This window comes from Patella vulgata, chromosome 2, assembly GCF_932274485.2.
Source record: "Patella vulgata chromosome 2, xgPatVulg1.2, whole genome shotgun sequence".
In the NCBI taxonomy this organism is placed as follows: Eukaryota; Metazoa; Mollusca; class Gastropoda; family Patellidae; genus Patella; species Patella vulgata.
In genome coordinates, this window is record NC_065880.2 from 16,002,059 (window position 1) to 16,146,237 (window position 144,179).

Genomic DNA, 144,179 nt, shown 5'->3' on the forward strand with positions numbered 1-144,179 from the left:
TTAAACTATTAAAACTGCTTTATTATAGTACATTGTATAATTTCTATTTTTAAATGAAATTGGTCACTTATTAACCGAGTGCGATTAGGTAGTTTTAATCGATACACGATGGAAATTCTCGGGCTTTCGTGTCGGCGGTCTTCGGTCGTAAATAGGTGCGCCGTGTGAAGTTTTACGTGGCCGATCTTGTGAACTGTCCTTATTAATATGCTGCACTTATAACTAACCTTTGATCAATGCAGGTGACGCGATATCTGACCGAAATTGAAAATAAAAAAATATAAGCTTTACTCAGTTTTGGTGGCATGCGCATTTAAGGTTATTCACGATTGTCAAGTTGTTTTCGACCACACCCATTAATTTATGTCACCGACACTAGATGGAGCGACAGTGTATTTACCTGAATGACTCAGGTGTGCTGGGATTAATTTGATATTAGCCTGCTTTATCCTTTATTCTGTGGATTCAATAATTTTTGCTGTCATGTCGGCTGGTTACGTTTCAGTAACGAAATCATCTCAGTTTAATGAGTTTGATAATGATCAAGTTGATAATATACAGTTTTATAGACCTAAAGAAGGTGGACCTTTCAGGTTTAAAAACACCTATAACAACCTCCGTGAGAAGCCATGGTTTCTTTTCGTAGCTGTTGGCTTAGCCATTCTGTTTTTAGTCATCGTTATTTCAGTTATTGCTGTATCCGTCCATGGAAGTCCACCAGCCCCTAAAGTACCACAGTATGATAAATATATGTCAAAGGAAAATGGTATGTTTTAAAGGACTTTTCAAGTTCTATATTAACATGTAAACAATGTAATATGCTATGTATTATACACACCTGCATAGTAAATACACGACAATGGTGAAGCATACAATACAAATAAACAGATGCATTGGCACTAACAAAGAACAAGATTTATATATTCCCAAAAATTACGAAAATATATTTATAAGCCCCAACAAATAGTGATGTTTTTAAACATCATTATTTGTAATTTGGCCTTAAATGTTTATTTTTAAGCATTTTATGAATATGAAGGTTGTGAGGTTGTGTCCTATGCAGTTGTTATATATAGTGTTCATTAGATTTGTGCACATGACCTATATTGTATCATTAGGTGACTTTTGCAGGATATTGTGGGCAGGGCAATGTGTCCCATATTTAGTTTCTCCAAGTTTACAATTTTTCCATATCGGAACGTGACACCTCGTGGGTTTTCTCTGGGTCCTCAGGTTTTCTCCCACTGATAAATACCCATACGAGGAAGCAAATTATTGGAATAATATTGAACCATGTGTTAGTCCCAAAGTAACATAGATTGTGTCTAGTGGGTGTTAAACCCCATGGTGGAAGTTCCCATACTTCTAACATAACCAATCTTATTGTTGGTAATGATAATCGCACTGTATCAAGGACAAGTACCGGTACACAAGTCCATCCTCCAATTGCATCCATCTCTAATCATTGCTCTCCTTTACAGAAATGGTAATAACATTAATATGTTTCTGTTTAGAAAAGCACATCATAATATCACAAAACATAAATAACACATACAATAGCAGCTTCAAAGAACAATAAACTACCATACAAGCCTTAACATAACAAAAGGCTAACTTAAAGGTACATTATGTAAGATTTTAGATAAAGAGGTGGACAATTTTGTTGTAATAGTTCAAAAATTAATTGGGGGTTGGATGGCCGAATGGTTAGCACATTATCATAAGGCCTGTCATTCAGTCAACTGGCGTGGTTTTGAATCCCCGGTTGTACGTGACAAGGAGTGGGGTTGCCTGTCCAACCTTGTGGGTTTTCCCCGGGTCCTCCGGTTTTCTCCCACTGCTAAAGACCTCTACGCGCAAGCGTATTATTGAAATAAAATTAAACCATATGTTAAGTCCCGAAATGACCTAGTTTTGTCGAGTGGACGTTAAACCCCATTTCTCTCTCTCTCTCTCTCTCTCTCTCTCTCAAAAATAGATCTTAAAAAATGGATATTTTGAAAATTTCATTCAAATTACTTTATTCTGAGGAAAGCTATGAGTGTTGGAAGATGTAGCTTAGATCATTTATTAACTTAACAAATTGTGAATTTTTTTATGATATAATGATACTATTGCTATTTAAGTCCAGATATTTTTCTCTTATTCAGGACTACAGTTTTATCCAATCCCCATGGATGAAACCGTGTTGATTAAATTCCGACCAATGATCTACAATAGCTATAGACATTACTATAGTTTCTTAAATGGATATTTATCTGGTGAGTAAATATGAAGAATATTACAATGTTGTGCAAACAAATTCAAATAGCCAAAAACTATTAGGCTTACACAAGAGCTGGTACATGTACTAATGTAGGATCCTTGATGGATTTGCGAGGCATGTTGGTCTGGACCTAATTATCTACCAGTACTAAAGTTTGTTAATGATACATTATGGGAGATTAGATAAAGAGCTGGCAGTTCTCACTATAATAGTTAAAAACTAGACAATATAAAGGGAATTTGCTGAAAATTTCAGTCAAATTGATCCACTCTAAACCCGGGAATCTAGCGATTGAATTATCAGTCTAGCCTCGATCATCATTACTAAAGTTGGTACGATAAAAACAAAGTCTTGATTATCCATTTCATGATTAAATCATGAATGAAAGTTGAGCAAATGGGTTCCTAATCCAGTAAATATCACTGGCTAGCGTTGGCATCAAGAGTTGATTATATGGTCTGGATCAGTTATTTAATGTCTAATTAAAGATACATTATGGGAGATTTTAATAGAGAGTTGGCCATTCTTGCTATAACAGTTCAAAAATAGATGATGAAAGAAGTTATCACCATTGTAGTTTTTGACCAGAAATAGGAGTCGACTCTCTCTTCACCATCTCCGAGAATGGCCGATCGTTTGATTGACAGGCGTCAACTCCACCTACATAATCTCGATTATCAAGTAACATTTTCAATGGCTGTGGTACCGTTAGCCTATTCGATTTCAGACGGGGTTGCAATTCAATTTGTATCACATTTATTTTTACTACAAATTAAAAATAAGACTTTTAAAGGATCTAAATCGCTAATATTTTGGACCTAAAAATTGACACAAATGGGTCGCAGCGGATATAATAATGTAATATGAATGTATATAAACTGTTTTACATTCAATCGTGTCCGTTTTACTGTGAATTGTCATCTGTTATGTTCGGCGAAATACGCCAGAAATCTCAACCGCAGATCAGTTTCTAGCGTCTGGTTATTCCAGTCAACGCCGATATTATTTATTGCGCATGCTCTCCAAATAAGAATATGATATCACCGTTTGACATGCCTTGTGGAATATGTCTAGCCTCATTCTTTGAGCACCTTGTTACAAATGGCGCTGAAACGCATTATGGTACACGATTCATGTACCAATGCTAAAATGTTTATTTTGTCTTAAATATTGGATATCAGAAGCTCATCTTTTCCAGGTAAGATCACAACACCAATGCTGATTTAAATTGCAAAAAAATTCGTGTTTTCAATGTCGAAGATTTTGGATGATATTGAGTTACGGACTTAACTACTTTAATATATAGATAAGAAGCAAAAGTTTGAAAGGAATGGACCAAATCAATGAGGCATAATTATAGCCGACTTCTTGTTAGCCTGCGTGTACTCTTCTTGTACTGTAACTGGTAGGCCTACGTAACTCCTGAAGCAGACAAATATAGGAAACAGTGATCCAATGGGGCTGCAATTCAACTGGGGTGGTGTTAGCTGCGATGTTTATCAATTTCCATAGTTTTTCTGTAAACGCAAGTGACAAAAGAGCGTATAATACCGACATCCAAACTCTCATTTTAACCACAACTAAACATAATATCAAGGCCGTATATATTGAACTTTCAATCAAATTGACTGACATGCGTCCTCGATCAACAGCGGCCTCGCTTCGTACACTCTATCATTTAGTCTTGATCTAAAATTTCCGGGAGTATGACGTCAACGTAACGGTTAATCTCAGCTTACGATGCCATTTAAAAATTTAATCAATCAATGAAATCCTGTTTAAATCCTGTTTAAATCCAAGCCATCCGTAGGTCTACAGAGTTGATTTTGTGCTTGTTGTGTAAATAAAGATTTAATTTATAATTTCTATGACATCTGAAGCCTAAATAAAGACTTGCAATATTCAGATTTAGCTCTTGCATAATGTGTTTAATAATTTAAATAGCATTTCAGGCCTAAAGAAAGACCTGCAATAGACAGATTTAGCTCTTACATAATGTATTTAATATATCTTTATTTAATAACTAGATAATATCACACAGAAACATAGTCTGGATCAGGAAATCCCAATTTTTAACCAATTTCTGCTCAAATTAATCCATGTTTTCCCATTTTAGTTTTTGAGTTAAATCTTAATCAATGTAAACATATATCAGAGCTTTGTGGAGAATGTCTTTTAATTATCAATTTCTTTAACCAGATTACCATGTAATGCACCAAATTAATAACTCTGTGTATACTAGATGTAGCAAAGATTATGCACCGGGGGATAAAGTGTGTCGATTTACCCTTGCTGATCTGGGTGATCAGTGTACGACTCATAAAGAATATGGCTACCATGCAGGCAATCCCTGTATACTTTTTGTCCTGAAAATGGTAAGTATAATGATGTGAATGTTGAAATTGAAGCAATCTGATTAAAATACAGATCTATATTTCATTTCGTTTTTTTATACTTTCGATGGCCTACACTAGATGAAGATCTGACAACTTGTACTCGAAGGTTGCATCATGTGTCAACCGAGCGGCTTTTGACCCTGTGACGTGAGATATTGATTAATCAATCAGCATTGACATTTCTAGTGGTTTACCCACAATTCTGTGCATGGCATGCCAAGAAGTCGCCGTAACAGACCGTTTCATTGGCATATCCCTCACTTCAACCAAATTGCTGGTAATAAAACAATTCTTCCAGATCCATACTGTAGTATTATTAAAGACAAGTGAAACAAAATTTTGAACTATAAAAAACGAAATGAAATAGGATGTGTTATTTAATCAGATTTGAGAAAGTTTATGTCTATGAGATAGAAAAATTATATTATTTTCATATTTAAAACTTGGAAAACTGAAGGGTTTTTTTTTTTTCAAAATTGATGTCAAACCTTGTAATTGATGTTTGTTGTCCGGCAACTCTTAGTTTAACATTGTCGAAAAATAACCATTTAATAACCAAGCTATAGAATTTGTAATATTTTGAATGTATTTTTAGCCAGCTCATGTGAAACCTGAACCATTTACAAAAGATGAAGTAAAGTTTACTCTGGGTGATAGATGGTCACCAGATCATATTGGTATATCTTGTGAAGGAACAGTAAGTATGGAGTAGGGTCGCCTGTCCAACCTCGTGGGTTTTCTCCAGGTCCTCCAGTTTCCTCCCACTGCTAAAGACCCCTACGCACAAGCGAATTATTGAAATAAAATTAAAACCATATGTTAGTCCCGAAATGACCTAGTTTGTGGATGTTAAACCCCATTTCTCTCTCTCTCTCTTTCTTTAATAAGTTTGGAAGCCGCAGTGACTCGAGTAAGAAGTTGGCTCACAAACCTAGAGGTCCTGTATTGACCTTTATCAGGATTTTTCGGTGTGGTTCGCCCTGTTCAAAGCACAACATCTAGTTGTTTGGATTCGATGGAAAACTGAGGTCCCATGTACACATTGGCATGCATGTTGTAGTGCTGCTGTCTGGGCAGAATTTCAGTCATAGCACACTGTATGGTGTATGCCTGTCTTCATTAGATCAGTCAAGGCAGAACAGTAGGACGTTAAAGCCCATTCCATTTCATTTCATAAGTTCTTATACACAAAAAATGGTATTTATCACAAAGAGATCAAAGACATGTTTCTAAAGAAAACTAAAATATTTTCAGACTACCCTACACCTTGTCACGTACAAGCGGGGAATCAAAACCACGCTACTTGACTCAATGACGGACCTTATGATGCAACGTGCACACATTAATCATTCGGCCACCCAATCCCCCTAGATCATGAAAGGTCAATCGTATTTAAATCTGTTGAAAATATCCCGCAACCGATGGCATCAAGAGTTGATTATGGTCTTGGTGTGTTAAATAATGTCTAATTAATAATTTATATAACATTTAAGGCCTAAAGAAAGACCTGCTATTGAATAATGCCTTTTTAAGGGCTTTGATAATTAAGCTTTCATATGTATTACATATGAAAGCTTATTGTTTCTGTTAAGATTATTATTATTATTATTATTTTTTTTTTTTTTGTGTTTTTCCTGCAATTCTTATATCTCAGAATCTAACCGTGGGATCTTTCTGAAACTTTGACATACCCTCCCCCAAGAATGGGTGGTGGCTTTGGAATAGGTATGTTTTCAAAACGTTTTACACATCCAAAATCACCGAATTTTACGAACGAATGCATTTGACCTACATTGCTGTAACTTTGTGACTTTTTGACCTATTTTACTAAAAAAAAATTCTTTGAGTACCTTGAATCATTTACTTCAAATCCTCTATTTGGGATTTTCGAATTTCAAAAATTTGTCGCTGTGATTTCGAACCGGAAGTTAAAATCAACTTGACAACTTCTTTAATAGTTGCACGATTTTCATGAAATTCAGTATATAAGTAGATTTTACCGATACAACTTGAAAAATGTCATTAGAAATTTTCTGTATTATCTCCCCTTGATGAAATTAAGGATCAAAGTTTTAAAAAAAATCAACGAAATATAGGTCCTATTGCCTTGAAATTGTATTTCTTTACTAGTTACGACACTACTGATTCGTACACAAAAAATGGAGTTTGTAGCCCAAACCGGAAGTGCCACCATCTTGAAATGTGAAATATCGCTAAGGCTTTTTTGATATTTTACTTACAGACAAGGGGATTATATTTTCCAAATCCCTGAAGGAAAGCCCATAAAATGTAGGCAGTAGAGTTTTGATTTAGGTCAACTGATGGACGCCATTTTGAATTGAAAATGAAAAATAGTGAAAAATCCACATTAATGGGCTTGAAAACATACACAATAGCCTGGATCATGGTCAAGTGTTCGGTATTTGAATATTTCAAAAATTCGAATTTCTCCTTTGATGTTTTCCGTGCCGACAAGGTTGTTTTCGAGTTTAGCTGGTTTTGAATTCGCGCATGCGCTACACAGGAACCAACGGTACCATGAGTACTAAATTCCGGCGAGCAACTTTTCACGTTGGTACCTAGGTACCCTGAAAATTTCAAGGTGATACCTGCATTCGTTCAAGTTGTTTGTACTAGTCACCTGCCTTTCGTCATTTTTTTTCTAAGTCAATTTACGGCTTCCATGAGGAGAAAAAAGTGGAATTTCGCCGTGACACCAGCACCGATTGTCCGAAAACCATGAAATTAGGACACAATACGCCCATTACCACCCCGGACTCTGTGCTTTACCCCCATTTTGATACCATTAAAAAAAAAAGAGTTTTAGCAAAAAAAAAGATTTTCGGAATTTAATATTGGTTTTAACCCTGTAATACCCAGACATGATATAAGCTTACATATTATTATAATCCCTATGAAATATTTTAATTATTTACTGCTATAATATGAATTATCACTTATTCCCAGTTAAATAAATATCGGTCACCGGGTGCAGCTGTACAACTTCAAGGACCCTGGCCTCAAGTGCATGGGACCAACTCTACATTTTCTGAAATGTCAATAAAAGCCCTGGAATGATTTCATTTAAAAAAAATAATCAGAAAGTAAATCTATTTTTATTTATATGCTATTTGCTGCCAGAAAATATATTTTGTTACTAGTCTAATTCAAATTTAAAAATAAACAATATTTTTTCTGAAAATCAATGTCGAAATTTAGTGTATCATATATGATACAATGAGTCTGAGGCATATTTTATTGATATATAGAAATTAATGCAGTGTTCTCATTATGTGTTAAAAGAGTGCCAGAAATGTCTCGAAATTCAGCCATTTGTGTATTTAGTATATCAAGTATATGCATGTATTACAAAGCTCTGATTTGTGTGATTTGTGTACACCCCGCTCCCCCCCTCCCCTCCTACTCGTGTCACTATCATGTACATATCAATTCTGCTGCCAACCCACCCACGCGAACATGACTAAATTATGAAACATTGTCTAGTCGTTTGTATGTTACGACAAAACGAGGCCAGCGTGGCTCATTTGTGCAGAACGGAAGGCCTTGCAAGGATTAGTGTCTAGTCGTTCGGATGGTACGAAAACCCGAGGTCAAAGTGGTTCCTCGTTGGCAGTGGTGAAGTATGGAAGGCCTAGCAAGGATCTGTGTCTAGTCGTTTCGATGGGACGAAAAACGCCTGTCCCCTCGTCCATGGTACAAGGATTAGTGCCTAGTCGCTTGGATGGTATGAAAAACAGAGGTCCACGTTCTCTCCCTTTGTCCGTGGTTCTTGACCGAAGGCCCGACAACTAACTTTGCGTGCAGTTTTTTGGGTAGGACGAAAAATCAAAATCCTGTGTGCATATTGGCGTGCACGAAAAATAACCCTTGGAATTTTATGCACCCACCCCACCCTCGAACAACGCTTAACATAACATTTTGTTTTCACTACCTACATTGTAAAATTGGTTTGATTTCAGTAGTCAAATGACTACAAAAAGGTTACTGGCCTATGTATAGCTCTCTTAATTTACACATAAACTGACCTAAAACTGCACTGCACATATAATAAACCAATTCCCATTGAAATAAAGGTGAAGCCGTACCGCATAATTATATGATTTGATGAAACCCAACTGCTACCTGAAGTTTCTCGCCTATCAAAGTTATAATATCCGCCGGTGTCATGGCGGCTCGCACATTATAAGAATCATTGCTTTGAAAATGTAGAACGCATTAACACAAAGAAAAACTGATCGGTATCTTCACTATAATTTGTGATAGAATTACTTATTTAAAAAAACCTGAATGATGTAAAAATAAAAGATGTTAGGATATAGAACGTTAAATACTGTGTGATTCAACACGGCGACCGAGGGGTTTAATATGATATAAGTACGAAATACATGTACATGTAGTACCAAATGGTTTATATGTATGAGAGTCAAGGTTTGGACTAAATGTCTTGGGGAAGTAGGAGGCGACTAGTATGTGCCTCTCTTTAGTAGACCGATGTGAGATTGCCCATTGTATTAACTGGACGGGTAGGCCTATTCACCTTCAGTTATGTGTCAATGTCAAATAAGCGGCTTCTTATCAACACGGTCGGCTCTGGGCCGGTTTAATTCTACGTATCTCTCGTAGCTGAGAGAAAAAAGATTTTTTAGCCGAGAGAATATCTTCCGTCAAAGTGGTTGTTGATTCATAGATTCTAATAATCCCTTTTGCAGTTTATATGAAAGCTTTGATATCTGCTATGCAGATCTAGTTATTATTTTTTTCTGTACTATTTTTCAGACAGATACAGACAGAGACTTGATTGGCAGTAAATACATTGGGGATATTGACCCTATTCAATACTTCCCAAAAGAAGGTTTCCCTACCTACTTCTACCGAAACTTGAATGGAGCTACAGATTTCCTCCATCCATTAGTTATGATTAAGTTCAACACCTTACCTGATTTTCATTACATACAGGTAACCTGTAGAGCCTGGATTAAAAATATAGATATTGATCAAACTGATGATTATTCTACTACATTTGCTGTATATAAGCACTAAAATTGGTGTCTTAACTAAAACTCTTTAAACGTTTAGGTACCAAAATTTGCAAATAATATTTAACAAATTTCTTCTTATGGTGACATCATAATGTTGTGCAGGATTTTTACTTCTAAGCTATTACATATCAAATATTAGCTATTGTAATTTTTCAACTGAGGTAAAAATTTTAGGAGTGGATAATTTGGTACCTAATGGATAAAATACATAAAAACTCTTCTCCACAAAGTCGATAATTAAAAACTTGTTTTAGTCATTAGAATGACTGAACACTTTATACAAACAGTTAATGATGCTTCACTCATTTGGAATTCTTATGAATGTATTATTGTGAATGGGGTAGGCAAGAATTTCTTCACAATTTTATTGCATATTTTAGATTTTGGACAAACGGACATGTTTTGCACAAACAATACTAGAATGATTGGTGAGTACCATTCAAGATGATTAGGGTATAAAATGATGGCTTCCATAATTTCCTTACCAGGTAATTTATGCGGGTGTGGGCTAACAAGGTCTATGTCACAGATTTGTTCAGAGCTCCTGTCTTATTTGTCAGTCTTGCCTGTGAATCATTTTACATGCCATAGAATTTGATATTTCAAAGAATCTAACCTCAATGCACAATAAACCCAGAATTAATCACTATATCTATTAAAAATATCTCCATTAATAAAACATACAAATTATGGAGAGGTCTATTCTATAGGGAAAGTGGAAAAATCAATCTAGCATGGAACATCTCCTCAGATATTGTGCTTTATTCTTTACTTTTATAAAGAGGTTACTGTGTAGGGCCTAGTACACTGTAGGCCTACTATGGATATGGACATTCCAGTTATTGTAGATAAACAGATATCATATCTATTTGTAATCACTTTTGTAAATTAATAATTTGAATATACATGTATCTGATTAATAACCCCCAGTCATTTTATGTTGTACAATTAGGGACGGATACTAAAAATATAGGCAAAGGTGTGTCGATAAATGTTGCTACAGGCTAGAGCAATCGATAAAGGGATTTACCTCTCTGACGGTTCGGAATGTTTTTACCTTTACAATGCAATTTTTTAGTCCTGGTCAATTTAATTTTATGTTAAATTTTTCAACTCCAGTAGTTTAATGATCATTTAGGCAGACTACACTAGAGCCGATTGCTGTGGAGTAGGAAGGGGGAATTTTAATGTTTTGTTTTTTAAGATGCATTTACTTTACAAAATACTGTTTCTTCTTTGAGCGGCATTTAGCAATTGGCATACGTAATAAATACAAAAACTTAATATGGAACACAATTACTATTTTAATTAAAGTGACGTTTTGTTGAGGGTTCATCATTTGCTTGAAAACGTTGAGAGTACCCACAACAAAACGTTGCATTGATTAAAATACCGTTTTTTCGGGCATACATATCATAAGAGAGCTTCGGGCATATTTTCGGGCGTGCAGTGGACAAGAAAATGACGAGAAAATACTTTTCGGGCAGTGTGGATCTCATAGAAATAAGTTAGTTATATTTTTTCTCTTAAACGTTAATAGAAAAAAAAGGTTGAATTTTTCATTGCCCGAAAATAAATTTGGGGGGGGGGGGCAAATTCCCCCCCCCTGCCCCCCCCGGCTCCTACGCCTATGATTGTGTTGCATATTATGTTTTTGTGTTTATTATATTACAGTTTTTCGACTTTGTCTTATAGTTTTGATTGTTTATTTCACCATCAGCTAAGCTCAAGATGTGGAGATGGAGTTTCATTCTCCTCAACACCTGAAAACAACCCCCTGGATTTATATGTGCATGAAATGAATTTATTAATGTGTTTATCGTTATTATGTAATCAAATATTCGATAATATATGCAACTTTTAATAATATTCTCTATATTTATATACAATATTTTACATATGTATTAAAAATTAGTATTTGTGTTATTTCTTTTTATGAATTGATTATTTTTCTGTTCTCCGAAATCACCCTTCAATTTTATAAATAATTATATGGATATAAATCAAACTAAACTGTGCCTTTATTGGAATGTTTTCCATAATATTTAACCTTAAAAACACAAATTTGAATTCAATATTAGTCCATTTCAATCAATTTTCCAATAAAGTTTCACGTTTTAGTTCCCCAAAGTGGCAAATTCAACACCAGTGCCACTTGTCACTAGAAATCAAATAAAAGGAATGTGGTAGTAAAAAAAACTTTCTTATATGTATATATAAACTAAGTAATGCAGATTTTGATTTATATCTGTTTAAAAGGCTGTACTTAAAATAAATATGCATTAATCTATCTTAATTTTGACATAAAGTTGTGTGACTTGACAGCGCCTCTGTTCTGGAGATTGTTTTAATGCATATTTTCCTCATACATAAATTTATATTTCTGGTTTAATGTTATTTACATTGTTTATAATTAGAAATTTTCTTATTTTGTAAAGATTCATATTGAGGAATTACTTCTTCATTTTTAAGGACAGCTGACATAGTTCTACTTCTTTTAAACAAAAAGATGTTGTGGTTGTATCTTGTTGTGACTGTGTCTGGTCTGGTTGTAATATGTTTCAGACTAGAGGTATCAAAACTTGCTCGGGTTTTCACACAACTCATAAGATGCCTATGACAAGGCAATAATTTGTTCAGTCTGGCCTCATACAGAGTTATTACCCTGTCACCAAGCTAAGACCATTTTCTATCTTTAATAAAAAATCATTTGTAACTGTAACATTGAGTTCTTGACATCCTTAAATGCAAGAATCTGACGACTTTGCTGGCGGTGGGCATGTTTGTTGCCTCCACCAACCTATATTGGATTGTACATAGAACACCATAACATTTGATTTTAATCATTTTTGATTGTTGAAAAATAGTTTTGATTTTATTACATATGGTGTAATGTGAATAATTTGAGAAATTGCATTTGTTTCATTCTAGAAATATATTTTCTTTAAAAAAACTTTTTAAAAGATAAATCATGCATTTGTACACTGAAAAATTGTACATCAAATTGTTGCTGCCAATTCATTCATTATAAGATAATTTTTTTTTTCCTATTCCTATAGATATTATTAAATTTCCGTTGTGTCTAGAATACACTTTTAAGAATTTTAATTGATTAGTTTAGTTCCCAGGCTTTGCTAGTGTGTTATATAGATTTGATTTTGAGTAGAATGTTTCTTCATGTTAAAATATTACTTCTCTCAACACCCATAAAACCCAATGATCGTTAATTGTCAATTTAATCATTAAATAATGCACCAAATATAAAATAAAAAGCATCATTAAAACTCCTGTAAAAAAAAAATAGTAATGAATTTATTTTAAGATTTTAAATATTTGGTTTCTTAGTGCGAACAAATGAATATATAGATTTACTTATAGTAGAAATGTTTTGGCTACTCATGAGTCATACTATGCTACTTTAATTGTCACAAATAATATATGATAACTGAAATATTAGATTTTTATCTCTGGAATTTATATGGAAAGATTTGATTAAAATATTTGTCTGGTTTCTTATATTCAAACTTTGAGATTCTCATCTGAATTGGTATACATGTAAATATAAATGGTATCTTGTTGTATATTTGTTACTTCTATTTTATTCTGTATATTATTAACACTATTGTTTACTGTTATTTATTTTTGCCATATTGCTCTACTTTAAGAATAGTTTTTAAAATCTGTGAAGTGATCAATTATTTTAAATCTGAATGAAGTTACATCATAAACCCCTCCTAGAAAGTTATTAGCCAACTAACATTGTTTTGCTTTCATTGTGCTTTTATAGAGCTTGGCTTTTTTGATAAAATATTTTTAACAATAATTTTCTTATCTTATATGTATCGAAAATGTACAAACCTTGGTCATTTTGTTTAGTTTGATGGGCAATGACCCCCAGTTTTCTTCTGTGCAATATCAGTATTCTAAAGACTGATCACTATGTGCATTACATGTGTATTCCCCACCATATCGCATTACATATGAAATAACCTCAGCACTAATTCATCACATAACGGTTAATGTACACCATGGTTATCTTATAGCCCGTTCAGACGCTTAAGTTGAACTGGTTTAAAAACCCAGGGGATCGTTAAACCAGTTTAACTTAAGCGTCTGAACGCAAATGTGGGGCAAATAAACCAGTTTAAAAACCCCTCCTCGCGACCTGTCTTTTTATTTTAAACTGGTTCATCTTAGCCGTCTGAACGGGTTGGCTTAAAAACCCCAGCTCCAGCTTGCTTCGAGCATGCGCAGTACGCAGTTAGTTACATTCCTGTGAAAATATTGGGGTCAGACAGTGCCAATGTTATCGAAAGTGTGTGAGAACCGAATAAAGAATATGAAGCTACCCATGCACAGTTAACTCTAACCTCCGACCGAAGAGGTCAGAATAGTTAAACTGGTTTGGCTTATAGTACGTGTGAATGCAACACGATGCTGTCTTAAAAAACCCAGCGATTATGAACTGGTTTAAAAATAAGCGTCTGAACGGGCTATTAGGATCAGTTTTTGTGTCAAAGTAATTTGAGGGCATAGTTTTGATTGGGGTGCTCAATGTCAAGTCCGGAATAAATTTACCTTTGATTGGGGTGCCCAATGGCAAGTCCTGAACAATTTACCTTTGGTTGGGGCATACTGTATGGCAAGTCTGAAACAATCTGAATTGACATGAGAGGACACAGAATCAAGTTCTATCAGTCCCATTATGTAGTGTGACATAATTGCAAACACATTTTAGAATTACAGATAGAAATATTGAACCAGCGGTCTATAAATATCCCCTTTGATAGTATGCAATTTAATGCAGACCCTGTGACATCTCCATTAGCTCCAGATTAAAGGACGAATTATCTTCAAAATAAATAATCTCTTCTTTAATCAATATGTATTGTTTAATGGTCGAGAGCGAGACATTAAGGAGTATATTGATACTGCACGAGGCGTTCAATATTTACGCAATGTCTTTAGCTCAAGATCATTAACTTAAAATACAGACACTGTCCCTCACATGCTTTTCAACGAAATACGTCACGCAAGTCCAATATTTCATCTAGTATTGGAAATAATGGTACGTCAACATCAACATACGTCACATCTGTATTTTAAAATTCTATGGAATACAATTACTGTTCTTTACTGAGCAACATTTTCAACTAGGCTTCTCTTGTCATTATCAAGCAAAGCCATTTGAACAACTATAAAGATAGGTGGTTTCTTCAAAATAAATTAGGACATGTATTTCAAACATAAATATATTTCTTATGATCAGGGGAAACACAGATTGAATGAGATTATAAAATAACAAAACAAGCCAGGTATGTCACTGTCAGGCCACACAAAATAAATATTCTGGTTCAAAAACAATCATTTTAACAAAATTGATGCCAGAGGGCAGTTTTTCCTTTTTGGTTTTTATTTTGTCAAAATCTAGCTGGTTTTTCATTTTAAAGAAACACTCAAAATTTTATCAATTAGAACAAAAAATAGGTAAAAATCAAGAAACTTTAAATAGAGTTACTTCCTTTGAATGAGCTGAAATTATTGACTTTGTTTTTATTCTCATTTGTTTTTTTAAAAAAAACCAAAAAAACGTGTGATGCGTCCAATCTTTGATGATGCGGCGGTATATTTTTTTTTGTGGCCATAATAAGTTTTATAACTGCCAGTCGTTTAACCCAAATTATTCCCTTCTTGACATCCATGTGTAAATACCCAGTTTTGATAATAAAGACCATCCCCAAAAACAGTTATTTCTGTGCTTAGAAATTTTTGATATATATTTGAATAATAATCATTTAATTTCTTTGTTGCACTGATATCATTTTAAAAGAAAGACTTATTTTAATACTTATTTTAATTATATAAATTTATTTACAGATATTTACAATTATTTACAACATCTGCTGACTAAACATCTGCTGACTAAACAAACTGTAAACCATGAAATTATACAAATTTTATGTATTACAGTATATATTATATACACACATACTCTATCATCATTTATTGTAAAGACAGAGAAATGGGGTTTAACATCCACTCGACACAAACTAGGTCATTTCAGGACTAACATGGTTCTATTTTATTTCAATAATTCGCTTGCGTGTAGGGGTCTTTAGTAGTGAGAGTAAATCTGAGGACCCGGTGAAAACCCATGAGGTTGGATAGGTGACCCTACTCCATGTCACATACAACTGGGGAAACGAAACCACGGCAGTTGACTCAGTGACAGACCTTATGACTCAACTTTCACACGCTAACCATTCAGCCATCCAACCCTTCTCATTTATCGTAAAACAAACCCACCCAACATAATGCATAATATAATGGGGTTGAATAATGTACATAAAAAAATTAAGACACCCTTTGTGTCATGATGGTTTTTGATTGATTGACTTCTGGAAGTTTTAACAAATGACATAAGAATTGCTGACTTACAGGATGACTACTTCTTTAATTTGGTTACAGAAGAGAGAGAGAGAAATGGGGTTTAACGTCCATTCGGCACAAACTAGGTCATTTCGGGACTAACATATGGCTTAATTTTATTTCAATAATTGGCATGCGTGTAGGGGTCTTTAGCAGTGGGAGGAAACCGGAGGACCCGGAGAAAACCCACAAGGCTGGAACGACGACCCTACTCCTTGTCACATACAACCACTGTAACAGAAGAGAAATGGGTATTGAAATAACTTGCATTAATAGCTTATTTAGAATCAATTTGATTGAAGATGAAACACACATTGTGGAGCAAATTTAAAACACTTTCGAACCCTAAAACAGTGCATTATGTCTTTTAAAATATTGTGTGTAACTTCTAGTCCCAATATTTAATAACACCATCCCAGCCACATGTTGCTACTTTAGAGGTTTCATGGGGGTGCCACAAACAAGAGATACACACATCATCATGAGCTTTGAATTTACTGTATAATTTGGTACTCTTCCAATCCCAGATATACAACTTGCCATCTGCATCACCCGATATCAAATAGCTGAAGATAAAAAAAAAGAAAAATTCTGTCAAAATATGCATTTTTAAAATTGGATAAAATATTTTTCAAATGATATAAAAATACACAGCCATAATTACATTATACATCATTGTGAAGTAATCACTATTTATGAAACAAGCCAACGGTGTTGCTGATGTCCCAAATCAAGATATTCACCAAATGAACATCTACACAAAGTTTAAAGAGTCTACAGCAATTAAAAGCAGAGTTGTTATGTTCCAAAGTCTTGATCAGTCAAATTGCTTATCGCTCCTTAGCCTAATCAGAAAGCTGTCATCATGATATAATGAATCTATACTCTTGAGTTTCATAACTCACACCCAATTAAAACCAAAGTTATCATGTTCCAAAGTCTCAACCAATTAAAGCATTCACTAAATAGACATATACACTAAGTCCCTTAGCAGAAAATGCAATCATTTAAATTAGTCATGGTATTGATGTAATGACACTATACATGAAGTTTCACCACTCTCAATTAGAATCAAAGTTATCTAGCCCTAAAGTCTCAACCAATCAAACTGCTTATCACTCTTAGTCAAGGTGTTGATGTAAAAAAACTATACACCAAGTTTCCTCACTTAAAACCAAAGTTACCGTGTCCCAAAGCATCAACCCATCAAATTGCTTATCTCTGCTTGCCCTAAGCAGAAAATGCTCATCTTCGAACTCCATCAAGACATTCACACCAACACCATGTTTGAACATTTTACCTCTATCAGAAGGAGTGTTATTATTTCCTAAAAAGTGTGAAGGACAGACAGACCCATTTTAATAGTCCCCTTCTTTCTTTAAAAGGTGGGGGACAATAATAACCACTTAAAATGTAATACATTATCAAAATACTTTAGAAATGCTTGTTTTTATACATAGATTCTTATAAAAAGATTTATACACATACCTCATATCTGGTGAGAAATCCATAGAACAGGCAAAACCAGCAACCTAAAATAGAAAATTGAAAGTAAATTACTATACTGTCTATTCATGCTGTCTCTGCTAAGTATGGTTTTGGTTATGTTGTTGTATTTTGTCTATATATATTTGCCTCATACCTGTTTTTCTGTATTAGCTTGATAACGTTGAGAGAATACTCTACGAAACGTCGCCTTAAATACACTAGTAGCTGTTTTCCATAAGTATGTGTTTTGTTGTAATTCAAAAATACTTTGTTCTGAATGGAATTGTCACTGTTGGAAGTTTGGACTAGAAATAGGCATCTATTGTGTCTGCACCGTCTATCAGAATTTGCGATCATTTGATTGACAGATGATAACTCCACCCACATATTCTTGATTATCAAGTAACATGCTCAATGGCTATGATAGTCTCGCTTGGCAGGCCTTTCATCACCAGTTTCCGGTAGTGACATCAGCGACTAACGGTAAACATTAGCTTTGTCAGCCAGTTATTGATTTAATTTTAAATAGACGACTGTTTAAATCCAAACTGTATCCAAGTCATACGTGGGTCTTCAGAGTAGATTTTGAGCTTGTCGTATAAATAAAGGTCTAATTAATAATTTCTATAACATCCGAAGCCTAAATAAAGACTTGCAATAGGCAGATTTAGCTCTTGCATAATGTATCTTTAAGCCCTGATTTTACAAACATTGTAGTGTTTCAAACAAGTGAATTGCCTATTGTCAAATGGACAACAAAGAAATCTTTTATAAATAAATTTCTAGCAAGTGAATATTTTGAAGCCATGAAGATATACACTAAAATCAATAGCATAATATTTGAAGATGTGACAACACCCCTTTACATGTTGACCATTCAAAAATAGAACACAAGATAAACTTACCATATGACCAGTGAATAATTTTTTTCTCATATATTTAAATCTATTTAACACATTAAATACACAAATTTTATTATCCATAGACTGACAGGCCAACCATTTTCCTGTAAGTATTAAATGACGTATAAAAATGGCAGGACACAACATATAATAAAGATACATTATGGGAGATTTGATAACGAATTGGCAGTTCTCACTATAATAATTACAAACTAGATACCGTAAAGGCAATTTGCTGAAAATTTCATTCAAATTGATCCACTATGAACCGAGAACTAAGCGAATCAAATTTCTGCCTAGCCTCGGTCATCATTACTAAAGTCAGTACGATAAACAGCATAGTCTCGATTATCCATTTAATCAATTAATCGAGAAGGAAAGTTATGCAGTAAATCGGCTCACAATCCACTTAAGAACGCAGGCTAGCGATGCCATCTAGAGTTGATTATGGTCAGGATAGGTTAATTAATGTATAATTAATAATTTAGGTAACATTTCAGGTCTAAAGAAAGACCTGCAATAGACAGATTTAGCTCTTGCATAATGCATGTTTAAATGAAATGAAATGAAATGAAATGAAATGGGGTTTAACGTCCTACTGTTCTGCTCCGGACTGGGTTAATGAAGATGGGCATACACCATACAGTGTGCTATGAGGGAAATTTTGCCAGACAGCAGCAATACGGCCTACTCTTATATCGAATTCCAACTCTCAAGGGATCTTTTACCTGCACGCCAATGTGTACACAGGACCTTGGTTTTTCGACCCATCCAAACGACTAGACAGCAGTCCGTGTCAGGCCCTCCGTGCTGCATCACTGGCAAGGGAGAACCACACCGGAAAATCTGGATGAACTTTCTCGGCCAATGCAGGGATCGAACACCCGACCTCCAGGCTAGCGAGCCAGCGTCTTACCCACTTAGCCATAAATTAAATAAAGTGATATAAAAAAACCAATTTGATTTTCTGTTCTTCATATGAATGGCCATATGAATTATGTGCAAGATGTTTTGTTGAAATTTCAAAACTTAAAAATTTCGAGCTGAAAGCGGAATGATGAAAACAAGTACTTTGGTCTATTTTTCCCTACGAAATAAGGACTTTTCTTACAGGTGTTCCCCAAGAGAGAGAGAGAGAGAGAGAGAGAGAGAGATGGGGTTTAACGGTCACTCGTTGGGACTAACACATGTTTCAATTTTATTTCAATAATTCGCTTACGCTTAGGGGTCTTTAGCAGTGGAAGGAAACCAAAGGACAGGCGACCCTACTCCTTGTCATGTACAAAAGGGGAATCGTAACCCCGCCAGTTGACTGAATGACAGACCTTACGATACAGTGCGCATGTGCTAACCATTCGGCCATCTAACCCCTCTGTTCCCGAAGAACAGAAAATCAAATTGGTGTAGCTAAGTGCTTGAAAACTATGCAATGTTAGAATTATCATAGATTATATATAATTTATTACAATGTTTCGATAAAAGTACAAGATTTTTAACACTAACCATTGGGTGATAAATTTGTAGCTGGCATAGAATGCATAGATGGATCTGATATATATTTAAAATCTACTGGTATATCCCTGTAAAGAAAATAGATGTATAGCAATACAGAAACAAGAAATGATATCTCAACAACAGACATAAAATATTTAATTCAGAGAGATTTCCATCTTGCCAAACAAATTAACTCAATAAATTATATACATCTATATGTATATATAAGGAGAAAACTTCTTTGCTATAACGCAAATTGTTGAACTAACTTATAAATTTTATATTAACTTTTATGATAACCACCAAATGCCATTAATGATAAAATATACTCCCAAAGGGTCCCCTTCCTTTTTGTTTAATCTATAATAACCAGTTTTTTGACAAGGACATTAATGGTGGTATTTACTTTCTATTTGGTGCAGTATTTAATGCTAAAAATTGACAATTAATAATTACTGCATTATTATGGATATTAGAAAAATGGATATACATAAATAGATTACAGGTGTGTTTGTTTGGTAGGTGCATCATAAAACCCAGATAACACCTGAAGTGGATCTAATTATCAAATATCATTATTTGTCAGATTTAATTGTTCATCAGTACACTGAAGAGTTTTTATAGCTGTTTAGTACAACAGTTTCAGAGAAATCAAACAATTCATATTGCATGTGCACATTTGCAAGCTTATATCTGCATGCATACCTTCTTGAATGCCAGGTGTCCAGGACCAAAAGGTTCCTGACTACAATCAGGGTTTGACAAAACAAAAGCACATCAATTCCCAAAAGATATACTTACCATTCCCATACTCGTAAACTTTTATCATCAGATGTAGATACAAATCGTCGGTTTTGATCTACGAATGTGATTGTATTTACAGCTCCTAAATGTCGATCATATTCCTGAACAATTTCATTACTTCTAATATCCCACTGTAATATCAACAATATACCATTTTCATATTATCATTTGATATATTTTAAATTAAATTGTTCAATATAAAGGAGCTTGACCTCTGTTATTCAGGTCAAATTAAGGCCTAGAAATGGATAACCTGATTACCTCAATCCATTTAAAGTGCACATAAGATGGGTTTAGGAACTTTTGGATATGTGTAGCCAATGGTTACTATATCAACTTTACGGCAAGTTCACACCAATCTGATTGAAATTAATTCAGTTATCTTCACTCAAAGTCGTAAAAATGGACCTCCCGTGAAAATGACTTTTCCAATTATCGAAAACACTCTTAATCCCCTCAGACGCCAGTGACGTCATAGTGACCGAATGCATATTCGGAATGTTTATTCCTTAATTACCTATATACAGCCGGCGTGTGTACTCATTAAGGCCTGACTGATTCCTTAATCTCCCTTAGTTCTTAATTAAATAAAACAATTGACTACGAAATAATTCGTTTTGTAATTCATTTTAATTGAAGATCCAATTTAGATTGCCTACAACTTTTAAACTTTGAAGTCTTGAACTCTTAATTAATTTTTTACAATATGGAACTTATTGGACGAACACTTTTAATATGTAAATAATATACCGGTCCAGCTATGTGTTTTTTACTGCGAGCACTTCGCTTTTCCACATAAAGTGTAGTGTCGTTAATATTTGTCATTACTTAATCAATCCGACTATAAAAGTTATACAGGCATGGGTCATAAACTAATTTACACGTCGGTGTTAGCAGTGAGTGTTAGTGGGATTAAGAATGTTGATTAGGTAATTATCTTTTTTTACGCCGGCCAGATCAAAGACATCACTCTAAGTGGAACGTGTGCATAATACCTCATGAACGAACTAATGGTAGAATCGTACACCCACACATTAATTGTATAAAACCATTAAGTTTTACTCATCAGTTGTTTATAATTATTATTTACCCAATAATTATTGCTCACCAGTGTTTTTGTAATCAAGTAGCCTCGTATTATTTGTTGATTGGCGTTTAAACAACAATCGTTTATCTTCTTTTTAATAAAAGTATTTTACAATTGCATTGACAGTTTAATCACTCACCAAACGGCACCAGGAAGTCCACGTATGATCCCGTGCAATTTTCGTGCCGGAGTTTAACCTCATTTACTACACCCGTAGTACATGTAACCGTAAGTGGTAATAAGATTCCCAGCGTTGATTGGCTGAGAAATGAGGGCGATCTATTGTACATGTTATGCATAGTCATCGGAAAATTCCATATTCACTGTAAATTTCAAATGGAGTTACGATAAAAGTTGTTCTTTATGTATAGAAATGGTCATTATTATTATATATAGCTAATAATGAATATATCGACAAATGACTGGCGCCATTTGTATTTCTGTACTTAATATATCAAGTATTACGGGGTTATCCAAATTACCGGTAAATGCGCTAATTTCTTGAGTCGTCTTCATTTGACACGTGGCCTATTTAAACAAAGGCAGCTTAAATGGATCTACGGCATGATACGGCATTTGAAATTCACTCTAAAATATTCCAATCACAAATGAAAGACGATAATTCGGTGATTATGATTAGGCCAGTCACGTGGTAATTGGACCGTCAACAGACGCTTGTCAACTTGCCGTGTGTATTGATAGTGCTATATTGTACAGACGGTGAGATATTGTATAGATAATGTATATCCTATGTGTAGTGCCTGTGACGTCACCAGCCAATCAACCGGATTAAGGTTGTAATTGAAAAATTGAAAAGCGTTTTGGCATGTCGGACACTTAAACGTTAACAGCCGACTTAATTTTAATCAGATTGGTGAGGGGTTGCCGTAAAGTTGATATAGTAACCATGGGCTATACATACATGGAATTTAGATTTTTAATCTTACGTGATCTTTAAATTTAAATGATTAGTTCTATTTTTGGCTTATTGTGTCAAAACATATAAAATATTAAATTATATCTCAACACAGAATTGTGAACAAAGACAGATTGTCAACAAAACAAAATTAATGAAATCTACAATTATATTTTTGACCCAGAGGTCTAGTCAATTTTAACGTATATCAAAAATTCTACAGGGATAGATTATGTTATATTTTATTTAAAGAAAATCTTTCATGTCATAGAAAGAAAACTTACACAAACTATTTTTTTATCTGACGTTCCTGCAACAAACAAGTGTTGTTTATCTTCATCAGGATGAAATTTAATACAATATGGTACTTTTCTACTTGTAAATCTCCCCTTACATTCACCTGTAATATAATAATACACAATAGAAATTATTGTTATATATTCTTCATATATAATATCAATTTGCTTGAGTCAACTTTCATCCTAGAAATAATATGTGGTGTTCTGAACTCCATTATGGACTTATTTCTCTTTAACACCTGTATTTTTGATTTTTATTTTTGTGTTGTTTCAAATATGTTATTTCTAGGATAATTATTTTTAACCTGTTTGAAAACATAAAACTTATTTTTTAAGTACAGTAAACTTCACATAAGTCGGATCTAAGTGGACTGACCAATTTTATCCGAGTTAAGCGAAGATCCAAGTTAGCCAAAGACCGAAATTCAATTTTAGCTCGATTAGAAATAAACTGCAAGAGCCGGATAATAACTGATTCAAGGGCACATTTCAAGCTTTTGTTCGTATGTGCAAGTTGATAACTTCCGTTTTGGTGCGAGAAGATAGATAACTTCTGTTTTGTCACCATCTTTGAAAAATGTCCTAAATTTCCCCGAAAATGTCTCATACAGCAGACAGCGAGTTTCAAATTTTCTGGGAAAATTCTATTATTGCGTCGCGTCAAAATAATAGGGGGAAAGTATTTTGGGGCTCTATGTATGGAATACCTAACCATGTTTTAGACCATCGGGACGAAACTGACTTCGTCAAATTCTGAACATACTGCCGATCCAACTTAGTCGAAGGAAAAAAAGCCCTGAAGTAGATCAAATGGGCTGAACATTTTGATCCGAATTGAGCAAAGATCTGACTTAGGAAATCTTATTTACGCGCAGAAATTTAATAAGAAAAACGTGCAGGTTCAAAGGGTCCAAACGATTTTATCCGAGTTGAGCAAAGATCCGACTTATACGAATTCGACTTATGTGATGTTTACTGTTTATTTCTAATGACCAGGAAAATGCAATTATTGACACAATAAGCCTGCAATAAATTAGTCTCTGATCGTTATTTGGGAGATTGCGATATGTTTATTCTAAGTACTCTTGAATTTTCTGGTTCCTGACTGTGTGTTTTCCCATTTAATATAATTAGCTTATCCATTCTATCCATCTATACACTTATAGGGGCTTATTTAAAGACTAACAAATTCAACACCCATCTAGGTGCTCAACACGAAACCTAGGTCACATAGGCAACAATTTTTATGCTGAAATCTTTTAAAAGTTTGTTGTTACAGTAAACTTCACCAATTTGTAGACAATTTAGATCCAATATTTTTATGAATATATCAGGCATTAATGATCAGTGCTCTTGCATTATTTCAATAATTGAGATAAAGATTTAAAAATGTATATCTACCTGTTTCAGTGTCCCATAGTTTACAATATCTGTCATATGCACAACTAAGAAATTCTGTACCATCATTATTAAAACTAATATCTCTTGTTGCTTGTTTATGACCATTATATGTTCGAACACAACGTCTTTCATTATACACTTCCCAAATCTTGAAAAACAAAATAAGTATGTTACATTCTTAAAATATCAAATAAATTTTGAAACAAAAGAAATATAAATCAGCTTAGTGTAGTTAAAACCAGTTGACTAAATGACAGACCTTATAATACAGTGCGCACATGCTAACCATTCGGCCATCCTACCCCCCCTTCCGATCAATGAACTAAATTATAATGATGATACAATTCCTATAGCCATGGTCAATCTCATGGAAAACATTTACTGTCTAATGGTGTTTTGACTACTGTTCTTTATCACCCAATAATACCGCCTGTGTGATAAATTTCATAAGGAGATATTGCTTTAAATGAATTTGATTGGTCAGTTGAAAAGGAACTACTTTTTTTTTATTTTCAAAAAACAGTTCACTTTTATTAAAAGTGACTTCTTTTTTTTTTTATTAAAAATGAACTATTTTTATTTAATTGACCTTGATGGAAATACTGGGTCAATATAAAGGACTTTGCAATGGTTGAATTGCTGTCAAAAAATTGATGTATCACTACGCTGTAATGTTATCAGGTTCAGTAAAACTGAAATCTATAGCAAAGAATTATATTTATTTATTTGTGCATGTAAGAAAAGATTGGGTGATAAATAAAATCTCCTACTCGTCTTTTTTTAAATCAAAAAAGATACGTAGAAGATCCTCTATATATTCTTTATCAAACAAATGATAACTGTATTCCATAAAATTGTCTCCTGTATGTATATCCATTTCATTTACTAAAAGATATTGAAATAATTTAACCAAATAAGGTTGAAGCTGAATACCTTTATTTTAGTATCCATACTACATGATAACAGTAAATGAGCCGTTTTAGGAAACCATCGAATAGCAGATACACCTTTCGTGTGACCAGTCCATGTGTGAATATGTTTTTTGGGGAGAAAACATTTTTCTGGTGGATCGTCAGATTTCAAATTGACACCAACATCTTGAGGTGCATGTAAAAATGAACGCCCCTGGTAATCGTAAGCATCTTTGACTGTAATTAAAAGTAAAAATATTCCCATTTATTAAAATTAAAGATACATAATGTAATATTTAGATAAAGAGCTGATCGTTCTTGCTATAATAGTTCAAAAATAGATAAAATGAAAAATGAATATATTGAACATTTCATTCAATTTACTTTATTTTGAGTGAACTTATGAGGGTTTAAAGATGTGGCATAGATTGTTTATTATCGTAGCAACGGCACCTGAAAATCAAGACTAAGTCTTGAATCTCCATTTTATCATGTAATTAATAGTTTACATAACATTTGAAGTCAAATAAAGACCTGCAATATGCATATTTTGCTCTTACATAATGTATCTTTAATTCATTTTTCTACATAAATAAAGATGACCTTAAATTAAAAATAAACCATGTATGTTGTACATGTTTAATGGTGGGCTGCCAGTTTTGCATGAAAGATATTGACTGGTGATAAGGATGACAATTAGAGTTTTATCAGTAGAAATGCTAAAACATTGATGGCTTGATTCTTGAAAATTAATAGTATCTTACTGTGTAAAGTTGTCTTTTCTTCTGTGATTTTTTCTTCCTTTTGTTTACCCATTTTACTTCTTTTGGCTAAAATTTCATCTAAGTCTTTCTGTTCTTCCTATAATAATGACAAGCAAAATGTGATAACTATTAATAGTAACAGGTAGAAATCATCATAGAAATAGACATGAAATGAAATGAAATGGGGTTTAACGTCCTACTGTTCTGCTAGGGAACTGGGCTAATGAAGACAGGCAGTGCAATGAGGGAAAATTTGCCCAGACAGTGGCACTACAGTCTACTCTTATATCGAATTACAACTGTCAAGGGATCTTTTCCGTGTATGCCAATGTGTACACAGGACCTCGGTTTTTCATCCCATCCAAATGACTAGACAGCTGTCCTTGACAGGCCCACCGTCCTGCATCACTGACAAGGGGAAACCACGCCGGAAAATCTGGGTGAACTTTCTCAGCCAATGCAGGGATCGAACACCCGACCTCCAGGCTTGCGAGCTAGCGTTGTACTCATTTAGCCACAGTGAGCCACATAAATAGACAACAAATATCAATAAATTAATAATATTTCAATGTAGGTTTTTATTTTTTAGATTGTAAGCAGGCAATATTTAAATAGCTAGAATTGTTTGAACTGAGCCAAGAATGAAATGGTTGATTTCTTTGAAATTTTGTGGTAATTTGTTTTGTGGGATGACAATCTGTCATTGGTCAAAATGTTTAGTTTATCGATGAAGCCAATGTTCATATACTGGTATATAATTGATTGTGTGTTCCTGTAACGACAAAACATAAACTGACTTCCAGTTCATCGAAATAACACATCATATCAACCCAATCAAAAAAATTCAAGAGATTTTTGAAAATTACTTAAAAAACAATCAAAATATAATCATCTTTTTCTCTTACCTCATTAGGTTTTGAAATAGTTTCTTCATCCACATATTTACCCCATGGTCCCAGATATCCCTCAATATCAGATGCATCAGGATTTTTCTGTCTTTTTCGTTTCTCAGATTCCTTTTCTTTAGGTTTTTGTTCAAATACTGTCAATCCTGTAAAAAAGAAATGTTGATACTATCTACAAAACTATACTTTTAAATATCAAATCTGTTTAAAATCAGATTCAATTATGTTTTGTTTTATTTTTGATGTTGCTCTACATTTACATTGACATCTGATACATCTTCTTTATAGTCAGTGTTAAGAAAACATGAAACATTTTGGTCAATAATGTCTTTATTAGAATACAGGGCTATGATTTATTGTGAAACCTAAGCATTTACAAGTTATTCTAATAGGTTTAGTGTTAGAGTATGGTCAGTTGGTAAAAATAATACTCTGACAGAACATACTTGTGATAGAAATTAGGTTAGATTACAATGTAATATAAAATCAGAAAATATTAATTGTATTGTAATTGTAATCTACTTTTAATTACATCCTTTAATATTATAACATAAAAGTCCATTCATTAAATATCTGATTTTTCACCAGGATCTAACTATGCAATAATAAAACCTTTTTAGTATTATTTGAATCTAAAACATGCTTTATTCAAATATACTTGATTCCAACAAAAATTGCCCATCAGATTAAAAATTATTAAATAAAGTTTAGATATTATATATAAACATACCCTTGTTATCTTCAGCTGCAGTTGTATCTCCAATAACTTTTTCTTCTACTTGATGAATATCAACACTAGGATCTAGAGCATACCCTAAAAACAAACATTATTACATGTCATAATTCACAGCAATTAATATGAAATGAATTACTTCTTATTCTTTTCAGAATAATTTCACTAAATAAAACCCGAGGACTGCAACGTATCAATGTTTTCAGTGGCTTAATTTTGTTAAGAAGGCAGAAAGTTTTTAACCCTTGTATTTTCTAATTTATTTATAACATGCACTGACAGTAAATTAAGTTTGATAGTCATACTTTTATTTTAATTTGAAGGGTGTAAAATGCAACTTCTATGTGTCACTAACAATTACGAATCATTGACGATACCTGGACTGTAAGAGTACTAAATATTTAATTAAGAGAAATTATTGCCAATCTTTCCTAGAAATTAGTGAAACAACTTGAGTAATTAATTCTATATCTTTTATTTCGGGAAACTTTGACATGTACCCTTAGCATAACCGAAATAGAATATGTGCTTTTTTGGCAGACAGAAGGTTTTTGCATCCAAAAGATTTCCAAGAGAATCTATAGAAATGGTTCCCACAAACTTAGAAAGGTATATATTTGTATTTCGGTTCTTGGTGGACCATCATTAGAAACATTCAAGTTAAGACTCCAAAAATTTCTATATAGTGACAGTGAGTAACCTATTGATAAACTATTAAATATACTTACCATAACTTGTAAATGTTTTTCTCTGGTTGTCAAAATGGAAATTATTTATATGTGCTGGTTCAACATAACCTGTTAAAGTATTTCTAACAGACTGGGCTTGATTAGTTTTGAAGGGATTTTCAGGACCAACCTTAAATGTCAATAAACATAATGGCATATATCATCAAGTATGAGGCAAAGAAAAAACAATTTTTAATTTAGATACATTTTTTTTGAATAAACATGTATGCATTAATGATAAATAAGATAAGAATCAGAAAATGAAATGAAATGGGGTTTAACGTCCTACTGTTCTGCTCCTATACTGGGCTAATGAAGAAGGGCATACGCCATACAGTGTGCTATGAGGGAAATTTTGCCCGGGCAGCTGCACTATCGCCTACTCTTATATCGAATTCCAACTGCCAGGGGATCTTTTACGTGCATTCTAATATATTCACGGGACCTCGGTTTTTCGTCTCATCCGAAGGACTAGACAACTGTCCTTGTCAGGCCCTCCGTCCTGCATCACTGACAAAGGGGAACCATGCCGGAAAATCTGGATGCACTTTCTCGGCCAATGCAGGGATCGAACACCCGACCTCCAGGCTAGCGAGCCAATTATCAAGCTTTGCCTCACAAATTTTGTAAGTTTTATACTTCTTGCGTTAAAAAGTAAAATAGTTAAACTCAAATAAGAGTTTTACATAAGTGGAGGGTATCGTGACTGCATCAAGATTTGTTTGTCTTTTCCATTTATAGGAAGTCTTTACTTTTTGTTCAAATATCTGACATGAAAATGTTTTATATATATATCTGTAATGCAGTATGACAGCAATCAGTACAATATACAGACCTGGGGTGCATATAGTTCTTCATATTTTGGATTGAAAGTAACTTCTTTTGTTCCAGCTTCAAAAGTTCTTGTGAGATGTACATCATCCTGCAATAAGTATATTTTGTGAAGCACACACTCACTGAGTCTAAAGTCAAGGAAGTCATCAATTTACTGGCCAGATATCTATTGAAACATGTAGTTAGTTTTCTAATAAGTAGGGGTAAATATTCAGAAATAAGGCTTTTTTTCATTAGCTGTCAAATCTGAGAGTAAAAAATGTTCCCCATTAAAATTGTATGGGAGTACATATTCGAATGGTTTTGCTCTAAAGTAACCCTTCAGTAGATTTGCACAAATAAATGTAATAGTATTAGTATTCTCTATTTAGCCTGCAACTATATATAAATAACCTAATTTCTTTTTGCACCTTTCAAAGTAGATATTAACTTAGGTCCTTTATTCCAAACTTTATTGAACAGTTTAGGTTTTTGAATCGCAAAATTCTATTTGAAAATAGTGTTGGATTATTATAAATTTGTGGGCCTCCCTAATCTGTATGACGAATGACAAGCGAATGATGAATGAAAAGGAATTTCTAAGCAAAAACTGCTCCCTTTAGGCCAATATAATTCAACTACAGTATTGAGTTTAATAATTATCGACTTATTTTTTCTTTATTAGCGGTGACACCGTGGCCTTCGCCATCGATCCACCAGTAAAATTTATATTTAGGATAAATCAATCTAGTAATGAGTCACTAGAACGATAAACTGGGTCTACATAATTGTCATTCGTCCGTCCGGTGAATTCTGTCATTCACTTTGTCATTCGTTCTGCGAATCTATATTTGTTTTCTCTGTCATTCGTCTGGTGAAGCTGTGACATTCGTCCGGTAAACCTGTGTCATTCTCTTTGTCATTTGTCTTGTGAGCGTGTGTCATTCTCTGTCATTCGTCTGCTGAACCACTGTCATTGACTTTGTCATTCGTCAGACCAACCTCTGCCATGCGTACAGTGAAACTGCGTCATTCTCCCTGTCACACATTTTGTCATTTGTCCCTCCAGTGAATTATGTTATTACCTTCTGTTCTCCTTGACAAAGAATGACAGAGCTTAATTAGACGAATGGCAAACAGAATGACACAGGTCCACCAGACGAATGACAAGCAGAATGACAAATTCACCAAACGAATGACGAACTGAATAAACACAGGTTCACCACACGAATGACAAAGTGAATGACATAGGCTCGCCACACGATTGACAAAACAAAATGACAGAGGTTTCCCAGACGAATGACAAAGAGAGTGACAGAGTTTCACCACACCAATGACAGAGGTGCACCAGACAAATGACAAACAGAATGACAACAGACAAATGACAAACAGAATGACAGAGGTTCGCCACACAAATGACAAACAGAAGGACAGAGATTCACCAAACGAATGATAAACAGAATGACAGAGCTACGCCAGACGATGACAAAGCTTAATCAGACGAATGGCAAACAGAATGACACAGGTCCACCAGGCGAATGACAAACATAATGACAGAGATTCACCAAACGAATGATAAACAGAATGACAGAGCTACGCCAGACGATGACAAAGAATGACAAAGCTTAATCAGACGAATGGCAAACAGAATGACACAGGTCCACCAGGCGAATGACAAACATAATGACAGGTTTCCCAGACGAATGACAAAGGGCGTGACAGAGAATGTTCACCACACGAATGACAAATAGACATAGGTTCACCAGACGAATGACAAACATAACGACAGAGGTTCACCACACGAATGACAAACAGAACGACAGAGGTGCACCAGACGAATGACAAACAGAATGACAGCGGTCCAGCAGACGAATGACAAACATAATGACAGATGTACACCAGACAAATGACAGATGTACACCAGACAAATGACAAAGTTTCACCACACCAATGACAGAGGTTCACCCGACGAATGACAAACAAAATGACAGAGGTTCACCACACGAATGACAAACAAAATGACAGGTCCACCAGACGAATGACATAGAATGACAGAGGTACACCAGCCGGATGACAAACAGAATGGCAGAGTTTCACAACTCGAATGACAAACATGACAGAGGTTCATGAGACGAATGCCAAACAGAATGACAGAGATTCATGAGACAAATGCCAAACAGAATGACAGCGTTTCACCACACCAATGACAAAGAGAATGGCAGGATTACCAGACGAATGAAGAACTCAATGACACAGGTTCACCAGATGAATGACAAAGTGAATGACAGAGGTTCACCACCCGAGGTTTCCCAGACGAATGACAAAGCGAGTGACAGAGGATGTTCACCAGACGAATGACAAAGCGAGTGACAGAGAATGTTCACCAGACAAATGACAAACAGAATGACAGAGAATGTTCACCAGACGAATGACAAAAAGAATGGCAGAGTTTCACCACACGAATGACGAACAGAATGACACAGGTTCACAAGACGAGTGACAGAGTATGACACTGTTTCGACAGCCTAATGATAGAGTCCATAGACGTAGCAGCAGAACCCCCCACCCCACATCCTCAGATCCGGTGAACCGTCCATTTTTGGGCAATGTATTTCCGTTCTTCGGGCACAAACATTAGAAAATGAGATCATATATCATATAATTGACAAATGAAATTCGCTCGCGGTTTACTTTTTGAATACTACAATACGTTTTAGTTTCAGATTGATTCATTCTTAAAATTTGGAAGACAAAGGAAATTTTCCAGCAAACCAGACGACTGACAAAATGGATGACAGAACATCGCCAGACGAATGACAAAGTGAATGACAGAAATCACCAGGCAAATGGCAGAGAATGACACAGATTTGCCGGACGAATGACAAACTGAATAACATAATCCACACAAAGATTTAGAGAATGACAGATGTTCACGTGACGAATGACCAAGTGAATGACAAATCCCCAGGCGAATGGCACAGATTAACCGGACGAATGACAAAGTGAATGACGAGTCACCAGACGAATGACAGATTCATTTTTAGTATGAGAAGAGGTCTGATATTAGCTACGATAACGTAGGTAAAAACGTTGAGAAATACTGATGGTCCAAGGTTGAGAGATGAGGTTTCTTATCTAGTGTGATACAGGCTTTTCCCTGATAGTTTCATCCAATTGAAATAAAATATTAATTACCCCCAAAAATACAAATTAAGTCGATAGTTATTAAACTCAATACTGTACATGTAGTTGAATTATATTGGCCTAAAGGGAGCAGTTATTGCTTAGAAATTCCTTGTCATTCGTCATTCGCTTGTCATTCGTCATGCAAATTAGGGAGACCCTAAATTTGTGTCAGATGTGGCGAGAACAGAGATGGGGGTAGAGTGTTATTTAATATTTGCAGTAATTTCGAAAATATAGAGCCAAGCCCTAAAGCATCGCGTGAAGTGGGATGCTTGAGTAAAGCACTTTTCCGGTATGTAAATTTGTACCTTACCCTATATGTAGATTTCAATGGTGTCTGCAAAGTAGTTTAGCAGAGGGGGACATATTTTTAACAGCATGTTGTGTTGCACATACTGACACAAGTGAGGTAACCAAAATCTTATTTTCTCACTAAAATGTTCCTTTACGTTGTACAGGCGTTCACAGGGACTGACACGAGACCGTTTAGCAGTGAAAAGTTGCCCTGTACAATAGCTGGGAAGCGAAATTGTTTCGACAAGGATTAAATAGGAGGGTTCCTGAAGTACAGGGCCAGTGTAATGAGATCTACTTTCAGAGCTAACTTGTTTAGAGTCAATTATTATAGAGCAAAGCTCTAAAGCACCATGCAAAGCGCGGTGCTTGAGCAAAGCTCTTTTCCGGTAACACAGGAGCGTAATTGAAAATGTCACCCACAGACTGTTGATTAAAAAAAAATTCAGACCGGAACCGGATACACTGGGCAAAACAGGCAATGCGCATGTCAACTTACCAAATCTCGCCCAAGCGAGATCACGTAACTAACAAAAATAATTCTATCCACCAAATCTCGCCCAAGCGAGATTACGCGGCTCATAGAACTATTTCTATGACGCGTCTAATCAATGACATCACATATTTTTTACGTCAATGAAAATAATTCTCACACTTTTTTGTTCTTTTTTTAAAAACAAAATTAATGTATAAAATTTAGATCTCAATAAAAACTAAATTATTTAACATTTTTTGTATCACTTTAGAAAATTAATTATGAAGGTTTTATATTTAACAATAATCAGCTTCGCTCTACTCAGGCAATGCCTGTTACATATTAATGTATAAGTTAATGGCAAAGAGGGTTTGTTCTATGTCATTTAGCCTTTGAGGTGATGGTGAGCCTTCATTGACCACCCTACTAGAGAGAGAGAGAGAGAGGGGGGGGGGGGAGAGATGTAAACATCAGTGTTATATTTACTTTAGACGCAACAACCGGAGCCGCATTAAGTGCTATGGCTTTGGAAATAGAACTGTCTGTGTCAATGGGCTTCAAATGTGAAAAGGAGTCATCATTAGTGGTTTCTTCTTTATTTTCCGAGTCAGTAGATTCATTTGAATCACTGTCGTACGTTTTTAAAGCCAACATCGCTGCCATTTTCCTGTAACGAAGAAATAAACGAAGTATGTTCTGATTGGCCAATAATTCATTAAATAAATATTAAATTCCGAAAAAGTTATGTAGCTATTTATCCTACATATAAAATAAGATTTGTTTATGTTCTTCACCAAATTCTTTTTTTTTTACGATTTATACTGAACATTGATCTACTGATATTTACTTCTTTTTAACTCTCGTGCACCTGCGAGAAATTACGATAATGTCGCCATTTTGACACTTCCTTTATAATGTTTCTCTCCAATATTATGAATTTGGACAGCTACTGCTTCAAAGGAGTTTATGTGACAATATAGAGTCGTGCGGTAAGAATTTAAGATTATGCAATTTTTATCTTGCCAACTTCTTTTTAGCACAAATAAATTTGTGTTATTGCATATCGTCTGGGGTGTGACCCTTTCATGGCTTCTTTCTTATTATTATTTTCACACATACCGTATTAATACGCTTCTGTGAGAGCAGAAGAATCGGTCAACTTATATTTATTGCATGACAGCTGATTATTATTTCGTACAGATCTATACTGTTAGACTATTTCCCACCAATTGGTTAACATTATGATTTATCATTTTATATTGGAGGCAATTTTTGGCATTACTCATTACTGCCATGATTACATTTATTTGTGATGTAGGGCCTAGTCTAGTGAGTAGTGAGAGTCTGGCTGAAGCTGATGATCAGATTATTCAATTTATTAGATCGACTCTTTTCAGTTGACCAGTTTACTGTTTACACATACAGGTCATGTATTCTGTGTCAGATAACCGAATAAAATGTAAAAATTTAACCTGACCATCATCAGTGTGGTTAGATAGAATTTTGCTTGCAACGAGTTCAGAAATTTTGACTAATATTATATTAAAATCATTAAGACAATGTATTTATTTTAAAACCTGTTAATTGTTTGGATGTATTTAGATTTATGATTTAGATTTCACATGTAGTTCATTGAGTAAAAGTTTGCAAATTAAACATTAAATATATATACTGTCCTGTATATAGATGTAATGCATGTTTGTCTTTTAGTATTAAATAAGGGTGCCAGTCAACTCGTCCACAAGAAACGTTGTCCACAGTGAAGTTGTCCACACCCATTTGTGGAGTCGTCCACACCCGTTGGTGGAGTCGTCCACACCCATTGTTGGAGTCGTCCACACCCGTTGGTGGAGTCGTCCACACCCGTTGGTGATGTCGTCCACAACTAAGAATAAGACTCGTACACAATAAAATGATTTATTTTGTTGTTTATTCATGAACGGGGCGGCTCTACTGCTCTAGCATGGCGATTTTCTGAAAACCAGGGAGAAAAGATGATCAGGCAGAACTTGGCACAAAAAAATATACTAATTAAGAATACCTTATGTGTCCCGAAAGTAAACTAGGTCGTGTGGACGACTTTACCAACGTATTACTATATCCCGAAATTAAACTAAGTCGTGTGGACGACTCCACCATCGGATGTGGATGACTCCACCAATGGGTGTAGACAACTTAACCAGATTTTTCATGTGGACGACTTTGCTTGTGGACGACTTGACTAGCATTCTTAAAAAAGAACATAATAGTTTATTGATTTGCTAATTTGTAGACATATCATGGAGCATTAATTGATATGTAAAGAAAACACTTGCCATAAGCTTTCTGGAACTTATCCTTTGTCAGGTAGGAAAAATGAAAATAGAAGTTCCAGATTTCACTTATAATTGTATCAAAATAAACACAACTGTCCTCCTAATTAAATGGTTTCATTGAATGTTTGGATTGTACATAGTATATATATTTCGTTTCCTCTGTATCAGTATTGTGCTTGATAACAACAAGAGAATCATTGTTGAAATGTAGCTTTAATTGAAATACAGTAATTGTTATCCAGTAATTGTTTATTTTAATGTGTTAAATTATAAACAGTTTATAATTGTATCCATTAAAGCCTCTGTGCATTATATACATTTTTTGGAAAGTATAAAATTTTCCACGGTTAAATCCATGCTAAAATGTAATCTAATTAAATGTACATTATCTAAAATTTTGAGTTGACTGTTCTTGATTTAATAGTTCAAAAGCAGATGATGAAATTAGGTAATGAAAAATGAATATATTGAAAATTTCACTGAAATTACTTTATTCTGAGCGAGGTTGTGAATCTTTGAAGTTTTAACAAGAAATAGTCATTATTGGCAGATTGAAACACCGTCCGCAGTTCATATTCACGATTGTTAAATGTCTTTTCCATAAACAAAGTATTGATTGTTAGTCCATTTTTAAAGTAGATTATCTCATTGCTTGGATTCAATCGGATTCAAAAGTGGCCCATTCAACTTTCACAATATTGTAGTTTGCAAGAGATGCCTCAAACACTGCCTCAGGATTTGATGCATACACTTCAAAAATCTGTGGCTTGTAACCACAACCAATAATTCATATTAGAGATATGGTTGGACTGGATGATAGCTAAAAACAAAGATACAAACTTAAAGATACATTCCCGCGTACAAACTGGGTGATTTGATGATATATTTGGACTAAAAACATATTCAAACTAAGACAATGTTGTGTTTTATCGCTGATTATTTATCATAAATTTTGAAGCCCCATAAATTCTTGGATTATCCACTGCACAATTCTTTTTCCGTGGTTTTTAATTCAGAAATTGTTGTACCATCAAGTTTATTAACATACACAAGCGCTCACTAACCTTTGACATTACTTGAGCAGACTTCACTAATCGTCGGGTTGCCGGTCAGGGAAACCCTTACGTTTTTGTCCTGTATGCACTCCGTGGGTCTTTTTCAGATAATCCAGTATTTTTCAAGTAAGATTGGATGTTTCTACTTTCCATATATATCAAAATTGGCATACTTTTATTGGAAATAACCACCCAATAAATACTTTTCTGAGATATCTTTAAAGTGATATGTTACTATACAATTAAAAATTGCTATTTGAGAAAGTTTTTTTTAATTTTAAACAAATATGTTGTTTCAAATAGCTTGAGTTCAGTTTTGATAGATACCTAATTTTTATATGTATGAAAAGATTCCATACATGTACCCTGAATATTTAAATTTTACCAAGGCAAACTACATGTACAGTATTGGCCAAATCAATCATAAGTCTGGGGTTAAACCAAATGTCACATGTCCTAGGAATGTCAGATTGCTCTTAAATATTTAATTATATTGGCTTAATATATTTCAATTCCTTATTGTAATTATAACAGATAATAGAACTTGTGTCAAAGCTTACTTGATTTTTATTTTGGCATGTCAGCATGTCCCTTCCAGATATAATCTTATTTTATTGACTAATTTATAAATAATTTTTTTTGACATACATTGTAGTATATAGAAAGTCATAAAGATAAGTAAGAGTATATTATTTATTGAGTGGGGGGTGGATGACCGAATGGTTAGCGCGTGTCATTGAGTCAACTGGCGTAGTTTTGATTCCCCGATTGTACGTGACAAGGAGTAGGGTTGACTGTCCAACCTCGTAGGTTTTCTCTGGGACCTCCAATTTTCTCCAACTGCTAAAGATCCCTATGTGCAAGTGAATTATTGAATTAAAATTGAACCATATGTTAGTCCCGAAATGACCTGGTTTGTGTCGAGTGAAGGTTAATCCCCATTTTTCTCTCTCTCTCTCTCTCTATTTATTGAGCATTTGTTAAGTACCTGACCAGACTGCACTGTACATGTATATTGTGTTTGTACTGACTTAAATTGTTTGATTGAAATAAATACATGTATTGGTTATGCACTGCATCTCTCTTGTTGTAAGCTATCCATCCTGCTAAATTAATCAAGGGTTACACTTACTAATTGAATTTGAAATGACATTTCCATTTCTCTCTCAGGTTTTGTCTTTTTAAAGGAGTAGTGCCAGGTCTGGTACCAAGACTACCAAGGGTATCAAGCATACCCAAGTGTAGAGAAATAACCTATTTACGATGGTCCTTGGTAGATAGTTTCAACTTCAAATGTTGAGCTTTTAGGAAATGATCACCAAACTTATTACACATTAATATAAATGTCCATGTAATGAAATGGAATAATTCTGGTCTATTGTTTCTTAGTAATACAGGGTAAAACAGGATAAATACCTGTACGACCTACACATAGATATTCAGACACTGTAGACCAGAGGCTCAGTGTGGGGAGGTGTCCATCAAATGGGCACAAAACCAGACCAGCTTCTCTATAGTCCAGCCATGAAACTATTCAATTGCTTTTTCGGACAACTAGTTTCATTATATATAGCAATCATTGTAAATCAGAGAGATTTGATTTGACAGTTGTACATATTTTTTAAACAGATTTCGAAGTGTATTGGTTCTGCAAGATCATTTTCACAACGTAAACCTACAGTGCTAAAACCACCTAAAGATAAATTTTAAATGTTCCTATTATTAATAAAGGTTTCGCTTTAGTTTTTATATTTTACGCTGACATTAACATGTATTGATTTAAATCTTCCTAGTGCAAAAACAGAAAATTCGACATTTTGACCTCCAAAGTCACAAAGAACAATGGTGAATTTAGCAAGTTTACATTTTAATTGAAAGGGTGATTAAGTTTTCATGATAGGCACATTCACTTTCAGTGCAACTTACCTCATTTGACCTTTCACCCCGAATATCTCGAAAACGTCCCAACGGCAAATCGGCAACATATTTTACGCAAAATTTTACTAAAGAAAAGATGGGTTTGGTTTTGTGCCAATTTGATGTTGGACCCCCAGACTACTACCGTGCAGTTGTGAGTTTGAAAACTTGTCTCAAACAAAATATAATTGATCATTTGTAATTGTCACAGCTAGTTGCTAAGAGCCTGTTAAACAGAATTAACCAGGTTAATTCTGTGTCAGTGATTTCTTCCTGAGCTACATATACATGTACATCTATAGACCAGAGTACATTACTAAAACATGCGTTGTTATATCAGTGCATTCCATCCACATGCACATGTACACATACATATAGAGCACATAATGGTTAAAGTTTTAACCAACATGTACATGTGATATATGAAACAGAAAATGCATGGGTAATGATTATTATTGACTAATTCATAGGCACAACCCTTAACCATTATACTCTACTGTGTTGACCTAAATTTTCATTTTAAACATAGCACATATAGTGACACAAGTACATGTACATGTAGGTGTTGAATAGAATGATGATTCATTTGATTGAGTGATGAGAGAGAGACAAACTGACTGACCCAACTGTACAATACTGTTAGATTCATGCTATTTTATTTTTTTTTTAAGAAATAAGATGGGTTCATTGTTCAAATTCATTTGAATAATTATAAAATTCGAAATATTTCCATCCAGCATACATACGTGTACATGGAAATTCCATCCTTCCCTAAATAAATACTGGGTATTGTTCAGGTTCGCAAATTTAGCATAATCAGATTTCTGAAACAAAAATGACAATTGTGCTGTGAGCATGAAAATTGATTGAAAAAAAATATGTAGTCTTAAAGATATATTATAAGAGACTAGATAAAGAGCTGGCATTTCTCACTATATATAATTGTTAAGAACTAGATAATGTAAAGGGAATTTGCTGAAAGTTTCTGTCAACTTGATCCACTCTGAACTGAAAATTTAGCGATTGAATTTTGGGCCTAGCCTTGATCATCATTACTAAATTCGGTACGATAAAAACATAGTCTCGAATATCCATTTCATGATTTAATCATGAATAAGCGTTGAGCAGCAGATCGGATCCTAATCCAGCAAATATCGCAGGCTAGCGATGACATCGAGAGTTGATTATGGTCTGGATAAGTTAATTAATGTCTAATAGGCAGATTTAGCTCTTGCATAATGTATGTTTAATACGTAGTAAATAGTTTACCTGTAACAAAAATATTACTAATAATATTAGAATGTCTACAAAATGTCCACGGGACAAGAATGTGAGGGTATCCTTAAAGGGAAGTCAGTCTTCTCGAATGATATCAGGAACACTTCTTAGGTGATGATCTAATGGCTAACGAATATGAGAGCTCTGAGAGAATTAACCAGCTAGTAGAATCTGCTATTGAACAGTGGAAAAAGAATTTGGCAGAGAATAATCCACAAATTTACTTAGATTTTATATTTATGGTAAATTACCAGCTTAACAAAGATTGTTTCTCAATAAAGAACGCTGATAATATGAATTCTCGCGGCATAGTGTGATTTCCTTCGGATTAATATGTTTGGAGAGGGATTACATGTAGTTCCAATGTGTTTTTAGTCCATATAAATGGTTAAATCACCCTGTAACTACGTGGGAAGGTATGTTAAAAGGTGCATTATGTAAGAATTAGATAAAGAGCTGGCCATTCTTGCTATAATAGTTCAAAAATAGATAATGAAAATGAATGTATTGAAAATTTGAGTGAAATTACTTTATTCTGTGTGAAGTTATGAGGGTTTGAAGGTTTGACAAAATGTAGCATAGATTGTTTATTATCGTGCTTGACAATCAAGACTAATTCTTGATTGCCTATTTTATTGTTAAACTTTTAAATGACAGCATTGTCCTAATCTACTTTAAATCAGAGTCATCCAATGGCCCACAGAGATGATTATAGGCTTGTCATACTGAGAAATGTTTAAATAAGATTTGAAATCAGAAAAAGGACCTACAATGGACAGATTAAGCTATTGCGTAATACATCTTTAATAAAAAGATGGAAATAATTCACCTACATCTCGTTTATTCATTCTATTATTAGCAACATGTACATAGTGACAAGAATCTGTTAAAGCAAGTGAAGGTTTTAACATTTTGATAAATGAATTTCAATGGTGCTACTAAAAAAATGTTAATTTCTACTTTGCTACATTTACACATATTAAAATATTGTGAAGAAAGGCTTAAAATGTTTGAAATATTTTACATCCGAATTGTTCTGTTATTTTTGTCACTATTTATATCAGAATGGAAGAATTACTTATAAAGATAGCTCGGCAGAAGGGCAATAAAAGATTTCATTTACATTAAACAAGAAACAGTATTATAGTAATAATAAGAACTAAAATTTACTGTTAGATTATGATATACATATATACATGTACTTAAACATACATTTTGCAAGAGCTAAATCTGCCTATTGCAGGTATTTCTTTGGGCTTGATATGTTATATAAACTATTAATTAGACATTTATTAACATGAAAAGATTTTAATCAACTCTTGATGCCATCTTATGTGTCAGATTTTCATAGGATTAGAATCTGATTTGCTGCTCAATGCTCATTGATGATTTAATCCAAAAATGGATAATCAAGACTTTGTTTTATCGTACCGACTTTAGTAATGATGATCGTGGCTAGGTCTAAAATTCAAACGCTAATATCTCGGTTCAGAGTGGAGCAATTTGAAATTTTCAGCATTTTCCCTTTACATTATCTATTTTTTTATTATTATAGTGAGAACTGCCAGCTCTTTATAGAATCCTCCATAATGCCCCTTTAAAATTGAGTAGAAACTAGTGAAAACTTCAGTGGACTATAGATTCTGTTAGGATTGATAAATTTGATTAAGCTATTTGTTTTGGGATAAGATGTACTTTAGTTTGAACATGGTTTTAAAGGACAATATTGGTGTCAGTCATTATCACATATGTGATAGAACTGGTTAAACATGTTCCAAATATAATTTTAACACAGAGATCATTGCTACGATAGATGCGTAATAATGGTTTCAACAATCGGAAGTGGCGAATGCAAAAGGAAAACACAAGTTATCCCTTTGTATAATTGACTGAAGTGAAGAGTGATAACAGATACATGGGCGAATTTCTGCTCACTAATAATTCCTTCGAAGACCAAAAGTTGTTGTGTGAGACTGTGAGAGGATATCTGACAATTCATAAATAGAATTGACTGCCACTAGATAAAAGAACACGAAAGAAAAATAGAAAAAGTCCATGCATTACCATGTTTTTATAAGGTATAGTATGAATAAAAACAAGGGAATGTATGGACTATTTCTATTTTTCTTGTCACTTCCGATTGTTGAAACCTTTATTACTCATCTGTGGTAGCAATGATCTCTGTGTTAAAATTATATTTGGAACATGTTTAACCAGTTCTATGTGATAATGACTTGACACCAATATTGTCCTTTAAGATTTATATTTGCAGTTTATTCTGAAGTTGTCCTGTTTAATACACATACTGTATCTGATAATCCAATTATATTATGATAAAAGTCACCAGAGAGCTTGAAGGCTACTTTAAATAGTTCAATAGTCAGCTTGACATTCATGTATATACATTGTAATTCTGTAAGCTAGGCCATTGACAACACATTCAATATCATCTGTTGGGATACATTTTTGTACTGGTTGAGTTTAGTTACTGTTCTTGGTAATACTTCAGCATATTATACACCAGATTACAATGGATCAATTTAGGTATCAGCTGTATGATTGTAATATTAATGGATACATGTATGTAATACTATAGTAGTATGCCATTTTATATGTAGCAATTCTACAGTGACCATTCACTTACATGTATATTCAGACTGACAAATGAAAGATTGAAGGGAACTAGTTGAACTCTTTAAACAAATTTTACATGTGGATAATACTTCTACAAAATTCTATTAACATTGATTAGAAATAGAATCAGAATTGAAATTATTATTGTCATTGATGTATAATTTAAAGATGGTTTGGCAACACTAGTATCTACATGTATATGTATAATATGGACCTTCAGGGGAATAAAAAATTTCAAAATTTCTTGAAGTACATGTAGTGGCTTAGCAGCTTAGTTCAGCTTTTTTTGTGTGTGTACTGCAGTAGAAAATTTTAAGTTTGGGAGGTGAATCGCTTGACCATGTGATGATGTTAACGATTACATGTAGTCATTTTATTGTATCTCCAATAACATGTGATAAACTCTTAATTTCTAAATATCTGTTTGCTTTGTTGGTAACAGAATATTCCAATTACGGTAACATAATAATGTCGATGGAAAGAGTTGCCGAATACATGTCTTTAGTTTTCCTAGCGTGTACTGAAATAAGTTTTATCAATTATTACGTCAAATACCTAATTATATTTCCTTCCATTTCGAGTCATTAGGATATAAACAATTTCCTGCAGCTGACTTTAATGTGTAAAACAAATGTTCATATGAAACTAACTTCAGTTTTAAGATATAGTTCTACTAAGAATCTTAGAGAACAGAGTTATTGAAATGGAGTTAAAGTGTAGTTTAAAATATCAACATTAATTTGAAATTAATTTTATCCAAATCATATAATCATGTACATGTACCAGTACTCTAATTATAACAACATGTAATATTAAGTCTTAACTTACACATAACTTGAAATACTCAATCATTTGAAATTTAAAAAATAAATTTGTGGATTTTATTCTTTATTTTCTTTCAATGATAGAATCATCCCAAACTTAGGCTGCCTGTCTACAGCTAGCTCCGTCTGATCTCGAAGTATGACAAAGAAGGATCGCTGCGTGCAGTATGTGATAGAATATGTGAACTAGCCAATGTTATGACATTATATTTGTAGACTGTGGGTGGGGGGGGATGCTTGCTGATGACCAACTTTGCCACAGGGATTTTTCTGGCATTCCACTTCCCACAATTTATGGGGCTCATAGGCCTACATGTTATGTATGCCCTCACCTGTGTCTGTCTTTAAACATTTCAATATTTAATTTCTTGGTGGTACATAGAGTAGTAGAATGGATATAAAGTACATGTATATTGTTTAAGCCAGTAATATGAACAAAAAATAAGATTTTTCCCATCTCTAATTGAAATAACACATCATATTTTTGTCATGTCTCCGCTTGGAAACATTTTAGTATGATTGAAACAAATTAGCTTCCCCTGCCCTGCTCTGTAAAACACAGACATGGCTGAATAATAATAGCCTACAAGCTACATGTACTATGTAAAATGAACATTGTAACTAGAAACATATGGTTGAATCTAAGTAGGAAAAAATAGATTTAATGTATTAATGTTAGAGATTGAAACATACCAGATATCTGTTGTATCAACGGTATACAATGTACATGCAACAATATAGATTGGCATACAAACTTTAATTTGTCTGACTGGATTACTTACTTAGATTAATTTTACAAAAAAACATAATAAATGATTTCTTTTAAAGGAGCTAAATCTCTATTCCTTGGCACCTAGAAATGGACACGTCACACAGATGGGTGGCAATGCATATAATAATGTAATATGAATGTATATAAACTGATTTACATTCAATCGTTTCTGTAATTTCTAATCAGTTATGTTCGGAGAAATATGTGAAGGGTCTAAATTGAATGGCAATTTTTGGTGTCTGGTTATTCCAGTCTACACCGGTAGTATTCTCCTCTGGGATATGTTTAGCCTTGTTCATCAAGACACTTCATTACAAATGGCACTTGAAAGCATTCCGACACGCGATTCGTGTGCCAATTTGAAAATCTTCATTTTGTCTTAAATATTGGATATAAGAAGCCCATTTTTTCACGCTAAGATAACAGCATCAACGATTCAATGATTGATTTAAATTGACCAATAAGTCGTGTTTGCAGTGTCGAAGACTGTGGGTGATATTGGGTTAAAGTCTTGCCTTCTTTTTAAGTGTCCTGAGAATTTTACAAAAAAGCATAATATGTTTTCTGTTAAAGATACATTATGTAAGATTTAGATAAAGAACTAGCCATTCTTGCTATAATAGTTCGAAAGTATATGATGTGAAATGAATAATTTGAAAATTTCATTCAAATTACTCTGTTGCAAGCGAAGATATTAGCCTTTGAAGGTTTGACAGACGTGTGCAATAATTTCAACCACCATACTGGTTGATCGAAGCTAAATCTCGGTCCTCCATATTTGATTAAATCAAAGTATCGCTGAACCATTCTAATCTATTTAATATCAGAGAAATCTGATGCCATAGAGAGTTGATAAAGGCCTGGATCAGTTAATTAATGTCTAATTAATACTTTAGAAAACATTTCAGGCCTAAAGAAAGACCTGCAATAGGCAGATTTAGCTCTTGCGTAATGCATGTTTAAGTCTGAGAATAGAAAATAATGGAACATGAATGCTACATGTAGGATGTAGAGTATAAAATTATGTAGTGTAAACATTTATGGTTTTGTGTATTTTCAGTCTTGATGTAGGACCCGACCATAATGCCATTATTTACAAGAACAATTCAGCCGGTGGCTGTAAGTAGGATTGAAGTCGATCCCAGCATACAGAATGAACTAGAATGTGTAACTAATAATACTTTATCCAATATTATCCGACAGTTGAGCGGACTGAGTAAGTATGCAGAGGATATGTTTATGGAGCTTACCCAGGAGGCAACTAATGTGTTTACTCGATCCAGTCATTTACAGCACCGTATAGATAATCTACGAGACAAAGTCACCCAATTGAATGCCACTGTGGAAGAAGGTAATATGTGCTACATTTGATTATTGTTGACAGTTGAGCTTTCTTGGGAACACTTTCATCTCAAAAGGGAAACTCTTCTACTATGGAATTGAAGAATCAATAAATTCTCTCTTCACAAATGAAATTTTCTAGAGGTTGGAATATTGCTATATAGATCTATATGTATCTATATCAGATAATATATAGAATCTATGACTGGCTAAAAATGATTTGATTGTAATGTAACAAACCAGGGGCCTGTTTCACAGAATTTTAACTAAGATAAAATCCAAATTTTAGTAATTTGATTGGATAATATTAGACGGAATTTAGTGCTTAGCCAATCCAAATTTAAGTATCTACTAAAATTTGGATTTTAACATTAGTTAAGATTTCGAGAAACAGGGCCCTGAATATTACATATTTTGTTTGAGAGTTCCAGAAATAGTGAATGAAGTTATATTTGAGTTAACTAGAGGTGTTAAGAGGAATAGATGGAGTGGACTGTAATCAATGATGCATAACTAATATAATAATTAGATTACATGTACTTCTATTACTCCTGCTAAGTATTACTTTACACCCAGAAAATGACCTTTTTTTTCTATTTTCAGTTTCTTTACAAGACATACATTTACGGAAACCATTTAAGAGTTCTATATCTAAAGAACAACAAGTAATATCACGCAATACTGTACCCCGATCTATATTAGAGAGTTATACTAAATGTACCCAACCTCCAGCACTTGATAAACTTAATGAATTCAGGTTAGTTTTATGTGTGATGTTCAACCATTTTAAACCATCAGACCCTGACTACAAAAGCTTTTATATTCTTGCTTTTGACCGTCTATGTATCCAAACAGATAATTCAGTTTCGATTTAACTTCAGTAAAGTTTTAGTATTTTCTATCGTTCTCTTTAATAAATTCTTCTGACATTTGTTAGCAGTGTGGTGTGGAGAAGTAGAGTCCAGATAATTAATATCTGAGTTTCTTTGAATTGCATTAGTAGTGGGATTCTTGAGGGGTCATGCCTCAACAACTGTATATGTAAACAGAATCATAGTTTTTTTATACCGTTCAAAACAATCAAATAATTTATCAAGCTTTTTATTTTGAACTGCTTAATTATTAAGTCAGTTAAAACTATTGAAATATGTTTTTTGTTTCCTATGAAATATTCTAAGAATATCAATTTCAAGATTCATTGAACAACTAATATTGGAAAATAAATTAAATGTAGGAAATTGAAAAAAATCACGACTTCTAGAAGACTGAAAATATATCAAATGTTCTTTTAATCAGATGATCTAATAATGACTTAGAATAATTAAATCAACATTCAATTTGACCCCTGATTCAAACAACCAGACAGGCAGCCATAACCACCAACAAGTAGGAATTTTATTCCATTCTTTGTACTGTAGGTCTTAACTCATTCCTTGATTTATAGTACCAATTTTCCAACTATTTTACTTATATTTTACAGAGAAGACGGTAAAGACAGTATGAAGTTCTACACAGATCCAGGATATTTCTTTGAATTATGGGTAGCAGAAATGGAAAAAGATTTCCAGCATAAAAAAGCAGAATTACATAAAAAGAGACAGAAAAGGGTAAGATTATGATTCTTTTAAATGTTAAAAATTATATAACTAAGGCTTTGATAAATGTTTCATATATACACATGTATCTATATATCCACCGCTTTCTATGTCCAGCTGATTTGTGTTCATTATGATATCTTAAGTTATTTTAAGTCTAGGTCATATCAATACCCTGAAGGCAATAAATGACTAATTAGATGTAACCTAACGCCTCTTTCCAACATATTTGTCAAAGGAGAATTTAATTATAATTGGGCATTCTAACTATCAAATTATATTACTTAATGAAAATTTATAGCCAGCTTCCTTTATTTCATGTAGCTTAACAAAATTATTCTTAAGATCATGCATATATTAACTTACATTGTGATTTATGAAAGCGGATGTAACTTAAGTATTTTAGTGTACTTTATAAACTAGGTCAAAGAAAAAAGACTTACAAATTATAGCAACAATACAATGAAAGCAAGATGTATTTGGCGGATTAAAATAAAAGCTTTCTCAGGGCTTTTTTCTATGTACTTAAATTTATCTGCGTTTGTTATTAAATTTATGAATAAGATGTAGGAATAATATCCTCCCCCCCCCCTCCCATCTAAAACCGTACATTTTCAATTGGAGTAATTATTGATACGTCAATGTGATTCAAACTTAAGTTTTCAATTTTGACTAATAAATAAAGCCCCTTGAAATTAAGTTACAGTGTAGTTAGCACAATAACTACACACTTCAAAGTTAATCTACATACATGTACTGGAAATTGAAAATAAACAGATAGCCATAAATTCTACAAATAGCACAAATTTCATTGATTAAAGAAGCATTATGAAAGAACTAAAACTGCTTATTGCATTTCTTTATTTTGGCTTCATATGTTATATGAACTATTATTTAAGACATTTATTCGCATGTTTTCAGCTTACTATATATATCCTTGAAACCCATATATTTCTCAGATGTAGCATTTGAAAAATACAATTTCATAAATGACTTGCTACCAAAATGGAGTTTGATTACATTACGCTACATTATTGAGGCATAAACATGCAATGGTATTTTGTGAGAGTTGCATGTTAGAGAGCTCAAATTATGTAATAATTATTATCATTAATAATGGTTAATTAATGACGACAAATTATTATGGCTTGAATATACATGTACGCAGTGGTTTTTTTTTTAAAGATTTATTAATAGGATAAGTTTGTTTGTCTTATAAACCTTTTCTTGTCAACATGTAAACATTCCTTATTTAATATTAATAATAGTCCACAGTGAGAAAAATTGTAAGTATATTCAAATAGAGTGGTGTTAAAAGTTCATCTATTTCTCTTAATTCCCTCTGCCCTACCGTATCTCATGTTTATTTGGTGAAACTACATGTATATATGTGTTTATCTTACAGTAATTCTATTATGTTGTATACATCTGTCTATTCTTTTCTTTTTTAGTTCATTTTAGATATATCTTTGTTCTTATTTTCTAATTAAAGTTTGTTGAAATTATGATTTTGAAAAGATTATTGGGGCTTTTCATATTGGAATTATGGTTCTATCCTGTATGATTTATTTTTACTGTGTTATATTACAATGGTAGACCAGTTTAATTTGGGACAAAAAATAGAATTGTCATTTTAATTTGATTTTATGTGTTGGTTTTTTTTTGTGGTACCATTATGACAATCTGTTTTTGTTGAAAATTTGTTGATAAAGGCATTATTGAGATACATCACTCTTTAAGATTGTAAATTTTGTATACATTTAGTGGAGTAGATATTCTTTAAGTGGCATTTATTAATTGAACAGTAACACACTAACACTATTTATGGAATAACAATTACTGGGTTATTAACATGCAACGTTTATCAAGCAAGATGAGAGTATCATCATCAAAATGTTGCATTTTAATAAACCAGTAATTGTTATTCCATAAATAGTGTTAGTGAAGTAGAGTTGTCTTTCTAGTCCCGTTTTAACACTTTAAGTTTGTGAACGTGGTACAATGGTTAAAGGAGCTACACCCATCATATTTTATGATTATATTTTCGATATTAAAACACGAGTTAGAATTAAATGTTGGTCCATTTCAATCAATATTGATGTTATCTTGCTGTGAAATATGAGATCCTAATATCCAATATTTATGACACAATGAACACTTTATAATCAGTACACAAGTAATGTACTCCATGGTTTTGGTGCCCCATTTGTAATGAACAAAGAAAAACATAGCCTACAAGACATTGCAGAAGTAATGCTAATTCACAAACGACAGTTTAATAATTTAAAAATATGTAGAATGGACTAAGCAGGACTAAACAGCTGTCGTTAAATTTATACTGTTCATGTATTTCACTGAACATAATGCATGATAAATTACAATAATTTTTTTCAAAATTGAATATAATTCACTCTCTATACATTAATATTTGCGTTTAGACCCAGTTTTGTATGCCCACATTGAAATGTGGACGTAAACTATCGCCGGTCCAGCGTCCACAAGAGGCTAAAGTTAATATCCAATTCACTTTAAATTTATACACAGTGGTTAAAGCTATGAGACAAAATTTATTGATTTTGAATGATTTCCGGTAATTACTGCCAGTTATGTCCCTTGATTACTTTGAAAAGTCTTGTAGATGCTCAAGAGGCTAAAGTTAATATCCAATTGACTGTGAATTTATACACAGTGTTTACGGTCATGCAATTAAGAAGCCTATTGCTTTTCAAGATTTCCGATTATTACTGCCAGAGGATTAAGGTTCCAAATAATAAAGCCAATCGCGCTTTAAAGGAAGAACCTAATTGAAATTCTGAATTTTTCAGCTGCAAATAACACATGTATTTCCCTGTTATTAGGTATGAAAGCCAATGTAAAATTATATATCACTGAATTCTCATTTCCACAAAATATCAAGCCTTATTCTTTGTGATAAGTTTAGAGTTAACCGGTAATAACAGAATTTTATTTATTAGGTGATTTACCGATTTCTTAGGAAAATTCCAATAATACTTGACAGGGTTTGCATATGAATAGGTTCCATTTCATCACACTATAATTAAAGTGGAGAAAGATTATTTGTCTTTATCTCTCCTGAATTTAGATGACACAATAACGACCTATCAGCTAATCAAGCAATTCTGAGAAAGACATTGTGATTGGGGCTTATAGATACGACGTGTTACTGTAATTTACTTATTGTGTGATATGACTAATGGTTTGCTTAAAACCCAACATGCCAGAATAAATATTAGAATTAAGATCACGCACAAAAGAACTTTCAGTAAATAAAACCATTTTGATACAAGCAGAATTTTAAATTTAAACATTCTAACTAATGTTATGGTTATTTACAGTTTATGTTGATTTCTTTTGATTGCACCCTTCGCTATCTTTATGTGCCTTAGACAAATATAGTAATAATAATCTTTTTCATATAAGCCAGCAGCCCGTTCATCATTCTTGCCGACGTGTTTTATTACACGCATATACCCAATTACATAACAACAACAGTCTTAAAAATAAAACAGTAAATATTTTTATATGGCCACATTTAAAGCTTTAATAAGCACATGTTTGCTGCTTCATATTCACCGCATGACAAGAAGAAATCAACCTGGCGACTAAAAGACTTAACCTTTACAAACGATCAAATTTGGATGGTACTATGATTACTAAACTAAAAGGGTGCTGGGGTATGCAATATCAGAATATGGGTCTTAATACGAAATTCCAGATATCATGTAGTTACATATCAGTGAAAAGCATGTGCATTTCTCTTTGTAGATATGTTAAGAATTTTTACTGGCATATTTATATTTTCATAACTTGAGAAAACATCATTTGGATGGTACTACTACTAACCTCTGTTCAGTGACCATGTGTTAAAATACGGGGCGATTCTGAGTATTTAAAATGTCAAAATACAGGTTTTAATACAAAATTCCAGTAATCGTGTTATACTTCATTGGAAAGTATATGTCTGTGGTTCTTTGAATCTATCAGTTATTTCCTGGCGCATTCATGATAGCGTACTGGAGGGGGAAAATGAAAAATCCTCGTTTTGTAGAAAGAAATGTGTCACTGTGCTTACCAATCACAAGATTTCTTTGCAGTCACGGTTGTCCAGCGAATTTCTTATACTGTGCGAGCTTGGTTTCCTTGTAGTATGCTGGCTTATAGTGTGCCAGGTTGATCTCTGTGGCGTTTCCGTATATGTTAACAAGTCACTCAAAATGCAAAAAAATCACATCAAAATTTTAAAATTTTCATGAGGCCCTAAAGTGGGGACCAAACCCCACGCCTGAGGTGCCTGCAGCAACACTCTCTTGCGTCGGTACACGACGCTTCGTTTTCGTGACTTTGTCCCTCGATTGTCAGCCCCCCCCCCCCACTTCGGAAATTGCTCTACGGTCTCTGAAGGGGGCCTGACAAGCAACTGTGTCTTTAAATCTGTAGAAGTGATTTTATATTCCTGTCATTTTGAACTTGTATGTCTATTATTGTTAAATAATTCAAAGTGTAACAAGATTGATGTTAATGGTTAATATAAAGATATTGTCTATTCTGGTCTGTGTTGTTCTTGTAGTCAGTATAGTTCTGGTAAAGGTCTTTCTAATCTTCTTTCTGTTATCTATTATTATTGTAATTGTCCAATACAAATTGATGTACTGTACAGTGATTTATTAATAGCGGAAATTGTCTCAGATTAGTATATAGTATTACTGTTCAACCAATAAATAATCCCTTGTTTCACCATTCTAAATTACATTTAAAATACTATGATCCAAATAGTTACAGTTATACAGTTAAATTAAATTCTTAACGTCTTCATAAAATCCACTGTCGTTAGTGTTCAGAAGTGAAATTTTAGAAAAATTGTATAGGAAGTAAGTTGTCAGAGCAGACTTGTAAAAATAGAATTTGAGGCCAGTGCGAGTTTGTATAATGTTATTTTGTAAGTATATAGACATTGTAGAGTAACTGTGTAAAGTTATGTGTTTATTATTGATTAGTGTATTGATTAATTGTTTGATGTCTACACCAGGTGATCATAGACTGATCATAACATACACACTAATAACCTATATAAATATACACTACCAACATAAAAAATATATAATAAAAAAGCTGATTGATTTTCATATATATTCTAAAGATATTTAAAATAGCATAGCACAATTTCATCTAAATAGATTTGTTCACAATTTAATTTTATTGATACATGATGTAGATATCTGAATCTTTGAATTTTACACAAACCTGTTGAATTTCGACAAATTTTGATAATTGCTGTCAGGTGTTTATGGAATAAGAATCCTATTTATTTTCAACAATGCTGGAGAAATCATGTGATTACCTGTACATGTTCTGTGAAATAAAATTTAATTATTTCTGATAATTACTACATATTTTGTTACTCTTGATCAGTTTTTAGTGTTTTTTGAATGTCCCCTAATACCTACAAAACAATAGATATATGATTACCTTTGTGGACTGTTTAAACAACATAGTTGCTGTGGGCATATGTTTGATTGCCTGGCAACCTGTCTTTGAAAGTCAGACCAGGCCAGTTGACTGGTTTTTGTGACTAATTTAACAAATAAATAGTTTTTCTAATTACGTAAACCAGTAACTGTATGACTGCTCTCTGGAAACACTTGAGACTACTACATTTACACTTGATTCCACAGAGTGGATAATTGAATAGACCTATAGGTGTCTATAGACTACTAGTAATAGTGACAACATGGTTCTAGTACATACATCCATATATAATATAAAACATTTATTTTTACAGAGACCAAGAGATCAGACTCAACAGAGGGTTGTTCGTAAAGTGGTCACAAGAAAAGAAGAGTGGGAGTCCAAAAAATATGGACAAGAATTAAGTGACTATCATGTTCCAGACGTTCGTAAACATATTGTTAATCAGACAGTGCCTAGCAACATGGTACAAATAAACAATAATAATACTGCTCCTCACCAATCGCAACGACCAGACTCTATTAATATACAGAAACAGAACTCGGTGGTTAGAAAAGACTCCCAAAAACACAATCACCAACATGCTGATAAACATGAAAATGCTTCCACAAAACCTGTACAAAACGGCCCGGTTCAAATACCATACAACCAACCTGAACACAATCATGTAGCCAATCAGATACCACAATCTAATCACATGGCTCATGATGTTAGAGGTACTGTTACTAGTCCTCAATACAGACCATCAGAACGACCACCTGGTCCTCCTGTTGCCAATAAAGACAGCCCCTCTAGTGGAAGAGATATACTACCTCCACCTCCTCCCCCGCCCCCAGCTGAACAGTTTGCACAGCATCAATCTAGTCCTTATCAAGTACAGCTTGATAATGGTATGAAATCTACTGGATCACCGCGTCATCTGGTTCATCAGAACTCTGCCAAAAATTCCCCAGCTAGACATCAGATGTTCAGTCCCCATATTAGCATGAATCAATCAATGGATCTTCCTCCCCCTCCATTGTCCCCGAAGGATAATACACCCGACACACCAGTGAGCATGGAAATGCCTCCTCCGCCATCACCCCCACCCCCACTTGATCAGTATAATCCCACAAATTTTGTTAAAGCACCATCTCCCCCACCCCCACCTCCTCCCCCTCCTCCACCAATGGATATGAAGATGCAGAATGGGCATCTACGAAGCCAGCCTGATGAAGCATCTATATCATCATCTGGTAGTACTGTAACAACTATATCTAATCCTGTGGGCAAAGCTGAATCTGATCGTAGTGCTCTGTTGGAAGAAATAAGAATTGGTACACGTGAGTACATTTATATTGTTTATGTATTTTTTTATTTCTAATAGACAATGCATTATGCAACTAGACTCTTCTATAGAGCATAGAACAACATTGCATTAGAAGTTTAGGGTGAAGCTATTTCTACAAACATTTAGTGAGACTTTAGAAGTAAATAGAAATGTCACATGATTAGCCGACAAGTCAGTGATTCGTTTTCTCCCTTGTTAGGATTTATATAGAAATAAAATGGTGGACATTCTCCAAATCTGTAAATTTACATCTATTTATGTACTAAATTTATTGAGGTCCATAGTTTTAGTTTATTTTAAGAAAGAATGAATTCAATTACTACAAATTCGGCATTTGCTACCATAATAGCCATAATATACTTCGTCATTGCCAAGAATAAAAGTGAAAGTCAAGTGATATCAGATGTTCTGAAAATAGTAAGAATTACATGCCTTCCATTACTACACAGTATATACTTGCTTTTGATTATTAAATTTTGCTCTGTATTTTTCAGATTTGAAGAAATTAAATCGTTTAGAAGAGAAAGAAGAAAAGAAAAAGATGCCAGCTGGAAGATTAGATGTTCAAGCTATAATGGATAAAGCTTTTGAAATGAGACGTAGAGTTATAGAGGACAGTGAGAGTGAGGAGGAAGCGGATTCTGATGACAATGATTGGTAGATATATATATCTCGCCATCTTTATGTCATGTGATAAATTTCAGGGTTTTGATTGGTGTTCATCGAAAGTGAGATCTACAGATCTGAACAATACCAGACCTTTAATCTATCAAAACCATTTAATAAAGATTAACCTAACAGTAATAACTGTTTAAATATGGCAAGAGATATTCATATATCTGGGTTATTCCGAGATATTGTTATTGATTCATATTATTTAAATTTAATATGAACTATTATTATGTTAATTACAGTTGAGATAATTGATAATGAACACAAACGTGGTGAACTAATCCATGATATGGATCTGGTTACATCTTCTGTATAGATAAAAAGAATATTTTATAAAATGGAGGGTCGACATTCTAGTGCTATTTTAGTGCTTACAATTTGTAGTATTTGAATTAAGTATAGATTACCATCAAGCTCAATTAAAACATTATTCGTTATATATATATATAAATAAATATATATCACTTTTTGTCAAATTATCAACTTTTAACTCTCCCAACTTTTATCCTTCCTCATCTTTTCTTTTTATTATTGATTCAGTGTATGCAACAAACCTGTGCGGGTGTATTTACTATATTATATAAAGTATATATTCTATTATCATGGTATGTATGTGTATAATGTACAGTCATATAAAGTGTGCTTGTGATCATATATAATTAATATTAATAGTGTTAGTTGAGAGGACAATATTCTGTTTAGAATTTAGATATTTTCTATTATAGATCAAACTCTACTAGACAACATCCCCCCCTCCCTCTAAATAAATTGCCCTTAGGTTGTTAGAAAACATGTGGAATTCATCAGCTGACTTTGGTGCTAAATTTGTGCAATTTATGCTCTTTTCATATACTGTCTACATTAGAACTAAGACAACTGCCACAGGGAAAATTGCCACTGAACAATTGCCACAAATATTAAATGTCATCGACTCAATCCAGTCAATTTGCCACTGTGGCTCATGCTACCCACAAAATGACATTTGGTTTTGTTAAACGTCATTTATATATAAGATATTTTTACCTACAGATAATATATGTCCTATCACAGTGTGTTATATGTATGGATGATTCGTAACATATTTGCATATAATTCATGCTTTATTGTAAAGTGGTGCATAAATTTGTTGCAGTTTATTTCCAACTATTTTACTGATTTCACAGTTTGAAATATTTAAGGAGGCAGGTGAAGAATACTTTTATGTTCTAAAATGAAATATAATTTAATTTGAAATTATTATTGATAATGGAAGTATTGATATGTACATCGTGGATATTTGTAAAGTTTTTATGTTAGTATTACTAACAATAGATCATAATATGTATAAAGTGAGAACCACACATGGCTGGTCGGGCCTTATTTACTTTCATTGTATTATAGTATCCACACCATTTTTATATTTCTAAATGTGTTCATCTATTGTTACTCTTAACATATTATTTCATTTGATTATTACTTAGTGCTTATATGTGATAAGTTTTGAAGTAGAAAATCTAGCACATATATTATCCTATTTGTAAGTGATTTGCTAACTGCTGGAATGGTCCCACCCTTTGCTTGAAACAGATGACCAATAAAAAAAAGAAGACATATTTTTTTATAGTGATAGGAATTTTATTTAAATCTAATAACAAATTTCTTTTTCAAAATAACATTTATGCCATTGTTTTTCTGTTTCTGTGTTAGGTGCCTTGCTCTATAATAACTTTGGTACGGTCTAATTGCACACATAATTTATTCTTTGTTTTTCTTTGGATATTTAGCTACAGTTTTAATTCAGTAAATTTGATATAAAAATATATGGCTGTCTTCCAGGTGAAATATAGTAGAATTTGACTTACAATCTAATTAAATAATCATATGTGCAATAATCATTTTAGTAATATTTAAAGCAGCTAAAGCTCTTTGAGAGGGGATTGGATGGCTGAGTGGTTAGCGCATGCACACTGTATCATAAGGTCTGTCATTGAGTCATCTGGCATAGTTTCAATTTGCTTTTTGTACGTGACAAGGAATAGGGTCACCTGTCCAACCTCGTCAGTTTTCTCCGGGTCCTCCGGTTTCCTCCCACTGCTAAAGACTCCTATGCGCAAGCGAATTATTGAAATAAAGTTGAAACATGTGTTGGTCCCGAAATGATCTAATTTGTGTTGAGTTGAGGTTAAACCCCATTTCTCTCTTTTTCTCTCTCTCTAAAAGCTCTTTGAATTAGGTCAACCTGAATTAGATTTATCTATTGATTTCTTTCCATTAGTCATGTTTGTTTCAAAATTGAAGTGAAGGTCAGCTTGTTTACCAGTTAACTTTGACCTTTGGCTTGTTGTGTTGGCATAAGATCACACAATTGGTTTGATCTCTAGACATGAAATTTACAATGACGGCATATTATCATGCCACAAAACAAATCAACATCTAAAATCCAATTTGTTTTTAACCTGATCAAAGATGTCTAGTCATTAACCAGAATTGTTCAGTCATAGATCAACAAAGGTGGCTGTTAATCTTAAAGATAAAACCATTAGGAAGAAAAGTCATAAGGCTATAGGTTTTATGCTTTGAATACAATTTTCATATTTGTCAAGCAATGAATTTAAGAATGATAGTTTTTGATCGTGTGTACAATTAAGACTGTTGTTAAAGTCATCCCAAGAGAGATTTACATTTGCTTTTTTCTTGCCTAGCTGTTTAAATCCATATCCTTTTTACTGTAAGAATATCTTCAAATCTAACTATTATTGTTGTGTTGAATATTGGATGTTTCATATGTGTATCTTATATCTCATGTTTTACACAACATATAAAAGGATAATGTTGCCTTTATGCCTCATCATACTATTGACTGGCTTTCAACTCAGTTGACATGAATTTAAGCTGTGTTCCTTCTCAGTCAATTAAATAATTTAGTAAAACCTAGACAAAAATCAAATTAAAAACTCAGTGAACAGTAACGTCACGGTAAATGAATAAAGCAAGAAAGAAATCCTTAAATGTCAAGCAAAATTTGTCATTAAAGGCTTCTCTCTTTGAATTTTAAAAAAAAAATCTTTAAATTGAGTCATGTCATGGAACATATAATGTCCATGGTCAAGTGTTATTAGAATATTGGGTTTATTGGTATTTTTTCTAGTAATGTCTGTCTAGGTTATAATTTGAAATATAAATGACATATATAATTAAAATTTACATATATAAGAAAATGGTAACTAAGGTAAAAAGACAACCTTATCTTTTATATGTATTATCATTGTTTTCTATTTGTAACTCACTGTGTCTATATGTAGAATGAGGAAGTGGGAGGGTTTTTTAACAACTGTATATTATAATGTTCATGTATGTTTAGACTGTTGATATTTAAGTCTGTGAATAGTTTTCATTATGTACAGTATTATATACATAGTATACTATTATTATGTGTAGATGTTAAACTACTCCACTGTATTTATTCTTTATTGTAACTAATATGTAAAGATCTGTTAAATTGTCTACACATTGTGTAGTAGGGTATTTAGTTTATTATTTCACGGCCAGTTTTCTCAGATGAGTTTCTAATTAATTCTATCGAATTGATTGTGATTGCAAAATTTTTATATGATTAGTCCCCTATTTGATTTTTGTAGAGTTCTTTCAATTAGACATTGGCAATTAAGGTGGATCGTTTAGGGGGGTGTCAGATAAAAAATAGCATTTGAACAAAGTACTTTTTTCTCTCTTGATATTCATCATAAATCACAGAAAATATTTTACAGCCTCCTTATCATTTGGGGTACGATATGCATATTATACATAATATTAAATTTGATAAGTACAGTTTGTGGGTCTTGATCTGAAACATGTTAATTATTAGCCACAGAACATTCTTATGTATTTCTAAAATAATATTTTTTCAAAATGTCACTCGGATTCTGTGTAGTATTGTGCAATGTTCCACAAACTGATTTTGAGTAGAATTGTTATGTAGTCATTCACTATCTTACTTTTGTAGATAATATTTCTCTTCTTATGTTTTTAGATACTGTTGTAGCTATTTATTATTAATACTGTAATTTTTGTAACCCTGTGTGTATAGTAGCTTGAAGTGAGAATACAGCTGAAATATGCTAGAAAATTTACACAAATCATTCAATCTTGTATAATGTTATTATACTATATTTCCATGTATATATATTATATAGAGATATATATATATAGAAGATGTACATCTAATCTGTATTGATTAAGATAGACCAATTATTTATAGGTATTAATTAACTATTCAAATACTATAATTAGAAAAGTATTAATAAGAATTTTACTTTACCCAATTAAGTCCTACAATTACCATATTTCACTTTTGAAAAGCTTAAAGCGCTTATTTAATAAAGTCATTTTACAAAAATCAAAATTAAAGAAATGTTTTAACTAAGTTGCATGTTTGTGTTTTAAAAGTATTTAAATTACACGATTCTGTAATACTCAAATATATAAATTGAGTATTCTAAGATAACACACTTCCCTTTCTTTTTTCATGTTACCATTAAAGAGACAGTCTGACCTTTAAAGATAAATTATCGAATAAGTGGCACCAGTATTTGACTCATTAGATCAGTCAATAATAGTGACATACCTACACAGCAAATTCATTTTCATTGATGCAATGTATTTTTCTTAGGGAATATGTGAATAATTTTGAAGCATGTTTTGAGTAAAACCTAAATACCACTAAAATAGTAAACTGCACATGGTCTGTGCCAGTTTTATTTGGTAGACTGCGTGATGACAACATTCAAATAAATCTGTCAAATCTGCAGATCTTTTTTTCAAAAATAATAAATGGGACTTCCCTTTAACAAAGTATCCATTACACTGTTTTCAAGGAAAATACAAAATTTTTTATCTTAATTTTGCATGGTTTTTATACTATGACAGGTTTTTGATTTGATGTCACTGTAAGCACAAAATTTATTAATTTTATGTATAAAGTGTGATATTTTTGAGTTTTTCTCAACTTATTTCATATCATATAATTTGTTTGTCACTAGTGTAGGAATTGAGTAACATGTAAATTGAAATGGTAAAGAAGGGCGTGTATCTAAGATTGACACTCACTATTCTATAATCTATGATATAAAGAAAACCAAAATGGTTCAAGTTTCACTATATAAAATATATACTGTATAGACAATATTATATAGTGGCATATTTTCAGCAATAAACATCAGCTTTTTTCTAATAATATATCATTGTTATAGCTATTTTATTTAACATCGGTTTCAGTTACCTGGCATAGTTTTGCCGGGTTTAATGTAAATTATGTTTAATTTTACGCATGTAAGAGACATAAAAGTTCACTTTGGTCCACATCTCACAAAAAATTCTGGAGACATCGCATCATGTCTGTTGGCTCAGACAAGTGGCCATTGCAGCAGATAGGTTTCAACAAATGGCATCTTGTCAAACAAGATCTAGATCAGGGTGTCAGCCTTCTACAAGTATTTGAATATATGAATAATGGCAATTAATAGGTACAGTAATGCTGTTTCTTCCAATCCACATTTTAAAAGATATAGAAATATATAAGGGGGGGGGGGATCTTAAATTCATCAAAATGTAATTGACCAGCGATTTTGTAAATACATGTAGCACTTGGAAGTTTTTAACTCGTATGTTTGCATATATAAACATTGATGCAAAAAAAACCCAAAAACAAAGATCTACAATGCATCTTTCACAGTCAATAAATTTTTTCCTGGTGAGTTCATTCATCATTGGTTAATAAACCATTTGTAACTTAAGTGCACAAAACACCAATTAAATTGTTTTATCCCCACTTTCTGTACAAAGTGCCCTGCCAAGGTTCAGTGCTCCGAAGAACCTTATTTCACCAAGATGTTGAAGGCTTTAACTTTAATTGATGAATCTCATTAAAATGTTAATTGCCTGAGATCTAGAAAACTAATGTTTTCACAAGTTATTGATGTATCTTATTAAAATCCAAGCTTGTTCAGATGACCAAGCGGATGAAAAATGTAGACCTCAATCTGCTTACAGGTTACAGGCTGTTTGTCATGTACTATATGCCACCGACTATAACTGTGCAAATACTCCACTGATGACTCAAGAATATTAAGTCACACCCCAACTTCACAAACAGTTAACAAACAGGAAATGGTCACTCTAAAAGTGGGCATATACCAGTAAAAAGAATATATAAATGAAGAAGAACATTCAGAGGAGAGAGAGAACTGGGGATTTACATCCACTCAACACAAAGCAGGTCATTTCAGGACTAACATATGGTTCAATTTTATTTCAATAACTCGCGTGCGTGTAGCGGTCTTCAGCAGTGGGAGGACCTGGAGAAAACCCATGAGGTTGGACAGGCAACCCTACTCCCTGTCACGTACAACCGGGGAATCAAAACCATGCAAGTTGACACAGTGACAGACCTTATGATACAGTGTGCACTTGCTAACCATTCGGCCATCCACCTCCCTTGAACATTCAGACACACAATGATTATTGATGGTGTCATTAAGAGGCATTACCCTTGTTTAAAAAATAATCCTTGTTGACAAACTGGAGAATATTTTATGTATGTGGCATAAAATCTCATATGCATGGTTAACATCATATTAACTTGAAATAAGGACAACAGACAACATGTAAACTATAACATTTTATTGATCAAATATAAAAATATATACAATCTATATATCACAGATATTTAATATAATTACAGCAGGCCCTAGGGCCTTAATCATCCACGTGTGAATATCAATACCAATATCATCAGACCATATTTCCCTGATGAAACCATGAAAGACCAACTTCATTTTAACAATTGTCCTGGCCCAGCAACTTCATTGAAAAACAATTCGAATAAACATTATGCTGGCGACAATTACCTATTAAATTTTGTTGAAATCCTTCAAGCAGTTATGGCGTAGAAGTAGAATAGATGGGCTAAGAAGTAATGATTTAATACCTTTGGGTTGATGGGCTGATTTACTGCAACACAATGAAAATGCATCACTGTTAAAAATGGAGGATAGCAAATCTCACTTACAGTTTAATCTTGTAGTCACTAGAGTGAGGAAGGATCTAACATATAGTAACAATCAGTCGTTCATTAAAGGTTTATATTATTATCTCCTCCATTGCTAGAGACAAACCACCTTACTGATTTTCACTCCTTGTGCTCACGTTTCGCTGTAATGTTATTTCAGTTGCATTACATCTCATCAGCACTTCCAGTCAAATCAATGATGCATTTTGATTGTGTTTCAGTCTACAGGTATTTATAATTCATATGAACCGGTACAATAAATGAACAGTTTAAACTATAGATTTAAGTGACATTTCAGTATTTAAACTGATTGTAAGTTGGAAAATTGTACATTAACATAACTACAGGTACATTTAAGTTATCAATTGAAAATTTCTGAATTAAAACATACAACTGGAAAACAATCTGACATATTACAAACCACAGAATGTTTATTTCATTTCTTATTTAGATATACATGTATACTATAGAACCATTATTAAATCAATATGATAATAAAAATAGATACATTTTAACAATAATAACAACATCATATACTGTATAATAAAATACTGTGGGTTCTCGAGAGATATTCATTTAATTTTCCCTCTTATATTTGGTGTCGGAATCTGGACTATTGGTATTCCGGATGTTTTATGTAAAGTGTTTGTATTTTTCAGAGTCATATGACTCATTTTCCAATAGTCCAGCATCAGTGATTAGATTTAAAATTTTAAAAAAAGAAAATAAATACCAGTTTTAGATTTATTTCTATCAAACCTCTCATACAAGATATTTATTTCTATCAAACATCTCAAACAAGAATGTCAGATTACGTGGGCCGAAATTTTTTAAGAAGAATATTAGGGACTGGTCTATGATAATGGATCTTCATTATTTAACTCCTTAATCTATGAAATAAAATTTAACTATTTTCATTGTTAACGATGCTTATCGTTTGAATCGCTGGAAAAAAAAGGTAGTACTACACAAATTTTTTAATTTATTACAATTCAAATAATTTATTTTTGTCTGGAATCATCTAATGGATTAGAAACAACAGATTCATGAATCATTATAAACAGTGGAACATAAGTAAGAAAATCACACAGGTCTAACTCTTTTAGATGACTTAATTTCTGTCGTACTTGACATTCATGTTCAAAACTAACCCCACCAGCTCGCAACTCTATCATAAGTTGTTCTAGAGGTATAGTAGTAGTTTCTTTATCGACATTGCACTCCCATAATGTCTGAAAATAAAATTTGTACATCATTCAAAACACAAAAGCATACACTATTTTTTAGCAATATTAAATTCATATGGATCAAGATGGTTTAGATATGGTTTATACCATGTGTAAATGAGGCACAAAAGCCATTTGTACAATTAGACAAGGTATGTATGAGAATATTACAGTATATATTATATACATACACTCTAACATCTTTTATTGTAAAGAGAGAGAAATGGGGTTTAACGTCCACTCAACACAAACTAGGTCATTTCGGGACTAACACATGGTTCAATTTTATTTCAATAATTCGCTTGTGCGTAGGGGTCTTTAGCAGTGGGAGGAAACCAGAGGACCCAGAGAAAACCCACGAGGTTGGACAGGCGGCCACCTGGGGAATCGAAACCACATCAGTCTCAATGACAGACCTTAAGATACAGTGCGCACATGCTAACCATTCGCCCATCCAATGCCCCTCTATGGAAAGTGTGGTTACTGGTAGCTCAAAAACACAGACAAGAAATAAATCATATTGGTCGAATACTGCTATGGAGTTGAAAAGTATTCACCTAGTACACTGCTTTACACTTCAATATCTATGGATGAAGATCGGAAAAACTTTAAAATATGACGATTTGACTTATACTCCGCATTATATCTTGTAAAATACAGTAACCTTTGACCATAGGCTTTATATTAACTGGTGACAGAAAGGGATCTTACCTTACACATAAACAATTTCATTTCTAAAGTTTTAAAATCCATGTTTCCTAAAATATTCTTCATCCATGAACTGTAAACAAAAAATACAATAAAACCTGGATGAGGATCTGTAGAACTTATCACCTGGGTGACGATTTTACAGTGTAGTCATGACATGAACCTAACAGCATATCCTCCATTTCAATTCAGACAGAATTCAGGGCAAAACTCTTTCAACAAACTCGACTATTCAACATTGGAAGTAAAAAATTAAAAGTATCAATAGTGACATTCGAGTTGATAGAGGGTGGGTTAATGTCATCGTGTATGGTGATATCTGATATTCAGACACCCAAACATGTGTACACCCATCCCAACAAATCTATTAGTCCTGTAGGTCTATTATTATCATAGTTGTAACAATACATTATATCTGATATAATAAATGAGTCAAATTATCAGTAGATACTTACTCTAATGAAGATATTTTAGTAGATAAAGCTGCTAATATAGAGAATAGTTTAAAATCCGCACCATGTGTAACTTTATAACCAGTCATTTCTATTACCTATAATAAAATACTACTTCTTTTGTCAAATGATAAATCTAGAGCAAACATGTGTACACCCCTCCACCAAATGTTTTAGTCCTTTTAAAGTTGAAAATTTCACACAATAAATCTGACTTACTGAATTGCATGAATTCAGCCAAATAAATAATAAAAGTTTTAATCATACAAACTTTGAATGTAAGTACCCTATAAAGATATTCTTCCTCAGTATATGTTAGTTTATTGTTAATACTACGTAATGCTACCATTGTTTCTGTACAATCTAACCAACCACACTTCTTTTCATCTACCTGAAAATATACCGAAAAACACCAGGACACTGGTTTAACATTTCTTATTCGAATATTTGATTTTTTTAAAGATACATTATGTAAGATTTGGATAAAGAGTTAACTATTCTTGCTATAATAGTTCAACCAGCGGCTGCCAGGCAGGATACACCCACATTTTGCAAGAGATGGATTGAGAACAAGCTAAACAAAAAGTGATTTTTCGTACATTCAAGGGCCATAATTCAGGAATTTACGATCCGATATGCGCAAATATCGAAAGGAATCAAGATCTTTGGGTTATAAACATGCATTTAAGTTTCATCAAAATGAGATAAAAATTGTGACCTCTAGAGTGTCCACAAGCTAAAAACGTGATGTTTCTTACAATCAGGGGCCATAATCTATGAAGTTATGGTCCGATATATGCCAATATCGAAAGGAACCGAGATCTTTGGGAGATAGACCTATATTTTAAGTTGCGTCAAAATCGAACAAAAATTGTGACCTGTAAAGTGTCCACAAACAAATTGTGCGGATGGACAGGGGCGACGAAAATATACGTCCACATGAAAATGTGGGCGTATAAAAATAGATAACATAAAATTGAAAATTTCATTCAAATTATTTTATTCTGAGCCAAGTTATCACTGTCTGTAAATTTGACAAGATGCATGCATTGATTGTTGATCATCATAACCATGGTACTGGTATATTCGAGTCTTAGCCTTGCTTCTCTATTTTTAAATTAAATCATTAAATGGCCAAACCGTTCTAATCTAGTTAATATCTCGAGCAGTGGTGACAAAAAGATTGGTCTAAAGTTTATTTTGTTATATTGAGATACAAAAAGATCAAAAGAAACTATATATCTTTCATTTATGCAAACAACTAACATAGAAAACAATCCAACAGTTCCGAAAAAAACCAGATGACAGTCATTAATTACTTGCAAAAGTATCTTTTATAAAGCACCAAACAATCAAATACTCAATTAGTGAACTTAATCAAGGTAATTAATAAAAATCTCCCTCAAAACATATACAAATCATCAAATTGCTCCTCTTCGCTTAGTTTATGCAAAAATGCTCATCATCAAACTAAGTCAAGACATTCACCACAGTCAGAAGAATAGTTATTGTGTCCAAAAACAAGTGACGGAGTTCCATGAACACATTTTAATAGTCCTCTGCTTTCTTTAAAATGTACAAACTATGGACTTATCTGACCTCTTATGCGTTAATTTGCTTTGTTAAGTGGGTATCTGTTTACATTTAAAACTTTTAGGTGCACAGTCTCTGTGTGCAGCACAGATAAAGCTAATTTTGAGGTGTTTAACAGTTGACAATTTCTATCAAAACTGAAACTAAGATTAGTAATCAAACTGACTATCTTTTCGCATCACTAATTGAAATAACATATCAAATTAACCAAAATTAAAACTTCATTTACTTCAAAATTAAATCTGACTACTTAAACACATGTAATTAAAAATTGTACAAAGTATAATGATCCATTTACTACCAAAGAACGTGCAGAATTTTGCTCTAAAAGTTTTATGGGCAGATTGATGTCACACCATAATATGGTCTGATTCCAAATTGACAGTATAAAATATGACTGAATTCAACTTACAGTATCAAAAACATGTTGAATAATATTTCTGTTTATTTTATCAAATATACAATACTTGGCTAGAAAATCATCTGAAAATAAATCAATATTATATAGAAATAAGATGATATAATATGTTAATATCAATAACTTTATGTTTTATTTTTTTGTAACATATTTATTAAACAGCTGGGTTGTAACATATAAAATATGATTTTTTATTGAATTGAAAAATATGTCAATGAACGAATGACCTCAAACATCATTTCAATACATGTATTTTTATTTACCTCACCATAAAAAATCATATCCTTTCTTTAGTTCTGATATATATATTTTTTTTAAAGATATATGCAATTCTATAATACAAATTGATGGTCTTGGTCATCAAAATTCAATAAAAAAACTGTTAAGAAAAGATAAAAGATGTTGTTTGATTATGGAATATAGTTCAAATGTGAAATAATACTTGTTAGGATATGTTTGTTGAGGTATAGTTACAAAACAAATCAACATTGTTTACATACAGTCATCAAATGAAGCACCATCTTTATCGTCTTCATCAGTAATTCCTTTGGTTGATTTCCGTAATTTTAATTTTTCATACATTTCCATTTGTCGTTTGCGTCGTCTCTCAGCTAATTCGGCTTTTCTTTGTTCATCTCCGTATGAACTGTCTATTTTTTTCATTCCCCATCGTGCCGACTTATTCTCAACTGGCATCAAGTGTTTATTTACAACCATAGATTTCAATGGTTTCTTTTTATCATCTGGAACATCTGGAACATCTGGTATATCTGGTGCTTGTGGTAAACCAGCAGCATCTAATTTTACAGGTGTAATACCCAGATTACTAACCATGCCTACTACTTCATCTTCTCCATAAATCCACGAAGATTGTTTAGTCCTAACTGTCTCCGGTGCTTTAGGTAAACCGTCAACATTTCCATCATTTCTGTTTCTTAAGACCCTGTCTTTCTTTTTTAACGGTGATCGAGGTTTTTTACTCGCAATATTTTCTTCATCTCCTCCATCATACTAGAAATGCAAAATCAATTAGCATCAATATAGTCTAACATTTACATTTTTTCTATACTAATATTTGTGACTGTCGTTTGTCAGTTCAGGGTTGGCGGCAACACTAGGGCTATCCCCAGGCTGAAAATTGGTGTATAGCGGTAGCTTGGACCAGGGAGTAACATGCGCTAGGTGGCATTGGCCCACTGCTTCCTGTTTCAGAGTTACGGCACAACCCGGGTAGCGCTAATATATTCATATATATTTGTGCCATTACTAATCTGATAAGTACAATGAAGTGGATGCCTACAGCTGGCCCTCTTGGATTCAAGCTCATGACTTATAATGTTGGGTTAGGATCCCAAACTTGTATGTGACAAGGAGTGGGGTCGACTGGCCAACCTCGTGGGTTTTCTGTAGGTCCTCTGGTTTCCTGTCACGCGCAAGTGAATTATGGTGTTCTGCTAGTTCTATGTAAAACAAGTTTACCCATGTTAGTGTGCAGTTAGTTGTTTCGTAACTTCTTATTATGTGCTAAAAATAGAACCACTTTCTCCGTGTGAAAAATGACCGGCTGGAAGCCATGGTGTGCACTGTTTGATGTTACACACATAATGATTTGGGAAATCCTAGAAATATTGAACATACCTCTGCTGGAGATCTTGTGCTGAGATCTGTTAGTTCATCACTAATTACACTAATATCATCTTGTATAATTGGGGTAGGTGGACTGGGAGGGGTAGGAAGGGGAGTTAAGTCAACTTTGTCAACTATGTCAACTATATCAACTATGTCAGGTAATGTAACTGGTAGTGGTTGAGGTTTAATAACAACTTCTGAAATAGAGTTTATCAACAATAGAATTGGATGTCTATATATTCTACTCAATATGTCTATGAATTTAATCAAATTATTCTTTATTATGACATTCAGATATAGAAGTGTACAGAATAAATTGGAAAGAATATTATCCATATGTCTTGTGCTATGTCTCGTAGAGCTTATCAGCACATAAGAATAAATATTGATATATTTCAATATACAAATTACAAAATAACAATAAGTGCAGTAACACAAAATAGCCATCAAATCAAACAGATATGTATATTGTAAAATTAATAATAAATAATATTAAAAGCAGAATCTAAAGACAAATGTGAACAATCTTTATTTAGGGACTAATTTAAATCTTATGTCACTACGGCCTACTCTCATATTGAATTCCAACTCTCAAGGGATCTTTTACGTGCACACCAATGAGTACGTACGGGACCTCATTTTTTTGTGCCATCCAAACGACTAGACAGCTGTCCTTGTCAGGTCGTCCGTCCTGCATCATTGACAAGGGGGAACCACGCCAGAAAATCTGGATGAACTTTCGCGGCCAATGCAGGGATCGAACACCCGACCTCCAGGCTAGCCAGCCAGCATCTTACCACCGTGTCCCTCCTTAAGGACTAATATTAATCTTATGCCAGAATATTAAAGTATGTATATAAGTGTTTTTACATGATGACATCACATTAAATTGAATAGGATAGTTTAATATCAAGAAAAGTTTTCTGAACCAAATATACGACTATGCGTACTATAAATTTGCCATGCAGATATACATGATGATATATATGATTATATACAGACAACAGTCAACATTGAGAAACCTTGTTTGGATTTCACACTGCTTCGAGATGATTTATTAGATTTTGTGTAAGATCTTTTCTTCACTAGTTTCACTCCCTTTGAACTATGAGCATCGGCAGAGAAATTAGAAATGGCACTGGTTGGGACAGTGGTAGGTGTAGCATCATTAGTATCATTAGTACTACCTTTAGTATCATTAGTAATACTATTAGTATATTTAATATTACTATTAGTATCATGAATACTACTATTAATATCACTGATACTACTATCACTATCGTTGGTAACTGAATTTTTACTGGTAGTGGTAATTCTTTTTACTTTTCTAGACTGAGGATGGTTTTCTTTAGCTGACATTGTGGTATGCATTTTTGAGCTGACTGACAGAAAATAATTCTTATTATAAATTAATATCTGATTCAAAGGGTAGAAATAAAAATATAATTCAAATAAATCATTTCATAGTTTCTCTCGATGGTTACAGCTTTATGATACAGTGTAAATGATATTCAAATCAAAATCTGAATTTTGTACTTTGTGGTCAAAGGGGAGACAACAAGGGTATGTGGAAGAGTTATCTCCCTTTTAAATTCCTGACATTTCAAACCATTTCGGTTCAGAAAACTCCATTAAATATTCCAGCCAGATTATCATTGAAAACTATGTGAATGAAGACTAAATGTAACTATGTGAATATTATAACTCATATTAGTTGTATAATTAGGGTTTTAGATTGCTGCAAATAAGATATATATTAGGTCATACAAAAAATACACCAGTAAACTGAACAAACATTATTATTTGTACAGCCATTACCCCTTTGATTTTGTATAAATATGACAGAAAGAACATACCTTTCTTGTCTTTTACTGATACTATTGATGTTTTACTAGGCTTTGGTGATTTTATTTCATATTTAGGTGGAGCTGTCCATAATTTTTTTACACTTTTCTTAATGACTTTTTCTTTCTTAATAGTAACTGTAATTACATAAAGATAAAACCTCAAACATACATAAAACTAACTTACAGTTACACTGGGTAAAGTATTTTAAAGAAATGGTTGGCATCACCAATGAATTTCTCAAAACTCCAATTTTCATTTTTCAATCAAACCATTTCTAGTTGTAATCTTAAATCTAATTATGTCAGCAAAAAAAAAAAAAAAAAAAAAGACTCACCTTTGGATTTCTCTGAATAAAAAGAAAATAAAAAAAATTTGATTAGTAATAATTTAGGTTAAATCTTTCACACCAATTACATTTTATAAATCAATCAGATCATTTCGAGTTGTAATCTTAAATCTAATTATGTCAGCAAAAAAATGACTCACCTTTAGTTTTCTCTGAATAAAAAGAAAATAAAAAAAATCCCATTAGTAATAATTTAGGTTAAAGCTTTCACAACAATAATTGGATTTTATAAATCAACAAGCAGTTGCCATGCAAGATATGCCCGCATTTTGCAAGAGATGGACAGAGAAAAAGCTAAAAAAATGTGATTTTTCATATAATCAGGGGCCACAATCGCGGTTTTTACAGTCCGAAAAGCGACAATATCAAAAGAAACCAAAACTATATTTAAGTTTCATCAAAATTGGATAAAATTTGTGACTTCTCGAGAGTCCACAAGCTAAAAACGCAATTGTTCAGACAATCAGGAGCCATAATCCACGAAGATATGGTCTAGTATGCGACGAACCAAGGTCCTTAGGATATAAACATATATTTTAAGTTTCATCAAAATTGGAGAAAAATTGTGACCTGTAGAGGATCCACAACCTTAGTATTACATACTTCTACACTATTTGCGTACAAGGAGCAGCCATTTTATCGGGCAGTTTCTGAATGTCATGAAATTTGAACTCAGCTGCCATTAGGGTGTAACAGTGATATAATTTTTGAAATCGGATAAAATTATTTTAAATCAAAATTGTGACCTGTAGACTGTACAGTGTCCACAAACAAATGTGAACGGACAGATACGACGACAATATACGTCAATATGAAAATGTGGGCGTATCAAAATAATTTCAACATACAATGGACACAATCATAATTTTAATATTTTGTATAATACTTTTATAGAATTACAACTTATAAAACAAATACCTGTTATTCTAAAAAAAAAGAGGTGAGGTTATGAGTGAGAGTTAAAATCATTAATCATTAATTAGTAACATGATGTTATTAAAGCCATAGATTTCAAACAATATCAAATATTTCATGGCTTAATCCTCGTTAAAATTTGCTCAAATTTATCATTTAACAATTAATTCAGAAAATAAAAGATGGATAATCTTCTGATATAATTGGATTAAAAGGACACTGCAGAGAATGACAAACTGTAAAATTTGAATTCATCATATCTTTCTAAGTACTGAATGAAACTGATATTCCCATTATTAGTATTAGAAATTCAACTGTTACAATATTGTAGTTTGCAAGGGATTTAAATCCCTCAGCAGCTTTAAGAACTATAGTGTATTGTAAAGTACATATTATAACCACTTTGATATGGGTGCAATAGGATTAGGAAAGTATAGATTTGATTAAATTTGATGTGGTGCTATATTTGGAGAAATGGGTATCTTTCTACAATAAATGAGCCAATATGAATAATTACCATTAAATATGTGTACTTTAATGGTCGAGTGCGAGACATTAAGTAATATTGAAATTGCAAGAGTGCAATGTCTTGCACAAGACCAATAAACAACTTAAAATACAGACACTATCCAGCACGTGCATTTCAATGAAATATGTAATGCGGTTCCAATATTTCAACTGGTATAAATAATGTACGCTTGGCACATTGCCTGTAACATTATTTGAAATAATGGTACGCCAACATCAAAGGATGACGTCACATCTGCATTTTAAGAATAATTAATTCATACATCAAATTATACTAATTCAACACTTTATTATGACCTAAATCAAAGGCTTCTGGATCCTTTATATTTTTGAAGCAATGGTCACAGGCATAATTAATGGCTTAAAATCTACTGCACATTAAAAATTATTTATTGAATAACAATTACTGGTTTATTAACATGCAACGTTTTGACGATGATACTCTTGTCTTTATCATCAATTGATAAACCAGTAATTGTTATTCCATAAATAATTTTTAGTGTGTTACTACTGTTCAATTACTATAGAGTGCCACTCAAGGAAGTTATAATCTATTGGTTCAGTCTGGAAAATAATACTAAGTTAACCCAACATCATGTCTTAGTAACATGTGAGAAAAATAAATTAGTTTGCATTAATCAAAGTTATTTGAATGGTTATTTGTTAGAAGTGTGTAAAACTGTAGATATAATAAATTGTTACCTCTACTGATATATAAACTAATTCGTATTGTTTTACGCATTAATTTATCAGTTTCTAATCTAATTTGATCAAAGTCTATACTAGGTATAGAAGCTGTAGTATAAAAAAAAATAAAGTATTATCAACCATGACTAAAAACAAATATGGGTCACTATGTCTTTTTTTCTACTTCTAGTCTATTTCTTACAATGAACAGATCAAAAATACTTTTACCAAAATGTACTATATTGGTCCAATTTAAAGATACATTATGGGAGATTAGATAAAGAGCTGGCAGTTCTCACTATAATAGTTAAAAACTAGATAATGTAAAGGCAATTTGCTGAAAATTTCAGTTAAACTGATCCACTATGAACCGAGAATTAAGTAATTGAAATTTTGGCCTAGCCTCGATCAACATTACTAAAGTCAGTACGATAAAAACATAGTCTCGATTATCCATTTCATGATTAAATCATGAATGGAAGTTAAGCAGCAAATGGGATCATAATCCAATATATATCGCAGGCTAGCGATGACAGATAGCTCTTGCATAATGTATGTTTAAGGCTATTAACTTTAATTAAGCGCATTAGATATAGCTAAAGTCTAACTAAAAAAGCAAATATGATCAAATCTAATGTCATTGTCTAGATTTTCTTAAAATAAATGCAATACCGGGTGGTTTCTTTGTTACAGCTTTAGCATTTGTTACAGCTTTAGCAGAGTCATCTCCCTTTGGCAGTAATTTGGGGAAACTGACTGGTGGATTAACTGCCTTTACAGGTAAAGATTCTACAAAACATTGTACAAAACATTGTAAATTATAAAAAGTGATAGTATATTTTTTAAACAAAAGAAATGTTGGAAGTAGCGAGTCGAGTGGTACATGAAAGTTAACTTGCAACCAAAAAATCACTTGGCCTGAAGAAAACAAAACACGTTGGAATTTGATTTAATTTTGAAGAACAGTAGTTGGAAACACTGAGCCCAGTTCTCCTTCATAACAATGAACATGTGATCATAGAAAATATTAACTATTAGTCTAAAAAATAACTAGATGAAATCCTAATAATTTGTAATTTTACAGTAAGACTCAGTCGAGGAAATCATTAAAGCTAAATAGCATCGGTCTACATTCATAAAAACAGCACACATTTAGTTAAAATAATTCTCTGATTTTCACATAATCTTAAATTTTCCACAATCCTAAAAACAAGAATTATTGTTAAAGACTCAATAGCCTAAATTCTTTGTTGCTCATGTAAAACAATAAGAAATTATCAAATAAGAAAAAAAAATAATTTGTTGCATCTTAAGATGTAATTTGAAATCACATTAATGTAACCAAAACATTTAATACTTAAGTACATTTAAAAATAATATCTTCAAATTATGTTACAATATTTTTTCAAATATTTTCCAATATAATTCTTAAATCAAACTGAAATTATTGTGATTGTAGTATGAATAATACTATTTGTTATTCAAATTATTGGCCTTAGATAAAACTTGTTTTTTGCCAAGACATTTCTTCCTCATTCATATTTTAATACATAAATGTATTATCTTTGCCTTCACAAGATACAATATATTTAGCTTTTTAAATTTCCTATTATAAGGAAACATAATTATTACAGACGACAAACAAATATATATGGATAAAAATAACAATATGTACATTTATACAGAGCACAGTTCCATGCTAGTATGCATGCTAAAGGTGATATAATACTAGGTCAATAGATGAGTTTTTAGCAGTTTTTGAAGTTTTTAGGCTTGATGATAGTTTAATTTTCAGGGGTAACGACTGAAAATTAAACTGACGACCATAGATATCCAAATGATCTGAGTTAAATTTTAGAACTAGAAGAAAATATGGTGATGACATAGAACACTTGAATGCAGGGCATAACAACTTTAAATCTATTTTTGATTTAAAGGGTAGCCAATAAAGAGCTTTTTAAGAAGCTGATGATTCAAGCTGGAGTATTTTGAACAACCTGGGGCCTTATTCATGAAAAGTTAAATCAGAATATTTTAAGAATGTAGTCTTTTCATTGGTCAAGAGCTAATATTTGTGCTCTGATTTTAGTTCTCAGCCAAGGCACTATCATTTTACTTAAAATATTTAAATTTAAAGGCCCCAGGAAGTTTGTGGGTTATACCAAATGGATGACATACCAGCAGATTTTACAGATTACATACCAACAGAATTTTTACAGATGACACCGACAGAGTTTTGACAGATGGTTTTACGGATAACATACCAACCAACAGTCATGCACATCAAATATAATAATATTTCATGCAAATAAATATCTGACATGACAGCTCATATTGTTCTTTATAATTACCCTGTTTGACTATTACCGAAACACTAGTGATACCTTGGACAACAGTTTTAATAGCATCTAGATTACTGTCCACACAGACTACCTGACTATCACGTTTATATAGAGGTCTCATAATCTCACAACAAACAGAAACTGTCTCAACCTCTGTATATGTTTTAATATTATGGTTTACAAATGGTGCTTTAACAACTGGTACAATTTCTGTAACTAAATTTATGCAAACAAATGTAAATTTATCTAAATATTTTAGATAAATATTCATCCACAAACATTATCAAAAGATGGGGCAACTTCTTATTGAAAGGAATTGTCCCCGATTCCATTTGCATACATTGCTTATGATTGATACGGGGGGTTGGATGGCCGAATGGTCTGTCATTGAGTCAATTGGCCTTGTTTCGTTTCCCTGGTTGGATATGACAAGGAGTAGGGTTTTCTCTGGGTCCTCCGATTTCCTCCCACTGCTAAAGACCTCTATGCGCACGCGAATTATTGAAATGAAATCGAAAAATGTGTTAGTCCCAAAATGACCTAGTTGTGTCAAATGGACGTTACACTCCATCTCTCTCTTTTATGATTGATACATTGTGTAACTTAATAAACACTGTTATTGGGGTAATCTTTTTAACTTATGTAAGTGTATAGACCTGTTTCATCCACACACAAATGTAGCACAGAGTCTCAAGATTTTACATTGACCACACCTGAAAAATGGTCATTTGTAGTCCTTCGTAAAAGAATTCATACATATTTGGATCATAGTTTAATTCTAACACATTCTAGTCTGATTTATAAAAATATATAAGGATTGTCACCTTTAATACAGAATAAATTCTTGAGTTAATTTACATTAAACTAAATGGTAAAAAGGAAATTCTTGCTAGTAATTGCAGGTGGCTTGGAGGATAAATTCCAGCACTTTTTTTTTAAAGAAAATTTTATTTCTTAAAAAAAGATAATGTAATTTTACCTTTCTCTTCATGTGTGTCTTTTCCAAACACTTCTTCAACGGTTTCCTCAGTCGGTTCATCAGAACGTGAAACTGGAGTTGGATTATTTCTCAAGTTTATAGTTGCACGAGCTGACAGTGGATTGTATTTCATTACTATAGAAATAAAAAACAATAATTTTTGCAATTTGAAGTTGAAATATGCATGTGCACAATGTAATTATATAAATCAAATTACAATTTGACAATAATTTTAATTTTCTCAGATCCAACACATCTTAGCAGGTATTAGATAACATTCTCCATACTAACTGAATTATAGTTAGAGAATATTATCTTACTTTGTTAAACATACATTATGCAAGAGCTAAATCTGCCTGTGGAGGTCTTTCTTTAGGCCTGAAATGTTTTCTAAAGTATTAATTAGACATTAATTAACTGATCCAGGCCTTAATCAACTCTCGATGGCATCAGATTTCTCCGATATTAAATAGATTAGAATGGTTCAGCGATACTTTGATTTAATCAAATATGGAGGACCGAGACTTAGCTTCGATCAACCAGTACGGTGATTGAAATTATTGCACACGTCTGTCAAACCTTCAAAGGCTAATATCTTCGCTTGCAATAGAGTAATTTGAATGAAATTTTCAAATTATTCATTTTACATCATCTACTTTCGAACTATTATAGCAAGAATGGCTAGTTCTTTATCTAAATCTTACATAATGTTTCTTTAAGTCTCTATGCTAAACTCTACTGGTAATTTGCTTTCATGTTTGCTGTTATATTCATCAAATTCAATTAAAAAACAAAACAACATAATCTGCCAAATCTATGTGTATTTCACGAAATAAGGTAAAACAGTTGCCATATATAACTGCATGGCAAAATTCTGACAATCACACTCAAGTAAGCTATACCACAGAAAATAGTTTTCATACGGTACACCACAAATGTTATCAAATATATGTTTAAATTAGAAGAAATATGAAAAATCTAATAGTTTAATACTTACATCTACATGTGTGTTTATTTGGATCATAAAGTGGAGTTGAATAAGCTTTACGGGATCGTTTCTCATTTTTATTTGCTGCTTCAATTCTATCTTTCCTGTCTAAAGCCTGTAGAGAAATTATTTTTTTATTTTTTTTTTTAAGATTATTTATCAAATTTTATAACAGGTTCTGTCTTGTTCAAATAAAATATTATGCTTCGTTAAATTGTTCACCATCCTAATTTGCGAACATTGATCATAAATTAACATTCAGATTGGAATTCTCCCTTAAATGATAATAGTAATTAATTAATGTAGACAACTGAAGATTTACTTAATCTTGTGATAATATTATTCTAATTATTGTTTTTATCACTGAATCATTATCTTTATACTTGTTAAACAATGATTAATCTAAAGCGTCACATACAATTGAAAATCTACTGCAAACAGCAGTGTAGCCAGTTGAGTTCATAATTAGTTTAAGCAGGTCATCACCTTCCTCTTCCCAAAAACAGGGGCCTGTTTCACGAAATTTTAACTAAGATAAAATCAAAATTTTAGTAATTTAATTGGATAACATTAGATTGATTTTAGTGCTTAGCCAATTAAAATTAAAGTATTTTATCTTTAGTTAAGATTTCGAGAAACAGTGCCCAGGAATGTGACACCCTAAAACATGATCTTTGGAGTGCACAGGATTAAGTTTGAAGATTTAGCCCCCTCCCTAAAATAGACCTGGCTACACAACTGACAGCAACAGTTATATATTTTCATACTCAACAAGTTGTAAAAGCATGCTCATGCTACATGTAACAAAGATTCAAATTGAGTTATCATAAATAAGCCCTACTCAACTTAATATACTGGTAGGAAAAGAATAAAATGATAGGTTGCCAGGCAACCAAACATAAACCCAACAGAAACCATGTCGTCACAAATTGTTTGTACCTTGAGAATTTGGTGGAACATTCATTTCGCATTCTAAAGATTCTCTCTCATAACCATTTGAAAACCAAGTTTTACAAAAAAAAATAATCTTAGAAACTGTGTCATTTACATACTATTGTCCTGTTAGCAAATCTATATTATAAGCTAGATTATTTGTAAATATTATTTGTCATATTGTTATAAATATATGTACATGTTTATATTGTATGCTGTCCTAAATGGATGTTTCGATACAATAAAATCTTATCTGATCATATCTTATCTTACAGAATATTTCCATACTTCAATAACTAGACAGTAAAAGCTGAGAAGGCTTGTAAGGCAAACGCAACAACAACAATAATATACAACTACATTATAGGCATATAATAAAAAAAAAAATGACCAAAAAAACACAAACAATTTCTACTAAGCTAATTGCTTTCTGTAATAACTAAGAAAAAAAAAATATAAAAATAGTATATGAACAATAAAGAAAGTGACAATATGAATGGATGGGATAATTGTCTACCGTTTGTCTGTAGTATTTTAAACGAGGATTAATTTGATTATGGTACTGATGTCGTCTGTCTTCAACTATATCCTTGTATTTAGTCATGTGATTATGATATCTTTCACATTCACCAGTACATTGATGATGTAATTTCGTCTTTCTTCCCTGATAACAAATATTATTATGATTTAAAAAAAACAAACTCTTAAAGTAAAATTTGGACTTTAGTGGAAGTGGACCTTAACCGCCTTGTATACTACTGCTATATTAGTAAGTGCAGGAGGACCGCACTACACGCATAACAAAAATCTACAAGAAAAACCTGCGGACAAGACAGAAAATAGACATTGCACCAAATAAACAAATATCAACTCAAGTGAATGGATCCGGGGGCCAGCCGTAAGCGTCCACTGTGCTGTACAGTAACGGGCCTGTAGTGACAAAGACATCACTCAAATTTGAAAACAAGTTATGTCTATTCCCAAGAGTATTTGAAGCCATAATTATAATATTACTTAAAATATGATAGGTGGGTCTCACATTAATTTTAATAATATTTTTAACCTCCAGTACCATTGAGACCCAAATGTTTTTTTTAATAATCATGGAATCTCCTCTCTACATTTACCGGTACAAGGTACTTTTAGTTTAAGATAAAACTAAAAAGCCAACAGTGAGGCTGATGTCCCCCGCTGCAATCCCAAAATAAATTGAGATGACACCTATTAATGAATTACACATTATCTTTTTGAAAAGTATCGAGCAATCAAACTGATTATCTATTCTTTGTCTAAGCAGAAAATGTTCAAGATCGAACTCAGTCAAGGTTTTGAAGTACCTGGTAGTGAAACTCTACACAAAGTTTCATCACTCTCCATAAGTTAGAATCAAAGTTATCTTGTTCCAAAGCATCGACATATGAAATTGCTTAGCTCTACACAAAGTTTAAACATTTATACCTCAATTAAAAGCAGAGTTGTTATGTTCCAAAGTTTTGAGCAATCAAATTGCTTATCACTACTTAGAATAAGCAGAAATTCTCATCATCGAACTTAGTCAAGGTATTGATATAATGAATCTATACTCTGAGTTTCATCACTATCACCCTATTATAGCCAAAGTTATCATGTTCCCAAGTCTCACCCAATCAAATTGCTTATCTCTGCTTAGTATTAGTGGAAAATGCTCATGTTCGAACTTAGTCAAGGCATTCACCTGATAGATACCTACATCAAGTTTGAACATTCAGTGTGACGGACAGTGTGACGATAGATGGACAAATCCATTTTAATAGTCCCCTGCTTTCTTAGAAACGCATGGGACAATAAACAAACCAATCACTGATAAGTTTCAGAGAATGCTTGCCAGTTCAAATAAAATCTATGCAAAGCATTGAAAGGACAGAAAGTAAAAGACTTACAATCAACAACATCCTGATAATTTTAGTAAGAAGAAATAAAAAGTTATAATTGTAGAAAACTGATCATAATATGTAATAATCACACATTCCAATACCGGAAAATGACCAGATAATCTGCTGTCTTCTGTAGCATCAAATTCTTAATTAAAGATGCATTATGTAAGAGCTAAATCTGCAAAATGCAAATCTTTCTTTTGGCCTCATATGTTATCTAAATTATTAGACATTTATTTATTCACATGACAAGTCCAGACCATCGGATGGTGGTGATTTTCGACGGATTGAATCACGATCGCCATTTAATAATCTAATTTAAAAAATGGATACTCGAGATTCTGTAGCAATGAAAATCGAGACTATGTTATTCTTTAGTCATAATTTCGCTCTAAATAAAGTAATTTGACTGAAATTTTCAATATATTCCTTAATGATTGTTTTCCTTTCACTAAACATTTTCCTATTCGTGTAAAATTCTAGTTTCTCAGTCTCACCTTGTTAAAAGAAGGAAGTTTTAAATTATCATTATTAAAACTAAACAGGTTTTCATTGTTGTAATTCATAAAGAAAAGTAGAAAATCACCTCAGTTACTGTAATATGTTTCTCTACATATGGCGGATTGTTGACAAAGCTTAAATATGGTTTACCTTCTTCATACTGAAATAAACAGAAATGTAAAAATATATTTACATTGGGGGAATAATAGTCTAAGAGGTTACATTTAAAATCAGGTGTAAAATGCTGTACTCTAAGATATGCTACATGGTTTATTCCAAATATACCAATCATATTTTCAATCTTTCCGTTAAACATGGCTTATCATGAAGCCATACAATATGACACAAGTACGGAATAGAAGTACCAACCAAAGATAATATACATTACAATTTTAGTTGCAATTGCTAAAATGTCAGCAACTATTGAAGTTGGGCTAGACATGCACAAAAAATACATACATGCACCATTAAAATGACAGAGGAGCCACGATGGCTCAGTGAGTAAGATGTTAGTGCACCAACCAGCAGGCCCTGCATTCGATCCATGTGTTTCCCGAGAAAGTTTATCAGGAATTTTTTTTTTTTTGGGGGGGGGGGGGGTCTCTCTCTTTTACAAGAGGGCAATGTAGAAAAGTTCAGGTGGGATGAAAAACCAAGGTCCCGTCTACACTTTGGCATGCACTTCAAAGATTCCTTGGCAGTTGTAATTCGATATATGAGTAGACCGTAGTGCCGCTGTCTGGGCAAAATTTCCCTCCTAGTACTCAGTATGACGTATGCCTGTCTTCATTAGCCTATCGGAGGAAAATATTAGGAGGATGTTAAACCCCATTTTATTTCATTTCTTAAAACCACAGAAAAAAAAATCTGTGCCAGACAAAAAGACAATTGAATTTGACCATATTAATAATACGTAGATGAATTAAGAATTATAATGATATAATAAAGATATGCCTTAAAGCGTTATATAAGCTTTAAATAAATAAAAAGTTAATATTAATCGAATTTGAGTGTAGATCATGAACAGAAAGGATAAAGTCATAAAATTTAAGCCTACACATCATAAAACTATCATTTGTACAGTAGTATACTATTTTACTTAATATGTAAATCTTTTGTGTTATTGTCAATATGTACATTGTTATTTATTATAGTCACAACCATTTAAAGAATATAAATATACACTAAATACTGGTGCCAAAGCCCACATGCACACTATAATAATGTTGTCAAAGAAAATGGGGTAACATGAAACTGTTTGTCTACAGTATTAAGTGAAAGAACAAATCAGTGAAGAGTGAAGTAAAAAGCTATTCAAGATTATCTATTATTATAATAATAGTCATAACAATACCCTTAGTATGTCCACATTATTAATCCTACAAATCTGTTAACAATCATACATTCTATAATAATGACTTTGAAATGGTTGATAGAGCTTTCACATAAGAAAATATAATCTGTACAGTGTCTAGTGATTTCAGTGGTGTAGCTGAAAAATGAATATAAGACTAAGAGACCAAAAAAACTGCAGCATTCAAAACAAGACAACATGCCAACCTGTCCATAGATTTCCTCCCCTATTACATGGCCCCCAACCACTTGTATTGTCAAATGCAAATTCTACATTCTACTTAAAGATACATTATGGGAGATTAGAAAAAGAGCTGGCAGTTCTCACTATAATAGTTAAAAACCAGATAATGTTAAGGGCATTTCCTGAAAATTTCAGTCAAATTGATCCAATCTGAACTGAGAATTTGGCGACTGAATTTTCGGCCTAGCCTCGATCATCATTACTAAAGTCGGTATGATAAAAAACATAGTCTCGATTATCCATTTCACGATTAAATCATGAATGAAAGTTGACTAGCAAATCGGATCCTATCGCAGGCTAGCGATGACATCTAGAGTTGATTATGGTCTGGATAAGTTAATTAATGTCTAATCAATAATATAGACATTTCAGCCTAGAGAAAGACTTGAAATAGGCAAATTTGGCTCTTGCATACTGTATGTTTAATCTTTGCCTCAAATATAAAATGAAAGTATAATTGCCCTGAAACCATTTTATTTTTTTGCCTATTAAGTTCATGTTCTGGTCAATTATTATCACATCAACAGACTACTAATGAACTAGTAATCTATTTTTGTTGAGTAGAACATTGTACATTATCATTATTTACGACACTCATTACACAATATTCAATAACAGAAGTTGAAACAGTGAAAAATAATCTTATAATAGACTTGAAGATCAAAGTAGAATATCCAAATGCTAGTGATTCTAATGAATGAATTAAAAAATATTCTTCGAGTTCTAAAAGGTTAGGAAATGGCTCAAAATCCAAATCCTTCAGAAGAAAAGACTTCAAGTAAGAAAACATGGCCTATGTCTTATGATTATTCTCCCCTTTCAGTATCAGGGTAGATTTAAATATCTTTAAAGATACATTCCCACAAAAGTATTTATAGGGTATCTATTTCAAATAAAAGTATGACATATGGAAAGTAGAGACACTCAATCTTACTAGAAAAATACAAGATTCCCTGAAAAAATAAAAACAACCTTGGGTGCCCACAGGACAAAAATATAAGAGTGTCATGAAGTGGCAGGCTGTTTGCTCGAGTGACGTTAGAACATAGAGAGATTTAAGCGTCCAGCAGATTATGTGACTGAATGGCAGAAAAAGAAGTTGGCAGAGGATAATTCAAGAATTTATGTTAAATGGACAGCGACTAGCAACAAATACAAGCTGACAATGAGTTCTTCCTCAATCAAGTCATGTGACAAACTAGCATGGGATTGTTTTCATCCGATTATAATGTTAGATAAATTAATTTGAATATGTTTTTACTCTAAATATATCATCAAATCACACGTTTGTACACGGGAAGACATCTTTAAAGCCACAAAGTGAATATAGCTGCACTATTTCACTCACACCTTACATCTGATTATGCAAGAGGCATGGTATACTTACTCTCCCTAGAACACTGGATACCATTTTTCTTGGAACAATATTTGCCAAGTTCACAAAGATAGCAGAATGTAACACAGATTTGCTTAGAATATTTAGACAGATTAGAAAGCAAGTTTATTTGATTCAAGATGACACCTACATTATCAATAGTCTCTTCTTTATTGTCATCATTACATTCCAACATTTCTAGTGATTTCTTAAACTTGGTATCCAAGATAGGAGTTGTGTTACTCCTGGGAAAGTCCATCATGGTTGTCATATGTTTTCCTTCTAAACTAAAGTCGATCAAAGTTTTAGATCTGGGAGTTGCTTGGGGTGTAGTAGGTTTTGCATATAAATGTCCCATAAATGGCTTCTTCTTTATCATAGTGGATTCCCGTTCCATCCCATTCATCTTGTTGGAATTTATTAAATATATAAATATAATCCAAAAATAACTTCAATTTTGCACAAAGCTCCTCAGCTTTTTCCTTCAAAAACTTTTATCATTCACGTTGTGATAAACAAATCGTATTATTATTGTAACCATGTCATCCATGTGATACAAGAATAAAAAATCCAAAATCATTATGTACAGTAGCTATCATATGGCAAACATTCATATCCACAGTTAATTGTTTAAAAAAATTACTTTGTAACTTAATTCAGATTAAAAGTTTCTATTTTCCAAATCAGAAATTATAACCAATTATATCCACTTTGAAGCTCAAAAACTATGGAACAATATTTACTTCTTTTTGTCCACCTTACAATACACAAATTCTTTGGTTGATCAAGATCTGCTTGTCGATGGTGCAAAGAAAATCCAAATCAATGGCAGATGTTCTATTGTCACATGATAATGAACAAATGGATAAAAATCCCCCTTAATTAAAACTAATATGTGCAATAAAACTATCAACTCCATATAATTCAAGAGCAACTTACACAACAAAGAAAGTACTTTCACTGTAGTGATGTTGACATTTTCAGGTGTCACTCACGATTTAAATCCTGGCAACTTATAAGACTGTCTATTTTCGAAGTGTCAATATCATTCTAAACAGTGTGTTGAGTATGTCTATAAATCTTATCAACTCTGTGTGGGACGTCATAAAAAAAATATCTTCATACCTATACAAATATTGAAGCTTTCTGTTTTAGAGACAGATTACCCCATTGGCCATCCGAGAAGTGAAATTCTTTTACATTAACATTTTTCTGGTAATCATAGTCATATGACATTTAACTGTTTAATATATATTTCTACAGGGCAACTTGTAAGTTGCTAATCAATGGAGTGATTTTTTTTAAACCTTATTTGAATTGCAGTACTTGTAAAATGATATGGGGTTTAATATCCTACTCTTCTACACCAACTGGCCTAATGGAGACGGATATTCTCCATGCATTGTCCTATGAGGGAAATTTTTTCTGGACAGTGGCGTTTCCGACCACCCTTATTCAAATACATGGGACATCAATTTTGCGTCCCATCCAAATGACTAGGTGCTTTTAATTGCTAGACCACCCCTTCTGCACCTCTGACTAAGGGAAACCAGTCTGGAAAATTGTATTCATACAAACATACATGTAGTAAGTTATTGAGATTGCTTATCAATTGAGCAAAAATACTTTTTTGATAATTAACACTGTGGTTAAAAAATTTCAAAACACTACTGACATCCATTGAGATAGTCATCTTGAATTTCATGTGATTCTTCTAGATTTGATACTCCATACTGATCAGTTTGTATTTCAAGCATTATTATACAGGTTACAGGTATAATTTTGGAAATTCATTAGACATGATTGGTATTATAAGTTTCAATTAAAGATACATTATGGAAGATCAGATAAAGAGCTGGTACATGTAGTTCTCACTATAATAGCTAAAAACTAGATAATGTAAAGGGAATTTGCTGAAAATTTCAGTCAAACTGATCCACCCTGAACCAAGTATTTAGCGATTGAATTTTGGGCCTAGCCTTGATCATCATTACTAAAGTCGGTATGATAAAAAAAACATAGTATCAATTATCCATTTTTTGATTTAATCAGAAGCAGGATACCGGCTTCTAATTCAGTAAATATCGCAAGTTAGCGATGCCATCGAGAGTTGATTATGGTCTGGATAAGTTAATTAAAGTCTAATTAATAATTTAGATAATATTTCAGGCCTAAAGAAAGACTTGCCATTGACAGATTTAGCTCTTGCATAATGTATGTTTAATATTCAAGAATAGAAAAAAGAATAAGAACTTTCAAAATATAGAATACCAATATTACCTTTTTCATAGGCACCCAAGATTTCAAAGTATCTATCCAGACTAAGTTGTTTCGTTCAGTAGTTGGATGTTCTGCGTCGGGATATTGCGCTGATCGTGATACTGCTGGTAATGACCGTGGTAGTTTGTTGTGATCATGATGAACTATTGGCGATATACATCCATCAAAAGTAGGATAAAATCGAGCTGGTATGGTTAAATGAGATCTTGATGGTAATTGTGGACTAGCAACAGTTCCTCCCTGTAATAAATTATTACCTAATTATTATTCTGCTGGCAAACTTTAACAACATCTTACTACTGAGTGCATTAATTCAATTGACACTATACATCTATTTCTTTATTATAAAGTATAGGAATTCTTCTGCCAGTGGCAATCATTATTATTCTTGGTTGGTTTACTATTACATTGAAATTACACATTGATCCTGTGGATGCTAATCAACCAGAAATAATCCATACAACAGACCCTACATAATCACAGTACAATCTTACAAATACTATGACATAAAAATAAAATTTATACAGAAGCATAGTTATGCTGAAAATAAGTTCCACATTCCCTGGTTGTACGTGACAAGGAGTAAGGTCGCCTGTCCAACCTTGTGGGTTTTCTCTGGGTCCTCCGGTTTCCCCCCACTGCTAAAGACCCCTACGCGCAAGCAAATTATTGCAATAAATTTGAATCATGTGTTAGTCCCGAAATGACCTAGTTTGTGTCAAATGGACGTTAAACCCCATTTCTCTCTCTCCACTTGGTATAGTGAAAAATACTTTACTTTTCTTGTGATGGTAGCTCCAAGTTTATGACTATGTTTTCAGAATACAGAAAATATTCACTGACATGGCTTATACGCACCAAGTTCCTACCACCACCCTCCCACTACACCAGAATCAGACCTAGCAATGCCCTTGGAATATCAATGAAAATAAATAAACATTTATGACTTTCTGATCAAATATTTTATTTAAAATGGCAGATCTCGTTGAATATGGTAAAACTAAAACATAAGTGTCGATTTGAACCAATCTGATTAAAATACAGATCTAAATTTTGTTTCTTTTGTCTTATACTTTCGATGGCCTACACTACATGAAGATCTGACTAGTTGTTTTGGGGGGTCACGTCAAAGGTCATACAAACAGCTTTTGACCCTATGACGTCAGACATTTGATTAACCAATCAGTATTGATGTTTCTAGTGGATTACCCATAGTTCCGTGCACTTCAAGACAAAAGCTCGCCGTAACAGACTGTTTCATTGGCTAATCCCTCACATCATCCAGAACATGTCAATGATAACAACTCTTCCAGATCCTAGTGTAGTAAAGACAAGTAAAACGAAATTTTGAACAATAAAAAACGAAACGAAATAGGATCTGTGTTTTATTTAGATTGGATTTGAACAAATAAGATTGTGTAGATTTGTTCAGAATCAGGAATGCCAAACAATATCTCTTTGAGCAAAGTGTAAACTTCATATTTCAATCTACATGCTATTTCAGATATTTAGGACCTGGTCACTTTGTTACTGAATTCAGTGAAGGCTGAAATCAGTAACAAATCAGATACGAATTGGATTAGTACTTTTAACAGAAAAACCTTTATAACTGTAGGTCTTGATCAGATGAATTAATGTTATTTCAACCATTTTATTTTCAATATCACAAATAACTGAATTGGAAAAATAGAGGTGAAACGGCAACGCTCCTCAACAACGAGACAATAATAACAAATGATTTGGTAGGTGATTCATGCATAAAAAATGTGCTATCAAGGTGCAAAACATAAGTACATGCAATTATTTTGAACACATGGCTTACCCTATTTCTAGGCGAAGACTGAAACTGATACAAAAAATTGACAATAAGATGTAGACCTGTTAAAAAATACCAAACACATAGAGGTTTGCGATTGCTATCTAAAGCAGGAAGGCACCCAAAAGAAAATTTGGTTATATTGGTTTTATTGGTCAGTTTAGTGCTACATCATACATGTATGGCGATGTAGCCAGCCCCATTCCCTTAAGCTTAAATTATTCTAAACAGAATATTATAGGCGAATGTGATATTAAATATTGTAGGTACATGTAATTGGTTGTTTTCAGTAATTATTTATGACAAGTGCTGTATTATCCAGGGGTGGGGCAGAGAATGCGCCAAAATTCTGTTAGGACCCTAAGAACATTTGGCATTTTTTAGCACATTTTGCTCTAAAATTGTTTAAATTCTATTTCCCATTGACAAGTCATATTTCTTGCCTTCATTATCTTAACTTATCTTATCTTAACCCTTGGAAAGCTTAATAACGATACAGATAACTATCATTCTTTGGTAAATAAAATTTAGGGACTTTCAGCACCACAGTTAATAAATAAAAGCCTGCTGAAAACAGTGCTTCTAATTCTACTAAGTTCAAAATCAACAAAACATTTCAAGGTTTATTGACTAAGCTTATAGAATGATCAATAATGGTGCCTATGCAAGTGACTCCAAAAACGCATAATAGCTGTCAATTGATCCCACCCCACCTGTTTATGTAAAATAAATTGCATTTTTTCACAAAAACACGGAATTATTTCATATCCACATATTTTTGTGGAGGAATTGGTCTTGTAAGAAAGTACAATGATCATAGAGAACAATCATGTAAAAATGTGTTGGCTGAATGATGTTTGTATTGGAGAAAATTATACAGATTGTCTATGTTTTTCTTACCATACCTTTAGTATTTCTACTGAGTGATTACGAAACGTTTTCAGACAAGTTATTTGAACCTGAATTTAAATCACTTGTGAATATGTACGTAATTTTAGCTTCCGCCTAATTTTATTTTTTAAAAGTAGTTTCCACTCAGTAAACAAGTGCATGTGGTTCAAACACATATCTCACAACATAGACTGATTTTTCAAATGAAATGAAAATGGCTAATAAAGACAAGCATGATTATTAGAAATTTGTCTGAATTCCAACTGTCAAGGGTTCTTTGTGCATGCTAAACCAACATGTAGGCCTGCATATAGGACCCCTTCTCTATGTTCTATTCGTACAACTAGACATTGTTCTTTGTAAGCACCACTGTACAACTGAAAACGGAAGACCATGCCAGAAAATTCTGAGAAACCTTCTCCACCAACAACCAGGAGCAAATCCAAGAAGACTACTTTTTTGAAGACTGTTCCTTTAGTTTAAATCACAATGATGGAAAACATACATAGGCTTATATTTGTGACCAAGAAATATTTCTCTTTTTAAAAAAAAATATGAAATAGATATAGATCTACACTATTCTGTTATTTTCCTTTTGCCAAGTTTTGGCTGGCATTTGTGTTTCTGTCTTTCACACCACCCCACTGTAGGCTTACCTTACTTTACTCATTTTAATACTTACATACGTCAAAGGAGACGAACTGTTTTCAATGTAATAATCTCGTAAATATTCAAAGTATGTATTATGTTGTGTGGTCTCCCTATTCTTTTCTTCGAATTCTGATAAAACATCATTTTTGCCAGAAAGATTCTGAGAAGGTCGAGGATAGAAAAACTGTGGCGAAAATGTTTTGGGATGTTTACCAAAGTCGGCGCTTGGAAGTCTGAATGGTGTATAAAAGTAATCATCTGCTAGCCATTCGGAATCATAAGACACTTCACATAATGTTGGTATTTGAGCCATTTAATTTGGTCTACCATTATCAGGAACTCTCATACGAAACCACCGTTACAGAAGCACTCATTTTGTCAGACTGACACACACAAATATTCGGCCTCGGATCAATCCCACTCGTGCGTGACGTTGTGGTTTCTAGATACCCCACACGATTGGAGGTTAACATTCACCGTTATAAAATCGGCGGTCTCGATCACTTTACTTTTTCGTAGCATGCATACTACACATACGTATAATCCTAACATTATGTATTGTTCTTTATTAGTAACATTAATCTTGAATGATATGGATTAAGATAAGACCTTTCGATCATATCCTCTACTATCAGAATGAACCGTTTGCTATCAGTAAGTAATCCAAACATTGTAATCTCAATCATTTTTGACTCTCTGTGACTGTAGGCCTAGATGAAACTTAACCTACAATTGATGCAACATTTATCTTCTGAATAGGGGTTTGGTTCAGATTAATTTTATGCCTGAATGTAAGAGAGTTATAGGCTAGCTTAGTCATGATATGCCAGCAGAGTAGACCCACATTCTGTTTAGAAAAAGATATTGCCGAAATACCTTTCATCGGCAAAACTGTAGGAACAGCGGGGCATTATTTACACCCATTGCCCCGCCGTTCCGGTGCCCCTGATCGTAGTGTCAATGACCTCTGTGTTAACACGTACGGCCATTAAAAATTAAAAAGGGAACACAGAGCGTTCCTTATATATAAGCCTATGACATGGAATTATGAAGCCGAGTGTTCAGTGTGAATTATAGTAGGCCCTAAACACAGACTGTTCGATTGTGAACACATTCAAGTTTAAATATTTAAAAATACATTATGCAAGAGTTAAATTTGTGACGTCTAAATTGCAGATCGTTCTTTTGGCATGAAATGTTATCTTAATTATAATTAGGCATTAATTAACATATCCAGACCATAATCAACTCATGGCATCGCTAGCCTGCGATCTTTAGTGGATTGTGAGCCAATTTACTGCATAACTTTCCTTCACGATTTAACGATTAAGTGGATAATCGAGACTATGCTGTTTATCGTACTGACTTTAGTAATGATGATCAAGGCTAGGCGGAAATTCAATCGCTTTGTTCTCGGTTCATAGTGGATCAATTTGAATGAAATTTTTTAGCAAATTGCCTTTACATTACCTAGTTTTTAACTATTATAGTGAGAATTAACTGCCAACTCGTTATCGAATCTCCCATAATGTATCTTTAAGTATTACAGAACACGTACATATGACGATGACGTCGTTTGAGATGTTTTTAAAAGGCCCTATCCATGAACACCTTGCGTCATCCAACATTCACCGTCAAATTTTCTAATTAAAAGCTAAGTTGTTCGTAGAAAATTATTAAAACTGTCAGCTTGCATTTAAAGGCCATATTTTCGAAAAGTGTCTAAAAAAATTTGTGATTAGGTCTAATCAGTAACAAGCTAATTAGATATTAGTAGTAGTTGACTAACTTTGGCATTCTGAAAAGTCCGATTAGCTAATCTTAGATTAGAAATTTTTTTCGTCAACGATTAAAATTAAGTTTTGAAATTTGATTGTAAATCAAACATATTAATCACTGATTTCATATAATGATTGATTAAAGAGTTTTTGTTTATCATTGACGAAAGGGACCAGTTACAGGAAGTAGCCTAGATTACAAAAACATGACATTGTGTTGGAGAACCGTGTTTCCCAACGTGGGGTTCAAAGGGATCATTAGGGTGTACAAGCATGGAGAAAAAGCGGGTCCGTGTAAAAAGACATCCATATAAATTAGAGTATGAAATTTTTGGTATTGTAGAAATTTTTAGTATTGGGACAGTGAATTTCAGTAGTTATCCGTCATATTTCCCAGAGGCGACCTAGTTGAGTTTTCAAAGTAAATTAGAGTATGAAATTTTTGGTATTGTAGAAATTTTTAGTATTGGGACAGTGAATTTCAGTAATTATCCGTCATATTTCCCAGAAGCGACCTAGTTGAGTTTACAATGGCGAGGTGTGAAGGTGTAATTGTCTTCACTACAATAGAAAATTCTCTCCGATTAACATCCGAATTTATCATTATTTGTCGATTTTGTATAAACTTGCAATATTTATATTTAAAGGGAACATCCCGGATTTTAACAGAGTCTCAGAAACAAAAGTGTACGTATGAAATTTAAGCGCCAAAATATAGAGGAATGGTGTATTTACCTTGTCTCAAAATTTCAGTTCGATATATTGAGCCGTTTTGACGTCAATGTCAAAACCCTTTTAAGGATTCGATTCAATTTTTTTCCTTAGGTGACCTGGTAATCTATTGCCGTTCCTTTAGAGATATATACAGTGAATGCCCACGTGCTGTACTTGATAACGAAAGGTACATTTCACCTACACGTTATTTTTATAAAATAAAAGTCTGGTTTTATCCAGACACCGTATACTGCTTGGGGCACCGGTCTCCGTTTCCAGATGAAGACTGACGGGTTTAAGTTGTTTGAAAACGTATCATGTATATTGAGTTAGTTGATCGGCCCAAAGGTAGAGGATTTTAAGGCCTTTTAACACAAAGTTAAGCAGTTTTATTCTCCAAAATATAATCGCGATTGGCCCTTTAAATAAGACCCCAGACGTAGGCCGGTCACCTGGAAGATTAAAGTGTAATTTTCATTTTTAATAAAGTTGTTCGCATCGCCCCGCTTGGCATGTCATTATATAAACATAAATTTTGTCTATTTCATGTTTCGATGAATTTAATTGGCCGTTTGGATACTGATCTTGCAGTCTTTATACATACAACTGAGTGGCAATTACACAAAATTTCATGAGATATATTAAATATAATATCGTTTATTATATAAAAACATGAAAAGTATATTTGTAATTATTAAGCTTCAAAGACCTAAAATACAATTATTGAGTTCGCTCCGCTTTGAACTTAGCTGTTTTTCATTTCTTGCATCTCTTTGTTGGAAATATTGTGTGAACATATGAAACTGCAACAACGAATGTAACAAACTCTTTTAATGCAACGAATGTCATTTCTAGTCGACTTTGCCTTGTGTTTTTTTCTCTATACATAATCGCTTGAAAGTGTCACCAAATATGATGTCCTCGATACGCTCGATGAGACTTTGGGTTGGCTGAACCTCCATCCCTTTTGAAAATTCATGTGGCCACCCTTGTGAACAGGCCCGTAGCCAAAGTTGGTGGGAGAGGTGGCGGGGGGGGGGGGGCGTCTGTCAGCTTGCTTCAGCCTTAATTGTCAGCCACAGGGTAGTGTATGTATTTTTGTTTACAGATTTTCGTTTTTCCTAATTTCAGGGATATGAAAGTTCAGACATTGAGAGGTCACTCATAACAAGGGGGAACAGCTACATTTGTACAAGTACCAAGAAAGGAAGATGACTTCTGTGGGATTTTTATTTGCGATGATAACTTGTAAAAAACCTGTTTTGTAAGATGTAGATCGATTATTTTTCCTGCGTTCATTGTAGTTCTATATAGCAGCTAATCCAGTACAATGAAACTGAACACTTAGTGTTGGTAAACCGCAAATGGACGCGTTCTCGTGTTCAAAATCTGTTTCATTTTGTGTTCTGTGCTGAACGACAGACGTATAAATCTGTTCGGATTTGAACGCTTAGTATCATTTTGTTTAAAAAAAACCCATTATGTTCTGTTGGACGAGTTCAAAATATGTTTCATTTTAGCGTTCTGTAAAGGCGCCCGCTGGTTTAGAATGATCAGGGTCCATGATCCAGGAAGTTATGGTCTGATATGTGCAAATATCCAAAGGAACTAAGATTTTTGAGATAAAAACATATATTTTAAGTTTCATCAAAATCGGACAGAAATTGTGACCTCTAGCAGGACCGCAACCTTGCCATACTCCTCGCAGTGTTTCGTTTGATTAGACCTTTCTCGGGCCATTGCTTCAGGAATATGCAACCTTGCATGGTATTACATACTTTTACAAACTTTGCGTTCGAACTCAACCATCATCAGGGTATAACTGAGAAATATGCTTTTTAAAATCAGACAAAAACTAAAACCATTAGAGAGTCCACAAGGTGAAGTACAATCAGGGATCATAATCCAGGATGTTACGGTCCGATGTGGGCGAATATCGACAGGGACCAGGATCGTTTGGATATTAGTTTCATCAAAATCGGATCAAAATTGTGACCTCTTGGTTCCACAACCTGGGTATTACATACTTTTAGACTATTTGCGTACAAGAAGCGGCCATTTTGTCAGGAATTTTCAGTCCGATTTTTACGAAATTCGAACTCAACCGTCATTAGGGTGTAACGGTGATACATTTAACCGTTTTTTAAAATCGGATAAAAATTGTGACCTCTAGAGGGACTACAAGCTGAAAACGTGATTTTTCGTACAATCGGGGACCATAATCCAGGAAGTTATGCTCTATAAGGCGCGAATATCGAAAGGAACCGAGATCTATGGGTTATAAACATGCATTTCAAGTTTCATTAAAATCAAATGATAATTGTAAACTCTAGAGTGTCCACAAGCCAAAAACGTACATTCAGGGGCCATGAAGTTATGATCGAAAGGAACTGATTTCTTTGGGATATAGACCTATATTTCAAGTTTCCTCAAAATCGGATAACAGTGGACGGACATGGGCGATGACAATACACGTCTACATATGGGCGTATAAAAATGACTTATTTCTTAAATGTTGTAGTTTGAATTTGTATTTTGTCCTGTTTCCATTATTACTGGGGAGCCACCGTGGGTCAGTGAGTAAGACACTGGTTCGCTAACCAGTCGGTCTCGTGTCCGCTCCCGGTGTTGGCCGAGAAAGCCCTTCGGTATTTTCCGGCGTGTTTCCCCTTGTCAGTGGTGCGCTGTGCAGGACGGAGTGATAGTCGTTCGGATGGGACAAAAAATGGTATTTCAATTATTCACTTGTGCGTACGTAATAGTCTTTAGCAGTGAGACATATCCGGAGGACTCGGAGAAAATCCACCACTCCCACATGATACGCCCTGTTTTGAGTTCTATAACTTCGGAATCAATAAATTGCAGTATCAGATATTATTGTATAAGTTTATTAAATTAATTGGTCAACATACATAGGGTAATAAAGGGAAGTATTATGTATTTCAAGATTTCTGGAATCTTTATCAACAATAACGTCTTCATACTAAACAGGGACCACTCAAACAATTCCCGCGCTAAAATAGAGAATGCGTCAGACGTTTAAAGTGAATCGGCAACAGGGTGGTGCTATCATCATTTTCTAGACAGAAAATCCTTAAAAGTTCAGAGATAATTACTTGCATCTATTCCTCGCGAGAAACATAGAAAACCATTATTTGCTATAAAAGGAAACCAGCAGGGTCTTGTTCGATGGAACGATACTTTTAGTCTACTTTGTATAATAGCAATTAGCCTTCACATTGACATTGTTGCAAAGTAGGTTTAGTCTGCTGTTATTATGATAACTGTAAAGAAATAAATTTGTTTAGATGTAGATTAAAAACAATAAATTTACTCAATTTCTTAATTTCCAGTCATTTTTTCAACCTGTCCACATGATAGACTTATATAGGCCTACATGTAGATCATACAGTTTTAACCTATAGGGCCAAGTCATTTTCCTACTTCGCTTTGCTTACAAGTCGTCACACCTTTCCACCGACAGAAAAAAAATATTCATATCGCAAACTTGTCTCATGATGCGTAAAATAACTAGCCTAAAATTATGAAATACCGGTAATGACGGCGTTTGAAAACGGATATCAGGGGCGTGTCCAGGAAATTGAGTAGCGGGGGTTCAAAGGGGGAGACCTCGTAATAAAGTTTGGCGTTAGGTCGGGGGAAATATCCGCGAACTTGATCAAATCAGAAGCTTTGAGACAATATTTCTGTACCATTTAGGTGCATACATGTAAAAGTGGAGTGAGTGAGCTCCCCGCCCCCCCCCCCCCCCCTTCCGGCTTGGACACGCGTCTGGATATTTAGGGCATGTAATTATGTGTAAGATGTAGGATAAAGCGCGAAACTGAGGTTATGCTTGGGAAAGAAAAACTGAAGAAAAAAACCCGAGAAAAAGAAAAACCGAGGCCGAAAGACCTCGGTTTTTCTTTCGAGGGTTTTTTTCAGAAGTCTTTCTTCCCCAGTATTATAACCGAAGCCGAGGACTTTATCTTGCTTATACCGTCTATGTTTACGTGTACGTGAAATGAGAATATCACAGAATTCCAGTAAGAAAAACCTTATAATATAATGTTTTCTTATGGAAAATAAAAACCTACCATAGAAGAATAACCCGTTACAGGTTTAAAGAAAAACTTTCAAAAGAATAGCCTAAACCCAAATTCTCCTCCTGTATAAATTATTCAGAGCCGCTCCCGACTTTCAGACCGCAAGTTATCCCGAGCATATTATATACCCCAAAGATCAAAGAGATTTACCGATATAGGTTTATAAAAATATATAAAGTTTTTTATTTATAACATTTTCCGCAATCGGTGTATTTCAAGGAACTAAATCCTGAATCGGTATGAGATAATGACGTATTGCCCGATGGATAAGATCGAATGGAAAGTGACGCACGAGACCTTATAATACACCATGTCACGTGACAATCGCCTGTTTACAAAAGGAGTGTAGGATGAGAGTGACATGCTGAATCAGGTTGTCATTAAATCAACTCACAGATACCACCAACATGGCTGAAAAATCGTCGTCTGCTATAGGTTCTACAGAAAAGGGAAGGCATTATGCGAATAGACTGAAAGTGCGAGGCATCGATGTAATGAGGGATCCACATCTGAATAAGGTAAAGAATATTATTTACTATTTTATATTTATTAGATCTAGGAGTAGGAATCTAGGAAATAAATTTCGTCCGAATCAGGAAATCATTTTATTGATGGCTATGGAAAACTAAAGTGATAAATCACTTCCAACACAAATTAGGCCTACTTTGTTTAAAAACGTAATTTTGTTGATATTTTCATTTAATTCTGCATAATGTTTATATTAATTTTTAAAAACAGCTATTTTGCTGACTAGTCAACAGCCTGCTTACCGGCTTTCATTTAGTGTACTGAAGTAGTATTTGGTTTACTATCAAAGCTTTCAATAAAATGCTGTGTCATATTGCTTTACTATCACATCATGAATACGGTACAAACAGCTGATTGTGAAAACTTAAAAATGTCATTTATTTATGGTTGTATGCAGAAAAAAATTTTGCCAGGACAGTGACATAAATCACAGTGACGGATCTACACCGTTAGTGTGATTTAATTTTTTTCAATGAAATGGGATTTAACATCCTACTGTTCTGTGTCGACTGTGTCAAAGAAGATGAGTTACATACGCATACAGTGCTATGAGGAAAATTTTGCCCAGACAGTGGTGCTGCTACGGCCTACTGTTATATATCGAATTCCAAATGTCAAGGGATCTTTTACTTGTACACCAATGTGTCCACAACAGAACCTTAGTTTTTGTCCCATCCAAATGACTATTAACATTGTCCCTTGCCAGGCCTTCTGTCCTGCACTACTGACAAGGGAGAACCATTCTGGGAAATTCCCTTGTCAGTGATGCAGGACGGAGGGCCTGACAAGGACAGCTGTCTAGTCGTTCGGATGGGAAGAAAAACCGAGGTCCCATTGGCGTGCACATAAAAGATCCCTTGGCAATTAGAATTCGATATAAGAGTAGGGCGTAGTGCCGCTCCCTGGGCAAAATTTCCCTCATAGCACACTGTATGGTGTATGCCCGTCTTCATTAGCCCAGTTTAGGAGCAGAACAGTAGGACGTTAAACTCCATTTCATTTCATTTTCTTTCTCGGCCAATACCGGGATCGAACATGGGACCTCTCCAGGTTAGTGAGTCAACGTGTTACACACTGAGCCACCCAGGCTCCATGTATCCTACTAATCTTACTGGATTAAAATCATCCTCTGCTGATTATTTTTATCATTATTAAAGATAAATTATTATTTATTTATCACAGTATTACAGGTCCAACAGATAGTAATAAACAAACCTCCATAGATAAAGATGACCAAAATTGAAGACTGTTTTGAATGAAAGTTAATGTTTTTTCAATTGAAATTATTTCAAAGATGGTTTGATTTTGTGAAATATTGATCTACGGTAGCTTTACCCATGTCTTGACATTTCAGGGTATGGGTTTTACCCTCAAGGAGAGACAGTTGATGGGCATACATGGTCTACTACCACCAGCATTACTAGATCAAGATGGCCAGGTCTATCAAGTCATGCAAAATTTCCATCGTTGGGAGAATAATCTTGATCGTTATATTTACCTCATGTCTTTACAAGATAGAAATGAGAAACTATTTTATCGAGTTATTACAGAACATGTTGAACTTATGATGCCAATTATCTATACACCAACTGTAGGCTTGGCTTGTCAAAAATATGGAATGATTTTCCGTAAACCAAGGTAGGTTATATAGATCTTTCTGTCTGGAAGTCAATGTTTGCTCTGTTAAACAAATTTATTGTAAGAGAAAAAAAATTGGGCCAATTAGGAGTGGAATAAATTATTTTTGGAAACATTGACCTCAAGTCCCTAGAGAAACTATCTGGTGACTTCCTTAATAATTTATCTTAAATGTCAACTGTTTTAAAAAACAATGGAAGAAAATAACATTATCAGTGCTTGCTTTAATGAATTAATTTCTGATTTAGAATCGTCAAAGTGGCTGAAAGTTTTTTAATGCAAATTTAAATCAAGTATGGAGGTGATCAGTTTGATTTTCTTCTTGAGATCAATAAAAGAAGTTGTTTTCTAAGGTGAACATGACTCTTTTCTGGCGTAATTCATTTACTTTAATACTTGCAATCACATCTTAGAGAGAAAAGCTGTCATTTTCAGTTAGCAAAATGTTAGTGCTTGAATTACTTTCATTGATTACTTTTTACCACTATCATTGTCAGGTTATTTTTGATTCACTTTAATCAATGGAAGCATATGCCTGCCTTTCTTTTGATGCTTTCAAGTAATTAATGTATCCCAATTTTTGAAAGCGTGATGTGGTAATGTTGGATTAATGAATGATAATGATTAAAATTTAAACAGCAATCCTGAGATGTGTTGTATTTATTGGAACAGATAGAAAATGACAATGCTCTACCTATGGGACCATTAAAGTAACAGTAGTATAAAATGCTAAATAACTAAAGCTTACAGAATTTAGGGGGTCACAGTGGCTTAGTGGGTAAGGTGCTGGCTCGCTAGCTTGGAGATTGGGTGTTAGATCCCAGCATTGGTCAAGAAAGTTCATGCAATTTTTCCGGCGTGGTTCCCCCTTGGCAGTGATGCAGGACGGAGGGACTGACAAGGACAGCTGTCTAGTCATTTGGATGGGACAAAACCGAAATCCCATGTACACATTAGCTTGCACGTAAAAGATCCCTTGAAATTTGGAATTCGATATAAGAGTAGGCAGTAGTGCCGCTGTCTGGGCAAAATTTTCCTCATAGCACACTGTATGGCTTATGCCGTCTTCATTAGCCCAGTTCGGAACAAAACAGTAGGACGTTAAACCACATTTCATTTCATTTACAGAATTTAAAGCTATAAACATTAATTTGAGTCAAATTGTCTTAAAGTTGACTGGATGATCGTAGTTATATATTGAGAACAGATCACAAGCTGTAAAAGAGATAAAGAAATAATATTAAATTTGAAGTATTTGTATGCAAAATTAGCTACAAATCTACAAAGTCTTCACATTGAGATGTAGTCTTTTTAACCGAAAATTTATGTGCTTCACTCTGTTGGATTTTCATTAATAACTTGAGTCTAAAGTTATTTTGAATATGATTGATATTATTTAGAATGAATTAAATTTAATTACCCTGTGGTAAGCACAATGTCTCTTTAACAATTTTATTATGACATGTAGCCATCAACAATTATAATACATCCTGAATATTTATTATCACTTAGCTATCATGCTATCAGGTCTTCCTTCCTGAAACTGATATACAGCTCATCATACAAATTACATTTATGAACTACATTAAGAATACGCAAATAAATGTTCTTATTATTTATTACCCTCAATTGTATAATGTATAAGCTTTAAAAGTCATTGAAACATGTAATACCTGCTTCTGATAATTATTTAAAAATACATCAGTATCAATATCTCCAGCTACTTGTTTTTGAATTCCCAAATAGACTAATGTTCCTACTCACTTTTTTGAAGAAATTTAGGTACTCTGTATTTCAATATGAATTTCAAACATTTCTTAACAGTGATTAAAGAATGAATACTGATTTATGGAAGGTTGATGTCACAGTTAGTAACATTATATGAAACACTTTTTATTCTCTAAGGGGTGTTAAATTCTGGGAGTCTTTTATCTTAAGACTTCACTAAGTTTATTATGATCCAGGAATGTCTTTTGATCAAGTTAGTGGACAGTTGTAATCATTTTTATGGTAATTTCTCAGTTCCAATCAATGGTTTTAATGAAAGCTGTACTAGTTGATATTCATGTGAAGTAACTATCATAATAAGCTATACAGTGGATATGAAGAGAATAAAATGAATATTAATTGAATTTACATGCAGAAACCTATGATTTTATTTAATTTAATCAACTATTATTAATATATATTCACAACACTTTAGCAGTAATCTTCTTAGATCTTGTCAACCATGTGAATGTTATGGTAATTAATTTATATTGTCCAAAGAAGCGTAAAGTAGGGTTTAAATGGCTGTAACCTTTTACTGACTTGATTGCCACCATAATTTTTTCTTGTCATTATTCATCAAGCGAAACTGTTTGAAATTTTCTGTCACTTCTAATTAATGTACCACAATTATTAATTAAATAAAATGAAACTGTACGAATGTGTCCATTGATTATCCTTCATCATTCTTCATACATTGTACAGGTAATTTCATTTTCTTTAATTAACCTTCAATGCAAATTTGTTAGTTCTTTCAAAGCAAATAGCAATACATACATGTATTGATCCCTCATAAAAGCTTACAGGTCTGTCTGTTTTTTATTTTTTATATTCTGAAATTTAAAGTGAGAGAATTTTCTCATTAAATTTGCTCAAAACAGGTGATTTTGAATAATTGTACATTAGTAAATTTTGCAAATTATGGCACTGTGTAAAACATACACATTTATGGAATCTGTTAAATATTTCGGGGGTCTATATATTATAGTTTATATATTTCAGGGGTCTTGATATTACTTGATATTTGAAATGCAATCTGATTAAAGTACAGATCTATATTTCGTTTCGTTTTTTTATACTTTCGATGGCCTACACTACATGAAGATCTGACAAGTTATAGTGATAGGTCACGTCAGAGGTCATATGAGCGGCTTTTGACCCAATAACGTCAGGCATTTGATTAACCAATCAGCGTTGATGTTTCTAATGGATTACCCACAGTACCATGCAAAACACACCTAAAGCTCGCTGTAACAGATCATTTCATTAGCTAATCGCTAACACCATCCAGAACACATCAATGATAACAACTCTTCCAGATCCTAGTATAGTAAAGACAAGAAAATGAAATTTTGAACAATAAAAAAACGAAACGAAATAGTATCTGTTGGAAATGTTTATATAGTTTAGAGGTCTTTATATTACTATATATGATATTGGCCATGTTTATATATTTCAGGGGTCTTTATATTACTATACATGATATTGGCCATGTTTATGAGATATTGTGTAATTGGCCTGTTGATGAAGTTAAAGTAAGTAAATGTTTTAGTAAAAACTGTTGTGTCATAATAATCAATAATCCTTTTAGTGTTTGATGAAGAGACTTTGGAATTTTGAGAATTCAGTTATCTTGTCTTGTCCCAACCTGGTAAAATAGCTTAGTCACTTAAGCTTACTACCACACAATTTTAAAGGAAATTATATTTATTAGATAAAAAAATACAGGTATCTAAAAATAAATAAGATCTGTACATTTACTTTTAATTTTTTTTTAGGGTTAATATATGAAATTAATATGACTAAGCATCTTTGATGTGGGTCAAAAAATAAAATTGGATTTTATGTGTTGATCTGTTTTGTGGGATGAACATATGTCTTCGTTGAAAATTTGCATCTGCTAAAAGGCTAAAAATTAACCTAGAACTAGTAAACAAATCGACAATAAATTAATTGTACAGAAATTTGAAATAATGTTGGCCAAATTGACCTAAATCATAGAGTTTACATGATAAATCACAATAAATATTAGAAGAAATAAACTGATTTTATGTGTTTATTATTATTTTTTAGGCTATAGTTGTTACTGATGGTGAGAGGATATTAGGGTTAGGTGATTTAGGAGCCTATGGTATGGGTATACCAGTTGGTAAATTATCATTATATACAGCACTAGCAGGAGTACTACCTCAAACATGTTTACCTATAACTATTGATGTCGGAACTAATAACGAGGTAATAATATCTTTGTGTAATCATGGACCTTATAATATAAGGTCCATGGTGTAATATATCTGTCCGCTCACCTAATGTGGATTAGTTTGTTGACCTACACTCACTGTGTAAATACAGTGTACCATGGGTTATATAGGTATTGATTATCTCAAATTGCATTACCCCATAATCGAGCATTTATAGCACTGTAGTAGACAGTAGCAGGGGTTAGGGCAATCACCACCTAAATGTGTTTTAACTTTCATTTCCTGATAATGAATATACCAGGGCTTCCACTTCAAAATTTTCCCAGCCGGTCATTTTTTACGTCGAGAAAGTGGTGCTATTTTTAGCACATAAGAAGCCACAAAATAACATGATATTGAAATGCTGATGGGGTTTAATTAGGTCAAGGACAGTTTTTTCAATATACTATTGCAGTCTTGGCTAAACACTGTTACAAAATTGAATGGCTAATAAAAAAAATTGAGCTAAGAATTAACTATTAGGTTTAATTGACATTTAATAAAGAATTCTAAAAAAAAAGTTGGTATAAATAGTTTTGAATATCCGTGTGAGAACTTTCAAATTCAATAATGTCTTACATAAAATTGATATTTTACAGACTTTATTAAATGATCCACTTTATATTGGATTGAAACAGAAAAGAGAGAGAGGTCCAGCTTATGATCAATTAATAGAAGAATTTATGAAGGCTGTTGTCAAAAGGTACCCAGTTTGTCCAAGTATAAAGATAATGTTTGACTCTATTGATTTACAGGGACATTATAACCTCCAACAAGAAAATAAATGCAATAAATTTTATATAGTATGCATATTATATTCAAAATGTGATATCGGGTATTTATCGGGTGGTTATTTCCAATAAAAGTATGGCAATTTTGGTATATATGGAAAGTAGAAATATCCAATCTTACTAGAAAAATACTAGATTCCCTGAAAAACACTCATGGAGCAAATACAGGACAAAAATGTAAGGTTTTTCCTAATTGACAGCCTGACGATAAGGAATGTCTGCTCGCGTGACGTCAAAGGTTGCTTGATGTACATGTTGATCAAATTTATAAAGAGTTAGACGTACAACACTTTCTGAAATAAAAATCACGGAAAAAGACATGGGCAGTGGATAATCCGGGAATTTAATTAGGCTTCGATATTTATGCGTATGCAATGAATTCTCCTCCAACTTCGCACACGTTGCTAGGTAGTTCGTCAGCGAAGTCTAGTGACTCAAACATGGCCTCTTTTAATAGATTTTTTATAGCGGAGGTATTCCCTCGCGTAAACATTGTTTTGAGAAGGATTTCAAGCAAAATTTTGATAGAATAATTAGTTTGAATATGTTTTTAGTCCAAATACATCATCAAATCACCCAGTTTGTATGCGGGAACGTATCTTTAAAGTCCAAGCAGCAGCCTACTTAGGTTGGTTCTCAAATAGATTGATTTTTCTGTCTCAAATTTTGTACACAAACTAATTTGAACATGTCTGATTGAACTGATCAGTGAGAGAGTTGCTCCTTAATTTGAATTCATCATCAAACTTCAAGGGTTTAAACCAATCGAGATGGACCGATTTCTCTTTCATCTAATAATTAACTGATATTATCTCGGGTCATGTTTTTGGTCAATTCCCACAGATATTTGTGACCTTTAGATTTGCTATTGATTTCAGGCTCAACAGCACAATAAAAATCAATTAGTGTATTACTCTTAAAACAAATTGTTCCAGTCATGTTTGAAAAACAATAATATCTGGATAATTAGTAGGGCTATATTTATGAGCATCATAGAGTTGTAAGTTGCTTTGATTAACCAGACACAGGATCTGTTGCACATTGACAAATCACCCTAATGTACAAATACCAGGGTATCACGTGGCTAAGTGGGTAAGACGCTGGCTCGCTACCCTGGAGGTCGGGTGTTCGATCCCTGCATTGGCTGAGAAAGTTTATCCAGATTTTCCGGCGTGGTTCCCCCTTGTCAGTGATGCAGGACTGAGGGCCTGACAAGGACAGCTGTCTAGTCCTTCGGATGAGACGAAAAACCGAGGTCCCGTGTATACATTGGAATGCATGTAAAAGATCCCTTGGCAGTTGGAATTCGATATAAGAGTAGGCGATAGTGCTGCTGCCCAGGCAAAATTTCCCTCATAGCACACTGTATGGCGTATGCCCATCTTCATTAGCCCAACATAGGAGCAGAACAGTAGGACGTTAAACCCCATTTCATTTCATTTCATTTCATACAAATACCATGTTTCGTTGTGCTATATTTGGTAGGGCACAGAAAAACAAGACCAGCTTCAGTTGCCATGGTGAATTGTATGGTTAAATACAACTTTCATACGAGGCAATATCCATTTAAAATAAATTCTCTATTAAAGGTATGGAGAAAATGTTTTGATTCAGTTTGAAGATTTTGGTAACAATAATGCATTCCGACTTCTAGAAAAGTACAGAAATAAATATTGTACATTTAATGATGATATACAGGGTAGGTAGCAATATCTGATTTATTTTTTCTGTTACATGATCACCCTAGAGAATATAAAACAAAATGTATAAAAATATTACTTTATAAAAATGTGACTGAGTTCTTAATATAAGGGAAAATGTCCAGAATTATGCTTTAGAACCATCCCTAGTCTTTTACATTTTTAGTTTACAGGCAATTAGTGATTATGATAAAACAAAAATTCAATTTATCTTAAGATTTTAATGTTTTACTTTTGTTCATCAAGGTACTGCTGCAGTAGCAGTTGCAGGAATATTAGCCAGTCTCAACATAACCAAAAAGAAGTTGTCTGAAAATAAATTTGTGTTCCAGGGAGCTGGAGAGGTATGAGTGACACAGAGTTAAATTAATTTAGAATTGTAGAAAAGGAAATTCTTCACAGATATTCAGGGATAAAACAATTTACTATAAACATATTTCCCTACACAGATGCTTTCATTAAGATATTTTTCCATTTTATTCCCTGTATAATTTTTATATTTTCTATGGGAATATGTATTTAATTGCACTTGAATATTGCATCTGTGTTCAGTGGGTTGGGTGGTCAAATAGTCTAACACTTGTAATATAGATACAAGGTCCATCATTGAGTCAAGTGAGTAGGGTCCACTGTCTAACCACGTGGTTTATCTCGTGTTCACTGCCTAACCCCTTGGCTTATCTCTGGGTCCACTGGTTTTCTCTCTCGAGTATCAGTCTTGAGTAGGATGTTAAACCCTGTTTCATATAATCTCGCTCTGTGAATCATTGAAACAAAATGGTAGTTCCAAATGACCTAGCTTGTGTTAAACCCCATCTCTCTCTCTCTCTCTCTCTCTCTCTCTCTATCTCTTGCTCCCCCTACATGTATCTGTGCTTTGTTTCTCAGTTATTTTAGATTATGTTGATCATGACATAACAGGTACCTTAAAAGTATTAATGATATGGTCAGTTATAGAAATCATATGTAAAATATCTTGGTCTTTTCAGGCATCAATAGGTATAGCTAAACTATTAGTAATGGCATTAATGAAATCTGGTTTATCAAAAGAAGAGGCTGTAAAAAGGATATGGATGGTAGATTCCAAAGGTTTGATTGTTAAGGTATGATTGACTGAAAATGTAATAATGTTACCAAATAATAAATGAATATCTGTAATGTATAATTCATCCATTAAGTCAATATATGGATTATTGGAGGAATATGTTCATATTATATTCATATGTAACAGCTTATACCACATATATATGTTAATAAATTAAAAAATATGAAACTCATAGGTTAAAAATAATTGATTGAACAACTTTTAAACATTTTTCAAAGTTGATAACAATTTCATTTTTTTCTGCAGTCATAATTCAATCAGAAAACTGAACTGACTCTGGCTATTATCAACAAAGTATGTTATAAAATAACAAAATTTATTATATTATGACATGTTCTGCTTATTAATGACAGAATTATCACTTTATTCTCATGTACTGTTACATGGTTAATATTTAAAAAAAGAGAGTAATGAATAAGTATGAGCATGTTCTGCTGTTTTATTATGTTTCTAGTCAAGTTTAATACTTTATTTATTAGAAGATTTATTTATGTGTTTCAGAATCGACCAGCAGGGGGTTTAACTCATCACAAAGAAGAATTTGCACAAACTCATGCACCAATAGATAAATTAGAAGATGTAGTATCAACAGTAAAACCAACAGCTATAATAGGTATAAATATAACATACTTATAGAAATATTTCTCTTATACTTATTACAAGCCAGTGGGAATTAGATTAACTCCATGGATGAAATAAACAGATTTATTGTTTTAAACGTTTCGGACAAGTGGTGTCTTTCTTCACTTGTGCGAAACGTTTAAACCAATAAATCTGTTTAGTTCAACCATGGAGTTGTTCTAATCTACACTGGTTACAGAGTTTGCATCTGGCTATATATCGTCGTCTTCCTGAACCCCTTATGAATTGCTGAGATCCCAGTTCAGATGTTCCCCGACTTTACGAGAGTTGTCGTTGTTTTTCATTGTCATTTTCACTTATTACAAGCGTGGAATAATATGAATATTTAGAAACTGGGTGTAACTAATTAGAGTTCTTACTTAAGAAGATGTTATCAAATTCACCTAGATAATAAAATGTAATTAATATTGATCGATATCCTATTTAAAGAAGTATTAGGACTTAGGAAAATATTGCCAGTTGGTTAAAAAAAAAATTGATATGAATTGACTATAATTATAAGGTCATCTCGGATTTTCATATGTTTTAACTCTCAATTGACAAAGGTTTTTTTAGTTGTTTTATAACCAATGGTTGTGAATAATACCTCACTCCAAATACCTCCGTGCTTCGAATTTCAGTCATTAGGTGGGCCTAGATAATTTATTGCATTCACAAGGAACCAAGCCGAACTGAGTATTGAATCAATCTGAAATAATACAGCGAAGATCTCTAAATTTTTAATGCCTTTTTAGGAGGTTTGCTTACCAGACACGTTTATATGTGTTGCAATTGTGACGTTCAAATCTGAAAACCTACTTTGGAAAGAGAGGAATTCTATTATTGTGTCGAAATATTAACCAGACCCAAGGGAAGATAAATACAATTAATCAGAAACACTACCTTACATGGTGTATGGGTAATATGTTGATAATACTTGTGTATCATGTGACATACCAGATTCTAGTCAATGTGATTTGGTTAAATTGATAATTTATCATATACTGATTTCTATATAAAATGAACCCTGTGGATTATAGAAATATTTTTATTATAGGAGCTGCAGCTCAACCTCAGGCTTTTAATGAGAAGATATTAACAGATATGGCCAAGTTTAATGAAAGACCTATTATATTTGCTTTAAGTAATCCAACTAGTAAAGCTGAATGTACTGCGGAACAAGCTTATACTATTACCAAGGTAAAATATATATTAAACTTCATATTTCACCTCATTTTACATGTACATGCTTTAATTAGTTCGGTATTTGGTTGAGAAAATGATTGTAACATTTGAAAGCATTCTGCATTTGTGCTTAAATAACATGGTTGGATTTTGTGTAAAGTTTAAGTAAATGCAAACTCTTTTAAAACTCGGGCACGCAACTGTTTGTTAGAAAAACTATACAATGCTGTGGCTTTGTATTGGTATTAATATTTACATATCTATAAAAGGGGAAAATCGTATCATAATTAATGTTCTGTGCTGCTGCCATTTTTGATTCTCCTTCAATGTTTTTAGAACACAAATGTTACATTCATGTCAACATTACAATTGGTGAATGTACTGTTCAACATGTATCAATTTATCTCAATATATTTCAATGTCATTTGTTTCAAAATGACCCATGCAAATTCTCTATTTTAACATTATCTTCTGTCTTGTAGGGTAAAGCAGTATTTGCTAGTGGTAGTCCATTTCAAGCAGTGACTGTAGGAGGTAAAACATTTCATCCTGGTCAGGGAAACAATGCCTATATATTTCCTGGTGTAGGACTAACTGCTATTGTATGTGATGTTAGAACTATTTCGGAAGAAATCTTCTTAGAATCAGCAGAAGTAAGTTTGTTTTTTTATTAACTTTGAATTAATGTCCACATCATTTCAGGACAAACCCACAAGGTTAGACAGACAACACTACTCCTTGCTGTGTAAAACCGTGGACTTAATCTACAAGGTCTAAATAGCAGATGTTTGACCACATGCCCTCATTGATGAAAAAAGGTTAAATAAAAACTGTATAATTGTTTGTTTTTTAAAATTTATTTCAGGTTTTGAGTAAATTAGTAGAAAAATCGGATTTAGAAGAAGGAAGAGTTTATCCACCATTATCTAAAATACTCGAAGTTTCAACAACTATAGCTGTTAAAGTAGCGGAATATGCCTATAAACATAACTTAGCTTATCGTTATCCTAAACCTGACAATCTTGATACATTTATTCGATCACATCAATATAGTGTTGATTATCAGACATTTGAACCAGAGTTATATGAATGGCCTGGTCACAAATTATAAAAATCCCCTTTATTATAGCCAGACAAAATATTCTATAGTTTAAAACAAATATATTCACTAACGATAGTCAACAGTATCAGTGTTCATTATCATTTCCCTGATTGAATATTGGGCCAATTCAGATGTTCAAAACCATAACTTTTTTTGATATATTTCCAAAGATAGATAATTTCTACTTACAATTAAAATCCATTTTATATTCTAAAGGCTAGAATGTAGAAATGAAGTATGTAGAAATTTTTCAGAATTACAATTAAAATCCATTTTATATTCTAAAGGCTAGAATGTAGAAATGAAGTATGTAGAAATTTTTCAGAATAATAAGATCTGAGCTGAGATATGCAGTAGGGTAAAAGTAGATATAAGATAGTTCAGTTAATTTATTTATTCATTCACCTAGTTTATTATTTTGAAATAAATTTTCTGTAACTAAATTCCACTAGGATTTCTATTAATATTCTGCATATTTTTTTTAAAAAAAAATTATGTTACAGGAGCCATACTATATAGATACATTTTACTCAATGAAACTGGATACTTTAGTGCAAGAATTGTATAAACATTATGCTTGTCAAGTGCAACTATCTGAATCTCTGTTTTCTCGGTAATTTGAGCTGAAGTTTTCAAACAAGGTAATTTCTTTACATTTTGGCGTTTGATTTGCATACTCATCCGATTTCTAAAATCAGATATCCTGTGAACTCTAAGACTGCTACTTTAGGTATTTTAACATTCCTTGACTTATGTTTTGTTATTATATTTATGTATTGTTGAAATCTGTATTATGTATTCTATTTATAAATATAGTTAATTTGTTTTCCTTTATTGCAAGACAACTTGTTATTCTGAAATCAACCCTTTGAACTATTAGACAGTGTATTATAATGCCTGTTATGAATAGAACAGTTGTGTAACTAACAATAGGGTGGGGGGTGCAAGGCGATGCACATTTACTGACTTTATTACTGGTGTTTGAACCCTTGATTTCCTATTACTACGCAATGCACATTTAATTAAATTGTTTTTGTTATATTGATGTAGGTATTTGAATACCAAGTTACAGTATTAAATAAACTGATTTATTTATGTCTGTATGTATGAGATTACCCATATTTTAACATCGGTGTAAATCCCACTGTATACAAGTAGATCTATATATGTCACTCACTTTATGGTAAAATATATTTTTTATTTTAAACGTCTTTTGTTTTTCCTTTAATGGCCCAACATTCCAGCTATAGGCAAATATAGCCTTTCAGACCATGCACAATAAAAGTTAACAAAAAGCACATATTTGCCATTATGTTATTAAAATGAAATATAGAGTCTAAAATTCTATCTCGGCTTAAATCCTGTTTAATCCAAAATACTTTTACATCCCATGAATTGTCAAATCAATTTGAGAGAACAAAAAGAAAGAGATTCTGTTAGAAAGGACCCAGAAAGACTGACAATTGTGTGGCATGACTATACAAATCATGGATAGATTTAACAAATACATCATTATTTTCTTTTGATTAAAGCATAAATATTATTTGCAGTGGAGTTTGAAATATTTTTTAGAAAAAGGTGGCTAGCTTTTCTGTGGAGACATTTGCATTAAGGGGGAGGATTGTTTTGATAATTCCAATTTTCAAGAAATCCTTTATACATACTCTGCCATGAAAATATGCATGAAACCTTGCTATTCAACCCAAGGGCATATATTACCAGACTCCCGACATTAACTAATATTGGGTTTAAAAAAAATAAATTTCAGAAAAAATGGCGGGCCGAAAAGCTGATGCCACATAACATTCGATAAATCGACACTTTTATTTCCGACATATATCAATGATTCCTGTTAGTGTTAGCAATAATGCTGAGTAGCTCTCGCAAGATAAGAGGCAATAGGAAACGGCAAGGCTTCCGAACCACTCGGTAACTACAACTCTTTTAGATAGTATTATCTTTGACAATATTATTAATCCGTTGTAATATGTGTCAACAAGATTACAAAAAATAGAAACAAAAGCTTAAAAGATTCAAAAGTAAGATCAGCACCGCAAAAGATTCAAAAGTAATGTCAGCATAGTAAATTCTTTAATGGATACACATTGAGAATTTTGTATTTGTAGCTTTTGATATATTTCTGCCCGGTCCGTATGTGCGTAGAACAGCATCACATTAACAAAATGTCAAAATCATTGGGTTTTCTTTTTCAAATATAAATTATTAATGATTTTCTTACCTGTTTCATGTGCCGTGAATATATCCCCTTCGTTATCTTCATGATTATTAATTTATAACTTCCAAAATTCAGAGAAAATGGAACGAATAGCGCATTTCACAAATATCAAGAGACCAAATATTTTCAAATACATACAAGCAACTCATCACCGCCTTAATTCCAACTGTTAATGAGTTTTTATCAATGGGTGTAGTAACACGACCATATCACCGTGAACATTATAGAAATCCATTCAATGTGAATAATAACCACTTTGATCCGCTTTCAAAGAAAATATAATGGAACTAATTAAGAATGTGTGTGTATTTCACAGATAAAGATGTAATAAACAATATTTAATCACGATCGTTTCATTATGATTTCCAAACTGATAACAACCACATAATATTTCCTATTTCCTAAACATAAAACATTCTACAATTCCATTAATAAGAAGGGGAATATTTATGCCCCAATCTATAAGACACGTTCTCTTATCACCTGAAAGAATTATTTCATGCAATTGAGAAAGTTTTAATTGCCCTGTAATTGCATTTGGCTCTTTGGAATTCTCCGTTTTATACACAGTATCATAGCGGTGGTTATTGTAATATTGTAAACGATTATTACTATTTTATTCTCGGGATGCAGTCGTAGTAATGAAATATGACATTTAATCGTTTGTAGATGACAGTGTCTTTGGTTAAATTCGTGATAAAGAGTGCTGATCCAACTTGAGAAAAGAGGCTTATACAGGAATAAATAGGAAGCTCGGTGTATTATATGAAAAATCGATGGTTATTAGTCTAGTAAATAGTGAAACGTATGGACTATAATAAGAATCAATCTAAATTTTGTAGTCAAAACAATGTACCCATACGATCACGTTTTAAACATAAAAGTGCAGCCCCGTTTCAGGAGCTCAAGAGGAATGGTATCTAGGAGGAATAGCAACTTGCTGAATATAGAAGGAAAGACGTGATTCGAGAAAAAGAAGTAAACTCCACGGGCCCTTCTTGGGGGGGGGGGGGGACGCTCAGCAAATATGTGTTCCTTGGTTTAATAACATATAGCATGGTAACAACACAAATTATAGTAACTAGAAGCAATTAACGGCAACTGTTGAAATTCGATAGGCTTTTTTGTTTTACTGATCTAGATAATGCATATAAATTTCATACAGATCGGATGATAACTCTTGTCGATAGAGCGCTCACAAGGTTCAACAAAGTGAAACAATGACCAAGACTCAATCAGCTATTAACGGAAATTGATGAAAATCGATAGGATTCTTTGTTTAACTATTTTAGATAGTGTATGTAAATTTAATTCAGATCGGAGGATAACGTTTGTCGTTAGAGCGAAACAATGGCCATAACTCCATACGCTTTTAACGGAAATTGTTGAAATTTAATACAATTCTTCGTTTTACTAATTTAAACAATGCATGTAAATTTAATACAGATCGGATGATAACTTTAGTCGTTACAGTGTTTAAGAGGTTCTACAAAGTGAAACAATAACAATAACTCTATTAACTCATGTAAACAACATAAATAAATCCAAAATCATCAATCCCGAGCAACAAACTTGACAGGACTAGGTAAAGAACATGTATAATGATTTAATCCAGGACGAGTTTTGGGCTACAGCCCATCATCAACTGGTATTTAATATGTCAGTCTCTGCACTAGATTTTTTCAAAATATTTATCAGAATATGATGTCATTCTAACACTAACAATGCACATAGATATCAAAACAATCCAATGATAACTTAGTCTTTACAATGTGATCATAGGCAATAACTATGGAAATAAGATATGACAAGTATTGGGAGCATGTGGTTATCAATTTGACTTTTTACCTGGCAAGATACTTTTGTTTTAGAGTTGTTTCTTTAACCTTATTAAAGAGACTGAAACAGAAACATTAATATCCAATATCCAATCATTTATTACAATATAACCTGCTGTAAAATATACATATAGAACCATATTGATGGAAAAGATCAGAATGAATTTATTCACAAAAAGGGAGCCACAGTGGCTCAGTGAGCAAGATGTTGACTCGTTAACCTGCAGGTCCTGTGTTCAAACACTGCATTGGCCAAGAATATTTATCAGGTTTTTTCGATGTGGTTCCTCTTTGTCAGTGGTGCTGGCAAGGGACAATGTATAGTTGTTCGGATGGGACGGAAACCCCCCCCCCCAAGATCCTGTCTACACATTGATGTGCTTGAAAAGAACCCTTGGCAGCTGGAATTTGATATTAGAGTAGGTCTTACCACCATTGTCTGGGGCAAAATTTCCCTCATAGCACACTGTATGGCATATGCTTGTCTTCATTAGCCCAGTCAGAACAAAACAGTGGGATGTTAAACTCCATTTCATTTCATTTCATTTATTTACAAAAAATATAAAATAGATTTTCTTTATAAGTCATACAAACATTTATACTTTTTTCATTACACATACCATATTTTATTTCTTTAAAAGAGAAGTTTAGTCATTATGTTATTCATTACCTACAGTTAAAATAAATTCCGCAATGCAAAATACATAACTTCTTTAACTATCCAATTTGGGAAATGAAATTAAGTCATTTATTCAGAAATATGCATCACAGATAAAAAAAACAAAACAAAACAAACCATTTATATATATCCCAATGAGCAATAAATTAGTACCTATACCTCCTATTAAAGGGATGAGACAAAAAAGGTGGAGTATTACCATACCTAAAAGCTACATCAAACATAAAGACAATATTCTAATAACCATGTTAAAATCTATAAAAACTGGTCCACCCCAAACCATACAGTGTGAAACCCTGTATACTTGTATATAGCAGTCCACAGGTATTAGGTATGAACTATTATTATCTGAGAGAATATTTTATACTTTGATTTTCTATCTGTTTCAACCAACATTCTGTGTGAGAGAGAGAGAGAGAGAGAGAGAGAGAAGAGAGAGTAATTTTGGGACTAACATATGATTTAATTTTATTTCAATAATTTGCTAGTGCATAGGGATCTTTAGCGGCTGGAGGAAACTGGGGGAACCAGAGAAAATCCCTACTTCTTGCCACGTACAGACCTTGTGATCAAACGCGCACATGTTAACCCATCGACTACCCACCCCCCTGAGATGATATAATCCATATTTGTGCTTTACAGTCATCTATAAAATTATACCCCACAATTTAAACAAATTTCATTAAACTGAATTGGATCTGTCATGTTCCCCAAACAAAATAACAACCTGTTTTAAATAATTGTATACAAAAAAATTAATAAAAAATATACATCATGAAATTATTGCACATGAAATTTCCATTAATAAGGAATAAGGCATCTTATAATTAACAACCCTCTTCTGTCAACAAATCATATCTTGATCTGATTATTTAATATTAAACAATCAATATGGAATATAGACATATGTAAAACTAGATATAAATACAGTGGATTAAAAATGATTTAACTTTTTTCATGATTACTGATAGTATTATTTATATTATGTAATGTGTTATTGTTATTATTATCAGGAATTACAGCAGTAGGCATACTTGTGTTGTTTGAAGAGGGTTTCACTTCAACTGCAATTAAAAGAAATAATATAAAATGAGATTGGTAATTTATTTATACAGCAATAGTGTCCACATAGTTTGCAGTATATAAAAAAAAAACCTTTAAAATCTAAAAAATTTAGTATTCAGGTTATGAAGAAATGACATCAAGGATTTTGTGGGTTGTTATTAAATTACAGCAAGCTAAAAATGATTACCTTCATCACTAATACCATTATCTTTCAATAGTTTTTTCAATCTTTCATTTTCTGTTTCCAATTTTTGATATTCCTATAAAAAAATACAACCAAGAAAGACAAAATGTGAATTAAATACATCTACAGTACTGAAAATGTCTTGTGTTAAATAGTTACCTCCCTTAGACTTAATAACTGTGTTTCAAAGGAAACTGCATTTATAACCTTTTTATATTATTTGTTAAATATAAAATCAAAGTAAAATATGTCGGTTACTGTGAGCTACCAAAAAATGCTATTAATAAGTGCTGTGTCAGTCACTGTGAAACACACTGGATCACTATGTCAATTACTATCCTGTGTCAGTCACTATGTCAATGACTATTTCATTCCATTTCATTTCAACATACTTACTGTGTTACATTTATCTATAAGGAAAAAGCGTCCATTGTTACTGCCTGTATTATATGTTTGTCTATTTTCTTCTCGAACTTTTGTTGCTAATATTTCTTTCTTTTCTTTAGTAAGATATAAACCAGCTTGTTCAAATAGTAAACGTAATTTTTTCTGATATCCCTAAAGAGAAAAAAATCCACATGATAGACAATTTACAAAGTCAAATATCAAATCCAGCATACATGAAATAAATCCAAAGGAATGTGAATCCACCAAAGAAACCCTTTTCAGCCAAGCCATGTGGCAATTGGTATTGGGTGTTCCAGAATGTGAAAGAATACCCTGTTCCATGCATGACATCTGCCATTATATTAGTATTCAATGATCTTACCTTTTGTGTTATTTCTTCATAAGCTAATAAAGTTTCCAGTTGATTCCATGTATCTCGTTCTGGTTTGGATAGCATAGGATAGACTAACATGGCGTTCTTATGACATACTAATACTGTTTGAAATGTGAGATGATATTCACATGTATGAGGTTCCGTAACATTTAAGATAACAGACTTATTACCACAAACAAAAAATACCTGTCCAAAAAAACAAAAACAATTATAGATTTAATTCAGTTAAATCATATTTTATTTCAGAATAGTTCAATGCTTTGTTTACTCTAGACACTGATCAAAAATTGCATAACAAGATAAAGTGAGTATATTTCTGTTGGGTTATTTAACTCTTGTAACAAGTCTAATTCTGTAACAAGTATTAAAATCTGAATAATTTCAAAAAGTTTTTTCAGCATTAAACCAGGAATCTGATGAAAGGTCAAGATGAAGCCCGATCATAAACTTTTTTCAAATTAAGTATACAAAAACAAAAGATTAATATTATTTTTACAGGGAACATATTATCTATTTATTTATTTATTTGTAAAACATGTACCTTTGTTAGTCTAAATTTTTCTCCACAACTATCTCCATCTCCCATTACCATAGCAACAAATGTATTATTCCTTATTTCCCATTCTTGCCAAACTCTGAAATAATAGAGAGAGAGAGAAATGGGGTTTAACGTCCACTCAACACAAACTAGGTCATTTCGGGACTAACACATGGTTCAATTTTATTTTTTAAATTGGCTTGTGCGTAGGATCGGAGGACCCGGAGAACACCCACAAGGTTGGACAGGCGACCCTACTCCTTGTCACGTACAATCTGGGAATTGAAACCATGCCAGTTGACTCAATAACAGCCCTTATGATACAGCGCGCTTGTGCTAACCATTTGGCCATGCAACCCCCCCTCCCTCTGAAATATTAAGATAACACTATGTCATGGTTATACAGGTTGCTTTATACTCATTAGTAGTTTTATGATTGGTCCTTGATACTCCCAGAAATAAATGATTTCTTAACTCCTCTACCTGCTCGTCGACATTAATCCGTAAACTATTTAAGTTAGTATGTTTAATCTATCCTCATAGTAACCATGACTTACCCTAACACACCACTATAGGGATTCCAGCGTAAACTCTGTTCATGTTGTGTAACATTTGAAAATGGACAGAACTTATACTTATATCTATAAACAAACAAACATGATATATCAAACTTAAAGTCAGTCAAAGATGAAAGATATTAAATAACAATTTACATAATCTTAAATTAGTAAATACACAAAAGCCATTGCCTGTAACATTTAATAACAGAGCTGACAGGCAACATTCCCTGTAAAGAAAATTCCTTTTGGTACTTACGATTCAAGTATCTTATTAAAACATTTTCCTACCAGTCTTTTCAGATGTGGTGGTCCAGAGAAATTAGCAGGTTTAACTCTCATAGTTAACGTGTTAACGTATGGATTATAGTAACCATTATTATTTAACCTATAATAAAATAAAACTTATCAAAACAAAGGATATTACAGACTTCTATGTCAAATGTGTTAAGCGATCAAAAACTTTTTATTGATTAATATAAAAGGATAGACTTTTGCCATGACAGCAGCTCTTTGACTGCTTTAAATCTATAGCTATTTTCTCAGGTGCATTATCAGTACCAAACCTGAAAATAAGGCATTGGTCACAAATACTGCCAGGCACAAATTCAGACTTTGTCACAAACTTCCCAGGTGCCGGTTATTCTGTTGGAGACTCATTGTCTATTTAATACCGGTACCATTGATATGTGTCTGGCATAAAATTCAAAATATCAGAGACTACTTCATTAGTGCCTGACATTTTGTCAGGGTAAAACCAAAATCATTATTCCCAAACTTGATGTCACTTTTTCCATGAAAATAAATCTAATTATTAATTTTGAACAATATGAATGATATTTATAGTAACCTTAGATTCAGCTAATTATAAAAAAAAACCCCAGACACTGGACATTTTACACTAACGTGCTTCCATGGTATTTGTTCTCAACTCCTTGAAAAGCATTAAACAACCTGTAAACTGAAGTTAACATGCCTATACCATAGCAATGGATTGGTCAATTTGTCTAAACTTTTGCATACAATCTAATTTGATCACCCGTGATGTCAAATCACCACTACTATTTTTAAAAAACATCTCCCAAATTCTAATAATTACTTTTTAATTGAACCAAATAACTGACTAGCAAATCATTTTTATTGGGAAAGATCAGTTAAATGCAAGTTAAAAATAACTTACCCATAACTAGAAGGTTCATCCACTATTTTCATGTTTGTAAATTCACAATTCACATCTAAAAGATACAATGATTTCTTATGAAAACTCAATGAAATTGAAGAGGCACAAGTCGGGGGAAAGGACACAGCAGGGCAAGGGAGTCATTGCACTTCTATCTATTTCAGTGAATTCCTTTTGAACATTAGGGGTCAATTTTAAGCTACCTGTTAAATCTTTTAGAATAATATTCTCATTTATGATATCAAGCGCCCTAAAATCAAATACTGTAAGTTGTATAAGCCAATGCCTAAATTCAGAAGCATTATAATCTTCTTCCTGCCACTGTGCAGCTCATTGTTTGACTCTTAACATCATTATGATCATAAATGGACATTTTCAAAGGAAATAAAAATATATTTTGAATATAGGCTACAAATAGCCTACTATGTCCTCTCTATGTTCATAGTAATATAAGATACAAGCTGAAAAATAATAGGGGAGCCACGGTGGCTAGGTGGTTAAGACGCTGGCTCGCTAGCCTGGAGGTCGGGTGTTCGATCCCTGCATTGGCCGAGAAAGTTCATGCTGATTTTCCGATGTGGTTTCCCCTTGTCAGTGGTGTAGAACGGAGTGCCTGACAAGGACAGCTGTCTAGTCCTTCGGATGATATGGAAAACCGAGGTCCCGTGTATACATTGGAATGTACGTAAAAGATCCCTTGGCAGTTGAAATTCAATATAAGAGTAGGCATAAGTGCCGCTGCCCGGGCAAAATTTCCCTCACAGCACACTGTATGGCGTATGCCCGTCTTCATTAGCCCAGTATAGGAGCAGAACAGTAAGACGTTAAACCCCATTTCATTTCATTTTGAAAAGTAATAGATGATCTAATTTAAGATGTATCCATGTATGTGCTGTCTCGCAAAAATCAATCATCATGACATGCGAGCTGATTCAACCAAAACAACAAAACACTGATATCCACTTCATTCATTCATAACATACGAAATGAAATGGGGTTAAATGTCCTACTTTTCTGCACCAATTGGGCTAATGAAGACATGCATACTCATATATAGAATTCCAATTATCAAGGATTCTTTTACGTGCATGCCAATGTTTAGTCTACACAGGCCTCGGTTTTTCATCCCATCTGAATGACTATACACATTGTCCCTTGCTCTAGGCCTTCCATCCTACACCAATGGCCACTGACAAGGGGGGGGGGCCATGCCGGATAATCATGATAAAGTTTCTCGGCCAACACTGGGATAGAACACAGGACCTCCCGGTTAGCGAGGCAATTTTAACATCTTACTCACTGAATCACCGCTGCCCCCTCATCACATACGACTATCGCTTTATTGCATTGACTGGGCCTGGTCCTTAAAATGTTTGTGACTAACTGATTACATTCATTAGACTATTATATTTTATAAATCTTTTAGATTGTATAGCTACAGATACAATATCAAATTTTTATTTTATGAACTTTTTTTAGGACTCTTTGCTACTTTTTACCGTTGTAAATAAGGCACAAAAAAGCGAGGAAAATTCCTGTTAATCCTTTATACATCTTGATGCATGTAGTACGACGTTAACAAATAATAGGCTCTAAACAAATATTTATTTCTTTATTTCAGAACAGCTGCCATGTTGTAACGGAAAATATGTGAGTTATCCCCCATTGCTGTCATGGCTGCGCCCAGAAGCAAAAAATTCGCAATACCAACCTTAGAAGAAATTGATGATTCAGAAAGAAAATCGGTATACAATTGGATAATATCACATCTTAGATAGTGGTTGAAAGATACCTTTACTAAAATGAAATGCTCAAAAAATGTGTTATAGATAAAAAAAAGAAAAAAGAATACAATCGTGTCGAAGGATAAAAACAAAATATAAATGATAGTTAAATGGCTATGTTAGTATAGGCCTACAGGTGGTACCGGTACAGTTGTTATTATAATAATGATACTGTCTGTTATTATGAATGAATTATAGGGGAGTGTGTGTGTGTGTGTGTGTGTGGGGGGGGGGTGATTGTTAATTGTTAATTGTGATTCCGGAACGGACAGTTTGAATTGAATGACACAGAATTCAATCCTGTCATAGTTCTGTCATTCCAGATAACTGATTGAGGTGTGTGATTCAACACAGCCAATTATTGATTCATTGAATGAATATGGTTGCAGTATTTTCTTATTCAGTTGGTGCATGCGTTGTACTTGTAGTCTGGCAGCCTTCTTTTCACTTGATTGTCACTATTTGTAGTATTGTATTGTACATAGCATCCCCTTAGAAATGATAACACTGTGTATGTTTAAAAGTAGCTAAGTCTCTAACTCAATATCATCCAAAATCTTCGACATTGAAAACACGAATTAATTGTCCGTTTAAATCAACATTGATGTTGTGATCTGACCGGGAAAAGATAGCCTTCTCATATCCAATATTTAAGACAAAATAAACATTTTACAATTGGTACACGAATCGTGTACCATACTGTGTTTCAGCGCTATTGGTAATAAGGGACTCGAAAAACGAGGCTAGGCACATTCCACAAGTCATGTCAAACGGTGATGCTATATTCTTATCTGGATAGCATGCGCAATAAATACTATCGGCGTAGGCTGGAATAACCAGACGTTAGAGATTTCCATTCGATTGAGACTTCTAACGTATTTCGCCGAACGTAACTGATTAGAAATTACAGTAAAAATAGAAACTATTGAATGTAAATCAATTTATATACATTCATATTACATTATTGGATGCATTGCGACCCATTTGTGTCAATTTCTAGATCCCAAATATTAGCGATTTATCTCCTTTAAGTTATATCTACGATTTTGTGCTGACACTACTGCCAAATGAAAATTGGGAAGTCACAAATCTGTTATCTGCTCTGTACTGTAACCATAGACATAGATGTGTCAAAGATGTACCATAAATGTATTTTGATGGTCACGTGACATTTATAAAAATGAAACCAATGGCGGGAATTAATTCCTGGATTAAGCGATTGTTAATGATGCATGATATTAATATTTTAGAGTAACATCCAGTCTACATTTAAAAACTTTCAATCAACTAAAAAAACTAAAGATTTGAATAATCAGCTGGGAGAGTCCACATCATGCATCACCAGTACCAAGTCTACTGATAATGTCCCTGAAAATAGCAGCCACGTTCCTAATGTACAACAAACAGTTGTCCAGAAAGCAACACCTTCATCAGGTGTAGTTAAAACTGACAATGGAAAGAAAGAAGAAACAGTGGAGTAAGTGATTTAATACTAATTGTGATTTTATAATATAATAACTAAGTGGAATTATATAGCTTTCCACTATTATTAAAACCATAAATGTGGGTAGATATTTTCAGCTTCTAGATATTGGCCCAGTAATCTGGAAAGCATTTGCATGTATGTTCTTAAAGACTTGGGCTGTGTGAAACATCGTAATGCATTTTTATATTATTAACCACCAAGTTTGTTATTTTTTCAGAAATTTTCCAACATTAGCTAAATTAGGTACTACCAACTCTGTCATTGTTAATCCAAGACAGGTAAAACATGTATTATTATAAAATCAAGATCTGTTTTTTATTTGTTAAACTATTTTTCTAAAAAATATTCAGCACTGAAATGAACTTGTATGAATTTCTGTCTTTATTGGGGTTGTAAACATAAGATACATGTATCTAACTGAATTGTTTTCATTTGAACATATTTACAGAGAGGCAATCCAATCTTGAAACATATTAGGAATATACCATGGGAATATGGTAATATTATTCCAGATTATGTCATGGGACAAGCAACTTGTGCTTTGTTTCTCAGGTAAATTTTTATTTTTGATGACTTGTTTCTGTTTTCAATAAAATAATTAGATCTGGACATTACAAATGCTACATGGCAAAAACCATTTAGCATTTTTCTTATTTAATTTTAACAAATAAAGACTGAAAAGTGTTCTTGGATTGTAATCTAGACACTAAAAACGGTAAAACATAGATGGTGATACCATCTGCACTTTGTTGGTCTGTAAGTTAAGTAAAATAAATGATAAAGTTTAAAAACCTGTAATCCTAAAAAATCCAGCAATCAGTCCTTACATTTATCAATTAGAATTAACATTTATTGTCATAAATGCTGTTGGATGGGCTTCAGAAGTGTTAGAAATGAGGTTTGTGGTTATGCAGATGATTTTCAAAATGCTTCTGATGTTATCAATGTATTTGGTCTGCTTATAAACTACAATTGCTACACCATTTTGTCATTGAGTTCAAGTAATGCAGATCATGGTTATAAAAAGTGTGTAACTTATAATAAAATAATACAGTTTTTAAATTTTCTTTTGTAGTCTACGATACCATCAGTTACATCCTAATTATATACATGATAGATTAAAGTCATTAGGTAGAAGTTTTGATTTACGGGTGTTATTAGTTCAAGTAGATTTAGTAAGTAATCATTGATTGTTTGTCATATACATAAATATAGACTACCAGATAATACATATAAATGGTTGTTAAAGAATCTGCTTAATTATTCATCTATAATTGGTTCTCAGTGTATCTGTTATTAATGATTAAAGTTGAATACTATTGTTTTAAATATTATGTTATTCTAGGCAGATCCACATCATTTACTGAAAGGTTTATCAAAGATATGTATATTAGCAGATTGTACATTGATGTTAGCTTTTACGTAAGTTATTTGTATACTTTCTAATTGATGTTCCAATCACTAAATGCTACTAAAGGATTATGATATAATTATGAAAGATTTGGCCATAATTTCATTGCATTGTCAAAAGTCAGCCGGGCAGTGCTTTTAAAAAGTCACCAGTATTTATGGAGACTACTTAAAGTATTTTTGACACATAAAATATGATTTACTAAACATACTCTGGAATGCTCCGAATTGATCAAATTGCAATTGACTGATACAGAATTGAGACCATGTATGTATATCTCAACCAACCATGACAGCTGTTGTGTTTGTTGTTTGATTATGTCATAATTCTACTTACACCTCCTCAGTTGTCGGGACTGAGAGAACTGTGACAAGAAGGAATTCCACGTAACTGGGTTAACATTCTGTCAGTTTGGAACTTTCCGGCATGACAATTGAGCATCAACTATATTCTATTGTCACTTATTCAAGGGAGATAAATCATTTATTAAACTGGGGTATTATTTAAAACATCTGTACACAGACATCAGTCAGTTTAAGCAATGAGAAAAAGATATTGCTTAACATGTGTTTATATAACTTTTCAAATTGTAAACAGGGCTGAAGAAGCAGGAAGATATTTAGAAACCTATAAAGTTTATGAAAATAAACCACCAGATGCCATTATGGAAAAAACAGATAGTAATTTTATGACAAAGGTAAAACAATATTATTTCTATCAAGATAGTCACCGCTATCTTGATAGGGTGAGATAGTCCACTCAAAGGAAGTAAACTATTTTGATATAATTACAATGTGGTATAATTTTTTTTATCAACACCCACTCTTTAGTCAGTACTTATTCTAGCTTCTTAAAGTCCTATCTGCCATTTGAATACAAAACAATTTCAGTGTGAATCTATTTTCGTAACTAAATCTGATTGTAAATTTTTAATAAAATTATTTGTTTTTGTAGTTATCAGATTGTTTTACTATGGTTAAATCAGTAAATAAAACAGATTGTACAACTCTTATATCATCTTTTAAGGTAAGTTAGCCATTACAGTTTGGGAGGGCGGTCACAGTGGCGAAGTGAGGAAGACACTGGCTCGCTAGCCTAGAGGTCGGGTGTTCGATTTCTGCATTTGCCGAGAAAGTTCATCCAGATTTTCTTGCGTGGTTCCCCATTGTCAGTGATGGGACGAAAAACCGAGGTCCTGTGTACACATTGGCGTGCACGTAAAAGATCCCTTGACTGTTGGAATTTGATATAAGAGTAAGCCGTAGTGCCGCTATCCGGGCAAAATTTGCCTCATAGCACAGTGTATGGTGTATGGCGTATGTCCGTCTTCATTAGCCCAGTTCGGAGCAAAACAGTAGGATGTTAAAACCCCATTAAAAAAAAAAAAAACAGTTTGGGAGCCATGTTGACTCAGTGAGTATGGTGATTGCTCACTAATCAAGAAATCCCATGTTAGATTCTGTGTTCGCTAGAAAGTTCCTTGTCAATGTTGCTTGACGGAAGGCATAGCGGTGAACAGTGCCTATTTCTGGTATGGAAAAAGCAGGTCCAGTCACTTCAGTGTACTTGGCAGCACATTAAAAAGTTTGAAATTGAAATAAGAGTAATCTGTAGGGTTGTTATCAGAGCAGAGAGAAATTGGGTTTAATCTCCTCTCGACACAAACTAGGTCATCTCAGGACTGGCATATGGTTTCAGTTATATTTCAATAATTCGCGTGCACGTAGGGGTCTTTAGCAGTGGCAGGAAACCGGAGGACGCAGAGAAAACTCACGAGTTTGAACAGGCGACCCTACTTTTTGTCATGTACAAGCGGGAATGAAAACCACGCCAAAAATGGCAGATCCTCTGATCCAACATGCATGGTAACCAATCGGCCATCCAACCCCCACGTTATCAGAGCAAACTTTCCCATATAGCACACTGCATGCCGCATGCTCGTCTTTATTAGATCAGACGATATGAAAAAGTTAAGACATTTAACTCCCATTTCTTTTCATCGTCATTGAGGTTCTGTAAATTGCCTACAGTATGTAGGTCTTGAATTTGAAAAGTAACCAACTAAATGGATTGTGATCTATGTTATTGTTTGATTCAAAGTAACGATTTAAGTTATTCATGTTTTCTTTCAGTCTGTAGAGAATATAATGAAAGCTGATAAAGAAGATTTAGGATTATGTCCAGGGTTTGGTCCACAGAAGGTATTGATTTAAAAAAAAAATATTTACTAACTTATTTAATTGCAAATTGGATGTTCACTCGTTTTCATCAGACTTGTTTAGATCTACTTCTTGATGGGGGGTTGGATGGCCAAATGGTTAGCATGTGCATGCTGTATCATAAGGTCTGTGATTGAGTCAACTGGTGGGGTTTCGATTCTCCGGTTGTACGTGACAAGGAGTAGGGTCGTGGGTTTTCTCTGGGTCTTCCAGTTTCCTCCCACTGCTAAAGACCCCTGCACACAAGTGAATTATTGAAAAAAAATTGAACCATATGTTAGTCCCGAAATGACCTAGTTTGTGTCGAGTGTACCTTAAAGCCCCCCTCTCTCTCTCTCTCCCCTCTCTTCTCTCTCCCCTACCTGACCCCCACCCAGAATTCTGGAGTCAATGAAGAAAACCTACTTTTATCAAGAACATATAAATTGTTACCACACAATAAAAGGAAAATGAAAATGACAGTATTTAATAACATTTATTTTATAATTTATAGGCTAAAAGACTCTATGATGTATTACATGAACCATTTTTAAAGAAGAAAAACATTCCCAAGAACACAGGTAAAACTAAACTCATGAATTAGCTACAGTATCTATCTGAATGAGGAACATGTATAGTTCTTGAACAATAGCTTCTAATATTTAAAATGTTGTTGCATATTCATATGGTGTAATCACTAAATAGTACACCTGATGGTATAAATGTAATGCTATAAAAGTTGATGCTTTAAAAATAATATAATCAGAAAGTTTATGTTATATGTATTTAATATTTTTATTTCAGAAGATCAGGAAACATGAAAATAGGCAACCTATATGTGATAAACGCTTATTAGTGCAACCAGTATTAGGAAAGAGAGTGGTGAGAAGTAGTGCACCAGCTGACATAGATTGAGGAATGATTAATACTTGAACCTTCAAGGACTTATTTTTTTCCGGAAGTAAATTACTTCTAATGACTGCACCACATACACCAAGTGACTGATGCAACCTTAAGTAGTGTGCTGCTATTTAAAAATGTCATGATATCTTTTGAATATACATGTATGACAATCATAATCGTCCTCATTTTCCTCCAGATAATATTATTCAGTTGATTGCATCATAATTTTTCGATGTTCTTCAGAGAAATGTTAGTTTTATTTTAAATTGGATAGAATAACAATTGTACATAAAGCAGTTATATTTTTGTAATAAATTATTATCATTTATGTTTTCTTAGTGAAAAACAAGATATTTTTTACAGAATTTATAGGATAAACATGTTGGGAATTAATCTTTAAAGATACATTATGGGAGATAAGATAAAGAGCTGGCAGTTCTCACTATAATAGTTAAAAACTAGATAATGTAAAGGCAAGTTGCTGAAAATTTCAGTCAAATTGATCCACTATGAACAGAGAATTAAACGATTGAAATTTCGGCCTAGCCTCGATCATCATTACTAAAGTCTGTATGATAAAAAACATAGTCTCAATCATTCATTCCATGATTAAACTACGAATAGAAGTCAAGCAGCAAATGGGATTATAATCCAGTAAATCTCGCAGGCTAGTGATGCCATCGAGAGTTGATTATGGTCTGGATAAGTTAATTAATGTCTAATTAATATTTAGATAACATTTCAGGCCTAAAGAAAGACCTGCAATTGGCAGATTTAGCTCTTGCATCAATCTGTTTCACAGAGGATTACGAAAGTCTTCTAATATCTCTGTAAAAGATGACTGCATTCAACATGTGGTGTCACAGCACACGGCGTCAATCATTGGCTCAATGGCGCATGCATTTTTTACATAAGACGTTACTGCTTCGGGCAGAATGCTGCCTTTTACTCATTTTAATACCCATTTACACTAAATAGGAAATAATTTTACCTACAAGTACGTCAAATGTCTTTATTTATTTTTCTAATACATAAAAAAAATGTTTCAGAATTTAATTTGTCGGTAGAAAAAAGTTAATATTTGAGACTCATTAAGTCGCATTGATGTGATCCTTATCAGTGATTGTAGCTGCCTGGCGAATATTGATTGCTGATCAGTGTGCTCTTGCATATGTATGTTTAAATGGCATGTTGGGAATTATTGTGAACTAGTACAATAAGGGTTTGTTATTGTTCTAAAAATCAAGTAATCAATCGGAACCAAGGTCACTGATCACAAAATAATTGTATTTCTTCAGAAATTCTACTTTGAATTTGTGACTTTCAAATTTCCATAGTCAACCTCAAACATACTTTGGACAAGACATTTCCACGTGTCAAAGGGGCGACACTGGAGTCAATACTTTGGTAGTCTGTGTCCATCGCTAGAAATTGAAGCTGGAGTTATTTCCCCTTCTCCACCAGACGCGTACCACTAGCAGGTGAGGTCTATTTCTTGAGGCCAACTCAATTTTCGTCTGCGATATCACCTCGGTGGAAGCGGACGTAAAATACAACTAACTACTACATTTTCGTCTAGGTCGCTGAGATGTAATTAAGGTTAGGGCACGTGATTGTTGACGAGGTTGTAGGTTAGGGTTTGGATTAGCTCTAGCCCTGTTTACATTTCGTGACCTTTGACCAAACTTGAAGTTGGCCTTATGAAATAGGTCCACTAGTGGTGCACACCTGCAAATGGGTGGCAACATTTCTACTGGAATTCCCTAGAAGGAATTGTTAATTATTTCCTTCCCTTATTTTGTCTGTTCGCTTTCCGTCACATAAAAGACCAATTTAACAAAAGATTGAGTTTATAATTTGTGCTTCGTGCAACACGCGTAACCCATGTTGTAGTCAACGTCCGTCACATTACATGGTTGAGAGTCCCAAATCAAACACCTGATAAAATAGCAGTTTTTCAAGTTTGTTCCTTTGATTTTATTTGAAATATACACGCATCGAATTTGTTCTGGATAACTTTTAGGTTATCTAAAGTATACAATTTAACCATGGGTGCGTTTCATAATGTCTGTTTTCACTAGAAACGCACAAGGATGTTGGGCGTGGCTTTAAATCAATGTAGCTAAACACATCAAAATTGATTAGATATTTAACGTAATTTGCAAAATTAGCTTTTAATAAGGTAAAATCACTATAATTAAAAAGTACTTGGTACCAAACCCAAACGTAGCAAGTTACGCTTGTATAGAAGCAGCAAGAACGAGCTTGGTATTTTGGAGGGTGGTATATTAGGGGCGGATGTAGGAATTTTGAAAAGGGGGGGTAGAGCGCAAAATGTGTGCACTGACCGCGGAAACGGGGCACGTCGCTGAGAGGCGGGGGGGGGGGGGAGGGAATTATCCGTCATTTCCTTGCATCTGTAGCCATTCCAAGAGCTATTTGGCTGATATTTTCGTCTAAGTTAACGCTCGGAAATCGTTGAAAAAGAGCCTTAAAATCGAGCAAAAAAGCCAGTTGGACATACGCCTCGAAAATTGTCAAGGCGAGCGAGTTATTGTTAAAATGGTATATTTCACTCCTTAAATACGGAATATATAAAGTTGGTACATGATGGGAAAAAAGACGACTCTATTCCCTAGCCACTTCACTATATTAAGCCTTGTAACTTGTACTGTGTACTGTCCACACATGAAACAATGCTACATCAAGTTGCACTCATGAGCGTCGGTGATGGGCATGAATGTATACGCCGCCGATTCCACAAGATGCTATCATTGATATATGTCTGTAGGCTTGTCACTCTATAGGATTAGGACACCGTCAGCTAAACAACAAGAATTCGTTTGAAAGTGGAAGCATTAAATAGACCAGACTGGTGTGTTTGAGTCGATGGTTTGAGTCATTTGGGATCCCTACAACGGGTTTCCAGCAGTAAAAAAGGGCACTGTCGAAAATTAAGGGGGAGGGGGCGTAGATCCGCCTCTGTATATGGCCACTGCCATTATCAGTAGGTGTATTTTGAAAGTGATAATATATTTGTATAAAATTAATTACATTTAATGTCTTTAGGAGTTTAGGGAGTGATAATACCATTTAATTATATAAAGCGATTTTATATCTTACCCACGTAGCTGCACCAGTCTTTCAAATAATTTGACATTTATATAAATATTCGCAGAGTTGTGAAAAGAGGAGACATAGTTTAAATATGTGGGCCTTAGATGAATAGTACTGCTATCAAATATCAAACAATCCAAGAAATTGGTCTCTCAAAGAAAAATTGACCAAGTTTTTAATTTCACAGATAAAGTCGAGTGATCACAGTTACTGTGGTGGCCAGACGTGTAATTGTAATTCCATTTGACGACATTATGGCAATATAATGCACTCTAATATTCATTTTAATTATACTAAAAATGAAGTCTGGGTCTACGCAAGGGTCATCCAAGCAGATATCTGTGATCCAACTGATTTTGAAATTAATCTTGTCATAACGATATGCCCTCTATAGCTATCTGGGGTTACATGACATATTTCGGCGCCTTTTATCCCCCATAGTAGAGGCCAGGTAGAACGAAAGCGCGGTAACAAGTATCGTCTTGTACCTGGTGACAGCACTGGATACTGGTCAAAGGAATGCACCACTGACCTGACCATTTTAAACAACAGTCTAGGTCATTCGGTCATGTCTACAAATATCATTGTTTAATCTCTCGGGTGAGGAGCAGAGGTCAGTCTTGTGTACTGGTCTGAGTGAAGCTGACCCATAGCGTGGTCAGTTATGTATTGTTTAGGTACAATATTTGTTTGTTGTGGTACTAGAACTACGCTTTGTACGAAATCCTTTCAAGTTTCTAGAATATCTTCATGCGGTATATAATTTATAGAATGAAAAGCATGGTTCTGTAGGTTTATATAAAAGAGATTAAGGACCACTCACCATGAGTCTAAGGGAACAATTTAACTACAACCTAAATGTTATTATTATAGAGTTTTAATTAAGGTTGGTTGTATAAATGTTTGGAGTAGACACTCTTACACTCGTCGAAGATAAAAAGCGACCGGGCCCCATGAAACCCGTAAAGTTATTATTTTATGTTTTTGAGGGAGGACATGGGCTCCTGATTCCCTGGTCTGTGGTCCATTGTCAACGTGAGAAAATCGTTGGGTTTAAGAAATATCTTATACTCTCTAATTATGTGACCTCTACGAAACGTTCGTAATGTTACACTCACGATACGGTCATATTTAAAGTATGGGTAGGTATCTACTCAGCTTTTTACAACAGACGACTAAATGTAAAGGGGCCCACTAAGTAACGCGCTAAATATATAGGAAGTCCCGGGTCCCGGCTTTGACCCCTGTGTTTGCCAAGAAAATTTCTCTGGATTTGTCTACCGGATTTCCCCTTATCAGTAGTACAGGAAGGGGGACCTGACAAGGAACATCTTTCGATCCTGTATATAAGTTGACATGCACGTCAAAGAACCCTGTAATACAATCATGAGTAGGCGAATACATCCGTACCCGGGCAAACATTCCACTATAGCACAGTGCATGGCGTATGACGACCTTCATTAGCCCGGTAACCGTAGACGTTACACCTGATTTCATTTCAGATTGTGTATACTTTCATAAACTAAGTTGAGACATATTATTGTCTCTTTGGACACTGACCGTTTCTGGTTAGGAGCTAATCTATTCATACTCTATTATGATCACCTGATACCACTGGTAACTGGGATGGCCAGTTCACTCAACTCATAGTTTTGCATATGTCTTTGTAAACGGCTTTGCTTAAAACAGTTTAATAAGCCCACATTGAAATTTAGTCATATATTGTCGTGACCCCTGTCCGTCAGCCCGGTCCGTCCATCCTTCCGTTGTCCAAACTAATATCCGAATGACTTCAAATTCATACACAGTGTTTAAGGTCATGATATGCAGATGCCTATGGAATTTCAACATTTTCCGATAATTACTGCTAGAGTTATGACCTTGATCACCTAGAAAAATCTTGTGGAAGCTCTACAGACAGTTAATAACCGATTGACTTTAAATTCCTACACAGTGTTTATGGTCCTGGGACGACGAAGCCTATTGATTTTTAACAATTTCCGATAGTTATGACCCTTGATCACAAAGAACTTAATCTGTGACATTTTATTAATACACGCGACCAAAAGATCCAAGCTATATACCAGTGACTTTTTGACTTAAGTCGGTAGTTCGTGATTTTACTTTAGTGCTAAATCAAACGAGGAGAGTATGTCATAAAAAATATAATAGTTTAGTCTGCTGTATACCCAGATATCCTCTTTTACGGTTAATTAAAATGAAATAAATAGCTGTATATTTCCATAAAATATAAAACATTGTGTTCATTGATTAATGCGCACATGGTCGATCTCTTAAGATCGTTATTAATTAATTATATTTTTTTAAACAAATTCAATATCCATTTACTAAATTACTGAATAATAAATATGAATGATCATAGGTCATTAAAAAAGATTGAATGGCTATATTTCCATTTCCATAATATAAAAAAAATATGAGAAAATCTACTTTGAATGCATCCAATATAAATGATTTGTGGAACAAAACGCTGTACTGGATGACCATTGAAAAAAAAAATAAACTACCGTTTGATGTTCTCGACTAAAGCCAAGAACATCTGGACGTAAACAATACTATTTACATCTCTCAATAAATAATATGGATTTTCAATCATAAGCTAAAATGATAACCAGAAAAGAAAACGAACAAAAGCGAAAAAAGACGAACAAAGACAAAGGCTAAAAAAAAAAAAGACTCCATACCAAGAAAAAAATTTCACTGACCAAAATCATCCGAGCTGAAAGGCTTAAGAATAATAGCAGTCGTTATTAAATCGAACTAATCCGATGAATTTCTACAGTGAATGAAACAATTCTTCAGTTTTCATGTCTTTTTGTGCAAAAAAAAATAAAAAAGGAAGAAATTATTAAAAAAAAACAATTCAGGACAGTTGGTCTAAATGACGTTAAATTATACATATCAACCATATTACAATAGAACACAGGGACCGCCCACCAGTTTCATTTTTAATCGTTTGCAGTTAAATTTAACATATGTTAACATAATCAATATGTCTAAAGCACTTTGCCATTAAAAAATTTATAATGCTTTAAAAAAAATCTTTTCCAATATAAAAAAAAACCCAACAAAAAACTCGACTCAAATTAAAAAAACGACTTTCGTGTATTAACGTCACACATCTTGCTTCCGTTTGACAGTTGTTTTTACTATTATTAACTTCGTTTAGTTACCGGTTTGGTAACGATGTAGTAATTGAAATAAAATTGAAATGAGTTTATATTGTTTATTGTGATAATATATGTGTCGTACATTATATGTGTTGAAGTTTTGTCAGGGCTGTGATATTTCATAAAATATACAATATTAATAAGGATGCCTTTATTCTAACTGTCTCATTCTTCGAACAACTATCTGTTTTAATTACTGAAATATACATAAGCTATAGGGGATATGAGACCGATAAAACCAGAGGTGTTATTCTATTTCAGAAACCAGCCTGGACCCTGTTTCTCGAAATCTTAACTAAAGATAAAATCCAAATTTTAGTAGATTCATCAATTTTGATTGGCCAAGCACTAAAATCAATCTAATATTATCCAAGCAAATTACAGAAATTTGGATTTTTATCTTAGTCAAAATTTCGTGAAACAGACCCCTGGTACCTGCTTGTCTTGGCAACATGGGACAACCTTCGCTTTGTCAAACGCATTAGCCGTCTCTTTAAACGTCATGGTTCCTGTACATCTGTTAGTACACTTCAGTGTACGATGACATACAAAGTTGAATAATACCAATATAAGAAAGAGAAGCTTGAACGATTGTATCTCCTCTAGAGCCTCTTATTATAAGATTTTCTGAGATTAATCCCGAACAACTAAACACGTTTACCATCACCATGTTACAGAACAAAAGGTGATCATGTTATTATAAGCTTATTTAAGTTTCTCTCTCCATCAAAGTATTGAGTTTACATTTTGATAAGAAGCTTTTCTTAGTTCTGCTCCAGCACGTGGCACTAGAGCACTTACTCTTTGTCTCTGGTCAATCAAAATAGCCTCTCATCTGACCACAAAGCATGGATAGCTCCGACACGTGGCCTTTTATTTATTTTAGATGATCGTATTATATAATCGTTCCTCCTTAAGGTTCTTTAAATGTGAGATAAACCAGGCTTATATTGCTCACATTGATGGTAATATGATAATTCTTCCTCGCACCATTTATCTCTACTAATTACGTTATATTAATTAGAATTCGGCCATGTTTACATTCTGTATACAGATCGTGTGTGGGTAAGATGTAACCTCTCTTTGACCAGATAAAGACAACGTACACAGATACATTTTATGTCAACAAGTGTACGTTGTTCAGGCGCGGAAACACAGAGATAGGGCGGAGAAATGCCCCCCCCCCCACCTCCTGCCACCTTCACTACAATAGGAACATCTTCCGGGATTAACACTGTTTACAATGTTAACCTCATCAGTTCATTTACCAATTCTCTATAATATCTATATCTCTATTTATCCTTCTTACGAATTCTCCAAATACTACAGTTATCCCTTTATTCTGGACTCTCGAAACAGTGTATCTTTTCGGGGTTAGAAGATTTTTAATAGGACCCACCTTTTTCAAAAATCGAAATCTTCTGCCTTTATTAAACACATCAATACGATATTAAATCAGATCTCTTGAATTGGTTGTATATTACAGCTATACCACCTTCATCGTTTCCGTTAATTTTAGAGAAATTACAAAGAAAACATGTCCATTTCCGATAACTCGAATTATACTCCACGATAAGCCTTCTTGACCGTGGACAATTTTTAAACTCTTGGTGCAAAATTTGCGTTTAGTATGAAAACACAGTAAGACGTATTTTAAATAAACTAACTCGAACTTCTGTATGTTTATTTTTATTTCTATCAATCAACCACATGCCTGATGATTCTACATATGTCCATGGTGCTTTAAAATACATTAGCACCATGCAATGTGGCACTTTAAGCACCAGTGGTTTCAGACCACAAGTATAGATTTCATATTACATCGGTTAATGATCAGCTTGTGGTCGCTATGTGGTCAGTGTGTGGTCAGTAATCGATTGACAGCTGTTGAAAACTAAGTAACATCAGTATTAGGTGTTGATATATGGACATTTTAGGCATTCTTTGTTTTCATAATCCAATGTCAGCTGTACTTTAGGTTTACGGTCGGGTTTTAAATTACCAACAGTCCACAAACACGCAACAATGTTAACTATGCGCACCTTCCAAATGAGAAAATATTTTCAAGTCACTGATATATTAAACGGTATGACTATTTTAATATGTTTTGATTAGAATGCCGAGCTAGCCGGGCAGTTCTACATTAAAATCTCAATAATGCCACACTGTAACCTGGGACGGAAGAGTTTTTAGAACTGATCAGATAAAAATGGGAGCATGTATAAAACAAACCACCTGTGCTCTTGTGCATGCTCGGGCATTTTTTTCGCGTCTGATTTGGTTTTTTAAAAAATTCATGTCCGTGGACAGAGCACCGAACATACCCTACCTAGCAGGTTCACTTTAAATACCTTTAAAAGTGCTCTGGTGTATGATCAGGTGAACTATTCCTGGTTTATATAAGATGAACTTTCCTGGTGTTTAAGCTGAACTATTCCCCCCTCAATTCTAGTCTACGGTTGATTAATGTTATATAAGTATCCGCCCATTATGATAGTTAGATTATAATACCAACAGAGATATAATAATCACCATCACGGTAAATGGAATATCATGGATATTTATTGAAAACCTGACGCTACCTGGTAATAATTCATTATCTATTCTTTATAAATAATAATCGCCAGAATATTGGTCCCAGTGCATTCAAATCAAATCGACACGTAGAATTGTCAGAATGCAAAATCCTGTAAGAGCATAGGACAAAATCAAGCCATCTATAATGATAGATATATATACGTGTAGATCCATTCTTGACAAAGAGGGTGCGGGTGATTATAGGTTTTAAATAGAGCAAATGTACAGATGTATAATCTAAAGATTTGTAAACCACGAAAACTCCCATTCCATTCAATAACCATGTATGCGCTCAACAGCTATGAATGGTAATCATATTTAAATTACAACTATAGACTCTATGTGTGATTATCTTGAATTTTAACAATTGTAAATTTGAACTTTAAAATCACACCTTGGTTGAATACTGAGCCATGAAATGACCAGATCCCATGCACTCGAACCCTTCGGTAGTTTTGAATGGTGGGTCAAGATAGTCTGAACTAGGGGTCAATAATACTCTAGTGTTATCAGGTTATTCTTTTGAATAGATTATTCATCTTGGTACAACTTTTTACGATGTATTCCGAATCACCAAGTTTTTGAGTAGTGGTTAAGATAGTTTTAAATTACGTCTATTGTTGATTGTAGTTTTGAAAAACTGTCGGTGTCCTTAGAAGTGTTTTCGTATTATGTTTTAGTTTACAGGCAAAAGTTTCAGTCTAGAGTATTTTCAACGGAAATTAATTACATAGTGTAAGAGAAGTGAACTCGGAAGAAATTAAATATGTATTTTGAGAAATGTTTCACCTATTGGTCACATGTTAATTAACTTGAACACCGGAATTTCACAAGGTTAACATTTCTTTTCCCAATAATTGTTTTTAACCAGGCTTTGATAAAACGTCCTAGTCCCGCTTTTGGTTAATTAAATACTATATGGTAGCTCGGGTCAAGCCATATTCCCAGGGAACCTTAAAAATAATCACAAACTTAAAACAAATACCCCCCCCCCCCCCCCGCCACCAAAAAACAAAACATATACAACCCAAACAAATCAACAACAAACAATTCCACTCAACACATTATTTCTCGCTAACCTTGTGCGGGGGGGGGGGGGGAGGGGTTATGCCAAATCTTTTTAAGACACCTGATAACACTTCCTATTTTGCTCTTTTGTATTAAATGATAATTTCAAACTGAACTCGGAAGAAATTAAATATGTATTTTGAGAAATGTTTCATCTATTGGTCACATGTTAATTAACTTGAACACCGGAATTTCACAAGGTTAACATTTCTTTTCCCAATAATTGTTTTTAACCAGGCTTTGATAAAACGTCCTAGTCCCGCTTTTGGTTAATTAAATACTGTATGGTAGCTCGGGTCAAGCCATATTCCCAGGGATCCTAAAAAATAATCACAAACTTAAAACAAATACCCCCCCCTCCGCCACCAAAAAACAAAACATATACAACCCAAACAAATCAACAACAAACAATTCCACTCAACACACTATTTTGTGCAGGGGGGGGGGGGGGCAGGAGGAGGGGGAGGGGTTATGCCAAATCTTTTTAAGACACCTGATAACACTTCCTATTTTGGGAAATTTCATTGCTCTTTTGTATTAAATGATAATTTCAAACTGAACTTTGTTTTTGTTCTGTTGTATATATTTAATTATACACTGGAGATCCAGGGAATGAAATACGTGTTTATATATTAAACATGATAAGAAAATATATAACTAATCTTTAAAATAAAACATAGGTCTACTATTTGGATTATTTTGACTACAAGATTGGTGTAAAGCAATCAATACAAAAAAAAAAAAATTACTTTTTACCACCCCTTCCCATCCTTTTATTTCAAACCTTTAGTACTCAAGATTAAATCAAGGTTAAACGAGCACCATAACTCAGAGACAAAGTAGCATTAATCTCACTCTCTGTTTTTCAAGTAATTGTATAACTATTTTTAAATAAGCGTGGGTTAGAAAGTGACAGTGGGTCTATAGTGTTCACAACAAATCACACAATATGGTTCAAGATCGATTCAATCAGCCTGAATTAACTCGCAACTTTATTAGACTTGTTTAGACGAGTGTCAAAATAAAATATAACTATTAAGACATTAAAGTCCTTTCACTTGAGATCTCCTTCATTACTACACGGGGTCTTGTAAAGTTACCTGTTTGTCCGCCATTTTAAATAAATATTGCGTAAGTCTGATGTCAAAATGGTGAAATGGAGCAGAAGTGAGCAGATGTTATTGGAAACACAGATGGTCATAAACAACGAATAAAAGGGATAGAAGAATAAAATGAAAGAAGTTAAACAACATTATGGATTAGGGGAGCAAGAATTTTTATTGTTGTTTATTTACGCTCAATAGCGTTTTCTAGTTGTCAATACATCTCGACCACTCCAGTCTCTTTAGATACATATCAATGAGCGGACAACTGGATAATCTAATCAATGTGTCAACTGTCAGTCTCCCTTGGTGACAATGATGTAGATGAGCTCTAATATCGATGACAGTCACATGACAGTGATGTGACACTAAGATTTTAAGATTATTTTATTTAGAAAAAGCACATGTTGATATTGGAATATAAAAAATAAAGATTAGATGACACGATAGATTGGTCAAAACTTGTTTAAATTAATAGAAAATACCAGATATACCACCGTGCGTGATTAGGTAATTTATACACCTGTTCTATATATTTTTTTTTTTTGGGGGGGGGGGGTGCAGGGGGTTAGCGGGTATTTCGATTATTGATGGGCACACTCTATAAGTTTTGAAAACTTAAAGGGACATTATGTAAGATTTTGTTAAAGAGCTGGTTGTTCTCCCTATAAATTGTCAAAAATAGATCATGCAAAATGAATATATTGAAAATTTAATTCAAATTACTTTATTCTGAGCGAAGTTATCAATGGTTGTAGTCTTGACAAGATATGTGCTTTGATGGTAACCACCGTATGGGTCATTCGAGTCTTAGCCTCGGATCTCCATTTTTAAATTAAATCATTAAGTGACCAAACCATTCTAATCTACTTAAAATCTGAGTAATCCGATGCCATCGAGAGTTGATTATGGTATTGTCATGTTAATAAAGGTCTAATTAATAATTTAAGGTCCAAAGAAAGATCCACAATAGGCAGATTTATTTATTACATAAGGTCGGTTTAAGCGAAAGCCGACTTACTAATGTGTTTTTATGCTACGGAAAAAAATGTTGCTGAGACAACTGCGTTTACATTTACCCTTCGTCGATTTTCAACTGCTAAGGCTTCTTTTAGGTGCAGACCAACGTGTACACGGGTGGGTCTAAGTTTTTCGCCCCTGACAAGGCGGACCTGGGTCTGAAAAATCCCGAGATTTGTCGGGCCACACTGGGAATCGAACCCATCGCACACGAGAATCCGCTTGACTACGCAATCCCTGTAACCACATGTATATAACTGTTTCTCTAAATCGCCATTATCGTATTTTCATTAATAGCCGCTCATAAACAATATACACTCTAATTTGCTAAATAAAAGCTGTGAATTGCTGGAAGATGGGAGGGAGTACCCGGGCCCGTCTAGTCATTATTATCACAATTATAATGTAGTGACGACCGACATACCAGTTAGTTACAATTAACTACTATACTTTTTATGAGATTGTAATTATAAATAATATACACTCTAATTTATTATATAAGTGCTGGAAGATGGGAGGGAGTACCCGGACCCGTCTAGTCATTACTATCACAATTATAATGTAGTGACGACCGACATACCAGTTAGTTACAATTAACTACTATACTTATTTACTTCGACATTGTCACTCACCTTTAATTGAAATTAAAACCTTGTTTTATACCTATCATCATTCAAGATATTACTACGCTGTCAATCTGGTGACAGACCACTGACATGATGCTACCTGTCAAAACAAAGACAAGGGATAAAGATATAAATCTCTCCTCAGGTAAACAAATAAGAGATATTTATATATACATTATCGCCATTATAATGTAGAGATGTATTGCTTTATCTCATATAGTATCAAATATGTCATTTTGAAAAGACGAGTATCCAAAATAAAGTCGTATAGCCGAATCATATGGTCTGTCATTGAGTTAAGTGGCAGGAGAGGGGTCATCTTTCTCTGTCTCTCGCTTTCTCCCCTCCCCCTCTCGCTATCTCTCTTAAAGGACAATGTATCAATAACATTATTATACGAATAGCATAGTTCTCAATATAAAGGTGAACTGATCGTATAGAATGTCATTGATGGACTCCACTGTGATACACAAGTATACAAAACTTTAAGATACTTTCTGTCTCCTTAATATTTGAGAAGTTTATCCAATCGGCTTTAAATCTCGAATGCCATTGAAACAGTTTAAAATCTTGAATGCTACTGAAACAGTTTAGATTCTTAAATGCTACTGAACCAGTTATATTCTCGAATTCTATTGAACAAGTTTAAATTTCTGAATTCTATTGAAACAGTTGAAAATCTTGAACTTTTATACCATTTAAAAGTCTTATATCTAAGTTATATCTATCTTGACCTATCTTGGTTAATATTTTGATGAAAGCATCATAAATAAGTACAATTTAATAGAAGATAAAACATATTAGAGATGATAATCTGGTGTAGTCAAGGTACGGGTATAATAGCACGTAAGTCTGACAGTCGGTTAATGTCTACTAATATATAAAGGATGTATATTAAACACCTGTAATTTGTACCTGTCACATCACTTAATGTCTCTTTAATTATACTGTCTCTTTAACATCTATTATACTTGATACAATTGCAATTAGCATCTTATGATGTATTTATCGGTGATTATGACACGATTACCTATTTATTATAGATAGATTTATTTTATACAAAGGATAGAAAATACTCTGTCAACATCTCTCATTTCAGACCGTCCATACACCCACGAAAGTGTTTTGATACATTACTATTATACTGTTGCTGGTGTTCAGAGATCAGGGGCCTGTTTCACGAAATTTTAACTAAGAAAAAATCCAAATTTTAGTAATTTGATTGGATAATATTAGATTGATTTTAGTGCTTAGCCAATCAAAATTGAACAGGGCCCTGATTTTTAATATTTTCTCTTATGTGGGGATTGAAAACAGTTAGTGACGAATGTCGTGCACGGACAGCGTCTGAAACTTTCTAGATTACTGATATCAGTCCAATATTATCATGAAAGGTCAACAGCTTTTGTGGTATACATTTATTTTTAAACAACTTGGCTTTCCTCTAGGTTACCCTCTACTCAGTTCTTTATGCTTCTACCAACCTCGTAACGTCGCCAGTAGCTTACCCGTACCATGTAACTTCTAACAGTTCTCAGTGGCTTCTACCAAGTAACTTATCAGTGCACAGTAGCTTAACAATACCCAGTAACTTCTACCACTATCAAGCAGTTTCTGTTAGTACATAGTAGGTTCTATCAGTCCCCAGTAGCTTTTGTCAGTGCCTTGCAGGTTCTATCAGTACCCTAGTAGCTTTAGCCAGCACCTAGTAAGTTGTAACAGTATCCAGTAACTCTTAACAGTACCCAGTATCTTCTACCAGTACCTAGTAACTTCTGTCATACCTAATAGGTTCTATCACTACCCAGTAGCTTTTGCCAGTACCCATAAGCACCTAATAGGTTTTGTCAATACCTACTACCTTCTAAGTATCTACTAGTTTCTACCAGTATCTAGTAACTTTTGTCAGTACCTAGTAACTTTTGTCAGTACCTCCTTGGTTCTATTAGTGTACAGAGGCTTTTGCCAGTAACTAGTAGGTTCTATCAGTACCCCAGTAGCTTCTGTCAGCACCTGTAAGGTTCTATCAGTATCCAGTAACTTTTACCAGTTCCTGCTACTTTCTACATAGGTAGTATCTAGTAATTGCTACCAATACCAACTAGATTGACTTCTTATATCCAGGTTTAAACCGTAGTTGTCATTAAGCCATAGTTAGCAATGTGTGTCGTTCATGGGGCAGGATATCGTTATTTCATCGGTTTCTTTTAAACCGCTTCAGGATGTCCCTATATGTCCCTGTATAACTATCCAGACTCTATTTTCAATTCTCACAAAATGTACAACACACAAAAGATTAAATAACGTGTAAGAAAAGCCTGGGAAAACTAAAATCTAATAATTCCCATTATAGAAATGAATTATAAATCATCACTCATCATATAATAGAAGGTGTTTAGTACAATTTTGTCGTTTAACTATTCTATTTGTAGTCTTTAGAATAGGAAAAAACTTTATAGATTTTAACAATCAAGAGGTGACAAAACCAACCTTCTCTAGTCACGGTAAACAGTGTAACATTTTATTCTGTGGCATGTAGTGAAGTTATGATAGTAAGCACCATTGTCGCGGAACCGGGTTTGACTTTTATTTTATTAGTTACAAACAAGATGGAGAGCCGCGTTGACCCAGTGAGTAAGGCGCAGGTTCACTAACCAAGGGGTCCGAGGTTAGCCCCCGGGTCGAGAATGTTCCCAGGGATTTTCCAGCATGGTTTCCTATGTCAGTGGTGCAGGACGGAGGGCGTGGCAAGGATAGTTGTTCGGATGGGACGAAAATAGATCTCGTGGCGTGCACGTAAAAGAACCCATGACAGTTGGAATTCGATTTAAGATTAGGTCGTGGCGCCATTGTCCGGGCAAACTTTCCCTCATAGCACACTATATGGCGTATGTCCGTCTTCACTGACCCAGTTGATTTACAAAAGTAGGACGTTAAACCCCATTTCCTACCATTTCATTTCACCAACAAGACGATCCCGGTGTAAGTTAAAATGTAAGTACATGTATATATAATGTACAATACGGTAAAGTAGACAATATTAATAAATAAAAAAAAAATAATCGGTAAATACAATAAAGAGAGAGAGAGAAATGGGGTTTAACGTCCACTCGACACAAACTAGATCATTTCGGGACTAACACATGGTCCCAATTTTATTTCAGTAATTCGCTTGCGCGTAGTGGTCTTTAGCAGTGGGGGGGGGGGAACCCGGAGGACCCGGAGAAAACCCACGAAGTTGGACAGGCGGCCCTACTCCTTGTCACGTACAACTGGGGAATCGAAATCACACCAGTTGACTCAATGACAGACCTTATGATACAGCGTGCACTATTCGGTCATCCAAACCCCCAGATAAACACAATAACCCAATACAGTGGTTTTAACCAAAATTCTTGTTCATGTACTATTTTAAAGTAAAGGCTATTAGCTTATTTTACAAGAAGAATTAATTACGGTGGCTCCTAGATGGAGATGTCATTGTAAGGTCGCTTATCAGAAATGTCGTAATTTTCTTACCGGCACGACCGTGTAATGTAATTAGACGAAACTACTTCGAGTATGTGTCAATGAATAAAATGACACTAATATTTTGTTGACGACTCGGTGGGAGATCTTCTTATCACCGCTGGACATTGGTCATCGGTCAGTGGTGGTTAAATAAGATAATTTATATAGTTGACCTTGCTGTCTCCAATTGATCACTTAAGCTACCATTCTTCATCATATTATACCAGTCTTTAGAATTACTATTAGCTCGGTGCTTCTCATCTGAACTGATCTAATGAAAGGAGACAAAGGGGCGCGCAACAGATAGATATGTTAATATTGACATGTACATAAGTAGGGAAGGAAGGTACGGGGTCAGTTGTCTAGAGACTCGAAAATTTCACCTTTGTCTCCCCAGAGAGGATTTTAGTCTCAAAGGTATAATTTAAAACAATTTCCAAATCCTATAGAATTTGTTTAATTATAAAAACTGAACAGTTACCAAAGAAAATAGAATGATTTGAAAATTAACAAAATCCCAAATTTCGTAGATCCAATCCTAGCTCATATAATTAAATACATATATTTTATGTTTATTTTTTTTTTTTACAGAAAGGTCACTATACCCCCAACCAAAGCACCTCATTGACGGCTACCAACCGATCCCCATCCACACTGAAATATTTTTGATTTTCCGGTTGTACGTGTCCAACCTCGTGGGCTTTCTCCGGGTCCTCCGGTTTCCTGTCACTGCTAAAGACCCCTACGCGCATGTGAATTATTGAAATATAATTGAATCATGTGTTAGTCCCGAAATGACCTAGTTTGTATCGAGCGGACGTTAAACTCTCTCGCGCTCTCTCTCTCTCTCACTGAAATATATTGAAGCATTATGTCGGTACTGACAGATGGCACCTTTATCCGACATTAATATATTTATAATACAATAATTCGTACATTTCCATGTCGGATTTTATGACGAACGGTTAACAAACCTAATTAAATTAGGTGACGATACTCTGAACTGTATAAGAATTTATACAATGACACTAAAGGGAATTAGGAAATATACGGGTGTCTCCGTGCCAAAAGCGAATAACTCTAATTTGTCGACGAACCGAGTCATCATTAACATGGGACCCCGTAGCTCTGAAGGTAATTATCTCTGTTTGAGGAATTTTACGGAAACAGAACTTTGTAAGATTTCATGTGGCTGGATAATGAAGTGATTGCTGACCTATGATACAATTAAGAAAAACCAGTGTTTTCTTGGATAATCTGGCATGTCCAGTTCAAGCCCTACTAGCCATTTTATTTTATCCACTGACCCGAGTATTCTTTAAAGAAGGTCACGAAACCCTTGTTCGGCCTCGACCCTTGAACTGTTGCCAGTCAGTGGTCGTGTCAGCAATGGCAACTTTTCCTCTTCATCAGACCTCTGTCTACCATTATAATCTCTACCGGGTTCACATTTTCAAATGCCAAATCCATGAAAATATCACCCTCGATACATTTCATAATTATGGCATCCAGATTTTTGGTAATTGTTAAACGTGATGCCACGCTAAAGACAAACTAATATGAAGTCCATGACGCGTTTCTTCTCCCGTCGACACAGCATCTTTTAATGGAAGACATATACAATAATAAGGGCAGATTATGCCAAAATAGTTTTGAAATATGAGTTTCATAATCCTTTTTATGAAGATGTACATTGCAGTTTTAAACATAAGAGCTCTGGAAAATCAAATACCGAAATAAACAAAATACCCCCCCCCCCCCCAAAAAAAAAAACAACAACAAAAAAAAAAAACAACCTTCCCGAAACAAAACTAATTGTTTCATTTAAATTATTGTTGTTTTGTCGATTTAATGTGTTGATTGGCTATGAGAGATGGGTATCTGTCTATTTTTGAGTTGAACAATCGACCGTTTAAACCAAAAATATTCCGAGACGAAAGTTTATTCGTATTGAGCTTGTCACAACACCATCATCAATATTTTATCAGAACATCGGTTTCCAGTCTTATACTAAAGACATAAATAAATGTAAATAAATGGCACAATTTTAAATACAAGGAAGCACTTCAAACCAATATATATATATATATATAAGTACAGTACAGGGATGAACAATTCATTATTTTATTCTCCCACCACAGCCCATGCTTCATTTACAAAATATCCAATTTTTTTCATAAAGCGAATAGCAGAAAAAACACCTATTTTGTTTAAATACGGACAAAACTGTTGCACATTATCTATTGTGAATAGATCTGAACCTTTCAAATCATATCTTATCAAATATTTTATTTTACAGCAACTGTCAAGTGCTCCTTTAAGCACAACAGCTATGGTCTTGATGAGAACTATTTAATCTCCTACTATATTAACTCGTTTTCCATCCATTTACAACAATAGACCTGTGAATTATTTTCTTCTCTAATCGCTGGTGCTTGATGGTAGTATATTTACTTCTCTCACGGTAAAATCTTATGTTGTTTTTATGAATTATCGATGAAGCGAAGAACTAGAAGGAAATTGTCGTGCTACATTGAACGCTGTCAATATTAATATAACACGAAATAAGAAAAGAGGGGTAAAGAAAAGAAAAGAGAAAATTGGTGAATAACTCAGTGACGCATGAAATCATCACATGATTTTGAGAAGGATTTTCATCATTATTCGTGAATAATAGATGACAATAAATCAACTACAGTATTGTTGAATATATCCAAATAAACAAAATCTAACTTGTCAAAAGTCTAATGCAGATAAGGACATAAGATAATCCTTATAAAAAAAATCTCTATAATTTGTCAGATTTTAGTTAAACTGGCTAGACCTTTTTGATCTGTGTGAAAATAAAAATGTTCAATTCCATATAGAGTTCATTTATTATAAAATAAAAAAGAACATATACTAATACAGAATAGAAATGTATTTTGACTACATTTTTAAAAAAAAAACAGCCGATGTGACCTCACTGTTGGCCGAGAAAGAAAAATCGAGATCCCGTGTACACATTGGCGTTCACGTAAAAGAGCCCTTGACAGTTGGAATTCGATATAAGGGTAGGCCGTTGTGTCGCTGTTCGGGCAAAATTTCCCTCATAGCACACTGTATGGTGTATGCCCATCTTCATTATCCCAGTTGGAGCAGTAGTACATCAAACCCCATTCCATTTCATTTTGTAGCCCATTTAGAACAATAATTATTATGTTAATTTACAAATTCAATTGTTGGGTAAGCTTACAGCATGTCTATTATTAGTGAACAAGTAACATTATGTTCAGTAATTCTAATCTTATAATTTCCTCACGGCTTCATTTAGTTGACAATGCATAGGCACGCGACAATCGAGACCGCAATTACGTCATCAGAGCAACCCGTTAATCGACATCAAACGCGCCGATGGGGTATTAATATCGAACTGGCGTCTCTTCTTGAATAATTGATAAATTAATTATCACATTGATTTTTGATGTTAAATATAGTTATACATATACATTACGGTCAGCGTGAGAATATCCAAAAATAACCCCACAATATCATAAATACAGGGTTATTAATTTGCGGTCTCTTTGATGTAAGTTTAATGTGCAGACGTCTAGTAAAATTTGTCATTGGTTTATGATTCT

General features: G+C 33.5%; 8 protein-coding genes across 13 annotated transcripts; 4 read left to right on the forward strand and 4 right to left on the reverse strand.

Moving 5' to 3' along the window:
• The first annotated feature begins 372 nt into the window (after window positions 1–372).
• LOC126810847 (sodium/potassium-transporting ATPase subunit beta) lies at window positions 373–13,545 on the forward strand. Its single transcript, XM_050536157.2, has 5 exons — window positions 373–766; window positions 2,151–2,261; window positions 4,466–4,641; window positions 5,258–5,359; window positions 9,460–13,545. The coding sequence occupies exons 1-5, from the start codon at window positions 484–486 to the stop codon at window positions 9,721–9,723; spliced, it is 936 nt and encodes a 311-aa protein (XP_050392114.2). The 5' UTR covers window positions 373–483; the 3' UTR covers window positions 9,724–13,545.
• A 2,611-nt stretch (window positions 13,546–16,156) lies between these two features.
• On the reverse strand, window positions 16,157–34,014 carry LOC126810835 (pre-mRNA-processing factor 17). Its single transcript, XM_050536139.2, has 14 exons — window positions 33,838–34,014; window positions 29,419–29,505; window positions 28,584–28,713; window positions 27,853–27,936; window positions 27,123–27,268; window positions 26,218–26,314; window positions 25,476–25,690; window positions 24,543–24,690; window positions 23,127–23,242; window positions 20,837–20,970; window positions 20,045–20,121; window positions 18,545–18,645; window positions 17,640–17,683; window positions 16,157–16,717 (listed from the first exon to the last, which is right to left on the reverse strand). Exons 1-14 carry the CDS (start codon window positions 34,012–34,014, stop codon window positions 16,540–16,542), a joined length of 1,734 nt encoding a protein of 577 aa, XP_050392096.2. The 3' UTR covers window positions 16,157–16,539.
• Window positions 34,015–34,212: 198 nt separating this feature from the next.
• Window positions 34,213–59,785, forward strand: LOC126810837 (actin-binding protein WASF3). Its single transcript, XM_050536141.2, has 6 exons — window positions 34,213–34,340; window positions 45,207–45,497; window positions 46,091–46,244; window positions 46,968–47,094; window positions 52,883–53,891; window positions 54,394–59,785. Exons 2-6 carry the CDS (start codon window positions 45,230–45,232, stop codon window positions 54,558–54,560), a joined length of 1,725 nt encoding a protein of 574 aa, XP_050392098.1. The 5' UTR covers window positions 34,213–34,340; window positions 45,207–45,229; the 3' UTR covers window positions 54,561–59,785.
• A 1,428-nt stretch (window positions 59,786–61,213) lies between these two features.
• Window positions 61,214–69,832, reverse strand: LOC126810848 (uncharacterized). Its single transcript, XM_050536158.2, has 9 exons — window positions 69,825–69,832; window positions 69,499–69,624; window positions 67,652–67,839; window positions 66,514–67,024; window positions 66,008–66,078; window positions 64,289–64,393; window positions 64,006–64,100; window positions 63,554–63,623; window positions 61,214–62,848 (listed from the first exon to the last, which is right to left on the reverse strand). The coding sequence occupies exons 4-9, from the start codon at window positions 66,845–66,847 to the stop codon at window positions 62,618–62,620; spliced, it is 906 nt and encodes a 301-aa protein (XP_050392115.2). The 5' UTR covers window positions 66,848–67,024; window positions 67,652–67,839; window positions 69,499–69,624; window positions 69,825–69,832; the 3' UTR covers window positions 61,214–62,617.
• Window positions 69,833–69,874: 42 nt separating this feature from the next.
• LOC126810842 (uncharacterized) lies at window positions 69,875–88,632 on the reverse strand. 4 transcript variants are annotated; one of them, XM_056098777.1, is made up of 9 exons: window positions 88,264–88,629; window positions 86,697–86,720; window positions 84,875–85,114; window positions 79,708–79,782; window positions 77,726–77,872; window positions 76,285–76,390; window positions 75,288–75,422; window positions 72,639–72,755; window positions 69,875–69,988 (listed from the first exon to the last, which is right to left on the reverse strand). In XM_056098777.1, exons 1-9 carry the CDS (start codon window positions 88,543–88,545, stop codon window positions 69,957–69,959), a joined length of 1,158 nt encoding a protein of 385 aa, XP_055954752.1. In that variant the 5' UTR covers window positions 88,546–88,629; the 3' UTR covers window positions 69,875–69,956. The 4 variants fall into 4 exon arrangements, with proteins under 4 accessions (XP_055954752.1, XP_050392106.2, XP_050392108.2 ...); XM_050536149.2 differs by lacking the exons at window positions 69,875–69,988; window positions 72,639–72,755 and adding an exon at window positions 73,672–74,524 and having other exon boundaries at window positions 88,264–88,632; XM_050536151.2 differs by lacking the exons at window positions 69,875–69,988; window positions 72,639–72,755; window positions 77,726–77,872 and adding an exon at window positions 73,672–74,524 and having other exon boundaries at window positions 88,264–88,631.
• A 6,514-nt stretch (window positions 88,633–95,146) lies between these two features.
• On the forward strand, window positions 95,147–108,714 carry LOC126810836 (NADP-dependent malic enzyme). Its single transcript, XM_050536140.2, has 12 exons — window positions 95,147–95,348; window positions 96,713–96,996; window positions 100,223–100,298; window positions 100,837–100,998; window positions 101,603–101,706; window positions 103,384–103,493; window positions 103,741–103,838; window positions 104,484–104,597; window positions 105,101–105,212; window positions 106,278–106,420; window positions 106,888–107,058; window positions 107,271–108,714. Exons 1-12 carry the CDS (start codon window positions 95,238–95,240, stop codon window positions 107,514–107,516), a joined length of 1,731 nt encoding a protein of 576 aa, XP_050392097.1. The 5' UTR covers window positions 95,147–95,237; the 3' UTR covers window positions 107,517–108,714.
• Window positions 108,715–111,699: 2,985 nt separating this feature from the next.
• On the reverse strand, window positions 111,700–121,644 carry LOC126810844 (N-acetylglucosamine-1-phosphotransferase subunit gamma). Of its 2 annotated transcripts, none has more exons than XM_050536155.2 (9): window positions 121,583–121,644; window positions 116,566–116,620; window positions 115,645–115,773; window positions 115,386–115,469; window positions 114,832–114,925; window positions 114,279–114,476; window positions 113,906–114,067; window positions 113,513–113,585; window positions 111,700–113,324 (listed from the first exon to the last, which is right to left on the reverse strand). In XM_050536155.2, the coding sequence occupies exons 2-9, from the start codon at window positions 116,595–116,597 to the stop codon at window positions 113,206–113,208; spliced, it is 891 nt and encodes a 296-aa protein (XP_050392112.1). In that variant the 5' UTR covers window positions 116,598–116,620; window positions 121,583–121,644; the 3' UTR covers window positions 111,700–113,205. The 2 variants fall into 2 exon arrangements, with proteins under 2 accessions (XP_050392112.1, XP_050392111.1); XM_050536154.2 differs by lacking the exon at window positions 121,583–121,644 and adding an exon at window positions 118,065–118,222.
• LOC126810846 (DNA excision repair protein ERCC-1) lies at window positions 118,231–124,675 on the forward strand. Of its 2 annotated transcripts, none has more exons than XM_050536156.2 (11): window positions 118,231–118,310; window positions 119,600–119,826; window positions 120,053–120,113; window positions 120,284–120,387; window positions 120,911–121,010; window positions 121,181–121,257; window positions 121,844–121,943; window positions 122,201–122,272; window positions 123,379–123,447; window positions 123,959–124,025; window positions 124,249–124,675. In XM_050536156.2, exons 1-11 carry the CDS (start codon window positions 118,239–118,241, stop codon window positions 124,263–124,265), a joined length of 966 nt encoding a protein of 321 aa, XP_050392113.1. In that variant the 5' UTR covers window positions 118,231–118,238; the 3' UTR covers window positions 124,266–124,675. The 2 variants fall into 2 exon arrangements, with proteins under 2 accessions (XP_050392113.1, XP_055955013.1); XM_056099038.1 differs by having other exon boundaries at window positions 124,252–124,675.
• Window positions 124,676–144,179: the final 19,504 nt, after the last annotated feature.

What these genes read in the sequence shown, in the direction of transcription:
- LOC126810837 (XM_050536141.2), top strand. Translation starts at nt 45,230, where the DNA reads ATGCCATTATTTACAAGAACAATTCAGCCGGTGGCTGTAAGTAGGATT. An exon ending in GAATGCCACTGTGGAAGAAG is followed by an intron (nt 45,498 to 46,090) that starts GTAATATGTGCT and finishes TTCTATTTTCAG; the next exon opens with TTTCTTTACAAGACATACAT. An exon ending in ATAAAAAGAGACAGAAAAGG is followed by an intron (nt 47,095 to 52,882) that starts GTAAGATTATGA and finishes TTATTTTTACAG; the next exon opens with AGACCAAGAGATCAGACTCA.
- LOC126810846 (XM_050536156.2), top strand. Translation starts at nt 118,239, where the DNA reads ATGGCTGCGCCCAGAAGCAAAAAATTCGCAATACCAACCTTAGAAGAA. An exon ending in TATTAGTTCAAGTAGATTTA is followed by an intron (nt 121,011 to 121,180) that starts GTAAGTAATCAT and finishes ATGTTATTCTAG; the next exon opens with GCAGATCCACATCATTTACT. An exon ending in CTCTTATATCATCTTTTAAG is followed by an intron (nt 122,273 to 123,378) that starts GTAAGTTAGCCA and finishes GTTTTCTTTCAG; the next exon opens with TCTGTAGAGAATATAATGAA.
- LOC126810848 (XM_050536158.2), bottom strand. Translation starts at nt 66,847, where the DNA reads ATGGTTAGTAATCTGGGTATTACACCTGTAAAATTAGATGCTGCTGGT. An exon ending in AGGAAGAATATCTTTATAGG is followed by an intron (nt 64,101 to 64,288) that starts GTACTTACATTC and finishes ATTTTATTATAG; the next exon opens with GTAATAGAAATGACTGGTTA. An exon ending in TGAAATTGTTTATGTGTAAG is followed by an intron (nt 62,849 to 63,553) that starts GTAAGATCCCTT and finishes TTTTATTTTCAG; the next exon opens with ACATTATGGGAGTGCAATGT.
- LOC126810836 (XM_050536140.2), top strand. Translation starts at nt 95,238, where the DNA reads ATGGCTGAAAAATCGTCGTCTGCTATAGGTTCTACAGAAAAGGGAAGG. An exon ending in AAAACCAACAGCTATAATAG is followed by an intron (nt 105,213 to 106,277) that starts GTATAAATATAA and finishes TTTTTATTATAG; the next exon opens with GAGCTGCAGCTCAACCTCAG. An exon ending in TCTTCTTAGAATCAGCAGAA is followed by an intron (nt 107,059 to 107,270) that starts GTAAGTTTGTTT and finishes AATTTATTTCAG; the next exon opens with GTTTTGAGTAAATTAGTAGA.
- LOC126810847 (XM_050536157.2), top strand. Translation starts at nt 484, where the DNA reads ATGTCGGCTGGTTACGTTTCAGTAACGAAATCATCTCAGTTTAATGAG. An exon ending in TACTTTTTGTCCTGAAAATG is followed by an intron (nt 4,642 to 5,257) that starts GTAAGTATAATG and finishes ATGTATTTTTAG; the next exon opens with CCAGCTCATGTGAAACCTGA. An exon ending in GTATATCTTGTGAAGGAACA is followed by an intron (nt 5,360 to 9,459) that starts GTAAGTATGGAG and finishes ACTATTTTTCAG; the next exon opens with ACAGATACAGACAGAGACTT.
- LOC126810844 (XM_050536154.2), bottom strand. Translation starts at nt 118,119, where the DNA reads ATGTATAAAGGATTAACAGGAATTTTCCTCGCTTTTTTGTGCCTTATT. An exon ending in GATGAACCTTCTAGTTATGG is followed by an intron (nt 115,774 to 116,565) that starts GTAAGTTATTTT and finishes ATTTTATTATAG; the next exon opens with GTTAAATAATAATGGTTACT. An exon ending in TTTAATAAGATACTTGAATC is followed by an intron (nt 115,470 to 115,644) that starts GTAAGTACCAAA and finishes GTTTGTTTATAG; the next exon opens with ATATAAGTATAAGTTCTGTC.
- LOC126810835 (XM_050536139.2), bottom strand. Translation starts at nt 34,014, where the DNA reads ATGGCAGCGATGTTGGCTTTAAAAACGTACGACAGTGATTCAAATGAA. An exon ending in AGAAAAGACAACTTTACACA is followed by an intron (nt 25,691 to 26,217) that starts GTAAGATACTAT and finishes TTTTAATTACAG; the next exon opens with TCAAAGATGCTTACGATTAC. An exon ending in TACAAATTTATCACCCAATG is followed by an intron (nt 18,646 to 20,044) that starts GTTAGTGTTAAA and finishes TAATACTTACAG; the next exon opens with GAAAATGGTTGGCCTGTCAG.
- LOC126810842 (XM_050536149.2), bottom strand. Translation starts at nt 88,545, where the DNA reads ATGGCTCAAATACCAACATTATGTGAAGTGTCTTATGATTCCGAATGG. An exon ending in GTTCGTCTCCTTTGACGTAT is followed by an intron (nt 86,721 to 88,263) that starts GTAAGTATTAAA and finishes TTTTTGTATCAG; the next exon opens with TTTCAGTCTTCGCCTAGAAA. An exon ending in AGTCTTCGCCTAGAAATAGG is followed by an intron (nt 85,115 to 86,696) that starts GTAAGCCATGTG and finishes AATTTATTACAG; the next exon opens with GGAGGAACTGTTGCTAGTCC.